This window comes from Cryptomeria japonica, chromosome 4 (genome assembly GCF_030272615.1).
Source record: "Cryptomeria japonica chromosome 4, Sugi_1.0, whole genome shotgun sequence".
Classification (NCBI taxonomy): domain Eukaryota; kingdom Viridiplantae; phylum Streptophyta; class Pinopsida; order Cupressales; family Cupressaceae; genus Cryptomeria; species Cryptomeria japonica.
The window spans coordinates 495,311,441-495,455,619 of record NC_081408.1 but is presented as its reverse complement, the minus strand read 5'-3'; positions in this window follow the sequence as shown (position 1 = coordinate 495,455,619).

Below are 144,179 nucleotides of genomic sequence, written 5' to 3'. Positions count from 1 at the left end.
ATACTAAAAAAGAAAAATGTTATGCTCATAAAAGAATCATAAATGATAGGCAAGAATATGCTTCTAGTTATATCATTGATCAAGGCAAAGATGAAGTCTTTTTTGTGTTTTTTAAAGAAAAACAATAAGAGAATTTTTCTCTTTTTTTCTAATATTTTGCAAGTGAAATATTGGGAGATCTTGGATGACCAAAAATTTGGCAAAAGAATTTTCAAGTGATATTTTACAAAGAAGGAGATGTAAAATAAAACGACAAGGAAAAATAAGATTGCATGGTAATATTCAATAGAAAAGGAACACAAATTTCGTGAAGAAAGAATGCAAAGATATTATAGACAAATAGAAGGTATGTATTTTATAATTTCTATATAAATGTTTTAAAAATATTAGTTTGTAAATTTCAATTGTACTCTATAAATTAAGTTAACTAACTTTCATCTTTAGGATTTGTATCTCTTTGCCCTCTTTCATCAACTCTAGTGTTTCAATTGTTTCTAGTTATAGATTTAATTTTAAGTCGCATAACTAAAAGTTCTTATGTATAATGTTAAATATTAGCTTCTAAATTGTCTAGGTTGAATTCACTTAGAGAAAAACCCTCATTTATCTCTAACATTTGTGACTCTTAACTTTACCTCCTTAACCATGGGGAACTTGAACATAGTTTCTCATTAGATTCACATGTGCTTTGTTAAAAAACATGTTGTCATTGATGTCAAAGGAGTAAATGAGAACTAAATGCATTATATTTTACTTGAATTGTCTGGTAGCTGCAACAATTTTCGTTACTCCTAACGTGAGTTGACTGAGCATTAGAGTTCTAGGATATAGATAAGTTATGTTAGTAATATCATCATACATCTATTCTAGTTGTTGAAGGTGATCTGGAAGAATTTATGATATGTTCTAAGGTCTGTTACTCAAATACTATGTATACACTATCATAATGTTTGGCTCCCCATTCTACTACAGTTGTGTGTTATGGCTTGCGATCTAGAAGTTAAGTAAAACTACAAATGAATTATCATATGCCAAAGTTTTAGAGGTTGAGCTTTAGCAGATAGAAAGTTAGAAGTGGTAGAGTGTTCATTGTGCTAGCTACCCAACTATGTTAATGTTTCGAATTGACATACTAGATGATTGTAATGTGTACATCATCAACTCTAAGAAGTTAAGTGAATGAAATGAGTAAGAGTTGGTGATTAGGGATACCTACAAATCCTTACTACTTCTTGGGGATTAGGAATCAAGAGTACATCATACCTCATGCCCAAAAGTAACAAGTTAGAGATATGCTAATCTACATAAATATATGATCCAAGAATATTCATTAAAAATTCTAATTGATGGAAATGGAGTAGGGGCATTCACAAGCTTAGCAATGTAAACTAGGAAGTTCACTTACTTTTATACAAAATATTAAAGGAGATTGAACGCAATAGACAAAGCTCGATTATGTTGAAAAGAGGGTTGAATAATGATTGAATTTTGTTCCTTTTGTTTAGTTGAAGATGTAATTGAGAGAGTGTAATTTGGAAGGTAGATCTAGGGTAAACGATGGAGAATTAATATGATATAGCATGAACAACAATTTATAAGCACAAAATTCATATACGAAGCTAAGTCTAAGCAAAAGAAATAGAAGAGCACTTGTGACAACAAGTTCGACCTGAAAGTATGGGACCATGTGGCAATTAGCGTCGTGGTCCCTAATGTCAGATGCAGACAAACAAGAATCTTTTAGAATTAGGATGTTGCTCAAAATTTGTTCCTAGAAGATCGTAAAAAATTCTTGATATTGCATGGAAATTAGCCACTTGGTCATCTAATTTTTGCTTCTGCAAAAGTCATAACTATGTGTTGTTGTCTTCTCTATCAGAATCTTTGTTCATGGATCTTGGATCTGTCATTTGCACATAGAAATAAGGAAAATGATATTGTTGATGGGGGTTTGCCTTAGGTCAAGTCCCAAGTTTGGAATCAACCCTTTAATTGAATTGAAATTGAACATGATAATTGAATTGACTGAATTGATAAGCTTGTCTTTTAAGGACAAGGCTATATCTGAATTTAAAATGCTTGAATTAGAGCTTGATGTCATGATGAATCTTGCATTGAAGTCTTTATGCCAAGGTTGATACTGTCATGTAGGATATCTTCATAAAGTCTTCATGCCAAGTTTAATCATGAATGCTTTAAATATGAACTTTGAGATCTCCTTCACTGTCTTGATGATGTTTGATTGCTTGCTCACTTGAATTTGCAAAAGTACAATTTGAAACTTGTAGAGAGATCTTATCTATGAAAATGAGGGGGCTAGGATTTATTTTATACCTAACTACACCAAATATATTTGAAATTTCAAGGCAGGCTAACACAAAAAATATTTTCTCGCCTCCAAAATTTGATCATTGCGAGGTCCAAATTTGGGCCCCTTTTGGAGGACCATGGAACCTAAGGCATCCTAGTCCTACCAATCAAGACTCAAATTTGAATAGGGTCCCACATAGGTACAAAGGATGTTAAATTTAGGTGGATGTGAGTAGAATCAAAATAGAATCGGGGCATGGGAGGCCAAAATGAAAAAGTGAGGCCTAGGTGTGAAAAAAATTGTGTAGGGATACAATTTACAATGCTACAACAATATTAGTTAAAATAGATAAATAAATATTATCACCTTCATCAAAGGATCCCTCAATAGAGGAGTCTTCCTAATTTATCTTCTTGTTTATGCATTGTTTCTTTACATGGCCCCACTTTTGCACTTCTAACACTCAATTCTACTTTTCCTAGGGGTTCTAGATCATCCTTTAAATATTTGGATATATCTTTTGATTTCATTCATTCCCCTTTAGACTTAGTGTCCTTGGTCCTTCTATTATGCAATGCATCTTTTGATTCTTTGTCCATGGATTTTTTTCTCATCTCTTCACTAAGAAAAAATACAATAATATCATCCATTTTTATATTTTTCATAGAACCAATCAAAGAAATGTTAAATTTTCCCAAGATTTGGGCTAGAATAAAGTATAAAAATACGTATATTGCTCATCTAGCTTAATATTACAAGATCCTAGCTAACTAAAAATTAAATTGAAAGCGTTCCAATGCTCAACAACATAATCTTCCTCTTTAATTTTAAAATATTAAAGATTTTTTAAAAATACAACACCTATTTTGTTTCACAATTTATGTGTGATAGCCTCATCTAAGACATTCAAGACAACAGAATCTATAAGACACAACTAACACAATTGAATGGTTCATTACTGTATACAAGGAAATTGATCAAATTTAATCAGATTCATGAGTAACCACCAAGTTCAATCCAATTAATTAAAATCCGAACGTAACATCAATGAAAGTTAATTCAAAGAATTCAACAAAAAGAAACATAACAAAACATCTAAACCCCCCTATTAAATCCAAATAAAATGCTTCTATTGTTCTTCTTCTTCTTGCATCATGTCAACTTTCAGAGTTGAACTATGAAAACTCGTAGGATATGGACTCGAGAATTCGAAGATAGTGGATGTTGAAAGAGGGAAATTGATGTTCAATTTATAGATTCTGGAAGGATTTTTTGGATGGTTGAGATTCATTTGAGAAATGAATCGATCAACAGTTGAGATTCAATGTGACAACTTGGTGGGAGATAATTGCTCATCTTGATTGAATTTGATTGAGAGATCAACTAGATTGATTGAAGAGTTAACTAGTCTGATTGAGAGTAAAAAATAATTTTATTAATCAGTCTTGGAATTTGATTGAATAATTAATTGACTTGATTGATTAGAAGACTGAATTGATTGAATTGTCAATTGAATCGATTGATCAATCAAAAAAAGGTGATTGAGAGTTAGACTCAAAGTCAGTGGTAGTTGGGAATTTGACATGTGATGTAGGAAATTAGAATGAAATGTCATTTGATTTGAATTTGCATTTACGAAAATGTCAAATGAAATTGAAATTAGAATTAATGAGAAATTAAATAAAATTTGAATTTGGGGAAAATTTGATTTATTTGAAATGAAAGGAAATTAGATTAAATAAATTTAAGAAATGAAAGAAAGCAAAGAAGATTTAACCTGTGGTTCATAGTTTGGTTTTTGTTTGTTTTGTGCACCTTTCCTTTGTGAAATTCACAATACTCATTATCTCTCCACCATGTAGGTCTACCCTATGGTTCGTAGTTTGATGTTTTAGGCAATGTGATGAGATTAGAAGATACAAGTTGTCGTAATATATTTTCAAGAGGTTCTCCCAAGGGTGTGTATGTTCAATTGGGTTTGTAGGTAGGGTACCTATTTTTTAGGTGCCTCTTGTTGTGTGTTGGGAGCTTGATTTTCCTGATTGATTGGGAGATTACCTTGATTGATATTGTGGTTGTTACGATTATCTACTTGTCCTACAATTTTGACTATAGGTTGGGAGATTTTGATAGTTCTTGTGTCTACAACACCATCATTAACGATGTTTTTATTCTTAGCCAAAAAAAGGATTTTTTCACTATTGTAGGTTGGTCGTGGACCATCCTTGTTGTGTTTGTACATTTTGACAAGTCCCTTTTTGATAAGGGCTGTCTTGATTTTGAGTCCTTGAGCTATTACATCTTTGAAAGAGTCTGAACATTTGACCTTTAAGTGAAATTCCATCTCTTCATTTAGGTTTGAAATGAATATTTCTACTAACTATTCCTCAGGAATGGAGAAAGAACGTTTGGTAGACAGGTGTCTCCATCTTTGCAAGAATGTTGAGAATAACTCTCCATTCTTTTGTTTTGTATTGCATAGATCATCCATGGAGACATCACGTTCTATGTTGTGCGCATGATGTGTAACAAATTTTTGAACTAGGTCGTCAAATGTTCTTATTCTGTCGGGCAAGTGTGAAAAACCATTGCATGGCCGATCCGCTTAAAATCTGAGTAAAGACGCACACTAGATATGTTTCATCATATGCCACCTCTAAGAGTGCGGAGTAAAATTCTCTCACATGGTCTCTTGGATCTCCTTTCCCTTTGTATTTGTCAAATTTTGGTGTTTCAAAACTTTGTGGGAAAGGAGGCATGATCATGTTCCTATTGAATGGATAGCGACAAATATCTTCAAGAGAATATCTTGTTTGTGCCCTCCTTGAGTTTAAATGTTGTGCGATGTCTTTTATTTGTTGTCTCAACATATCCATTTTTGTGGGAGGAGGCGGGATGTTCCCTTGTTGATAGTTATCATCATAGTTGTGGGTATTCCTCGTCCTCCTTTCATCTTCATTTCTTTCTTGTGGATGGCTATGTTGGGCTTGTTTTGGTGCATCCCTAGGTTGCGATACGTCAAAGTCTGGAGGGATTTTTTCTCCCTCTTGAGCAAGTCTTAGGAAATGGGCGTCTGCATTCCCCTTGAGAATTTCCTCAAAGAGTTTGCTAAATTTGGGATTACTAGTGGGTTCTTCTATTTGTGCTTGTGTAGGAGTGTCTGGGTCTTCTCTTCCTACAAAGGGGTTAACGTCCTCTTCCTCTTCCCATATTTCATTTTGTGGTTGTCTCTGACTTTGAGACCTAGTCCTAGCCATGTTTGAAGTTTGTTTTTGTGGAAGTGAGGTGGGTGAAAAGTGGGTGGTTGATCCCCTTCTTATGATTCCAAGATTTGATGATGGTGATGAAATTTTTATGGATGAGTGATCTCTTTTACTAAGGGTTGGATCTTAACAAATTCCTTTTGAAGATTGCTTTTCTTGGTTTTCAACAATTATGAGATGAGGTGTAGCAATTATTTATAAGCATAACCTACCTAGCTATGAGAGGATGCACTCATGAATTGGTTTTAACCTATCTAGATGCTTAATAATGTCCCTTAGAATGATTGATCCTAGATGTAGAGACACACTAGAGAGTATTTTTGTTGATGCGATTAGAAATATCCCAAAAGAACTAAGGACAAAACCTTGGTGTGCTGAGAGGTATGGATTTTTGAGGTTTTTGGAATGAGTGTAGATTTTGGAATGAATTTGAAGAAGTTGAAATATGGAAGATGTGTGAATTTGAAAATGACTTAAGAAGGTGATAAATGGATGTGTGAATTTGAAAGTGACTTAAGAAGATGAATTGATGAAAGACTAGCCTATATGGAGAGTGACTCAATAAGTGATTTTTGGTTGAGGTAGATATGACAATGAGATTTTACCACTTTTATTGAGATATTGGGACAAGGTGGATCTTTGTTGAAAGGAACGTGTTTTTTAATATTACTCATCAAACTCATGTCCATGACCATGCAGATAATCACTAAAACAGTGAAAGAAGGTTCGATGTTTGAACAAGAGATTGTGGTTTATGTAGAGAAATTTCCACTTATTTAAGATCTCTTTTTGGCTCGGTTTCTTCTTCTCAAGATGATGATATATGGATATCTTGATATGTTTGAGGGATTTGATGATATGATTCATTTGCAAAATTTGGTGATTTCTTTGTTTAGATTGTTGTTTGGGTGTAACTTGTTTCAAATGTTTGATCTCTTTGACAAGAAGACACAACAAACACACAAGCACATATAAACCATTTCTTTTGCTTTGATAACCTTTGATGAAATGTGTATGTTTGGGATCTTTTCAAATCCTCTTTTGTTTTTCACAGGCTTTGAACAATCGAAAGACAAATCAACCAGACTCTACTATTGTCAAAAAAGTCATTCCTAATATCAATAGCCCACACTTGATACTCCGTTATCTCAAACAACCTTGTCACACCCTAGGGTGCGCTCGTTTTTTTGCCTTTTTCCAAAATTTGAATCAAAGAGAATTACTTCTCAATAGGATTGTTTTCTTGAGAGATATATGGTGAGTGTCTTAAGGGCGGATTCTTCCCCACCCTTGCACTATGATATTACAAATGTTTGGCTAACTGACTTGGTTTGGCTTCTATTTCTTAAAGTTTTCTAGTATGGCTTCCATTTGAGTGGTCATAATCAACAGTGTTTTCCACTCCGTTAAAGGAGGTCTCCCAACTTGTAGAGGTTACACTATACAAGTTTTCATGCACCATATAGGCACTAAGGAAGACATAACACCATTATGACCGCATGTAACACGTGTCGCTTGCAACTTTCATCACAAACACATTTGTTTATAGTGGTTTGGATTACTTGGCTTTAGTCGTTGCCACTTGGGTCATTTCGCTCTCAATGACCTTATGGGCTTCTCAGGAGGGCAGGCCTGCTAAAGGTTCTATCTTATTTGCAAGAAATGAAAGAAAACAAAGAGTGAGTCTGACTTTTTGATCACCCAATTAAGGGGAGAGCATATACCTATCACTTTCAAATCACAATAAACACTTGTTCTTTTTATCCCATCATTGCAATATTGTCTAAAATGCTACTTGGAGATGTTGCTCCAACAAACGTGGGATTCTTTTTATTCAAGATAGCAAAATGAGTCAAGTTATTTTTAACCAATAATTGCAATGTTTGAACTTTTTTGAAAAACTTGGAAAGTAAAACTTGGTCAACAAAATAAAGTCGTGTAGCAAATGGCAATGTGGTTTGTTCATTTTACCTTGCAAAATGAAATGTGATGTGTTCTTTTTATCTCTTTGTAGCAAAAAAGTAAAATTTGTCTTGTTCTTTTTAGATTGCACCAAAAGAAGTGTGATCTACTTGCAAAAATAAAGGTTTGATTTGTTATCTTTTTAACCTTTTGCAAAATGAAAATGAGGTTCCTTTTATAGCACCAAATGACCAATGAAGTTCTTTTTAGGGAGCACCAAAGGAAAATGAAGTTTTGTTTTAGACCTTGCAAAATTAAAGGTGAATTATTTTTAAGCCCCTTTTGTAAAATGGAAACAAAATTTGTTCAAAAAGTTAGCTAAAAACTTAACTCACTCCTTCAAAACTTGCACAGAACGTTAATACTTGTAAAACCTTTAAAATATTAGACAATGGTGGGATTTCAAGCCTATAATTTACTTAAGGTCAAATTTTTTAGCTCTCTACCTATTACAAAGCACCAGACTGGTAAGAACACAAAAATGCAATAATAGAGAACATAAGTGGTATACTAAGATAGAAGTGCTAAACTAAGGAGCAAAAGGGCTAAAGCATAACTAAAGGGCTAAAATATTTAACAAAAGTGCTACAAGTTCAACAGAAAGATAGGTAAAAGCAAAAAAGACAGTTATAGAAGCACTAAAGCATAGCACAAAAGCGCTACTAGGAGCGATGAAGGTGCTAATATGCGTGACAAAAGTGCCAAAGCAACCTGTGCATTAAAATCTGCAAGTTTCAAAAGATTAGTTAAACAAAAATTAACGTTGTTAGTGTTGGATTTACAACGGGCTCACCAAAATGATGCACTGAAAAGGGGACAAGCAAAAGAACCAAAGAGTTAGTGTTGTTAGTCTCAATCAAAAATCAAATAAACACAACAAATTCTAAAAAACCTTCCAATACATACCAAAAGAGATTAAAAAACACACAAATGAAGTTTAACACAATGAAAAGAAGGGAGAAGAGACTCCCTAAGATGCTCCCATGATACTCTTTGTTGTTCCTCCTTTGTTCTTCTCCTCTCCAAGATCCAAATGTGTGAGTGTAGCTCTTAGCCTTAGCATGAAGCCATGGATGCCAAATGGAGTATTGAAATGGTTGAAAATGATAAACTCCTATTGCTATGCAAATGCTAGAATAGAACTACTATGAGAAAGCCAAATGTAAAGCCTATGCAAGTATAATAACAATGCTAAAATGATTCCCCTTTTGCTTGAGGAATGAGGCTCTATTTATAGGCAAAATAGTGGATTGGAGGGTCAAGATTCATCTGGTTTGTGAAGGGCTAGGATTGCATGATTCTCAATCCATGTGACACTTTCAAACCAATGTAGTGTTGACAAGTGGCACCATGAGAGGGCTTGACAAGAGAGGGAAGAAGCATTAAATGCTTGAAAGGACATGAGGATTACCATGGATGGTTGGGGTTATGGGATAAAGATTTTATCCAAGAGTAAGGTTATTATCCAATGGGTAAACTCTTGTGCAAAGTTTCCCCATGGTTAGGCTTTGACCAAAGGGACAAAAACCAATGGGGGTTAGTGTGTTGAAGAAGCAAAGCCTTTAAGACTTTGTAAGAGTCTTAAATGGTTGAGATGATGGGTTGGGAGTTAATTTTGGATTAGGATTGTGCAAATGATTAGAAGGGGGATTAGGCTAAATAGAAGGGCTTAAAAGAATCTAGAAGGGGGTTAGAAGAATCTAGAAGGGGATTAGTGAGCAAGTGGGTTTGGCAAGTGGGTGAGGATAAATAGGCCTTTTAATTAAATGTTTTATTTAATTAAAATAGGTTGTGCAACTTTCATTTGTAGGAGAATGCAAGTGGATGAGATTTTTAAATAAATAATGATTTATTTGAATAGGGATTTGGTTAGAGATTTTAAATAAATGTTTAATTTATTTAAATGAGAGGAAAGGGGATTTAAATAAATTTATTAATTTATTTAATAGATGGACTATAGGTAGTAATTAAATAAATTATGAAATTTATTTAATTAAATTAGAAGAATAGGCTAAAATGAATCAATTAACTGTAAATTTAATTAATAGAGGAATATTAGTGCATTAAATAAATACTAAATATTCATTTAATTAGTGGACAGATTTATGTGTCTACAATTAGTTTGTGATGAAAGTTTTTATCCATCATACCTAGACACTTTCCTTCCTTTGCAACAACTCTCCATTGATCTTTTTTCGGCGTGATCCTCCATTTTTTATTTGAATTAGGTATTATATTCACCCTACATTTTATAAGGTCCATTTGTCCATAAACAACTAATTATGTAGTGGGAAAATGGGATGCCCATGTGAGGGTGGGGACATATTATTTATTTAATTATTCTTCAACGATTTGGAAACATTGTTAGAATGACTCATTGGTGAGAGGGTTATGTAGTGGACTTGTAAAAACATCTTCCATCATTAATAGGTAGGATGTGATTAGTGCTTCATGGGAGAGTTCTTGGGAGTTGCATGCTAGCGTGAGTGGTGGAAGGCAAATATGTGTGCATAAGAGTTATTTTCCTATTCTAGATGGCTTCACATATGTGAGGGTCATGAGAATTCATACCATGGTATTTTGGGACCTTATTTGGGCCCATGTTATTATTTTTTGGTGGTTTTTCTAGGCTTTCTTAAATTTATATATTGGTAGCATATAATAGAAGATGTATGTAATGCATTTCAAATATTTGTTATAGTAAATTTCTATTAGAGTATAAAGAGTATTGATCTCATATAAATATCATATGAAGAAGCTCTATGATATTTTGCAACCATATTTATTTGGTTCCACATAACAATTGAAACAAATTCATAGGTACAACAAGTAGAATCTAAATGCCTAATCTAGCCTTATAAATATAGTTGTTGATGTTACCCTCTCTATTAGATAATACTTTTTAAATTGAGTTATAGTAACTAATATCAAATGATGCAACAATGATCTAAATGAACCATGAATTTTTCCTTTTATACAACTCCCTAGTCTACACATCTAAATATTTTGTACTTGAGTCAACACATAAGTAGGGGAAGCATACCAATAGTCGTTGTAGCTAACTCCGCACACCCAAAAATTCTAAATGGTACATCAGATTTTGATATTTTTTTGTTGTTGTGTTCATATGCGACTTAACTGATTATAGCTATTGTTCTAGCTTCTTGGTTAGTAACGACACGTTGTGGAATCCGTTATGCAAGGGTCAAAAAGTACACATTTCAAGGTGTCACCCAATACCTACTTAAAGATGCCCCAACAACCATGTACTTAAAATTGCCAATACTTATGAACAAATGACCCAGTAGTTGTGCACCGATGCCCCAATAGTTGTGCAAAAATGGGCCAATTATTGAGCAAAAAAGCTAAAAAGTAAGCGGCTATTGGTACATGTGAAATTTATTAATGGAATTTTAGTGATCATTTTTTTGGTGTCTTTAAAGTTAATAACTAGGAGGTTGGGTGCATAATGAGTGCACAATCATTAGAACAAGGGCGACAACTGGTGCTCTTCCCTTACTATTTGGAATTAAGGTGGTTTAATCAATAATACACGTGACATCCTAAATGAGATTGAAAACTACAAATATGAGTTTTTAGTTTAGGATCACATATGAAGTATTGACTCGAGACATATCATTAAAATATGCATATCATTATCATGATCAAAAACTTGAAAGAAATTCAAAACCCCAAACATGAAAAATTAGTTTCATTCAAATTTCAAAGAAAAACATATTACGTACAAATTAAACTATTACATTAAAAACAATAAATCAGAATAATTCCAAAAACAAATTAAAAACAATACTAACACTACACTTTTGACCCTTTAACTAAATTAATATATGTTCCTCAAAATTCACTTGTAACATCTATATTTTACAATTTTTTTAACCAAAACCAATGACCTCAAATTTAAATTATATATGTAAGCAGTCAAAGATTTAAGACGTGCTCCACAAACCACGTTATATATATTATGCGTGGCATTCATTGCCTTGGAATGGCCATCCACATACATGAAATAATTAGTATGATGCATTCCCACTTGGTTTATCCTTGTCAGCATTCAACTGCGTACGTGCCACGCAATGACCTTTTGATAACGTATGCTGACAGGTGTCGTGTCCCCACTCACATGGAATCTAGCTGGATTCCTCCTAAAGATTCCTAATACGTGGTCCTACTTTCTTTTGATTATGTTATTGTTGGCGGCGGTCACGTGGTTTCCTTCACACCGCTGGTACGCCGCCAAATTTAGCCCACAGGAAATAACGCCCACCGATTTAAAGGAGGACATCTACTTACTTCGTCGCTAAATTTAGTCCACACGAAATAATGCCGCCAAATTTAGGCCGCCTGTGACAAATTCTGAAGGAGTTTATTGGAGTCAAGTGGTGGGGCCCGGTGCCTTAAATTGAATAGGTAGAGGATGACCTGGCATCGGACGGAGACGAACATGTGGGCCCGGCGCTCCACTAGTGCAACAATAATGATTGTCGTGTTGCATATTTCAACGTCGTTTGAAAGAGAAATTTGTTCAAGTGCTTAACTTTTTTATCTTGATGTTGATAGATTGGAATTTGGGTGAATGGATTTTCACACTCCTCTTTTAGAAAATATTTTAAATATATTTATTCGAAAAGTAGATACATAATATATTTTAAATATAGAAAATGATTTTATAAATGAGTGTATTAGTAGTTGTTATGTTGGTATTAAATAAATGGACAAAAAAATATTTATTTTTACAAGTGTACCCAAAAAAAATCAATTATATATGACAACACACAAAGTAATTGATATTATATGTCTTCACGAACATTGGTTGACCTTTTATTTTGATTGTTTTCAGACAATCCAATGAAATGTAGCTACTGTGACTACATAGTTGATATCAAGAACTCCAAACAATAACTTTAATTTTTTAACCCACTTATGAAAATATATTATATTTTTCATAAAAAATTGATTTTAGAGTAGAAAGGTAAGATGTTTACCAGCTAAGTCCTCTTTTTAAAATATAATAAAACAAATGTTGATTAAGTATATATATATATAAACTCTATATAATATTAGTTTAATTAGCACTATAACATATATTAAAAAGTATTATTACAGATGAATAGTTAATTAATCTATAAATTATTATAAATAATAATTATACTATATATTAATTCTTAGTGAGTTTAATATTGTCATATAAAATAGGTCTTTCTTAAGTATAGTCTATGTTAATAAAATTGAATGTATACATATATAAGTAACAATAAATCAAGATTTTTGTTGATAAAGCCTTATCTCGCCTTGGCTTCCAGGCTACCCCATCCTTGGCATGGTGGCTAAAGATAAACTCTCGGCTACCACTTTTGACATGAAGAAGAAAAGGAAATCCCAGAGACCCTCCCCATGGCTAAAAAAAACAAAATTACCATTCAAGAGGTGGTTAGTGATGATGAGGAGGAGGGTGCTAAAGATGATAGTAAGAGTGGAAGCACTAATCATAGACGCTCGAATAGGTTGGCCGACTGTATGGTGAGCAAAACCGATGGCAAAAAACTAGTTGATTATGAGGAGGAATCAAAGGAGGAGGGAGTAGCTGACAATGAGGATGTCATTGAGGATGAAGATGAAATGGAGGATGGCATGTAGAAGGCAAAGATTTCAGATAAACCAACTAGCAACAACTCTAAGCAAAGCGGTAAAAATGAATCCTTGGACATGACCCAAGAGGCTAGGCCAGAAGAGGTGGAAAATCAACAAGGGGGGAGCATGCGCAATTTTGCCAATTATAGGACCATGAGAGAGGAATTAGAGGCCCTAAGGAAAAAGGTGATGAAGATAGAGAAAAAGATGATTAGTGTCTTCAAGTTCAGTCTGAGGGTGATTCACAACTTGGCCACTTCCTTGTGTTTGATGCAAAAAAAAGTTGAGTAAAGATGCTGACAATGAAGGGACTACAAGAAACTTTTCGAGTTCCTTAATGATGACAAAAGCCATGTTTTCAAATAGACACTGATTGGTTGGCTTTAGCTTTCTAGGCCTCTTGGTTTATGTTGTTAAGACTGTATATATCGTTTTACTTTCTTGTTAAGACTCTTTATTATTTTTTGATATATGTTGTAAGTATGTTGATGGTTAGTGCACTATAAGTTGTTAATGTTGCCAATGGGTTGTTAGTGTGAAGGGTCAGCACCCTTGTGTTGTTGCTTTTAATATAAAAAAATAATTAACTTAGATTTATCTAATGATAATTTGTGGGCATATGTTTTCTACAAATAAATGTTATAGATACTAAAATAAATATAATAAACAAAGGTACTTGACTCTATAATAAAAAACGGACAAACTTTAATATTAGTGTTGAAATATGGAAACCACAAAATCATAAAGGATCATGATAGTTTACAACTCATATCAAGTTTATAAATTATTGTCTACATATGAAGAGTTGGATTTATGGATTTGGGAAAATTCATGCTTGTGGAAATATTCTACACTTGTAAACATGATCTGGTAATTTGTACAACTCTATTTTCTAATTCATTTGTGGAAAGATATTGTTTTGGGTTCTCAATGTCAACTATATACACCAGCTACATATCCATTAGATTGTCTAAGTGGCAATCACTTTGTGTGTTACCATATATGAATCCTCAAATGAATTGTATTGAATACTTTTAAATAGAAGTATGTAGTAATGAATTACAGAAGTATGTTTTTGGTTCACTCTAGGTGAGAGTTTAGAAGTGAGAATCAACCCAAATTTGAATTCAAAATTTAAAATGTTAGATAAGATCTAGATGTATAGGATCAATTTAATTAGTGTAGACTCAACCCATCAAGTTCCCAAGTCTAGCATTCCACTATAGAGTGACCAACTAATGTGGATCCCTCCTATCATAACAAGATCCTCTACTATTTTCAATATAGCTCCCAAGAACCACATGAAAGAGAGATACTCGATAACTCATAATAATGATGAAAGTAACTCCTACTAATTATAATCTTCCTTGTTAATGCCACTACAACAATAATTTGAGTTATAAGGAGACTAATAATACAATATCAACTGTCAACCACCTACATGGGTGTCCATGTAACCATTCCCAAGATGTTGGAACTAAAATTGTTAGTACATAGGATTTTAAAGTTAACAACATCTTATTATAATGTCAAGTCCAATAATGACCTAATGGCTCCACAAATGACCATACATGGAATGAAAAATTAATTTAAAACTCTCTCAACTAATCCTAGCTAGATGGAAGTGTTAAGTTAACCACTATAACTCATGTTTCTCTTTTTTTTTTTTACATTTATCTAGTCATTGACTAAACTTTGGTAGCTTGACAACTTGTCCAAAACTTAAACTTTTTCCTTTAGTTGGTGTGTTTACCACTATTTATATTAGTTCATGTGAGTTCCTAATAAACTCGCGTTCAATATTGCTATTGAATTACTAATGAAAGGGATGAATACAACCATTATTTTTGTCTTAGTGATTTCCTTGTGTGCACTTGTTTTTGTATTATTTTTAGTTTTGATCTTTTGTTCTACTTTAAGTTAGATGTACACCTAGCATGCTAAAACTATAGTTAGCTCCCTTGATTGTGGATATAATCTTATTACTAGTTTCCAAAAGTATTTTGTATGGATTTGTACTTTCTCAAATTCCTTGACTTGAATTGTTTCTTGATTTTGAGAAAGTTACAAACCTTTTGGGAAGAAAAAGTAGCGCCATATCTATTATTCACAATTCTAACTACAATCTATCACACTTTATAGCCTTTATGCTTTCCAAAAATTCAATTGCCTTGATTTGCAATATTTCGTAAATTTAATTCTTAACATACTACAATACTTGCACACATCCTTAGAGTTGACTTTGTGTAGCCTTTTTAGTCTTCTTTCCATCAACAAAGGAGTATTCGTAGTTGGGAGAAGAAAAGAGGAGGCACCAACTAAGCTTGGAGGACAACATTTCCATAACAAATTTCCTTTACACTTTGGACCCTCCATATCATAGGTGTGAGAAGTCTAATAGATTTATTTTCTCATCAAATTAGTTTATTTTTAGTAAAGTAAATAAGTTATTAGTTTTATACCAAAAATATTTATTTGTTCTAAATTTGTAAGACTTGCTTTCAAATTTGGATGTAGCATTCATTAGAGTCACATTTCTATTACAACAATTGCCTTTGAAAAAATCATCTTTTAATAAAAAATTAATCTTTTTAATAAGTCTAAAACAATGAAACAAAAAAATGACAAATGAGCAATGAATCAACTTCTCTTTGTTGTGAAAAATAGAATCAATAAACAACAAACCAAAAAAAAACTGTGTTTTGAGCATTGCAATGAAAATTCAACAAACATTGATAGTTGATTGTAACCTGCACAAGTATTGGAAAGAGTGCTTGGGTTAGTTAATTTCTAATTCATTTCATTTGATTTCTTTATGAATTTTTACTTCATATCACATTGAATTGTAAAAAGAAATGAACTATTTGATTTGATGATTTTAGAATCACATTTATCTTTTTATTATAAGATAGTTGGACCTTAAAACACTAGAATGAGAAGTTGACCAGACCCCTGTTGTATCTTAGTCAAGCTCCTTGATCAGTTTAACATTTAAAACAAATTCATAGATACAAGAAATGGAATGTAAATACCTAATTTGTTTTTATAAATATATTTGTTGATGTTACCTTTTCTATGATTAGATAATATTTTTTTTAAGTGAGCTATAGCAAGTGATATCAAATGGTGTAGAAATGATCTAAATGAACCATGGATTTTTCCTTTTATACATGAGGTGCCCTAAATAAGATTGAAAACTACGAATACGAGTTTTTGTTCGGGATCACATACGCAACATTGACTCAAGACATGTCATTGGAGATGTGAATATCATAGTATAATGCAAAGTTCAAAGCCTCTAAAAATAAAGAGATTAATTTTACTCGAGTTTCAAGAAAATGACTAACTTTCACACAAAAATATATTATTTACTAATTAAACTATTGCACTAAAAACAATAAACCAATATAATTCCAAAACAAATTTTAAAAAAATTAAAAAAATACTTATAAGACACTTTTGACCCTTTAACTAAATTAATATATTTTCCTTGCAAATTCACTCATAATACTTATTTTCTAACATTTTTTAACCAAAACCATTGCCTTCAAATTTAAATTATATATGTAAGCATTCAAAGATTTGTGACGCGCCCCACACACCACGCTACAAAGATGTTGGGAGGCAGGCTGTATAGTATGCGTGGCATCCACATACATGAAAAAATTAGTATGGTCGCATTGCCATGAGTAATATATCGAAGATGGGTTATCCTTGTCAGCATTCAACTTCGTACGTGGCACGCAATTACCCACCATTTGGCATACGCAAGGAGCTATTTGATGACGTATGATGACAGGTGTCCTGTCCCATCCACATGGAATCTATTTGGGATTCCTCTAAAGATTCCTAATACATGGTCCCACTTTCTTTTGATATTGTTATTGTTGGCGGCAGTCACGTGGTTTCCTTCACACCGCCAAATTTAGTCCACAGGAAATAACGCGTACCGACATAAAGGAGGACATCTAGTTACATCGTCGCTAAATTTAGTCCACACGAAATAATGCCGCTAAATTTAGGCCGCCTGTGACAATTCTGAAGGAGTTTGTCCGCAGTCAAGTGGTGGGGCCCGGCGTCTTAACATGGACAGGTAGAGGATGACGTGGCATTGGATGGAGACGACATGTGGGCCCGGCGCTCCACTTGTGCAACAAGTAATAATTGTCGTGTTGTGTTTCAACGTCGTCTGAACTGGGTTGGAAGAAAGAGAAGAGAAAACGTATTTGAAAGGAAGAAAGAAGTTTGTTCTAGTGCTCTTCTTCGTGCTTTCACTTATTTATCTTGATGTTTCTATATTGGAAATTGGGTGAATGGATTTTCACATTCTTATTTGGTGATTCAAATTTTAAGAGGAAAGGGAAGGAAAGATCTTTTATAGTCCATCATGCTATGGATCGCAGATGGGTTTGAGCAATATGGGACTACTTCGTACAACTTGAGTTGGTCTAGTGGTGGATAACTTGTGCTCTTGAAAGAGAGAGGTCTCAAGTTCAAATTCCACAAGAGGGTAAGGTATGTATGCCTCATTTGTAGCGTAGTTAGGTTCCTCTTGGGAAGAGCATTATAGTTGTGTGCATTCTAATAATTGTGTATTTCTTGTGAGTCCAACTTTCTAGTTAATAATTTTAAAGAAATAAAAAATATGATAACTAAAATTTTATTAATAAATTTTATATGTATTACTAGCGGCTCATTTTTTTGCTTTTTTGTTTCATAATTGGTCCATTTGTGCATGACTACTGGGTCATTTGTGCATAAGTATTGACAATTTTAAGTGCAAAGTGATTGGGGCATCTTTAAGTATGTATTAGTGGACACTTTGAAATGTGTGCTTTTTGACCCTTGTGTGCATAACCGATCTCGTAGTGTACGTCGTTATTATTCAAAAGTCAGAACAATAGCTATAAACAATTAAGTCACATACGAAGACAACAAAAAAATGGTTAAAATCCGATGTAATGTTTAGGATCTGTGGGTGCACGAAATTAACTAGAACAACTATTGGTACGCTTCCCCTAGTGGAAGAGTTTATAAGAAAACTAGGTAGGAGGATATATAGAAATATATTGTGGATGTGTTTATTTGAAAAGTAGATAAATAAAATTTTTTAAATATAAGAGAAGATTTCATGGACTTGTGTTCAATAATTGTATAGTATTTGTTATGTTGGTATTAAATAAATGGACAAAAACATATTTACTTTTACAAGTTGTATCAAAGAAATAATCAATTATATGGCAACACACAAAGTGATTGATATTATATATTTTATGAGCATGTATCAGACTCTTTTTTTAGATAATCCGATGGAGATGTAGCTCGTGAACCTACATAGTTGATATTGAGAACCCAAAACAAATCTTTAATTTTTACTCACTTATGAAAATATACTAAATTTTTCATTAAAAAATGACTTTCATAATTTTCTATTAAAAAAAGACTTAAGAGTACAAAATAAGACGCATGATGAATGTGGCATCTCTCTTACTACAATAAATATCGATTAATTATTTATAATATATACATTTGTAACTCTATATAATATTAGTTTAATTAGAACTACAAATGAATAATTAATTAATTTGTAAATTATTATGAATAATAATTATAGTATATATTAATACTTAATAAGTATGATATTGCCATACTAAATAAACTTTTCTAAAGTATAGTCCATGTTAATAAAATCGAATGCATATGTACATAAGTAACAATTAATCTAGATCCATTTAATAACGAATTGTGGGCATATGTATGAAAAAAAGAAGTTATAAATATGAAAAAAAAATGTAATAAACAAAGGTACTTATCTCTATGATCAAAGAATGGACAAACTTAATGTTGGTGTTGAAATATGGATGTCACATGAACATAAAGAATCGTGATAGTTTACAACTCATATCAAGTTTATAAATTGTTGCCTACATATGGAGAGTCAAATTTATGGATCTGAGAAAATTCATGGTTGAGGAAATATTCTACACTTGTAAACACGATCTTAGTAATTTGTACAACTCTATTTTTCGAATTTATTTGTGGAAAGATATTATTTTGGGTTCTCAATATCAACTCTATACACCAGCTACATCTTCATTAGATTGTCTAAGTGTCAATCACTTTGTGTGTTACCATATATTAGTAAACAATTGAATCCTCAAATGAATGCTATTGAATACCTTTAAATAAAAGTAATGAATTGCAAAAGTATGTTTTTGGTTCACTCTAAGTGAGAAAAGAAGTGAGAATTGATCCAAATTTGAATTCAAAATTTAAAATGCTAGATAAAATCTAGAGGTATAGGATCCATTTAATTAGTGTAGACTCAACGCATCAAATTTTGAGGGCAACCTAATTCAAATCTCATTATCCCACTTTCAATTTATATAACAAGTTGCGAATTTGTTTTGTAGTAAAGAAGTATAATCAAAATAGAAGACAATTATGTTCTAGACATCGTGACAAAAATAAAGAGTCTCAAAATAAACACATGAATATGCATAGTGAATAAAAAATACAAGAAATTTTTAAAAATATAGATAAAACATAACTTACACACGTTTCTAAATCCAAACTTATCATCTCCTAATTTAAAATATTGATAAATCAAAAAAAACAAAAACTAATAAACTAACACATCAATATACATACAAACAAAATACATGTTAAATATCATAAACATCATACTCATGAGGTAACACATCTGAAAATACTTAAAACATATGATAATTTCAGTGCATCTTTCAATCTGTCTTAATCAAAGTTTCTACCATTCCTCTTTCTTTTACCATTTCGTTACTTACAAGCTAAGTTTTCTTAACACGTGTGAGAATCCCTCCCATAATTGACACGACTGAGACTTTGGTTTCGATGGGGATAAAGCGGTTGGTCCCACACCACAATGTTCCGTACGTACGGAATGGTATGTATGGGGTGGGACCCATCAAGTGGCAATTTATTTGTAAATATATTCCCATGCTATACACCCGCTGTTTTCTGGCCAACTTTTATTATTTTTAGCACCTCATGAGAAATAATTCCTAATAATTTCTTTGTAATGATTTCAACAATAATGTCCAACTATTATGAGATGTCGTTCCTTTGCTCTTTAAGTGTTTTATTTTTTTAAATAAAAACATTCTACAAAGTATTTGAAAGGCTAGCAACTTAAATTAGAAGGTTAGATCAAAGGTATGCAATTGATTTTTTTAAATTATTGGCCATCATTGCTTTAAGACTAGGAAATACTTATAAAGCTAGTTATTTAATTTAGTAAAAAGATAATCTTAGATTTGGACTAGTCTTCCATATTTTATGAGCTTATTGTAAATTATCTTTTTTTTTTTTGGTTCTTCTTTTTCATTTGATTTCTTATAATCTTGTATCTCAAAAATCTAGTGAATGACTCATATATTAGTCAACCTATAATCTAGTGGATTAAAATTTGATAAAAACGGTCATAATGTGCATAACATATCAAAATCATATGGTGGATAAATCATTACAAAATGAATTCATGCATTTATGCAATTCGTGAACATGTGCAAAATAAAAAAAAGGCGACTATAATTGACCATGTTTTCTAAATTTGACGATATAAAATAAATGAACACGTAAAAAACTAATTGCGGCAAAGAAGTTTTGTCAAAGAATAGACCTCAATATGGTACATAGAGCTTGTGTGCATGCCATAATGAAAATTAGTATTTTATGAGCCTTCTATAGACTACATTTGCACTCAATTCCATCATGATCAATCTATGGTTCAAAAATATCTCAAATGTTAGAAAATATGAGACCTAGAAACCTTAGTTTCGATTTATAAACCAAGGTTTGTTACTCAATGACGTGCCATTTATTTTGCAAATGACCCTGATGAGACAACATATAAATATTTTGTATTCCTATTCTAATTGTAGTCATCTAGTCCATATTATTCATAAAATTGAAGTGACCTTATGTATGTGCCATAATGAAAAATAGAGTCTTATGAACTCTTCAAGGGCTATCTCTATGCCCAATTCTATTATGACCAAAATATGGTTCAAACATCTCTCAAATGTTAGAAAATAAATAGAATATAAAAATCCTCATTTTAAATTCATAAACCTTAAGGAAACATAAGTATATATTTTCATCCCCATTCTCATAGTAGTTCTCTCATCCATGTTTTCCATGAATTTGAGCTTATGAGCTTGAGTAATACTTTTGAGTTTATTTTACACCTTTAATACATGATAGAAACTCATGGCTAAGATAGTGTCTTTTAAACACCATACAAATGGTAAGTAAGCTTGTCCATGTTTTCGTTGCAAATTTAATTTGCAAAATTATTTTATGTTGTATATCATGACTTATTTTATGAATGTCCAAACAATGTAAGGGTAGGTAATTTTTGAGTCTTATGACTATTTTGAGAACAAACATCTACCGATATTTGTAATATGCAAGTGCCAAAGAATTAACATGCATACATGACAAGTATTGAGAAACTAATGAACAAATGTAACGAAGAGTTATGAATTAAATGTACAAATGTATTTTCAAAACAAATTTTTAAAAAGACTAAAAATACATTAGAAACTATAAATCAAAGTAATTTGAAAACAAATTTTTAAAAATACCAACAATACACTTTTGACCCTTTTAATTAAATTTATTTATTTTTCTTAAAATTCTCTTAGAATACTTGTATTCTACTAGTTTTTAACCAAAACCATTGCCTTCAAATTTTAATTATATGTAAGCAGTCAAAGATTTAAAGACATGCCCCACATACCACGATACAAAGATTTTGGGAAACAGGCTGTATATTATGCATGGCATGGTCATCCACATACATGAAAAAATTAGTATGGACGCATCGCCATGAGTAGTACATCGAAGATGGGTTATCCTTGTCAGCATTCAACTGCGTACGTGGCACGCAATTACCCACCATAAGGCGACCTTGTCAGGGACATACGCAAGAAGGCTTATCATGACGTATGATGACAGGTGTCATGTCATGTCCCCACCCACATGGAATCTAGCTGGGATTCCTCCTAAAGATTCCTAATACGTGGTCCCGCTTTCTTCTTTTTATGTGATTGTTGGCAGCGGTCACGTGGTTTCCTTCACACCGCTGATACGCCGCCAAATTTAGCCCACAGGAAATAACGGTCCCCGACATAAAGGAGGACATCAATATCGTCGCTAAATTTAGTCCACAGGAAATAATACCGCTAAATTTAGCTCGCCTGTGACAATTCTAAAGAAGTTTATCCGCAGTCAAGTGGTGGGGCCGGACATCTTAACATGGACAAGTAGAGGATGACGTGGCATTGGACGGAGACGTGATGCGGGCCCGGTGCAACAGTAATAATAGTTGTCGTGTTGCATGTTTCAACGTCGTCTGAATTGGGTTGGAATAAAGAGAAGAGAAAACGTATTTAAAAGGAAGAAGTTTGTTCTAGTGCTCTTCTTCCTGCTGTCGCCTTTTTCCTTTCTTGACGTTGATATATTGGAATTTAGGTGAGTAGGGGAAGGGTATGAGTGGTGGTTATAGTTAATTTTGTGCATTCACATACATATCTTAAAGGGTATATTGGATTGTGATTAAAAAAAATTGTTGTTTTATGTGTGACTTAATTATTTATTACTATTGTTTTGGCTTTTAGTTAGTAAGGACGCGTTTTGTTGGATTAGTTATGCGCACAAGGGTAAAAAAGTACACACATTTCAAAGTGTTGCTCGATATCTACTTAAAGTTGTTCCAATAACTGTCCATTCAAAATTGTCAGTACTTGTAGACAAATGTCCCAGTTTTTGTGCACAAATGTTCTAGTAGTGGTGCACAAGTGGGCCAATTATAGACCAAAAAAGCTAAAAAGTGATCGACTATTGGTACATGTGAAACTTATTAAAGAACTTTTCATTTAATTGTTTTGGCTCCTTTAGAATCAGTAATTAAAGGATTATGTGCACTAGAACTCGTTTCTCTTGGTTTTTACCTGTCTAGTCATTTACTAAAATTCTCTATCAATTTTGTTTCTATCAATTTCACCATGATGATCATGTGAACTCATGTTAACCATTGTAATTAACTTAATAATGAAAGGGGTGAATGTGAATATTTTTTTTCTTTGCTTGCACTTCTTATTACACTATTTTTGTTTTCAATATTTTGTTTTAGCTTCAATTAGAAGTGCCTAGAATTCTAAAACTATAGCAAACTCCTCTGATTATGGATATAATCTTATTAATAGTTTCTAAAAAATATTTTGTATAGATCTTTTTTTTTCTTCAAATTTCTTGGCTTCAATTGTTTCTTGATTTTAATGAACTTACGAGTCTAATGTTTTCATGTCTAAAATCATTAGTGAAAATCAAGCTAATTAGAGTAAAAGGAAAATCATGAATTCCTTAACTAATCAAGCAATCTTAAACATAAATCAATGAAAGTATTAGCCTACTAAGAGATTTTAATCAAATTAATCTAATTAAAACTCCCTATTATCCATGTTGCTTCCATTGTCCTTCTCTTCCTTGAGTTATGTTGACTCTCAGATATCGTGTTGGTTATTTGCATATGGCACAAAGATTCAAAGTTCGTCATTGTTGAAAATGGAGAATTGGTGTTGTTTTATAGACTTTTTAGGAAGATTGGGTGATAAACGCAACTTCAATGCTGATTGATAGTTAAACTGATTTGATTGATCAGTTAACTCCTTTGATTGATTTGTTATGTGGATAGATTGAATAGTTGATTAGATAGATTGGCTAGTTAACTGAGTTAACTAGGGAGATGATTGAATTGATTGATTTGTTAGAAAAAAGGTGATTTGGAGTTAGAAGTGAAGATTGGAGAGTTAACTAAGTTAACTGATTAGATTATTCAATTGTGATTTTCAACATGTGCTATAGGACTTTTGAATTGAAATTCACTTTCATTTTTATTTTTATTTGAATTTTGATTTTTGAATGATAAAATTGAAATGCACATTTACTTGAAATTTGATGAAATTGGAATTAGTTGAAATTAGAATTTGGGGATTTGGAGATTAAATTAATTAAGTAAATAATTTAAATGAAATAATTTAATTATTAGAAATGGAACTAATTAAATAATAAATGATTATTTAATTAAAGAATTTAATCGTAATTAATTAAATAATAAAAGATTATTTGGTTGGATTTTTGTCTTGAATACATAAGGTGCGTCTTCAATACTTTGTGCACATAATTCAAAATATATCACTACCCCACACCCGAACCTAACATAATCACTATTCATAATGCCATTCTTTCCTCATGAAAAGGATATTCCTCCAAATTCCTTATTAATCCATTTACTCTTTCTACTTGAGCAAGAGTGAATTTCTAATTGTTCAATCAATGTAAATAATGCATGTGCATACCATTTACAAGTCGCACATTGTAGTAGTGAGTCACATTTTGTGAATACAAAAACATAATGGGTTTTGATCTAGGCAAATCATATATAGTATGCAACATAATAGGAAAAAAGATGAAGGTATAAGAGGAGTGATACCTATTGTATGTTGCACAACATGGAAAGAAAGTGGGTTTGGTTGACCATCAAAGACATCATGAGCACTGAGGATAAAGGGGGAACGCCAAAAGATGCAGTATCATTAAAGCACATGGATGACTTCCTAAGGCTCCCTACATAATCGTTGCTAGAATGATGACGCAATGAAGAGGAAAAATGCATCACTCTAGTTTATATATAATGATAATGAAGAATAAACATGTAAGAACATATCAAATCATTATAAAAGCATAATACATCATGTGTAGCAAACGATCTAATATCATGTACACATGAATAAAATATACTTGAAAGATTGCATTCATGTGTGAACACTATAGCACTAATCTTACTCTCACTTAGGGTTTTAATACATTTATTTGTCATAAATAACAATAGCATACAACTTATAAGAAAATTTAGACAATATATCATATGAGACAACAACATGGCCCAGATGCAATCATTGCCTATCATATCATCATGAGGCAAATAAGAGTAATCAACACTAAAGAGCATATATGAATCCGATATGAAATTTAGATCTACTATAAATTTAATAATCGATTTTGAGAAGGAACCTAAAAAGTCAAACCCTAAGGCCAAAACCTAAGGGATGTACATCAAACAAGTAATCAATTCTCAAAACACTCCATAAACATGTACATACATAAATGATTAATTGACAAAGATTCTAAGTTTAAATGAGATTTTGTGATTTGTCTTAGAGATCAATAATAAAATTTGTATTAATCAAGTATTGTCAAATAATGAAAGTAATTGTTCTCTATTCTACTTCAATCTTGTATTGTAATTTTTATCCCCTCACCTAGGATATTGAGCTTATTTTGTTCTTTTGAACCTAAAAATGTAGGCTTGAACTTTGCACCTCACATCCTCGGAATCATGTTTGCCTTTGCTATATGACAAAGTTGTATTAAAGAGCATAGCTGGAACTTTCTATTGTAGAATTGGGAAATTGATTAGCGCTCCCACCCTCCTCCCATGTGATTAATTCAACAATTTAAACAACATTCTAGAAACAATAACTAGAATCTAAAAAACCTAATTTAATCTTATGAATGTTGTTGTTGATGTTACACTCTCCATGATTAAATAATACCTTTTAAAGTGTTCTATAGTGAGTAATATCAAATGATGTAGTGACCCACACACCACGCTACAAAGACTACCTACATATATTTTACAAATTTTTAACTAAAATCCATGCCCTCAAATTTGAATTATGTATGCAAGCAATCAAAGATGTGACCCACACATCACACTACAAAGACTTTGAATTATTATGTTTATTATCTTTGAATCTTCGATGGAATGGCCATCATCCACATACATGAAAAAAAAAATCCGTATGGATGCATCATCATGTGTAATATATCCATGAAGCCTCATGGCTCGCACATGGTTTAGCCTTGTCAGCATGCAACTGCCTACGTGGCATGCAAATACAAACTGTAATGCTATGCGTCTATTCTGGCTCCAAAACGGCAAACGCGTTTTACACCGTCGATTTTGCAATAAACGGCTGCGATTGACTAACACGTCGCTATCATGCTGTACAAAAGATCCATTTTGAAACCAGAATAACCACGACCGTTGGCAAAAAGGCTTATAGTGACGTAGGATGACAGGTTTCATGGAATCTACCTGAGATTCCTCCTAAAGATTCCTAATACCTAAGCTGTGGTCACGTGGTTTACTTCACACTACTGATAGGCCGCCAATGTTAAGAGGCAAATTTAGTCCACATGAAATAAAGGAGGACATCTACAGGACATCTACTTACATCGTCGCTAATTTCAGTCCACACGAAATAATGCCGCTAAATTTAGGCGGTCAAGTGGTGGGGCCCAGCGTCCTAATCAATAAGGTGACGTGGCATTGGATGGGGACGACATGTGGGCCCAGCGGTCATAATAATTGTGTTGTTGCATGTGAGTCTTGTGTTGTTGCATGTGAGTCGTCGTCTAAATTGGGTTGGAAGAAAAACAAGAGAAAACGTATGAAATGAAGAAATTTGTTCTTTCACTTTTTATCTTTGACATTATTTGGGTGATGGATTTTATCACTCCATTTTAGGATAATGGATGATTTTATGGGAATTTGATAGAGATATAGAATTAGAAAAATGTTGTGGATGTGTTTTTATTTGAAAATGTAGATAAACTAGCTTAAATATTTTTTATTTTAATTATATATATATATAATTAAAATAAAAAATATTTAAGCTAGTTTATCTACATTTTCAAATAAAAACACATCCACAACATTTTTCTAATTCTATATCTCTATCAAATTCCCATAAAATCATCCATTATCCTAAAATGGAGTGATAAAATCCATCACCCAAATAATGTCATTTATTTTAATATTATATATATATATATATATATATATATATATATATATATATATATATATATATATATATATATATATGTCGAGAGATATCTTTTTGAGGTGTCTATTAGAGTTTGGGGTACATGATAAAAATAGGCGCCTCGAAAAGGATATCTCTCGGTGTATTATATATATATCTCTGTGTGTGTGAGATTAAAATCAAATATATGTAAGCTAGTAGCAGTCACACAATATGGAAAACAATAAAAAGATTCAAAATAGAACTATATAATACTATATTATTAATGTTTGTTGCAATAATATGTAATATTATTATTGCAATTATTATTATTATTTTCTATTTGTTTGTGGAATAATATTATAATATATTATTATTATTATTAATTTATATTGTTTTGATTATTATGATATTATTTTATAATTTATCGAAAATAATATTCATAATATAAATTTGAAATATTTTAAATGTATTATATTATTATTTTAAATTATTGTTAGTTAAAATATTACTTTTATAGTTTTATTAGTAATATTATATTAATATAGTGCTACGATAAGTATAATACTATTATATTCTTATTTTGAAACTGTAATATTGTTTTATAGTTAGTGTATAATATCAGGGTTAGGGTTTAAAACTTGGTTAGAGTTAGGGTTACGATTATAGTTAGGGGTGGGACTATGGTTATAGATAAGATTATGATCATGATAGAATAACAATTATGTGGGCTTTCATGTGTATGTATGGATCTAACTTTTTTTGGATGTATAAACTAGCATAAACTACATATTTGATACCAAGAAACCCGTACAATATCTTTAAATTTTTAACTCACTTATGAAAGCATACTAAAGTTTTCATAAAAAAAGACTTAAAGTGCAAAGATAAGGTGTATAACTAATGAATCCTCTCTCCTAATATATCATTGAGTATAACTAATAAGATGTATAACTAATGAATCCTCTCTACACTCATCCAAACCCTTGGCCCTTACTCAGGGGTGCTTTGCCAAAGCATGGGCAGCAAAAGGCATCTGTTGCTTTAAAGATATCATTGAGAATGATACGCTACTGGATTGGGACACCCTTAGAGCTAAATTTAACCTGCTGAGTTCCCATAAGCGCACATATATTTTGTTACAGAAAGCTTGTGAGAAACTTTTGCCCAAAAATGTAATAATGATGCAAACTGCTGTAAGGACCTTTTGTGGAATAATACCATCCCAGTGTGTAATGTTAAAACTAGCGTTATTTATAAGACCCTAACTTATGATGAATCAATAATTTCCCATGCTAACAAGTTGTGGTTTGCAGATTTTACAGTTAAACAGTGGCAGAAGGTGTTCAATAGGCTCTGGAGTAGTCCTGTCGCTCCTAAGGAAAAATGTTTTAAATGACTACTGATTTTAAACAAGTTACCAATCAGAAAAGATCATAACAACAATGACATCTGTAACATTTGCAGGGTTCCTGAATCAATTAGACATATCTTTTTTGAGTGTAACATTGCTAAAGAAATCTGGTTATTATTTGGTATTCAATTTCATGTTCAATTTACTGTTTTAGATGTTATAATTGGATACATTAAAGATCTAAAAAAGGACACTAACCTTTTCTGGTATGTTCTTACATCTGAGATTTTATGGCACATTTGGAAATTAAGAAATGAAGATAAATTTCAGGGCTCAAGTAGGGCCCTTACTGAGTCTTTTTGTTGACTCACCCTTCATCGAATTCTCTTGCAAGTAGCAGTAACAATGAATGTGGAAAAGAACAAATTCTTTAGATTCATAAAGGATGGAAATGCAAGGATGTTCCTTCATGAGATGGAGAACAGGTATAAATGGAAAAAGACACTCAAAGGGAAGAAAGAAGTGGACCTGGCTTTGGAGACACCGCAAGCAGAGGTAGCCAGAGCGAGAGACCCTATCAGAGACCAGATCCAGATTCTTACAGAGCTCCTTGACGAAAAACAAGCCGTTTGGATGGAGGGCCCCAGGGGTTGGACCGCATGGATGGAAGCTCCGCACGATCAAATCCTTCAAGGATAAGTGACATGGATGGATGCACCCTTTTGTACCTCATGGATGGTTGTTCCATTTTTGGCATAAATACTGTCGTACTATATGCATAAACTTCTATATCTCTGTTTATATTTTAGGTAAAATTGTTAAACTGGTGATGGCTGGACTTGCTGTCCAGATTGAGATATACTGGTGAATCTGTAATTGTTTTTTTTGTAATAGTCTTATCCCCTTATATGCAATATAAAAAAATATATAATAAATAAAATATTGTTGGATTAAATGAACTTTTCTTCAGCATAGGCTAGGTCAAATGTATGTTTGTGAAAATATTCTACATGTGTAGATATGATCTAGTAATTCATACAAATATATTTTCTACTATATTTGATTCACTTATACATATAGCTTTTTTTTTATATTTGCACTATTTAAAAATAAACTAATAAAAACTCATAAAAATATGTTGATGCCTAGTTTATATAGTCTAAATTTTGTTCATTATAATACATATTTTTTAATTAATTTGATTTGCATTAAATTTAAAATATTAGACTAATTTGTCTATTTTTTCATTTATTTTTTTAATTCTTGTTCCATCTTATTCTACAACACTGTTTTAATCATTTTAATTTTAACTACTATTAACACTTTTAATTAATTTTGCTTCAATATTGATCATACATCTTAGTTTTGTTGCTTTTAATATAAAAAACAATGTCTTTACATATATACATATATTTATTGATGATTAGATTTCTTATAAGGATATTAGATTAATGTACTTATTTGACCTTATATATTCAACTAATTATTTTTATTACACCTAATTATATTATTAGATTTTATCTATATATATTATAGCATTTGACTATTACACAATATTAAATCATATTATATCTAATATAATGTGATTAATATTGAATCATAATCATAGCATATTTGTGCTTAGTAGTGTTTTATGTATTTCCTAAATCAATTATGTATGCGTTCTTTAATATTATAACTGTGTTTTAAGTAGTTTTCTATGTTATGTGATTATTTATTTTAATCAAATTTATTTTACTTCATTTATATTATAAGATTATTTACCTATAATATTATAGACATTATTTTAGATTTTTATAGCTAATTATATTAGTCATATATTTAATTTTATTTGTATGATATATTCTGTCATATATTTTTATTTGTTTCTTCTTAATTACTAGTTAATTTCATGTCATATCTTGACTTGTCTTGATTTGATATTATTTGTTATTGTCTTTTGTTAGCATAATTAGCACTTTTTTTTTTGTACTTTATCTTCTTTTTTCTCTAATCCTATCTATTTTGGATTTTGAACCTTGTGCCACTTTCCTCTCTCCTCCCCCTTTTAAGTGCTTCTAGTTTACAACCATACTGTATACAATGAAATTTGGAAGATTTAAACTATTGTAAAACCATAAAAGATCCCCACCTAAAACCCTAGTTCTATAATTAAGAATTCACCATACACCAATGAAGAACCTAAAACATGCAAATCACAATAAAATAGAAAGATTATACCATTCACTTGCTTAGTAGGGTTTGATCTCCATTGATCTTGTTTGATATATTTGTTCTCAGATTTTGTATTGTACACAAGAGCTCAACAAAGAATGAATTGTGGTTGTGAAGTTGCTTGATCGCTTGTAAGCTAGATAGACACATTAGTTAGGGGTTGTGAAAGGATGAAGGAATCCCCTTATATAGATAACACCTTAGAAAATGGAGGGATAGGATTAAGAGGTGAAAGGATAAATGTTCGGCTAGGATTAAAGGGTAGGTAGGAAAAACAATAAAATGATAAGAGGGTAGTTAGAATAAAATCAAGAGATTAATGATGAGTGTCATGGAGGGGAAAAGCTAATGAATTAATTAAATAAATGAATATTTATTTAATTAATAGAGGAAGTGAGAACAATTAAATAAATAAAAAATTATTTAATTAATAGAAGACTTAGAATAAAATAAATAAATAAATAAAATATTTATTTAATTAGGATAGGACAATTTTAGGTGTCTACACATACAATCTCTATCTTTCCTATCTCTTTATCATCTCGACGATGGATCACAAAGTATAATTTGGAACGTTGATAAAAAACTCAAACACAGTCTAATCCAGAAAGCAATATCAAAGTTCAAATCATGGATTGTGGACCAAAAACACACACACTGATCCACTCTAGGAGAAAGAGGAGACAAAACACATCTTCCAAAGATCAAATCATTGATCCACAATCACTAGAACATAACTAACAACATACCAACATGCTACACATCCATATAAGCAATGATCAAAACATATTCTTTTATGCAAATAACTCTAATCCAGATCTGCACACGCTACAGTGAGACCCATAAAACATCAAATTACCTTCCACAAATCATATATGATCCCAAAGATAGGTTTAGCATAGAATATCACAACTAGCTATGAACAATGCCATAACAACTAAAGAACACAAAGATATGTTCAAACCAAAAACTATCATATTCATGATACCAAAAACATAACCAAAGAGGATAACACTATCAAAAAATTATTAGCAACACTTTGCAAACCCAAACAATTCCAGAACAAGCAATAGAACATCTGCAACATCAACTCAACAAGATATCTCTGCACCATAGACTTTCTAGACTAACACCTATCCGAAACTTGTAACAACAAGTTTGGCATCAATGACAACCACAATAACACATTTTTCCAACAATATCCCCCTTTGTCATTGATGACAACACTTGACTAAACTCAACATGCAACCAAAACTTGACCAATCTAAAAAACAATACTGTTGTATCAAAAATACTACAAATATTGCTCTTTCTCTCTCGAACACTTCTCTATCTCTCCCAAACTTCTCTAATTCTTTCTCTCCTTGAAAAAATAAACTTCCCTATCTCTATATCTCCCCCTTTGCCATAAATGACAAAGGCCACAATAACACTATAAACAACACTATTCCCTTTGAGAGCAGCCACAACAAATCCGGAAAAAGAAAAAAGGCATGAAAGCTCCCCCTAGAAAGATGCATCTCCATAATGCACCTAGCTAGAAGGATGAGAAATAACCCCAAGATTCTCGCAAAGAAACACAAATATATTCTTTGCTAATGCCAAGTAGTGAAAATATTTGCAACCTTCTCTTTTGTAGAGATATACTCCAATTGAACTTCCTTCTCAACAACTCTCCCTTAAGTAGTGATATCTGATTGAAATATGTTAACTGCTCTTGGGGAAAGATACAAAAGCAAACTTGCAAAACCTGAAGCTAACTTCAATAGGGAAAGATACAAAATGATTTGAAAAGAAGGATCTCCTGATCATGAAGTTGTCCTTGAACTTTGCATCAAGTGACCAACATCAACACACACAACCCAGACCTCAAGTATCAACATTGTCTCATACATTTGCCACAGTCTCAAAACAACTTGCATATCATTCGAACACAACTCTTCTTATCTTCTCTTCATTGATTTCACACACTTCCTTTCACATTCTCCACATTGTTCTTCCCACTCTCTCTACACTCAACACATCATCACATACTTGACTCAATCTCATTCATTCCTTATATACAAGATAGATAATCAAAGCTTGAACCAAGTTGGCCTAAAATAAAATTTAACTTCTAGACCAAAAACACACATGCTGATCCACTCTAGGAGAAAGAGGGAACCAAAACACATCTTCCAAAGATCAAATCATTGATCCGCAATCATCAAAATATAACTAACAACATACCAACACTCTACACATCCATATAAGAAATTAACAATAAAAACATATCCTCCAATAAAAATAAGTCTAATCGGGATCTCCACACTCTACAATGAGACCCATAAGATAGGTCTTGCATAGAATATCACAACTAGCTATGAACAATACTACAACATATAGAGAACACAAATATATTTCTTGAACCAAAACTATCATACTCATGATACCAATTACATACCCAAAGAAGATAACACTATTAAATAATCATCAACAACACTTTTAGGACTCAACCACTTTTGGAACAATTGCAATATCAACACAACAATATAACTTTGCACCACAAACTTTTTGGACCAACACCTATCTAGAACAACAAATTTGACATCAATGACAACCACACCAACACATTCTTCCAACAATCTCTTCCTTTGTCATTGATGACAACACTTGACTAAACTCAACATGCAACCAAAACTTGACCAATGTGCAAAACAATATTGCTCTATAAAAAATAGTGCAAAATACTACTCTTTCTCTCCTAAACACTTCTCCATATCTTCTGAACTGCTTTAACTCTATCTCTCCCCCAAAACAAAAAATTCTCTATCTCTATCTCTCCCCTTTTGCCATCAATGAAAAAGGCCACAATAACACTAGACACACCACTGCTACCCCTAAGAGCAGCCACAAAATCAATCCAGAAAAATAAATAGGCATGAAAGCTCCCCCTAGAAAGATGTATCTCCATAATGCACCTAGCTAGAAGGAGGGGCAATAACCCCAAGGTTCTCCCAAAGAAACTTAAATGTATCCTTTTTCAACGCATTAGTGAAATATCTACAACCTTCTCTATTATAGAAATGTACTCCAATTGAACTTCATTCTTAGCAACTTTCTCCCTTAAGTAGTGATATCTGATTGAAATATGCTAACAGCTCTTGGGGCAAGATATAAAAGAGGGCTTTCAAAAACTAAAGCTAATTGGAACATGGCAAGATACAAAATAATCTGAAAATAAGGATCTATTCATGAAGCTATCCTTGAACACTACATCAAGCGACCAACATAAACACACAAAACTTAGACCTCAACTATCAACACTCTTATATCATACATCTACCACAGTCTCAAAACAACTTGCATATCATTCGAACACAACTCTTCTTCTTTTCTCTTCATTGAATTTCACACACTTCCTTTCACTTTCTCTACACTTAACACCTCATCACATACTTGAATCAATCACATTCATTTATTATATGCAAGATAGATCATCAAATCTTGAACCAAGTTGACCTAAAACGAAATATACCTTTCGGACAAAAAATACACATGTTGATCCACTTCAGGAGAAAGAGGGGACAAAAACACATCTTCCAAAGATCAAATCATCAATCCACAATCAATAGAACATAACTAACAACATACCAACATGCTACGCATCCATATAAGCAATTAACAATAAAAACTTATCCTCTAATGCAAATAACTCTAATATGGATATCCACACACTACTGCGAGACCCATAACACATTGAATTAACTTTGAAAAATCATATCCAAACCCAAAGATAGGTCTAGCATAAAATATCACAACTAGCTATGAATAATGCCACAAGATCTGAAGAACACAGATATTTTTGGATTAAAAACTATCATACTCATGATACCAACTACATAACCAAAGAAGATAACACTATCAAACAATCATCAGGAACACTTTTTGAATCCGAACACTTCCAAAACAACCAATAGAACAACTGCAACATCATCACAACAAGATAGCTCTGCACCACAAACTTTCTATATCAACACCTATTCGAAACAACAAGTTTGACATCAATGAAAACCACAACAACACATTTTTCCAACAATATCCCTCTTTGTCATTGATGGAAACACTTGAAAATACTTGACTAAACTCAACATGCAACCAAAGCTTGACCAATCTACAAAACAATACCGCTTTGTCAAAAATACTACAAATACTTCTCTTTCTCTCCCGAACACTTCTCTATCCCTCCTGAGCTACTTTAACTCTATCTCACCCCCTTTTCCATCAAGGACAAAGGACACAATGACACTACACACACCACCACTACCCCTAAGAGTAGCCACAACATCAATCTAGGAAAAGAAATAGGCATGAAATCTCTCCCTGGAATGATGCATCTCTATAATGCACCTAGCTAGAATAAGGAGGGGCAATAAACCCAAGCTTCTCCCAAAGAAACTCAAATGTATCCTTTGCCAATGTCTTAGTGAAAATATCTACAAATTTCTCTTTTGTATAAATATACTCCAGTCAGACTTCCTTCTCACCAACTTTCTCCCTTAAGTAGTAATATCTAATTGAAATATGCTTTGCTCTTGAATGCGTAAATGAACTTTGTGAAATGTTTATTGCACTTGTATTGTCACACATAATAGTACTTTCTTCATCATATGTTACTTGATATATTTAAGAGTCTATCTCATCCACATCACCCAAGTACAACAAGATGATGTTGAAATATACTCTACTTCAATAGTAGATAGGAACTGAATCATGTTTCTTACTAAACTAGGAGATGAATCTATCTCCTAAAAAGAAAGTACCACCACTAGTACTCTTCCGGTCATCAACACTTCCAACCCAATTTGCATCAGTATAAGATTTCATCACAAAATCTCCACCTTTTTGGTACCATGGTCTAAAGTCCACAGTATATTTAATAATTCTTTCCACAACTTGCTCTGATACCAATTGTTGAACCCAAGGTAGTACTGAGGAGGGGGGGGGGGGGGGGGTGAATTAGTATAAATAGAAATTAATGCAACACATAAACAATTAAACACATATCCAACACATGAACACCAAGATTTTCTACGTGGAAAACCCAAACATGGAAAAAACATGGTGAGAACTTGCCCACAAAATATATCCACTATGTATATCATATTACAATGTGAAGATCTCATTGCTCTAGACTTGCAAACCAAGACTAATTTCTCTTGAGGAAAGATACAAAAGAGGACTTGCAAAACCTGAAGCTAACTGCAACATGGAAAGATACAAAATGATCTAAAAAGAAGCATCTCCTAGTCATGAAGCTGTCCTTGAACTCTGCATCAAGCAACCAACATCAACATACACAACTCAGACCTCAACTATCAACACTTTATCGCGTACATTTGCCATAGTCTCAAAACAAATTGCATATCAGTCGAACACAACTCTTATTTGTTCTTCACTGAATTTCGCACACTTCCTTTCACATTATCTACTCTATTCTTTGCACTCTCTCTACACTCAACACCTCATCGCATACTTAACCCAATCACATTGATTCCTTATATACAAGATATATCATCAAATCTTGAACCAAGTTGACCTGAAACAAAATATACCTTTCGAACCAAAAACAGACATGCTGATCCACTCCAGGAGAAAGAGGGGATAAAAACACATCTTCCAATGATCAAATTACCAATTTGTAATCAACAAAACATAACTAATATCATACCAACATGCTATACATCCATATAAGCAATTAACAATCAAAACATACCCTCTAATGCAAATAATTCTAATCCGGATCTCTGCACGCTACAATGAGACCCATAACACATCAGATTACCTTCCACAAATCATATTCAGACCCAAAGATAGGTCTAGCATAGAATATCACAACCGGTTATGAACAATGCCACAACATCTAGAGAACACAAATATATTTTTGGACCAAAAACTATTATATTCATGATACCAAAAACATAACCAAAGAAGATAACACTATCAAACAATCATAAGCAACAATTTTTGGACATGAACACTTCTAGAACAACTAATAGAATAAATGCAACATCAACACAACAATATATCTCTGCATCACAGACTTTCCGGACCAACACCTATTTGGAAGAATAAGTTTGACATCGATGACAACCACAACAACGCATTCTTCCAACAACTATCCTAGTTCCTAATTCCAAAACCAATAAAATCCAATTAATAGTCCATCTAAGACCATCAAAATTTCTTGTTTCAACATTTTTTTTATGCTTTTAACATTGTTTTTTTTATCTAGGTATTTTTATATATCAATATATTTTCATCACCATTCAACATACATGCACCCCAAATCAATGTATCTATCACACTTCAATATTTTTGCTAAGGTGTATTTTCACCCTTCGGTGCATCAAGACCACACTTTAGTACATTTGAATTGAATTGACACACCTTTCTATGGTATGTCTACATCTAAGACCATCAACTTCACCCAAAATCATCGAGTGTCAAGTATCCTCGACCTTGAATTAACCCAAACAATTCATCAAATCATCCAAATCAAGTTACCTCCCCCCTTCAAATCTAGAATTTAAAATTATTTTGAAATAAAAAAATTAAGGTCCAAGCCTTCAAAATTCCAAATATACCTATTTTGTGATCATGTAGTTACCAATGATAATGTGTGTCTTAATTTAGGCTATCAATAAGCCACCAAACTTAGAGGAAAACTTAGTCCATAGGACACATCTCCTAGTTCAAGACACGATACATTAGATAAAAGATCAAGGAAAACATTCTTCATCCCTGCATATTCTTTTATAATGAATACACATTTTGATTTATTTAAATAATACAAATGAAAGTGTTTCCTACCCTAATGCAAGTGATATTGGAATAAACACTTGGATCCTCAAATAAATGCAATTGAATACTTTTAAGAACAAATATATAGTTAAAGAACAAAAATATAGTAATAATTTTACAAATATGTGTTTGGTTCTCTCTAGGTAAGAGGAAGTGAGAGTCAATCAAGATTTAAATTCAAATTTTAAAATGTCAAATATTAAATCCATAGGTGGGTTCAATTTTGTGAGTGTGAAATCAACTTGTCAAAATTTGAGAGCAATGTAATTTAAATCTCCTTGTTTTGCCTCCAATATATAATAGCTAAAAAGTTATGAACAAAATAATCGACAACTATCTTTTGGCCGTCAATACAACAATTTGACACGATCAAATTGGGGATGAAGGTATAGGGATTAGTGAATACACATGTATTATTGCAAGGTGTGTGCCCTTGGTCTCCTTGTGTTGTGCAACACAATGATAAAGTTTGTGACATGGCTTAACCACCTCCTATGGATTCTATAAGTCTAGTGGTTGTATTAGGTATTAACAGGTTGATCTTTTGGTGCAATGACAACCGTACTTCTAAAAAGTGGTATTAGAGCTTGGGTCATAGGTTCTAACCCCTTCACTTGTGCTAGGGGGGGATTGTTGCAAGGTGTGCACCCTTGGTCTCCTTGTGTTGTGCAGTGTAGTACTTAGGTTTGTGACATGGCTTAACCACCTCTTGCCAACTCCCCTTCCACACCCAAAAGTGGAAAACTTGATGGAAGGGTAAAGAGATACAAATTCCTCCACAAAATAATGAGATTCTCAAGCAAGAATTATATCAATTGGAGCTAAGAGAATGATTCATAGATTGCTTATAATATTGGAAAATGTATGGAAAATTATGAGAGAGATCAACTAGAGTGCCAAAGAGAAAAAATGAAGCTAGAAGGGCAAGATATGTAGCCTGAAAGCAAAAACTACGTCGGTGCATGCAGTAGGAGGTGTTATGAGCTTCATCAATCACAAGTGTAACGTTCCAATGAACACCTCAAGATTTAATTTATCAAGATACAAAAGGGAAGCAAAATCCTCTAACCATGTAGATTTGCCTCTAGGGAAGACACTTGAACTTTTGTGAGATATTTTTAGGTTATTTCATCAAACATGTTAGATGAAAAAGATAAAATTTTGATAAAATGATACAATCAAACACATAGATAACAATATAGTGATCATTGGGATAAAAAAATATTTCACTAGTATGGGTAGTAAGTTGTGTTATGCTAGATAGCCATAGGATAGGGTGACCATAGATTCATTAGATAGAAGTTTGGCCCCCACAAATGCGATAAGATAAAATAAAGATCAAGTGATTTTTCCCCCACAAAGGCAATAGATATATTAAGATATTATTTGAAATCATTAAAAATATATCGAGATGCAAATGCAGATATGCATAAAAGCAAAGATATGATAACCCCCCTTAGAGTGACATGTTTTATACACATGCCATTCTAAGGAGAAGAGATGTTCTGTCATGCCAACCTAACAAGATGTTTATATGGAATTCCATCTTGCAAAATATGACACATGAGAACCATAACATCAACAAAACACCAAGAGATAGGGAATCTGCTGATTTGGTGTCAAAAGGACTCACAACAGTAAAAATAAAATTAATGTATATGGCTGTGTATGAGTTAATCATTATGGTCCCTAAGTGTTCAGATATGAAGAAGGCACATGAAAATAAAAAAATAAAAATTCAAGTCAACATGGAAGAGAGCCTAAATGCCCCTGACACTTTGCATTATCCCTGAGTGTCAAAACTCAAGATACAAAAAATAGAAGAAGGAAGATAAAAAAATAGATGAAGGTCACAATAGAAAACACCCTATTTAAAGAACATGTAGAGTGACTTGGGTCCTCTAGAAGAGAACAAACACATAAAGACAATCATCACCCCCTATTTCCAAGTACCTACAAAGTAAATTGGGTACTTTAGAGGCGCACAAAACATATAAAGCAAGCACAAGGGAACACATACAAGAACAATCTAATCTACAAGATCTGAAGGGTATTGTCCTAGTAGTCACCCACAATCAAGTCATTATCCTCCCAATATTGTTCATATGGGGAGGGAGGATGAGACCTAAGAGGGACAATCATGAGGGTACCACTAGGTGCTTCACCAATGACAAGAGCTAGGGATGATGCAACTTCCACATCCTCATCCCATACTTCCAAATAAGCGAGAGTCAACGATCATGTGAAGATCATAGACAATGTGGGAATAATATTTAGAGAGTCAAATAAATGCCCCTTAGCAAAAGAGGCAAGTGATTCGGCTCGAGGTGGCGAAACATGAGTTAGACCGCCAACCTCTGGAAGAAGGATGAAGACAATCTCCAAAGAATGTGGAAACTTATCAACAACACAAATAAATGTAGATAAAGAAAGTCACTAAAACAAATAAAGAAACAAAAATAAAAGATGTCAAACCTGGTTTTCAATGACAAAACTCGGGGATGAGATCATGCTCAAACTTTTGTTTAGGCTCTTGTGGAGGTGAAGACTTCTAATCAACCGTAGTGAGCTTAAGTAACCCAAGAAATCTCCAATGAAGGGAAGGATGTGAGATAGGAAAGGTGGACAATTCTACACTAGACACAAATTGTGTATGCAACATGTCAATGGGTTGGAAAAATGCATGGATATCAGGCAAGAAAGTGATGAGGGGTGGCTCTAAGGAGGCAACAATGAAAACTTGTACCCTCTTGGGGTGAGGCTCATTGATGGTCCTCAGAGTGGAAGGTAGCAACATGGAAGATGAAGTAGACACATATACATCGAGAGAAATGAGAGCAAGAGTAGACACAAAATCAACAGAAGTGGGAGAAGACATCGACAATTCACTTGTAACCTTCAGGGTGATCTCACATTCTTGGGCCATCGCACATAGATGATGCTTGTGCTCACACAAGCTATTTTCGACATAAATAGGGACCAAGAAAATAAATCTGAGAAGGTTCAGTGACATCATTATCCTTGGAAAAGGCCAACTGAACCATTGTTGGCAGAGGAGAAGGCCTAATTGATAGGGCAAGAGATGTTGCTAAAATAGACTCTACATGTGCAACCATAGGTTCCCTTCCTCATTTTTCTCTACAAACAACTATAGGAATATGGGGTACCCTCAGAGGCTGTGATGTGGGAGATCAAGGTGAAAAATGAGATCAAGGTGAATTCCTACCCTTATTGTACCAAGCAGGATGAGGGATATCAATAATAATCAAAAGTTTGAAGGAAGGGCGGGTTGTGAGCATCGACATCACAGGTGCCTTTCCTTTGTCTGCACTAGGCGCAGATGTAGGAATGTTAGAAATCATTGGGGGCTACATAGTCCTAGGTGAGTGAGGAAGTATACCTTAAGGAGTGGGTCTACACAACATGCCATAGTATAGGAGTGGATAGGGAAGGAGGAGAAAAAATTAATGCAGGAAGAGATAGAGAAACTACAAGCTGAACTGACTTAGGGGCCAACTCCCCCATTTTGTATTTGTAATGCCCTATATAGTAGGTCTCTATTAGGAAGCATAGGTCCAATCAGAGTAAGCCATATTTGATTTAATGAAAACCCCCACAGGAAATTAATGGTTGAAATCTAGTGTCTTGGACGACATGCATTGTGCCCTCATGAGGGAATTTCCAACACAAATGAATTCCCGAGGGAACTGCTTCCATAGGGATTAGTTAGGGGATACCCAGCTTAACCTAGACCAAGTCTGATTCAGGAATGACAACAAATGTACTTGACACCACCTTGGGTCCCATAAGGTGGTGTTACCCAAAGGAGGAACATACAACTCATCATTTGTATGAACAAAGGCATGACACTCATCATATCATGCTCTATGTAAACTATCTATAAATAGAGCCTCCTTTGTAATGACATCTACTTGACATGTGGGATTGACAATCAAACATGTAATAGTGTGATTGTTTATCTTATCTAAGATGTATAATAGAGAAGACTCCCCATTGTAAGGAGCATCTAGAGGTGTAAAAGATATATATTTTCTCTTTATGCTCTAGCTAGGAGGCAAGATTGAAGTGATAGTGACCATGTTAACTTATGGACCACCACTCAAGTTAGGAGCCAATGATACAAAGATAAATTTTGATGAGTGATATTGAAATAATAGTTAAAGAAGATGTTAAAGTGTTCAAAACTAACTACATGCACTCAAGACAAACCTTCATGTCAAGTTCACCAAAATGTAGAGAGGAAAAAGTGAACCACTTTAATAGGTGGATGACAACCTCTCAGGGACTCACTAATCAGCCTCTCCACTCGAGATAACCACAAAGCACAAGGGTTATCAAGTGCCAATAGATAACATCATATGTGTCATATAGATCTTCTGACAACCTCTGCCAACTCTCTATCTAAGGATACATGCATGGGTCATGGATGATAGTGTGACACATTGGCATCCTATATAGATGAAGTACGAAGTTCTATACAAAAATTTTAGTGCAACAAGACATGGGTGTTTTTAGATGAGATATACATTCAATACTATAACTAAGAAATAGAAAAACAATAAAAGGGAAGAAACACTCATAATGGATCCATGATTTGAAGCTTCTAGCAATGATCAATCCTCTTAGCAACCTACACACAAAACAAAAAAGAAAATGTTGGGGCTATGTTTCAGAAGTTTGCCATAGTCAGACCCCTGTTTAAGTGTTTCCACCTCCACAAACAACCAAGTAGATAGATAGATAAATTGATAGATGAGATACCAAATGAAAAGAAAAAATAGATATACTATGAAGATAAATAAAATGATGAGTGCAAAATGAGAAGAGAAGAACTCCCCTTCCACACCCAAAAACAAAGAGTTTGCTGAATGGGAAAATAAATACAGAATCCTCTACAAAATAGTGAGAGTATCACACATGAAGTATATCAATGGGAGCCAAGGGAATGTTTCATAGATTGCTTAGAATGCTAGAAAATTTGCGAGAAATCATGAGAGACGTCAACTAAAGAGCTACATAGGGCAAAATTGAAGCTAGAAAGGCAAGATATGCAGCCTATAAGCCAAAACGATGTCGGTGCACATAACATGAGGCGTTATGAGATTTTCCATTGAAAGGCATAACGTTCTAATGACCACCTTCAAACTGCATATTCATAGGACATTAGTGTGGTGTGTGGACATCTCCACGTGGCACCCAAGCATCCATGAGTCAAAATGTCAATAGAGTAAAAAAAAGTACAAAAGCAAGGGTGACGAGGCAAGCCAAGTGAACAAAAAGACAAGAAGGTAAAGGAATTCTCCAATCAACTTAAAGCGAATGCGCTTATGTATCATGGAGTTGCACGAGGTACAATTTATGACATTACAACTACTCCACTACTACTTGACAACTACCTTTTTGAAATATAATAATTTAAAAATAAACTTTTCTAAATTAGATCTCATTCATTTTTTCTATAAAAAAAACTTGTTTTCTAACTTCTAATTATAATAAGTGACGTAAATCACTTTTGTAGAAAGGCAAATTGAAACCTATAACTTCAAAGAAAGAATAAACTATCATTTTTGTTATAGTCACCATTATAGCTATGAAACAAATTTTGAATATCTTCATATTGTGCACTCTTATTTACCAAATCATTACTTGAATTTGAGTGTTAAAATCGCTTAGTCCACTGGGTTCACTAGTACATACATTTCTTTAAGAACAATTCGGTAAATACATTCTTTTGATAATTTGGATACAAGGAATGTCTTCTTTCCCAAAAGTTGGGAAGATTAATTCAACCTTATTCATGTGTTGTACCCCCCCAAAAAAGGTTACAAATTGAGAGATGTGGCAAGCCATTAATCTGTCAACATAGCTAAGATGAATTTGCATCCATATGTTATTATGTTAATATGGTCATTACCTTGGTAATCATGAATTTTACTAATCATTTATCCTCTATATCTAATTATGCTACTCAGCTACCTCTCTTGCTATCATAAAAAATGCCTTGGACATCACTTCAACTAAATGAATTTGTTCCATCAACATGAAACATGCTTCCAATGGTAGTAATATTTTCTCCTTTAGCAAAACATCACTCCCATCATTTCTAGTATTCTCTTCCTTTGGCATCACTATAGTCTTTGATGCAACAATGTTAATGACATTTTACACATTATTTGAAGGAGACTCGACCAAGTTGTCTCCAAAATTATAATTAGTACCATTAGAATGAACATAAGTTATCTTTTCTCTCAAGGATTGTTCTTATCAATTTCACTAGTATCTCTCCAATAATCACTATGTTGTTTAGGATTCCAGGTTGTGTAAACATCATTCCATATATCATCATAAACATATCCCATGGTTCTACTATAGGAAGTCCCAATTCTAGACAAGAACTTATGTCATGTTTAAGAGTGTCCCTTTTTTTATCAATGTTGCTTGTGCATTGCATCAAATCCATTTATTTATTTTTTCCATCACAATATGGGCATCAAAAACATTTTTTTAACAATAGTCAAGGTATTTAAACTTCATTTTTAGTACAGTTAGTATATCTTAGATGAAATAGGAAGCAATTTTATATCTTATAAATCATCTGTAAGGTAAAAAATAGATCCTTTATATCATGAAATATAAAAGAATCTATTTCCATTTCTATTTGAACCTTTGATTCTTTTCAAGTTTACAAATAATCTTCCACTCGACACGTGTAACATCCATGTCAAGATGCTTTTCATCTATAATCAAAACTAACTTTAGAAGTAGTTGGTCTTCATATTGAATCTGAATTGAATTTCCATCATTGTCACTTTCATATAATCTATTATTCATCTCATGTTCATCAACTTCTTCTTCTTCATCTCCCTAATCAAGATCTTCCTTTCCCTCATTGGGATCACCCTCTTCCTCACCAAAAAATTCTTGTTCCAACTTATGCATCTGTTTAGTCTTCCACCCTAGATCCATGACAAGCTCTCTTTCATCTTTAGTATGAATTTGGTAGCTATCACTATCATATATTACATTTTGCAGAAATGTCTATATAACATTTGTCACAGGCTGCGAGTGGAGAAAATGCTTGAAAGGGTTGTGGATTTTGGCTTCATGCCTACCAAGTGCATTTATTTCAAGGTTTTCCACCATTGCATTTGATGACACACATTTCTTTAACACATTTTATCAAATAGTTCACACCATTAGCAAACATGTTTATCAAAGAATTTGCAACAATAATTTTTTACCATAATTCTATTTTCCATTATATTGCGATGAATACCATTTGTGTTTGCTTGAAAGTTTCAAAAGTTTTTTCAACAAATCCATTATGTGTGGACCCTGCAATATTGGTGTTCTACCTGTTGCAAATGAAATCTGCATTGGCCAAAGAGATGGACGCTTCCGATGTGCCATCTATGGGACAATAGAATGCACCAACTTCATAGTGTATTTATAAATGTTGTTATAAATACACTATGGGGCTGGTGCATTCTATCGACCTCATAGTCAAAACTTGCTTCAGTAATGTTCCATTGCATGGGACAACAATATTAGGTCATGAATAGCTTGTAGAGGAGTTATTGAGAATAAGTCTAGATTTGGATTTATATAACCAAGAATTTCCAACTAGGTTAATGGAGATTAAAAAATGTTGGCGTTAAAAAAATTCAAGAATGTTATGTCGGTAAAAGAGATAGGCTGAAAAAAAGCATACTATGTGAAAGAATTAAACTTCAAGTGGAAGCATGATGAAAATGTGTATTTTAGGGCTGCAATTAAAAGAAAGATTATAATTTTAATTGCACAATTGAAGACCTATTCTCATCATCTTAGATGTGGAACAGGTAGATGAACAACCCTAGGAAGATTGGGAAGAAAGGACTTGAATTTTTTGTAACAATGGGGGTGGTTGAAAATGAATGACACTTCCTCATAGAGTGTGTTGTGTATGAGGATATGTGTAGGTAGTTTGAAAGCAATTTGAAAGTGGATAGTCTAAATGAGCTATTTGAGGAGACAAGGCTTCACAAAACAACAAGTTTCTTGATCAAGTTTCATAATAGAAGAGCCAACATTGAAAAGAATACTTGTTAATTTTGTGTCTTTTGATCCCTTAGACCACTTGATCTCATTGACATCATTAAATTTAATTGTTTTGATAATTTTATTCATCATGCAATTGCTTTGAAGGGTTATCGGCTAAAACGAAAGATAATTCTTCTTCAAACTGGCGTACCATTTTGCATGAACCAATATACTATGACACTTCAAGGATGGATAAAGCTAACATGTCTCTATTAAATATTTTTTATTATCACACTCTTTACACATGTATTTTAGGTGTGATATTTGTAAATGAAACATTAATAACTGACATGAACTTAAATGAGTCGCACATATTTTAAAAGCATTCATGTCAATGAATTATACAACTACAATCTTTTTAGAGTAGTAATCTCGTATCAAAACAAATTGTAACATTAGTAACTCATAACAATATTTTCAAGGTCACTATGATTTATAATGTCTTAGTGAGTAGTAGAAAAAATTGGAATCTTGTTTGAGGTGCATCAAACATGTTTATGAATTATCAAAGAAAGTGTGTAGTATTAACTATGAGCCAAGTAAATACTATATCTAATAATTGTGTAATGCAATATATTAGTATAATGGTGAAAATTAGGGTCTTACCAATTAAGGTAATAAAACAACTAATTTTACTTGAAAGACCACCACATTGAAAGAGGGGTGGGCCTAATAGATCTAGGCTTAATCCCAATGGGAAAAAGTTTGAAATTCTAATTAGGTTCACCTCATTAGGATTTAGTTCCTCTTTCTAAGTTGAATTGTGAAAATGCTGAAATTAGGGTAAAATAATTGGTTATTGAAGAGGTCGGGCATAAATAGTGAGCTGTAGTCATCATATAGAGACACTAACTTGGATCTAGGCAAAAGTCTAAGATGTTTTGGATTTATTCCCAAAATTTCAGGCTGATTTTTGTTGGGACAATGGTGTCTCAACCTTGCATTTGCATGAGGTTACTATTTATAGTAAGTTTTCATTTGAGCACGAAATGGTGCGAGATTCTCCCCGAAGCTCTTGGTTGGCTAGATAAGCATTCTGGTAAGTTACATCGCAAGATCACAACTAGTTTTGAAGATATTAAATTTTCCATTTTGGAGGGGTCCAATGAAAGGTTTAAATTTGATTTTGAGGATTTTAGAGGCCACTAAATTCCTTGAAATGTTGGTGTAAACAACATAGAATTTTACAAGGTAATAGAGCACTTTGCGAGCTTTCTGATGCTTCAAACCGTTCATCAATAGGACATGCGGTTCTCAAGTTATGGCCTCTGGAAGTTTGTACTCCTAAAATAGGAAATATAAAATACATCGGACACATAAATGAGCTGTTAAAAGGGAGGGACATGTCATAGGGCATCTAGAAGGGAGATAAGGTCGGCTACACCTTATTGGGTGGTTTTAGCCCATGGTTTTGTAATACTGTTTGACGATTTCTTGTATTATATCTCCTATATATGAGGTGCGCGAGATAGAGGTTGTGTGTAAGAGTCTTATAGCTATTGAGTTACCTTTGAATCTTTGATTAATGGTACTCCTGTGAAGAGCTTGCTCTGCAAGTATATTCTTATCTGTTTTGATTGCGGAATAATATATTTGACGACTTTTGGAGTGTGGGGTTTTTCTCCCGAAAGGGTTTTCCCCACATAAATCATTGTGTTATGGTTTGAATGTTATTATATCTATTTCTGTTGTTTGTAACTATTGTGATGATCTGTAAAATTTTTTACATTACCCTCCTCTCAAGGTTAGTGTAGGAAGTTGTTCCGCTACTTAACTTCCTTACAATTTTTTGGGACCAAGGCTCATCGATTTGCCATGGTCCTCTAATATCTCATCGTCAAAAGGTGAACCTGTTCATCTTTGTGAATCCTATTGATCCTCCCAATGCAACTCTATATCTGTTTCTTGCACATGGAAAGAAAGTGGAAATTATTGGGAATAGGGGTTTGCCTAAGTCAAACCCCCATTTGGGAATTAACCTTGAATGAAATAATGCAAATACTGAAATAAATGTTTAATAGATATACCTCAGATCTATAATTTTTGTTGATCATGCTCTTCTCTTTGAATGTAATCACACATGTTGTATGAAATGACATGAACATGACAAAATCCTAATCATACACACATGCTTGTATGAAAATTGACATGACTTTTCTCCACAATGGTTGAAAGATGAATATGCAGCCTTGAAGATCTTTGAAAATGCATGATGATGAATGCTTCATGAATGCATGAGTGATAGTAATTCATTTCTTAGAGATTGTTAGATGCAATTAGGTTGATCAAATGTCTTTATATAGGGGGTTCTAGGTAAATTATTGATTAGGCCGACCTTCAATGGTCATGCAAAGCCATTAAGATCAAAACTTACCATTGAGATATAGCCCCAACCTCATTTTAAATTGGGGCTTGATTGAGTAGGGCCATGGCGTTTTAGGGTGCCATGGTCCAAACTAGGGTCCCACCTCAATTAGGACCAAAAAAATGTTAAAATAGAGTGGTCATCCCATGGTAGGACCTACAAAAGGTTGTTCATGGCCTCAAACTTGGAGAATGGGCACAAATAGACCCAAAAAGGTGATGAGGATAGGACACACTAAAGTAGGGGCACAAACATAAGGTGTAAATTGGCTTGGTCATAATTTACGACACTACATTTAACCCCCACTTTAATGAGAGTACGAGCCTTTGCAAATACTCACAGTAAAGTAGATGAAAGATGAAAGAGAGGAGCAATTAGGAGCAAGATCACCCGAAGATAAGACGTCACAAATTTTGAGTAACCAAACCCACAATCTTAGGATCTTAACTCACACAATCGTATGCAAGGGCACACAAAACAAGACAAAAAAAAGGCAAACAAAGACACAAAGGAAAAAGACACACAACACAAAAGATAAAAACCAAAACAAGACCTCAATTCAACTAGCCAAAGAGACCTCAATAATCAAATGCCTCAATAACTAATATCATTCTTAAAAATACCATCTCAAGACATAAGTGATCACATAAAAAGAGCAAGAGCATGCATCAAATCATGAACTATAAATAGCAAAGCTATGAGCTCGTGATGAGAAGAAAATGGAGAGGATGGATATCAGACTCTAGTTGTGTTTTTCTAGGCGATCCATGAGAAGAAGAGTGAGAAAAGTCTTGGATACACATTCTAGTTGTTTTTTTGTAGGCGATCCATGTTGGAGAGGAGAGTAGGAATAGTCTAGCTATGTTTTGCTAGTTCCACTCATCTTGTTGTATATGCTTATCTGGTTTCAGGTGTTAATTAACATCCTATATAAGAGTTTGTTTTCTTTTGTTTTGAGAATGAAACAACCTATATAAGACATGAAATGAAAATGCGAATGTGTGTTTGGTATCAGGAACATCTCATGTAATATTTTGTTTGCTCTGGTTTCAAAACTGCATAACATTGTGTAAGACAAATATATGTCTGGTTTCAAGGATAGCTCGTGTAAGAGTTTGTGTTCTCTGGTTTCAAGAATGTGTACCCCATATAAGAGATATAAATTTTTCATCTAGTTTCGAGCATGAATCATCTCGTGTAAGAGTTTGTTTTCTCTAGTTTCGACAATGAACACCAAATTTAAGACATGTAAAAATATAGTGCAATATAGTAAAAAAGGGTGATATTTATGCCCCCCCCCCCCCCCTTAAGATGTTTACATAGACCTATGTTGATGTCTTAAGGAAGCTAGAAACAAGGATACCCACCTTCAAAACTAAGGAGATATATTTTAGGCAACAATGTTCATAAATCCAAGCTAAAGAGGTAATACTCTTACAAGCAAGGATACGATAGTTGAAAAAGAGATATATTGCTGTATATGGTGAAAATGGATAGCAATAAACAACAATATTGAAAGACTAAAATGGATTCAACCACAAAACCCTAGCCTAACAATGAATAAAGATCCACCATAACATATGAAGATAACCTAAGACAATGCAAATAACTCAAAATCACAAAGATTATACCATCACATGTCCACTAGGGTTTTGATCTCCATTCTTCCTATCTCCATTGATCTTGTTTGATATGCTTGCTCTCAGATTTTTTGTATGCACAAGAGCTCAATAAAGAACGGAATGTGGTTGCAAGTAGAATTGTAGTGTAGTCAATTGATCCAGTAGTTAGGGTTCTTCCTTAGAATGCTTGATTAGGGTTTGACAATGAAGAAAGCATCTCCTTAAATAGAAGACACAATAAGAAATGGAGGGTTAAGATTGAGAGGTGTAAAAAGAGAGGTCGGCTAGGATTAGAGGGTAGGTATAAGAAATACCAAAATAATGAAAGAGGTAGGTAGTGTAGGAAATAAGAGATGAATGACATGTGTCATGTGTAGAAAAAGATAATGAATTAATTAAATAAATAAAGATTTATTTAATTAATAGAAGAAGTAGGACAATTAAATAAATAAAATATTTATTTAATTTAGGAAAGGGATAATTTAAATAAATAAATGTATTTATTTAAATGTGAAATAAGGCTAGAAGAGGATAAATGAATTAATTAAATAAATAAAAATTTATTTAATTAATAGAAGAATTAGGCTTAGATAATTAAATAAATAAAATATTTATTTAATTAAACATGACAATTTTAGGTGTCTACATTTTGCCCCTCTTTGAGACAATGCGGCTTGTCGCGTTGTTTCAAAGAAGATAAGATGAACTGATACAAAGTTGCCCCGGAATAAGGAATTATATGCCCCCTCGAGAGATTGGATGAAAAAGTCTGGAAAGAGTGCAGACAATCTCTCGATAAGAAAGATGGGATAGAATGGGTTGAGCGAATAGAGTGACAGAGTCACGGACTGAAGAAGACTGATTCGGGAAAATGCAGGCGAGGGCTAGGGTAGGCTATAAGATAGACCACGGGCAAAAGACATCCTCATTGTCATCCACACCCATAGAAGATCACAGTGCAGAGCGAGAAAAGAGCAGCAGCAGTCAGCAGCGATGGCATTCGTTCATAGATTCGACCGTGTCCGCCGATTCCAGCGACCAGCCGATGCAGGAGAGCCGGTAAGTACCCGAAAACCTCCTCGTACTTTCACGCATTTCAAGTTTTGTCATAAATGCATGTTTAGGAGCAATAAATGCGCTAGAAATAGGATAGTTTAAAAGTGTAAAAACGCGCAACCGCGTCTGTGTCAGCGCCAGGCGCGTCTGTGTCCAACAGGCGCGTCTGTGTCGGGTCCAGACGCGTTAGTGCCTGGAACCGCGTTTGTGTTGATTGCGGACGCGTTTGTGAAATGTAGCAGCGTCTGTGATTTTTAGTAGCGTTTATGTCATGCAGGGACGTCTGTGTTCCCTGGTCGCGTTTGTGTCTGGCATAGGCACGTTTGTGTTCAGAAAGAGCGTCTGCGTTTCATAAGCGCGTTTGTGCAGTCTGTAAGCGCGTTTGTGAGTTAAAAGCGCGTTTATGAGTTAAAATGCATGGTTTTAGTCCTGTAGGTCAAATCGGCAGTTCTGTGATGAACATACGCTGTCGATTGGATAAGCTGCTGAGAGGATACACTCAAGCAGGTCCTCTAGGAAGACTAGGATAGATCAAGGCACTTTGTGATGAACAGGGAGCACCAGGATAGGCAGCACTTTGTGATGAACAGGGAGTGCGAATGTGAGTGACACTTTGTGATGAACAGGGAATGTCACACACGTAGTACTTTGTGATGAACAGGGAGCACTACTAGGATAAATAGCAACACTTTGTGATGAACAGTGAGTGTCACTAGGGTAGATAACCATATGCATTTAGGTAGCAAGTAGCATTTTGTGATAAACAGTGAATGCCACGATAACTGACAAGATTGATTGTGTGACTGCAGGAGTATTTACCGATGTTGGAGTCACGGGAGAGATTCCCGTCGACTCAGAGACTGCGACCCGAGTTGTCTATTCAGGACATGATTTCCATTGAGGAGATGGGTCTCACACATATGCTCTATGTGCCCGAGTTTCGGGCAAACATGGGGTTGCTGACTGCGTTGGCCGAGAGATGGCACTCGGAGACGTGCACGTTTCACCTGCCGATGGGTGAGATGACAGTGACATTGGAGGATGTTTATAGGATACTACATGTTCCCATTGATGGAGAGTTGATCCCCTACGACCGTGACGGTGACAGGGAGGCCTTGAGACGGGTTTTTCAGGATCCTGAGTTGGAGATGCGAGCAGGGCATGTAGCCTGGGACACCATGACTGCCATAGGATTAGCATTGCCGGTAGTTGTTGGGGGAGTTATCAGTGGATATTTGTGTCCAGACAGGGCCACACGAGGATTGGCAGTGGGCTGGGGAGGGGCCTTGGAGACGCTGATGGCAGAGCACACGAGGTATGCGTGGGGGCCATGTGTCCTAGCACATTTGTATTATGAGCTGCATCAGTTTGTATACCATGGATCAGTGGGTTTGGGCTGCGGTGTGACTCTCTTGCAGGTGTGGGCCTATGAGCACCTTCCCATCACACGGCCCATTCATTTCAGAGGCAGAGGACAGGGACAGAGTTTTGTTCATTTGTATGCCATGATTACATCCCAGCCTCGGATTGGGAGATTGGAGCACTGGAGGAGAGTCATTGATGACATTGACATGGTGATCTGGAGGCCGTACCTGGGGTGCGAGGAGTGGGAGGACGATGCATTGGAGCTGCCCTACACCTTCCGGAGCAGGTACCTGATTGGGCGGATGCCCTATATATTAGAGAGACAGCTGGTGGACAGGGTATGCAGGCAGTATGGCAGGATTCAGAGGATGCCACGAGGCTCGGGCATGTATGCCCGTACGGTCAGAGATCAGGTGCAGTTTGGCCCTCTGCTATCATATGATCAGGCAGTTATACAGCTAGCGGAGATGATGCCGATGCCATGGGACATGTGGCCAGAGGTAGATGATGCAGGGATGGACGCAGAGTACTCTGCGTACTGGGCAAAGCATCCATTTCCTAGATTGACAGATCCGGCAGAGCCACTGGATGGAGAGGGTGGAGGAGAGGATGATGATGGAGGAGGGGATGGAGGTAGGGGCCGGCGGAGGCGGAGGGGAGTGGTGGGAGAGAGACGGGTAGCACCTCGGAGGGAGGGAGGACAGGAGAGAGCAGCTCCAGTGGTGAGAGGACGGGGTGGACTGCCCCTACAGGTGCCAGCAGCACAGGGTCCCAGAGAGGGACAGAGACAGGTGCAGCCAGAGGGACAGAGACAGGTACAGCCACAGGTACCTATACAGGCACAGGGACAGGTGCAGGCAGAGGCACAGGGACAGGCACCTGTAGAGGAGGAGCCACAGGCAGGGACGGAGAGCGGAGACTCTGAGGAGGATGAGGTGGTGAGGCTGCGGGAGATCTGCCAGGGCCAGGCAGATGAGATTGAGGATTTGGTTCGAGAGAGGAACCACCTCAGGATCAGGGTCCGAGATACAGAGCAGGAGAGGGATCAGGCCATCCAGAGATATACAGAGGCCGAGACAGCTCTGAGGGCAGGGAGGCGGGCAGCAGAGGATGCAGGGGCAGGCTACGCATATGTTTTGCGAGCTGGAGAGGAGATCGCCTACTGGAGGGATCTATACTATGCAGCCGTGCCAGCAGAGCAGCGGGCTAGGAGCTTCCAGAGATCGTCGCGCACAGCGACGGCTACGGGAGGGAGTCGCAGGAGACAGGCATCCAGCGGTGGAGTCATGGGGCCTCCACCACCACCAGAGAGACAGGGGGATCCAGGGGCGGGTCCATCTATAGCTCAGACTCCGTCGAGGCGAGGCGACTCCGAGGGAGGGAGTTCCTCATAGCTATAGTGGGCTCCCATTGTATCAGTAGATGTATCATTGTTGTATTGTAGACACCTGCGAGTGATTCTTTTGTAGCCATATGATTCTTTTGACATCATTGTATTATGACACATTTGATTATATATATGAGATGATTCATCTTTGCGGCAGCTATATGCATGTGTACCTTATGTGATGAGATGTTCTTATGTGATGCCTGTTTTATGATATGGATGCTTATATGATGCAATGCAATATATTTTTGTTCTTTTATGTTGTATATGTGATGCATGATGCAAATGTGAATGTATGTAATGCAAATGAATATGACAATGCAAATGTAAATTGTGCTAACATGTGTTGTATGCAGGATGTGATGCAATTCTGATATCTATATGTATGTATGAAATGCTTATATGTGGTGATGTAGGTGTAACTATATGAAATGCAAATGTTTTTGGTGTGTCATTATACTCAGTCATGTGATAGCGGGCTACACGGACTCGAGAAGGACAATGGAAGTCAATCAAGAAAGGGGGATGGAAGACAGAAGATATGAACGTGAAAGAGCTTCTTGTGCGTTATCATCATTGAGCTTTATTATGGAAAGTAGGTTATGACAATCGAGGCATATGTTCGACCCAGAAAGTCATTGTACCTGTTTGCATGGAGATAAGACAGTCACAAACAAGGAATGCCCCAGTTCACACTAGACTCACAGTGTCCTCATATCCTTGGACAAGTCATAGCATTACTAAAAGACAATCCACAGATAGCAAATGCAAATAGGTGACGATACCCCATCCTCGCCTTTCTAGTCAAAAACATCCTGGAGATAGAATCTCTAGTCAAAGACATCCTGGAAAAGCTAAAAGACATGTCACCATAAAGATAAAAGCAAAAGAAAACCAAGACTCGACACCAACATCCACTGTAGTCCTCAAGTTTAGTGTCTCCTGTCACTTGTTTAAGTCTTATTCGATTGTGGTCACGATGTTCACTTTCACAAAAAGGATAGATAGCACTAAACCATATGTTGTCTGAGTCTGTTGAAAGATTTAATTTTGTTGAAGCTCATTGTTGCTGCTGTGTCTCATCTGAAACTGACCGAATCCATGAAACTGATTACTTTATTGCGGATTGTGTGCGGATAGACTGAAGAAAGCTGAAAGGAATTGTACTCCTCGAAACATGTGATGTTCTCAGTTCCACACCCATTACTAGACGTAGGAATTGGCCGTAGTCACAGATAGGATCTGATTTATTATGGGTGGAAAGGGGAGTGAAAGGGGAGGGTTATGGATGGCTAACCAATCTTAGGTAGATCAATAACAAGCCATGATGGGAATGGGTAAGTTTATTATGGATGAATTGGTCGTGAGTGTGTGCAAAGTGAAAGGATGAAAGTGAATCCTGAAGGAGGGAGGAGCAATGTCTCTACGCATGGCGCTGGTGACCCAGTTTTCACCATGGTACTTGCCCAGGGCGCCACCGAAGTGGTTTTCACCGTTGGACGAAATTATTTCTCTTTACTTTTTTGGATTTTTTCAATGTTTTTGTTGTCACAAGGCGCCTGTTTGCCAGGTTTTCACCAAGTAACGATTTTTTTGTTTTATAATTTTTTTGTATTTTTGCAATTTTTTGATTTTTTTTGTATTTTTTGAATTAGGATATTCCAAAGAGCTTATGTGTAGAACCTGCGAAGATGCATGCTGTTGATAGGATCCTCCAAGGGTTCACCTTCTGTAGTTGAGAGCTGATATGCCCCAGATCCATATACTGCTGTGATGATGTAAGGACCAAGCCAGTTGGGTTCAAATTTGCCCTTCTTATCTCTGTCTTGCTGATTCTTGGGGTTCTCTCTGAGGACTAAGTCACCTACCTCAAATGTGCGAGGTTTGACCTTGTGATTGTAACTGTGACTCATCCTTTGTTGGTAAGCCTTGAGATGATTAAAAGCAGTGTGTCGTCGTTCCTCCAACAGTTCTAGTTCTTGTAAGCGAGAGACCCTGTAGTCTTCATCGTCGATTATGTTTCTCAAGGAGACCCGTAAAGAAGGTAACTCGACCTCAATAGGCAAGATGGCTTCAACACCGTAGACAAGTGAGTAGGGTGTAGCTCCTGTAGGTGTGCGGACACTGGTACGATAGGCCCAAAGTGCGGGATTGAGTTGGACATGGCAGTTACGGCCAGCGTCGTCGACTGTCTTTTTAAGGATTTTGAGAATTGTTTTGTTAGACGCCTCAGCTTGGCCATTACCTTGGGGGTAGTATGGTGTGGAGAAATGATGAAAGATATGGAAGCGCTCACAGAGTTCACGAACATCCTGGTTCTTGAAAGGACGCCCGTTGTCAGTGATAATGGAAGTAGGAATCCCGTATCGGCAAATGATGTAGTTCAGGATGAAAGTAGCGATTTGTTTCCCAGTAACTTGCGTGAGAGGCACGGCTTCAATCCACTTTGTGAAATACTCTGTGGCTGTGATAATGAATTTATGTCCATTGGAAGAAGGAGGGTGAATCTTGCCTATGAGATCGAGTCCCCACTGACAAAAGGGCCAAGGAGATGCAAGTGGCTGTAGTTCCTGTGCTGGTGCATGTATGAGGTCTCCATGAATTTGACACTGCTTACACTTCTTGACAAACTGATATGCATCTTTTTCCATAGTAGGCCAGTAGTATCCAGTCCTGATGAGTTTCTTAGCCAAGGTAGGACCACTAGTATGCGGACCACATATCCCTTCGTGTACTTCTCGTAACGCAATCTGAGCTTCGTCACTCTCTAAACATCTAAGGAGGGTGCCATCTAGACCTCGTCGGTATAGGATATCAGCTAGGATAACGTATCGGGAGGATTGGCGAATGAAAGTACGGCGTCGGTTGTTCGATACATCGGGAGGTAAGATATTGTCGCGAAGGTATGTGAATATGGAACCATATAACTGGGATTCAGGACCAACAACACATATCATTTCCGTAGGAGTGATCTCATATGATGGAATCAGCAGGTTGTCTACCAGGAACTCATAGCAGGTCTCATTTTGCGGTAGGTCAATGAGCGAAGCAATTGTAGCCATGGCATCAGCAGCACGATTCTGTTCTCTTGGTATCTGCTCAAACTCTATCTTTGCAAAGTGCTGTTTCAGATTATCTACCAGTTGTTTGTAAGGCATTAGCTTTTCATCTTTTGTTTGATAATCATCAGTTGCTTGACGGATGACAAGTTGAGAATCCCCAAAAACACGAAGTTCTTGGATCTTCCACTGAACTGCAATTCTTAGCCCCGTTGTTAATGCCTCGTATTCTGCTATATTGTTGGTGCAAGGAAATGATAAGCGGTATGACTTTGGTATAGAATCGCCTTGGGGAGTTATAAAGAGTATACCCGCTCCTGCCCCATGCTGTGTGTATGAGCCGTCAAAGTATAGTTGCCATGGCTTTGCAGGGGATATTGTTAGAATGGACTCATCTGGAAATTCTGACTGTAGAGGCACATCATCTATCATGGGAGCATCTGCCAGTTGATCTGCGATGGCTTGTCCTTTGATTGCTTTTCTGTCCACGTATTCAATGTCGAATTCACTCAAAATCATTACCCACTTGGCCAGCCGCCCAGTAAGTGTAGCTTTGTTGAGAAGATATTTTAGTGGATCAATTCTGGCAATCAACTTAGTCTTGTGAGTGAGCATATAATGTCGTAATTTTTGTGAAGCGAAGACCACAGCGAGACATGCACGCTCGATTGGTGTGTAGTTTAGCTCATATCCCACCAATGTGCGACTGATATAGTAGACTACTTTTTCCTTGCCGTCAGGTATTTGCTGTGCTAGGAGTGCCCCCAGTGCTGTTGGAGTAGCTGATATGTAAAGTAACAATGGTTGATCTTGAATTGGTGGCATCAAAACTGGCGGGTTCAAAAGATAGTCTTTAAGTGCCTGAAAAGCCTGTTGACAGTTCTCATCCCATTTGAACTTAATGTTTTTGTGTAGCAGGTGCTGGAAAGGGTTACACTTATCTGCAAGTTGTGCTATGAATCTTCGTATGGACTGGAGTCTCCCTTGTAAAGACCGAAGTTGACTGATATTCTTGGGTGGCGGCATGTCCAAGATAGCCTTGACTTTTGCTGGATCAGCTTCTATTCCTCTTTTAGACACAATGAATCCTAGGAGCTTCCCGGAGGTTACTCCAAAGACACATTTCTTTGGGTTTAATCTTACCTTGTATTTTTCCAGCCTATCAAAAGCAACTGAAAGTATGTCCAAGTGTGTATTTCTGTCTATTGATTTAACCAAAAGGTCGTCAACATAATCTTCCACCTTTATATGCATGAGATCATGGAAGATAGTAGTCATAGCTCGTTGATACGTGGCACCTGCATTTTTCAGCCCAAAGGGCATGACATTCCAGCAGAAGGTTCCCCATGGACAAGTGAATGATGTTTTATGTTGGTCTTCAGGTGCAATCCTGATCTGATTATATCCGGAAAATCCGTCCATTAAAGATAACATCTCATGGCCTGCTGTGAGATCAACAATTAAATCAATGTTTGGTAATGGGAAATCGTCCTTTGGACAAGCCTTGTTGATATCCCTGAAGTCTGTACATATTCGGATGCTGCGATCTGGTTTGCTGACAGGTACTAAATTGGAAATCCATTCAGGATAATCAATTGGGCGTATGAATCCAACATCTAGTAATTTCTCCAGCTCTGCCTTGACTAATAATGCCACCTGTGGATGCATTTTCCTCAATTTCTGTTTTACTGGTTTTGCCCCCGGTTTGACTGTTAAATGATGCATTACTAAGTTGGGGTCTAGTCCAGGCATATCAGCATAAGACCATGCGAAGTTGACTTGTCGTTCCTTAAAGAAGCTTATGAATTTTGCTCTCTCGGTCTCTGTCAATGATTGAGCCAAAAATATGTTGTGTGGAACCTCTGCTGTACCAATGTTTGTCTTTATAGTCTCCTCTACCAACATGGATGATTTTTCCTCGTATGATGTTGGGAGAATGTCAAGCCTTCCATCTTCGGGCGCCTCAGAGAGGTTTTCACCCTCAGATACGTCCTTTCTTTTTACTTTTTTAGAGTCAGATAGCGCCACAGTGTGGTTTTCGCCATAAGACCCTTGTTTTGTTTTTACTTTCACATTTTTGCGACTAGAAGGCCCGACACCCTCACCAAAGTATGCCATGTTATTAAGCTCTATGGCGTATCCTTCTTTATGGTCTCCAAGAGGAAGATCATCGCGAATGCCAAGATAATCAACAATAGCTTCGTCATTTTGAAATGTATCAAGCTGTGGTGGTCCATCCTGATCCCAGTCAATGAGTTGGGGGTGAACAAGGGGAAGGTCTTTAGTGTTTTTAGAGTCCGCAAGGCTAATAGTGAAGATGTGGTTATATTCAGGTATGTCAAGATAGTCATCGAGGTCGTCAATGGCACTCTCCTCATCAGTGTCGATCGTGAGTGAGTCCAAATTATCATCACTAGTAGCACCCTCAGGGACAGGTGTCCTCATCCTATGTGATCCTGACCTAGGGCCTTGAAACGAAGCTTGTGCGGGATCCTTATGGGTCGGTTCTTGACCAACTCTGAATTTCTTGTAAAACTCCTCCTCCTCTGTAGGTTCATCTGGCTCTCTAAATGTCTCATTGAGCTCATAGTCGCTGGAGGATTTGTCTGAACCCCATTCCCACTCATTGGAGTCTGTGGAATAATTATCCTCTTGTTGAACTTCAGCCACTTTGACTCGCCATATCTGTTTTGTTCTCTTGTTGTGAATCTTGGGATTTAGAAAACCAAGCCCCTTGGAGCGTTCCCTTCTTGTAGTTAGCTCAGGTTGTAAAGGCTCCATGACACCTTCTTTGCGTAGTCCGAGAGGACTCTTTCCATCATACCCAAATCTTTGTAGAATTTTGAAACCTTTGCCATAGTTCTCACAGGGTATTATAATTTGATCATGTGTATCATCTTCAGCGTCCTTGTATAGCATTTTATATAAATTTTCTTCCTCTAGTTCGCCCCATTTTTGAAAGACAGTAGGATCCCATTTGAGTAGCATGATGGAGATTTGCTTATTAGGATGTGGCCTCCCATATTCCTTGGGGGAGTTCATGACTTGTCGTAAGAACATTGTTTGATTCAGAGTGTATTCTCCCATGCCTTTGTCTTGAAACTTGGCTCTAAGTTCACCTTGTTTGGATGTCGAGGGCTTTAATGACTCAGGATCAATATATGCTGAAGAAGGAGTATCCTCACGATTGCTAGGAATGATAGTCTCAGTATGTGATCTCAAGTTATTGCAATATATGAAGGGATTTGGATCACCATTGACCGTTACCTCGACTCCATTATGAGGAAATTTAATGCATTGGTGGTATGTTGATGGGACTGCTCTCATTTCATGAATCCACGGGCGTCCTAGCAATATGTTATACGTGAGGTCTAGATCCAGGACTTGGCAAATCACGTCCTTTGTAACTGGCCCTATTCTTAGTGGTAAGATGACCGTGCCCTTGGACGAACGCTCTTCATCATCATAAGCCTTAATGGTGATTTGGTTTGTAGCATTCACAGCTTTGTCAGAGTATCCCAATTGTCTGATGGTGCTCAATGTACAAATATTAAGACCTGCTCCTCCATCTATCAGGACTCGTTTTATTCGGTGTTTATGTATGAAGGCTTCAATATGTAGAGGTGCATTATGAGGCTGACTTATGGAGGCGTCATCGGCTTCTGTGAATGTGAGGGAGTGTGGAACGGATAAGTATCCCACCATGGCTTGAAACTGGTCCACGTTTAGATCAGTAGGGACAGCAGTATCTCTCAAGGTTTTGTCAAGGACAGCTTTATGTGCAGGGGATATACGTAAGAGCTCAAGAATAGAGATGAGCGCAGGTGTCTTCCCTAGTTGCTCTACAAGGTCGTACTCAGGCTTAGTTGATGGAAGATTGGTATTCTTTGTAGAGGTACCTGGCAATGTGATCTTACCTCGACGGGTTGTAACATGACATTCAGAGGTAGATGCGGACGAAGATCCCACACCTTTTAGGACAATTTTAGGTCGCTGAGGAGGATTCTCAGGATTTTTATTTTTGATAGTAATGGTAGAAATATGATTGTCCATTGAGATGTGATTAATAGTGGAATCATAATTGTAAGATGTTCTGGTGTAATTAGCTTGATCATCTGTGACTTTGCCTTTTCCCTTGTCATGTTTTGGGAATGGTTCCTTAAACACCTCATGCTCTTGGTTAGATGAATGTCCCTCAATCTCAATATCTCCTCTGTCAATGAGATCTTGTACAATGTTTTTCAATCGATGGCAATTACTTGTCTTATGACCCTTGCTCTTATGAAATTCGCAAAATTCATCATCATTCCACCAATTCGGTTTGACCTTTGGTTCATATGGAGGAAAATCTGGGACCGTGATCACCTTTTTTGCTACAAGCTTTTTGAATACTGATTCAAGTGGTTCTCCCAATGGAGTATATTTCCTTCGTGGTTTAGCAGCCGTTTGATTGTTCACTTGATTGTTGGTAGAACTTGATCCAGAAAAGACGAACTTTGGTCTCACTGTGTTGGCATCAACAACACCATCACTAACTGTGTTCTTGTTCTTGTTCCAAAATTTTGGTTTGTCCTTTCCCTTAAAGTCCTCTTTGTTTTCTTTGAATAATTTGATAACTCCTTGTTCAATTAAGACCTTTTCTGTTGCTAGGCCCTTTTCAATGACATCCTTAAATGTAGACAAACAAGCTTTTCTGAGATCATAGCCAATAGCCTTGTTAACGTTTTGTGTGAACATCTCTACCATTTGTTTCTGCGGGATTTCACAAGAGCATCTGCTAGCTAAGTTTCTCCATCTTTGCAAAAATGACGCAAAGGATTCTCCTTCTTTTTGTTTCGTATTGCACAAGGTAGTAACTGAGACATCTGTTTCAATGTTGTAAGAGAAATGTTGAATGAATGCCTCTGCCAAGTCGCCCCATGACTTAATACCGGGAGGTAATTGAGAAAACCATTCCATCGCTTGATCTCCTAAGCTCTGTGGGAACAACCTCATTAAGTATGTTTCTTCTGCGGCTACCTCAATGCAAGCTGTGAAGAATTGTCTTATATGTGCCTTGGGGTCTCCTCTCCCTCTATATTTGTCAAATTTCGGTGTTGCAAAGTGTGGAGGAAATGGAGGCATTGGAATGCTCTTATCAAAGGGATAAGGGCATATATCCCTCATAGTATATGTGGGTTTTGATGTGCCCATGTCTTCCACTTTCTTTTGTAGATCTCTAATTTGTTGCTCCAAATTATTTTTGGGAGGAGATGGATTTCTTGTAGCATATCCCATGTTTGAAATACCCATTTGAGGAGGAGCTTGTTGCATATATGGATGATACTGATCGTAGACATGTCCATATGGAGGTCTATATTGTTGCGATATGTATGGAGCACTTGGCATAACTTCTTGTTGAGGGACCCCATATCTGTTTTGTGTGTATAAACCATATTCAATAGGCCTTTCATTTTCCATTGTGTTGCCCCCAATTTTGACATGAGGTCTTCTTGTGTCAAAATTTTGAGGAAGTCCTTGTGTATCCATTTGTCTTGGTTGACCCATATCTTGAGCATGTGTTTGACCATAAGGCCTCCATGATGGTCTTTGAGTGTAAGTATCATGCATTTGAGCTTGTGTATGTGGGATTGCTGGTTTCTGAAGCAAAACTGATGGTGACTCCGGCATCATATTATTTGGTCCTCCACTATTTGGTTGAGTTTGTTGTGAAGGTCTACTTTCCATAAGTTGAGATAAGTCAAAATCATGTGGTATTTTAGCTCCACTTTGTGCCATCATGTTTAGGAAATATTGACGATCTCTCCTCATTATCTCTTCAACCAATCTATTGAATTGAGGATCCATTATAGACTCTTGTATGTCTGCTGATAGTATTGAAGAATTGTCCACATTATCATTGTGTGTAGCGTTGTGTATAGCGTTTGCGCTTTCCATATTTGGATTGTGTCTATAAACATTCATGTCTGGTAATGTAGTGTGCTCAGGATTGTAGAAGACATCATTGTCATACTCATAAGAACTCATGTTTACGGACCCTTGAGCTTCTTTAGCTTTTCTCCTAGATTTTTGAAGACGAGTTTCAACCATGAACTAGGTGTTAGACCAATATGTGAGAGACTAGATGAAAAGTGAAAAGAGTATGGAAGACCAAGAGTTGTATGGAATGTAAATGAATCTGAAGTTTACTTGCAATGTCCAAAGTGTAAGACCAAATATGTATGTAGTAGAGTAGGTGTGACTTCCAAAGAGAGGATAGTTTCTCTTGATGAGGTAAGCTGACCTTGACTCTAAGTAAGACCAAATGAGACCCAAAGGTAAGAAACCTTGATGAGGGACCACGTAGCAAAGTGTAGTAGTGTGTTGACAAAGTATGATAAGGACAAGCAAGTGACTTTTTGACTCAAGTTTAGACAAGTATGAATGTAAAATGAGATGTGAAGCAATGATGGACTGTGTAAGACCCAAAGACAGGTTGAATGCTAGATGAAATCTGAAGAGACAACCTAGGAAGCTCAAGTATGCCGAAACTGATTTCTTTGTTTGCTTGACTGTTAAACTTTTCAAATCCTGACACAGACGCCTCTGTATACTTCACAGACGCGGTTTTAAGACACAGACGCTACTCTGTTTGATGCAGACGCGATTCTGAGATTTTCCTGTTGATGTTTGCTGAGACTGTAACAGTTTTTTGCAATTGTGGACACAGACGCGCCTGTATACTTCACAGACGCGATTTCCAGACACAGACGTGTCTCTGTTAGACACAGACGCTGATAAAAACACAGACGCTATTCTGTACTTTACAGACGCGTTTATCCGACACAGACGCGATTTTAACCGACACAGACGCGTTTCTGTAACCTTCGTGCGATCTTTCCTATCTGTGAATTTGTTTTGCTGTGACCAAATCTGATTTTTCGACTGTTTTTCGTGACAAGAGGACACAGTGTTGATGACCCAATGTTTGCAGACTGTTTAGACTCCAAAAAGTGTGTTGTTTGATGTAAAAAGTTTTTGCATACACTTGAAGACACAAAAGACACAATGTTTTGCTGTTTTGTTTTGATTGTTTGAATGTTTATCATAAGTCAAGCACAATTCTTATGGCTGGCCAGGACAATAATTGTTGATCCCACATGGGGTTTTACCCCCGAGGCTACGCTATTCAGAGCGGATACTTAGATGCTTGACCTCACTGGCTCCACCCTCGGCACTCACTTCTCGGGTCAGCCAAGCATCAGTCCCCATGAAAACTCCCCATGGCAAACTTTGTATCTCTACTAAGAACCGTATGTGTGTGGGCCGCTACCAGAGGTCCGACCTCCTGCCTCAACAACTAGAAAGATTTGGGCATCTAAAACAATGAGGTGCTAGTAAGGGCATCCGCTCGTGTGGCCATACATGCGGCACTTTCAGCTCTGTAAATACAGAAGGCTCCCAGCCGGTAGGGGTTACGCCCTACAAATGATCAAATAAATTTGATCAAACGGGTTTATGGGGAGACATAGTGTCGGTATGAACTAATCAGCACACGTTATTCATAGTTTTCACCATGAATACATTTGATTATAGTGGCTTGGAAGAAGATGGCTTTTCTTTTGCTACCACTTGGGTCGTTCTCTTCTCACTAGTAGTCCTAATGACCACACGGGAAGACAGGCCCTCTAAAGAGTAAACAAGAAGAGCCTATTGCTCAAGACACAAAAGACAATGATTCAATTTTAGTGCACCAATTGAAGTGTTTGCTAAGCTATGAAGACAAGGCACACAAATAAAATTACAAAACCCTAGCTAAGGCCCTGCAACAAAATTGTTAGTAGTTTGGGTTGTTTCAAATGATAACCCCTTCCTGCAAGCACACAAGTTAGGTAAATTTTAAGAAAACCCAAAAAGACTTTGTGAAAAGGGGCCTTCAACAAAAACGTATTTGCCTCCAAAGCAAGCTGCACAAACCAGGTTAGCTAGATCTGCAAAGGTTAGCCGAAAATAAACCAGATCTGAAACCCTAAGTACAAAAATCCGAAAACCCGAATCGAAAAACTTGAAAAATTTGCAAAACAGAATGCACAGACGCTGTTATACCAGACACAGACGCGGCTGTCTGACACAGACGCGGTTCTGTGATTCTCAGACGTGATTTAAGAACACAGACGCCTCTTTATTCTGCAGACGCGATCAGATGGTGCACAGACGCGATTCGGAATCACAGACGCGACTTTCGGAAACCTGCAAAAATAGAAAATGACAGAAACACAGACGCGATCCCAGATATCGCAGACGCCTCTGAAATACAGAAACGCGATCCGAATACTCGCAGACGCGGAAAAACCCTAAAATGTCGTCGAAATCGTCCGATCTGCAACTTCAAAAATGCAAAATCTGCAACAAAAATGTTAAATGCAAAGGGACAAGAGTCCCACCGGGCGTGCCAAAATGTATATGGTGAAAATGGATAGCAATAAACAACAATATTGAAAGACTAAAATGGATTCAACCACAAAACCCTAGCCTAACAATGAATAAAGATCCACCATAACATATGAAGATAACCTAAGACAATGCAAATAACTCAAAATCACAAAGATTATACCATCACATGTCCACTAGGGTTTTGATCTCCATTCTTCCTATCTCCATTGATCTTGTTTGATATGCTTGCTCTCAGATTTTTTGTATGCACAAGAGCTCAATAAAGAACGGAATGTGGTTGCAAGTAGAATTGTAGTGTAGTCAATTGATCCAGTAGTTAGGGTTCTTCCTTAGAATGCTTGATTAGGGTTTGACAATGAAGAAAGCATCTCCTTAAATAGAAGACACAATAAGAAATGGAGGGTTAAGATTGAGAGGTGTAAAAAGAGAGGTCGGCTAGGATTAGAGGGTAGGTATAAGAAATACCAAAATAATGAAAGAGGTAGGTAGTGTAGGAAATAAGAGATGAATGACATGTGTCATGTGTAGAAAAAGATAATGAATTAATTAAATAAATAAAGATTTATTTAATTAATAGAAGAAGTAGGACAATTAAATAAATAAAATATTTATTTAATTTAGGAAAGGGATAATTTAAATAAATAAATGTATTTATTTAAATGTGAAATAAGGCTAGAAGAGGATAAATGAATTAATTAAATAAATAAAAATTTATTTAATTAATAGAAGAATTAGGCTTAGATAATTAAATAAATAAAATATTTATTTAATTAAACATGACAATTTTAGGTGTCTACAATTGCAACAAGTGTAAAGAGGATCCTTGGAGGGGAAGAGATATTTTCTTAAAATACATCTACCTCCAAGAGGAGTTTCTTGAATAAACATAACATCTTCTACCAATAGAAGGGAAGGAGAACATGAATTCCTACCTTCCTCCTATTGCTAGGTGGAAGAGATTCTTGATAAAGGATGACACACTTTTGACCCTAAGTAAGGGGTTTGTTTATAATAGATTCACATTTCCAAGTGTAAAAGAGGTTGTAGGAAAGGATACACACCTCTTTCATAAGAGATAATCCTTGAGCGATCACTAACTTCACACAAGAAATGACATCAAATCCTAAGCAAACACCACTCAACATAGGAAAAAGTGGATTCTTTGAAAGGATAGGAAAGAAAGATCAATGTTGCCCAAGTGTAGTGTTAATGAGAAGAATAACACAACCTCTAAGGAGAGATTATATATAAGAAAATGCACTATTCCAATTAAAGAAAGGTCCTAAACAAAGAATACACATGTAGTCGCATGAAGGAATATTCAATGCAAGAAAATACATCAAGATATGCAAAATAACACTATAAAGAAGAGGTAATCTTCAAAGAGATAAATAGATTAAGATAAATTATCACACTCCCCCCTAAGGAGAGATTATTTTTACTATTTCATGCAAGAAAGGACATCAAGTTTTTAAGAAAACAATCCCAAAAAGGAAATAGTAAAACCTTAGATAGAAAGAAGAAATAGGATAATATTCTTTCCCCCAAAGCATAGAGGAAAGAATGAATTATGTTGTTGCCTAGAGATGATTGATATTGAAAAAAACATCACCTCTTATGACAAAGATCCCCCAATGAAGTTAACTACTAGTGTCATAGGGTGAGGAGAAACATGAAGGGTGAATGGAGTGCTAAGGCATTACCTCTTGACCAAAGAAGAGTGCAAGATCAATTGTAAGAGCTAAGAGAGCTCTATCATATTGGTCTTGAACAAATGTTTTAAATGCTTTACAAGTTCCAAGAGAATGAGAATAACTACGATGAAAAAGTCAATTTTCATCACCTTTCTTATGCTTATAATTTTAATTAAGTCCAATGAAAGGAAAAACAACATTCTTATCATACTTCAATCTCCAAAATATTCTAGTAAATAATTTCTCTTGGTCATCAATAAGAGTAGGTATTGTCTCTTGAGATGTAGGACAAGGGTTGTTAGAAGAAGATGGATTGTTTTCTATGATTTTTACTATGCTATTATCAATGAGTCCTTGCTTTCTATTTTGAAAATCTAGATAATCATTGGTATCATGATCACTATTTTGATGATGTAAACAAAAAGGAGTGTTTGAGGAAGAAGCACCCTTTGATGGATGATAAGTTCTGTCTTGCAAGATACTCCTTAAATTTTTGAATCCTAAGGAGAAAATACATAGGTGAATGATGAGGATGTCCTATACCTTCGGTACTAGCTTGTGTAGGAGGGTTTATAGGTACTTTAATTCCTTGTTCAAAATTTCCAAGTCCTTGTCCTTTATAACCTTGTTTTGATATTATGTTATAACCACACCTATAAGAGATTTTTAATTGAGAGGAAGAAGGGGTATTATAATGAATTTGTTTAAAATTTGTAGTGTAAGTATATCTAGAAGGAACAAAGGGAGAAGTAGATGAAGAAGGAATATCCTTTGTAGGAAGATTATCCTTTCTATCATCATGTATATCCTTTTCAATAAGTTGGGAAAGAATATCCTTATCATCTAAGGCCTCATATTTAATTTTATGTGGGGAGAGATCATGAATGAAATGCATAACATCATCTTCTCTACAAATGTTTTGATGGTTATCTCTAGGAGAATAAGGGGGATCTAGAGAGATTGAAACACCAATATTTTGACCTTGCCCCCCTTGCGCTAGGGTATGTGTATGAGAAGAATATGGTACCATGTTTCTCTTCAATGCTTTCTCTCCATTAGAGAGATCATTGATAGGAGTATATCTCTTTATTCATTCACATGAGATACCCTAGGAGAGGTACAAGTTTTAGGTTTTTCATTAGCATCTCTAGGATTATGATCTACAAAAGCTTTTATGTGATCTACATATGTAATGCATTTTCCTATAAAATTCACCATAAAACAACATGCATCATGGATAATTTAGCTTTGAGTTAATTGATTAATAGAAAGGATTTTGGAAATTCTAAAAATACAATATGCCAAGGTGCTATGAATGAAAAAGAGCAGCGTGAAGTGAAAGAACCATTATCCAACATATAATTTTAATAAATATAAGTGAAAATCGATGAAATCATATGTGAAATGAAAAACAAATCAGATCTATTAATCGCCATTGTGAATGCCTAAGATCATAACTGAAAACAAAATTTACAAATTATGCAACCCACAAATCAAATTAACCAAAATAAATCAGGGTTTTTTATGAATTTAACCTCTAAATTTATGTAATTTGATTAAAAATATAATCTATGAGTGCAAAGTTTGAAAATTAAAATGCAAACAAATCAGATATGAAAACACAAATTAGAAATAGTGGTGTGAGGAGTCAAGTTCAATAAAATGTAATGGTAAAAATTAGGGTTTCACCAATTAAGGTAACAAAACCACTAATTTTACTTGAGAGACCACCACATTAAAAGACAGACGGACCTAATAGATCTAGGCTTAATCCCAATGGGAAAAATTTTGAAATATTGATTAGGTTCACCTATTTACGATTTAGTACCTCTGTCTAAGTTATAAAAATACTAAAATTGAAGATATCGAGCATAAACAGTGAGCTGCAGTCGTCGTATGGAGACACCAACTTGGATCTAGGAAAAAGAAGATGTTTTGGATCTGTTCCCAGAAGTTCGGGCTCATTTTTTGATACTAGGGCTCATCGATTCACCATGGTCCTCTGAATTTCTCGTTGTCAAAAGGTGAACCTATTCGTCTATGTGAATCTTACCAATCCTCCTAAATGTAACTCTATACCTATTTCTTGTACATAAAAAAAATGAGAAATTGTTAGGAATAGGGGTTTGCCTAAGTCAAACCACGATTTAGGAATTAGCCTTGAATGAAATAATGCAAATACTAAAATAAATGTTGAATAGATATATCTTAGATCTGCAATTGTTGTCGATGATGTTTTGCTCTTTGAATGTAATCACATATGTTGTATGAAATGGAATGAACATGACAAAACCCTAATCACACACACATGCTTGCATGATAATTGACACGACTCTCCCCCACAATGGTTGAAAGATGAATATGTAGCCTTGAAGATCTCTAAAAAATGCTTGATGATGAATGCTTCACAGATGCATGAGTGATAGGAATTGATCTCTTAAATATTGTTAGATGAAACTGGGTTGATCAAATATCTTTATATAGGGGGTTCTAGGTAAATTACCAATTAGGTTGACCTCTAATGGTCATGTGTAGTTCCACGCCCTAGTCCCACCTCAATCAGGGCTAAAACAATGTTAAAGTAGAGTGGTCATCCCATGGTAGGACCCACAAAAGGTTGTTCATGGCGTCAAAGCTGGAGAATAGGCACAAACGTACCCATAAAGGTGATGATGATAGGACACACTAAAGTAGGGGCACAAACATGAGGTGTAAATTGGCTCAATGACAATTTACAACACTACAATTAAAAAATACCAACTCATGGATATGAATGTGTTATTTTTAAATACAACATGTCATAACCCATTGTCATATAACTATACTATAAAAATTCTTGTGAAAAAATTTAACACAACTCATAGATTTATCACCATGACATTGATCTTGCATAACAAAGTAAACCAATTCTCATGTCAAAATATTATAATTCATACTCACAAATCTAAAATGTGAACTTGGAATGGAATGATGCGCTTATTATAAAAACCAATCTGTATTACACTAAGGGGTAGCAAGATAAAAAAAATACAAAGATACATAATCAAAAAGGGGAAGCAAGGTCTCTCTACTAGATCTATCATTATCTAAAATCTTTAGATCTCTTTATTGGACCCAATAAATTCCTTTTTAAACTTAACTGTTTTCTTTCACACCCTTTTAAATTAAAATATGGATCATCCCACAACATCTTCACTTTTTGACACTTATAGTAACTAAACTATTAAAATTTTAACATGAAGAAAACTACTTATTTGTGAGATTTTTTGTTTAGATTCTAAATATATATTTTAAAAACATATATAGAAATTTTTTTGAATCTTTTTACATAACTTTTAATAACTTATTTTTTTTTATAGTAATCAACATTTTTAAAAGTGATGTTTCTATCGTCATGCACACATTTTTTTATAGAAAATATTTAAAATATAGATATATCACACCAATATCTAATGCATGGATATTTTTTCATTATTTTTTGTTGCATATTATTTTTTAATTAATTTTTAAAGTCAAAATAATTATAATTGAGATAGAGGTGTATTCCATAATACATAAAATTTTTGGTATGCATTTTAATTGGCTTTTGTTTTTTGTTGAAATGAAGATATCAATACCTAGGGAAAATATATTTAATATAATTTTGTCTCTATTTTCTTATTTTTCCTCATGTGTGAAACATTTAGACCTCAATGTTTTGTGAAAAACTTGAATTCACAAGAAATAATTAATAAATATAATAATAAAATTAAATATATTGAAATTATACTTTTTGGAAAGTTTAAAATAAGGGCTACATACTTACAAAACATGACTTATAAATGAATTCATTTTATCCTCCAAAAGGTAAGGTAAAAGTAATTTTTTGTAAGCATTTTGATAGGTGCAGAAGAGACTCCATTACAAGTATGATTTAAGAATAGAGGGATTCTATCCAAGGGGGTTTGATCGAATCCCATTCAATTAAAACCCTTCAAATGCAACATCTCAAGGTTTAAATCATTATATTTTCTAAAAAATACGTGATTTCAGGAAAAATCAAGATGTCCCGAGTTTGGGAACCATTATTGCGGGATTACCCATATAAGATTAAAAAAATATTATTTTAAAAAGTTTGATTGTTAAATTTGGTAAGATTTGGTCAACAATTTCTTACTAATTGTTTTTTATTAAGGAAAAAGTAGGTTTTGAGGAGACCCAAAACCCTTACAACAGGTTTTGACGGGACCCGAAACCCTTAGATTTGACTAGGTTCTGGAATCCACAATACGACATTGCCAAATATAACAAACCATGAAAACCAACAACCCAAACACAATTGAACAAACTAATGCTAGCCAAATACCAACACAGCCACAAGCAGAAAGAGCCAGCCAAACAATCAAGATATAGCCAATACAAAACAGGTTGGCCACACCAACAAGGCTACAACCTCAAACTATAGCACTTAAGAGTAAATGATGGGGGTCTCATATGAACCCTCAGCAAAACAAAAGGGATATTCTCCACTCCCTTAGCCTATAATAAAAAATCCAAGTAGCAAAAATCTAGCCCAAACCTTAACCAAAAACAATCACAGTCTATACAGGGCTCTTGAAAACTATTAGCATCCATCCAGACAAGATTACACAAACAAAGCATTAAAAGCTGAACCGAAACATGGGGGTTTTGAAAGGCTCCCCTAACCTTCGAAATGGGTTTTGAAATGGCTCCCAAAACCACTAGGATGAAGCCAACAACCTCAAAGCTTCTGATAGCCGCACCTCTAACAACAAATAATCTATCCACCTCAATAGGATAGGAAACCACCTCAATAAGGGCTGAAAGGTAGGAAACCATCAACAAAGAGAACAAATCTTCAAACCACGAACCAAAGTCCAACCACAAAGAAATTGAATCACAACACTTTGCTAGACAACTGGGTTTTAAAAAGGCTTCCAGAACTAAATGATGAAGAAGAGGCTTGAACCAGTCCAACTCCAAGCAGAAAAGCATAACCAAAATTACACCTCAATAGGAGATAAGGGGTAGAAACTCTTCATCCAGGAGATAGCAACAATCAACCATCTGACCTCAAGAGATAGGTCATCACTAGCCATCCACCAACACCACCCAGACTACACCACAATGCCCAAATCCACCTCTATAGGAGGGAAGTTGTCTCCAATACCATCCATCTTTGCCATCAGAGAAGGAAGGGCCACCTCAATAAGGCTGACTGAAGAAAACCCATGCTGCAGAGAGAGGGCAGGCCAAGAGATATTGTAAGCAAAAACACAATTGGAACCAAGAAGACAACCCATCATCAAATCTTCCAACAAACTCCAGTGCAAAGAAAGAACAAAAAGAACCAAAAGCAACCCCAAAAGGCCTACCAGATCAAGCAACAAAAAGAGGGAAAAGGGCACTGGAAGAAAACAATGTATCCCCACCCTCATGGCCTTAAGCTAGGGTTCCAAAAAGAACACTACTGCCATGAGAAGGAACATAGCGACAACATACAAAACACCCCACCCCAAGGATAAAAGACAAACCAAGGGGAAAGGAAAGCTCCCAAACTCTAGGAAGAGTCATGCTGTTGAAATACCACTTGAGTCCCAAATATTTCCCCCACACCAAAAAAGACAGGGGAAAAAAGAGACCCCAGAGCCATTGCGAAAGGAACCCCAAACACCTTCAGTTGCCACCATTTTGGACCCCATATTGGAAAGAGACCCAAAATGAGGGCCAAGAAACCCATCTCCCTCAACCATGCCGACATCCAAACCTTTGCAGGGCCGAAGATTGAAAACCATCACGAGTGCCACCAGAGCCCATGGATTCAGTCCTTGTCTGCACCAAAGATCACCAAAAATAGGATGAACCAAGACCCTGCTTTGAATAACAAGGACCTTGGGCACCAAAGAGACCACCTCCCCATCTGGGTTTGAAACTCTAAGATCACTCCTTTGACTGCTACCACGCACCAGAGAAATATCATTGTACCAAAAGCTTCTCCCAAGACCAACATGGAGCCATATTTTCTTGCAGAGGAAAACCCTTGGGAGAAGATAACCCCGACCAAAAATGTTTGGAGAAAAAAACTTGACACCAACAAGGGAAATGGTGCTAGATCTCCAACCAAGCACATCCAACCCACTAAAAAAGGCTCCATCGCCAGATATCACCACAACCACAAACAAAAACCAAACATTGCAATGGCAACCTCTCGAACCAAGCAACCAAAGGGCAGAAATAGAAGAGGTAAAGAAAGAGGGTGGTAAAAACACAAACCCGCTCACAACATTCATCTCTTTATCTGGGTCTTCGTCATCTTCCTCCCCCGCGTCTACTCCCACAACCCTAGATGCCCCTCCTCTTCCTCTCACACCTCCATATTATTATTTTATATATTAATGATAATTTCTTACTAATTGTTGATGTTAATAAAAGCATATATATTTTTTTGAAAAGCATTTTTATACCATAGATTATTTATTGTTCTTATCTTTCTTATATGATAGATTATGAGTTATTTGGGATATATATGTTACTACCATTTCTCACCCACTTCAAATAATCCTTGATGAATCTAATCATAAAAAGATATTTCAAGTTCATTCAATTATGGTCATTAAAAATTCATGATTCTAAAATAATTAAATATGTACAAGGGATTTTGAAAGATTAGTAATCAATTGAAAATTGGGCAAATGTAAGGCATATGACATTTCTAGATTTGAATTGGTCTAGAAACAAAATCAACAAATGCGTTAAAATGATATGGTTAAGCCATGATAAATGTAGGATTTGGTGGGAATCCAATAAGTTTGGATCTAAATGAATAAAAAATAGTTAGAATAAAAAAATAAAATAAATGCAATAAGGGTTGTAATATGTAGACAAGAATCCTATTCCAAAATACAGAAAAACAATAATTAGAATCAATCAATCAACTACCAAATAGATGGATCAAGTACATATAAATGGGCGTCCTACATGAATGAACCACAAAGATGTCATGATTAGAAGTCATATAACTTTTAATTAGTGGATCAATTAACTATGTCTAATTTAAAGGTCAAGAGTTGAGCTACCAATCAATGTATTAGTGAACTCAATTTGATTAAGACATAGGCTGTTTTGACTAATCAAACTTGTCATCTAACTAACATTAATCAAGGATTGATGACAATAGCAACACTTAAATACCTCATGTTCACATATCATTACTAAGTACCTTGGTTAATATAATTAAATATTGTCTTAAGGGATATATATAACATGATATATCTATTGAGATAGACTTCCAAGATTTGTCAATATATCTCTTAATTAGCTACCTAGCTTAATCAATAATTTGATCATCACTGTTTCTTTAATCCTTTTACCATTATAATAAACGGGAAATGTGTGATATCTTTAGTGCCCTATCTAAAATTGAATTGGCGAAGGTTGTTGAATTAGATACTTCTTATGAAGTCTTGGAAATATTGAAAAAAATATATGAAGGAAATTACAAAGTTGAACATATTTATGGCATTATTATAGCATGTTAGAGAATAGTAATCAAATACTGCATTTTTCTTTTTTCATTGAAATGGATTTGTTGAAAAGACTTTAATAACTTTTGAGTAGATACATTTGTGTAAAAGATTTTAACATTTATTTTGAGATCCCTTTTGTGCACATCCTTCAATCATTTTAGTTCATAGACCATCTTATTTAAGGCAACCTACTAATAGATTGTCCAACAAGTTTAATTTGCACTTGATAACTACATATAATACTAAATGATACTGCATGATTTATTTCAATTTACTGGATGAAAGAACATAACAAACTATAAGGGTGATGAATAAAGTTATCTTGCATAGTAACCTAAGATTCTTTGAACCCCAATGATCTCCTCATACTACTACTTGAATTAAATAACGTCAAAGCCATCAAAATGAAAATAGAGTTACCAGTGCATCACAAACAAAAAAAAATCAAAAGCACACCTTGTTGAATGCTATAGGAAAAAGTTTTTATGAGAATATTGAATATTCTACATTAGCATTAGCATTTGACTTCTCAAATAATGTTTTGATCAAATATGGATTCAGTGTGAGGTAAATGGATTAAAAGAGGTGGGCCTTTGTGCAATGTTTGTATGGCTTAATTGTAAATAAATGCAAAGATGATGAATTTAGAATAATGATTAATGTTAAGTCATATTGAGTTGTTCGTATTATAATTTTAATATAAAATTTTACATAAATGCTTCTAATTTAGTTTTCATTTCATTTTTAATGTTTTAAAGACATAATTTTGTATGATGTTTTTATATTCAATATTTAGTAAATGTGGTGTATTAAAATATTTTAGACTGTTAGGGTTTAGGCAGATCTAGAGCAAATACAAATCAACAATTATATGCAAATTTAAATACACAAAGATGAAGAGAAATACACAACACAAATAACACAAAGATTTAACATGGTTCACCGAAGGTGGGTTACATCCACATATTAGTTCAATATTTTCTTATTATCTAGTAAACAATTCAATGCCATTACAATGCCTTTTTCATTCTAGCCACTTATAACATACAATTTTTAATGCCTTTTTTCAATGTTGGTTTTATTACCAAAAAAATGCCAATTTTTTTTCCCCCTCAAGGGCTATACCCTCGAACCTCGACAAGGATACATTACGAGTGTACAATAATTGCATGATCAGTCACTACATACCAACAATCTCCCACTTGTAAACTGATTAGGCTCTATACCAAACAATCTCCCACTTGGAGACTGATCCTAGACAACATTGTTGCTCTTGTAGCTCCCACTAGATAAAACACCTGGACTCAACCGATCCTTAATTCTATTATTTTCAGTCAAGGAGGCCAATAGAAACTAATGAGGAAAGCAACTTCTCTTGTGTGACTACCTTTGTGAACAGATCTACAAGATTATCACTTGTGTGAATCTTTTCAAGTCGTAACTAGCCATCCTCCAAAATGGACCATATGAAGTGGTACTTGAGCCAAATGTGTTTTATCTACGAATGAAGAACAAAATTATTTGCAAGATGAATGACACTTTGGCTATTGGTGTACAATGGGCTATCCTCCCGTATCTTTCCCAGTTCCTCCAAGAAAAAGTTATAACCAAATCATCTCCTTGCTAACTTCAGTAGCAACCACATACTTAGCTTTAGTGGTTGAAAGTGTAACAACCTTTTTCAGTCTATAAATCCACCTAATTGCAGTTCCCCCTATAGTAAAAACATACCCTATAGTACTCTTCCTTGTATCAATATCACCTACCAGTTCAGAGTCAACATATCCTCGTAGAGAAGATTTTGATCCTCCGAAACATAATGCCTTGGTAGTAGTACCTCTCAAATACTTGAGAATCCATTTGACAAGATTCCAATGTTCCATTCTTGGATTGCTCATATACCTACTCACAACTCCCATTGCATTTGCAATATCTGGTCGTGTACATACCATTGCATTCATTAGAGTGCCAACAACTGATGAATATAGAATGTTAGATATTTAATTTACCTCTCCCTATGTCTTTGGACACATCTCCTTAGTCAATTTGAATTGACTAGACAAAGGTGTACCAATTGCTTTTACATTCTGCATGTTAAATCTTCAACACCTTCTTTATATACTCATGTTGGGAGAAAGTTAATGTTGTATTTTTCCTGTCTCGTGAAATCCTCATACCAAAGATTTATTTAGCTGCACCCAAATCCTTCATAGCAAATGAATTTGCTAATTTATGTTTAAGTTCATTTATATGTTACAGTTAGACCCAACGACAAGCATGCCATCAACATAAAGTAATAGGATAATATAACTACCATTATCCAATCTCTTAAAATAAACACAATAATCGGAATGGCATCTATGGTAACCTTGTTTAACCATGAAACTATCAAATTTCAAACACCATTGTTGAGATGCTTGCTTTAGGCAATACAAACTCTTCTTCAACTTGCACACTAACTCCTCCTTACCTTTGACCTCATATCCTCGTGTTTGTTGCATGTAGATTTTCTCCTCCAAATCCCTATGGAGAGAAGTTGTTTTAACATCTAGCTTTTCAAGATGCAAGTCTTCTGCAGCCACGCGACTTAGAACAATTCTAATTGATGTCATTTTTACAACTAAAGAAAATATTTCATCAAAATCTATATCGTTTTTCTATGCAAAACCTTTTACCACGAGTCTGGCCTTAAATATTTTCTGTCCTCCACCCTCCTCCTTTAGACTATAAACCCATTTATTTGGCAAGGATATTTTTCCTACAGGTAATGGGACTAAGTTCAAAGTCTGATTCCACATCAAGGAATCCATTTATCTCTTTCATGCCTATCTCTCACTGTTGTTTGGTATCCACCTGCATTGCTTCTTCATATCCTTCTGGTTCACCAAAATCAGTTAATACAATAAAATACAAAGAAGGAGAAAATATTTCAGGAGCTCTTCTTAACCTTGTAGAACGTCTAACACTTGTAGGAGTTTGTGGGATATCTTGATGTTGCTGAGCATCAGGTACCAATGGAATTTTATTTTCAAAAATCTCATCTAGCACCACATATTCCTTTTTGACTTGTTCATGCTTCTTTTCCTGCATCTTTTCTTTATACATGACCTTCTCATTGAATACAATATCTCTACTTCTAATTACTTTCTGATTTTCAAAATCCCATAATTGATAACAAAACCATCTATTCCATATCCAATGAAGCTACAATTTTTAGATTTAGCATCAAGTTTGGTTCTATTTTCTTTATCTACATAGACAAAAGCTTCACAACCAAAGGTTTTTTAGAAAATAATAATTTACCTTTTTACCAGTCCATGCCTCCTTTGGAATGCCACCATCCAAATGATTTGAAGGTAGTTGTTTATCAATTAAACAACGTTATGTACAAAATCTACCTAGAAATGTAGGGGTAGTCCAACATGAAATCTCATGCTCCTTGAATACTCATGTTGGTCCTATTCATTCTCTCAGAACTCCATTTTCTTGTGAGAATCCTAGAAGCATCTACTACCTTTGGATTCCATTGAAAGAACACTTAATTTTTTGAATGCTTTGCTGCAATAGTTGCCTCCATTATCATATTTGAGACACTTCAACTTTTTTCCTGTCTCATTCTCAACCAAAGCTTTCTATTTCTTAAAAGTTTCAAAAACATATCATTTATGTGTTAGGAAATACACCCATGTTTTCATAGTTGCATCATCTATAAAAATAACCTAATAACAAGAGCCAACAAGAGATGATACTTGAGTCGGTCCTCATACATCTGAATGCACAAGCTCTAATTTCTCTCTTCTTCTCTTTCCCAACCTTGAGAAATCTAACTCTTTTCTATTTACCATAAACATAGTGTAGACATATAAATCTGACCACTTTCCTAAGTGAATATTTAATATTCATTTTAACCTCATTCCTCTATTTAATTAAGTTCTCCGCATTCATCTATTTGATTAAATAAGTTATTCAATTTATTTAATTAAGTTCACCTAAGCCTTTTCTAGCCTTTAATTAAATAAATCACCTAATCGCTATGTATTCAGCTATTGAGCCTAATTCCCCTTTCTCCCTTTTTAATTAAATTTACAATTAATTAAATTGATCCTTCCAAATAAATAAATGTAATTTATTTATTTAAATCCCCCACTTGTATTTATGCAAGTTGCATCTATTTTAGTTGAAATAAAGTAATTTATTTTAATTAAAATTCCCCTCCATCCACTTACATTTTCCTACATCTCCCACTTGCCTTCCTAAACCCCTTCTAGATTCTTCTAATCCCTTCCAATTTAGCCTAATCCATCTCCTAAATATTGTCACAATCCTAAGCAAAGGGAATTCACTTCTCAAACCCTCAAAGTCTTTGAAAACCATTAAAGGCTTTGTGTCCTCAACAAGTTAACCCTCAAAGTCTTCCAAACCATTAAAGGCTCTTACATAACCATTAATGGTTAAACTCAACCTTCTTGCATGGTTAGAGACTTGCTCTCTAACTCAACCCTCATCTAACCCAAGGGTCTCATCAAACATTCATGGCTTTAACCTTGGTTATCCCTTTAACCCTTGCACAAGAGTATATCCCTTGGGTAAAAGCTTTATTCATTGGATAACCCTAACCTAACCTTAACCCTTACCTCCTAAGGTAACCTTCATGTCTTCTCAAGCATTTAATTCTTCTTTCATCTCCTCTCAAGCAACCCCTTGTTGACAATTGTCACCATTTCATTGGTGAGAATTGTAAACATGGACTGATAAATTTCAATCTTGGCACTTGCTAAGATTATCCAATCTTGACCATCCATTGCCCTATTTTTTTTATAAATAGAGCTCTCATTCTCTCATTTTCATATATCCAAGTTTTCATGCATCAAATTTATAGTCATTGAACTAAGCATTTTAGCCTCTCTTTGATAAATCATCTTAATAGCATTTATAAACATTCTAATATCATAGCATATCCATGTTAGACTAGTATATCATTGCTAGGATAATTAGCTAATCTTCTCATCATCTTTATGCTAGTTTAATCATCATAGATTTAATATCATACATATATAGGAATGCATTCATGCTAAATTAATCAAACATCACTCATTCTTGGAGTTGTCATTCCTAAGTCACCTTGCTCAGTGATCTGAGAGAAAAGGCATTGACTTGAGGGATCCTGTGAGAGAGAGATCAATGGAACATCCATTGGGAAGTTGAGCTATTCAATATAGCTCCATAACTTGCACAAGGAGTCCCATTAGTGTGTGGATATTTTGAAACTGAATTTTACATTTCTGTACACCACATTTCCCGCACACATTTCTGGCGCCCACCGTGGGGCCCGACCCCATTAATCACATTATTTTTTATGTAGGAACAAGATTGCAAACATGTAGAAAAGCTGAGTTAGTGCATTGGACCCTTTCTTAAGCACATAGTAACCTTTTGTTAGCGCTTCTGGTACACTATTTAGCGCATAGGACTCGTTCCCTAGCGCACATAGATAGTAGGATATCACATAACACTTCAGTCTCATTCTTTGCATTGGTAGAACAATATAGCGCATAGGAGTCATTCTATAGCGCATCTATGCAGAAGTCTAGAGCATGATTTTGGCAAAAGCAAAAACATAATTTGTAACCGAAACAAAAAGTTAGGCTTGTATAAGCTCACGTCAGATCTAAATTTTTCACTAACTGGTATTTTTGCTGCAGGTTACTAATCTTTATTTGCAGGTGGGAGGAGTTTCATTTTAGATATTTAATTATTTTTGTTTCTAACTTTTTCAAGTTAGTTTTAAAAATAGTTCATTTTCTTGTTATTTAAAAAGAACAACAACCTCATTTTCAAAGTTTTGCAAAGGATTAAAAGGAACCTCATTTTCATTTGGTGTGGCTTTAAAAAGAATAACAACCTCATTTTCAAAGTTTTGCAAAGGATTAAAAGGAACCTCATTTTCATTTGGCATGGCTTTAAAAAGAACAACAACCTCATTTTCAAAGTTTTGCAAAGGAATAAAAGGAACCTCATTTTCATTTGGTGTTGCTTTAAAAAGAACAACAATTTCATTTTCAAAGTTTTGCAAAGGATTAAAAGGAACCTCATTTTCATTTGGTGTTGCTTAAAAAAAAATAAAAAATAAAAAAATTTCACCTTCCTTTGGTGCATAAAGGATCCATTTTTCGATTTTCTTTGCAAAGGATAAAAAGAACCTCATCTTTGTTTTTGTGCAAAAGCAAAGAGATTTTTATTTTATTTTTGTGACTTTCCTTTTGTCGACTAACATCACTATTTCTTTTGTTGACCAGGATTTCCAATTTTTAGATAGAAAATCATTGCTATACAAAGTTAAAAAAAACACCATGCTTTTTGGAGCAAAATCTCCAAGTAGAAGCTAGCAAATCATTGCTTTCAGAGCTAAAAAAAACTTGTTTGCTTTGTCTCAAAAGTGGAAGGTATATACTCTCCCCTTAACTGGGTGACCAAAAAGCCAAACCACTCTTATGCTTTCTTCATTTCAAGCATTTAAATCCTTTAGCAGGCCTGCCCTCCTGAGTTTCTCTTAGAGCGCCAATTAAATGGTCGGTGAGAGGGGAATGACCTAAGTGGGAAACAACTTTATCGACAAGTGTTCCAAGCCAATATAATCAAAAGTGGAGTTTGACAAAAGTCCCCTTCAACAATTTTGCTCAGCGATTAGCCTTCCTCCAGTATCTTTAAGATACGTAAAACCTTTATTCTAAAGGTTGGGAAGCCTCCCGAGGGAGTTTATCACTGAAGACCGAACAAAATCCTAATTAAGAACCTTGGAACTAGAAACTTTGAGTCGAGTCAATATCCAAACATCTTCAATATCATAATGCAAGGGTGGGGAAGAATCCACCCCCAAGATCACTCACCATATATCTCCTAAGATAGCTACTCAACTGTGAAGCAATTCACTTTGATTAATTTCTGGCAAAAGACAAAAAAATGGGTGCCCCTTAAAGGGTGACAAGGCTGTTTGGGCTGACAAAGTATTGAGACTAGTGGGCTATGATATTGTTGATGACCCTTGAATAAAGAGTCTATCTGATTTGTCTTACTTGTTATCTAAACTTGTGAAAACATCGAGGATTTGAACACATCCTCACAGAACATACACTATTTGTCTAGCATAGGCAAAATTTGTTCTCTCTTTTGTGTTCCATGTTTGCAATTTATTTTTCAGAAAATCATCCATCAAAAACATAAGTGTTAAAAATCCCCAAATAGCAGAAAACAAAGAAATCAGGGCAACTTAGCGCATAGGAGCAACTTCCTAGTGCGTATCAACCATTCTATAGCACATCTACACCAAAACTTAGCGCTCTCAGCCTTCACTTTAGCGCATAACCAGTTGCAGAATAAGTAAACTTTCAATAGCACTTTGCGATACTAGCTTAACACATTTTAACATCAGCTTAGCACGTAAGAAGCATATCTTAGCGCTTTTAGCCCAAACACTAGCTCTTTTTAAGGACATATTAGTGCATAGCATTTTAAGTCAAAACAGTTTCAAGCACATCTTAGTCAGCACGTAGAAGAGGCAACTTAGCTCATAGAGAACTTTCTGTGGTGCATCTAGACCATTAGTTAGCGCATCCCATCTTTGTCTTAGCACATATTCAAAATCAGAAAAAACAAAGAGAAAACCAGCCATTTCGGGAAAATTTTATCACCAGTTGTGAGTACCCTTTTTGGTCCTTTGTCAAAATCAGTAGTCAAAATCCGAACCAAATTATCAGAGAAAACAATTCCAAAATGAAACAAGCATCGTTAGAACAAATTTTTTGAATCTTGAACTAGCTCGAGATAAGACTTCATCCAACCAAAATAAGATAGTACCATCACATTGACCAAAGTTCCACCATCTAATGGATCCTATCACAAACAACATACCAAGTTTAATCCTTAAGTTGTCAAATCAAGTTTCCATACCGAGAGACTTTATCCTTATCATTTGACACACTTTGTTGTGGAGGCGAATCTAACTAAACCTCTACTTGATAAAGTAAGCTTGAGTTTTTCAAATGAAGTATCACAATCCAACATCAACGGAAACCATTGATCATTCATGTATGACCACTCCTCATATTTTGAGAAGAATAAGTCTTCATCACAAAACTAAGTTGAAGAAGAGACAACCTAGTTCTAAGACACTTGCAAAAAGGAATAAGTTTCTCTATATCAATCGCCAAATTTTTAAATCACATCGCACATTCTTGCATCACATGCGATTGTATATTCAAGGCAAATCAAACGAGTTTGACAAAGAACCTTTAAAAAGCAGAGCTTATATTCAAAAAGCGCCATTCAACAAACACTTAAATCATGGAGGAAGAATCAACCCCACTTTATTCCCACAGTTATGTATCACATATAATGAAGCTCGACCTGAATCACCAACCCCTAAGAGAGAAGAAGAAGAAATTCCCTTTGTAACTAGAAGTTTTTATTGAGGAACATATTCTATCCACTTAAACCACCAAACACCACCAGGAACTCCGATAGAAATAAATGCCCCCTGTCACTCGCTCTCAAAGAAATAAGCAAAGTGAATCACAACCAGAGTCAAGTATGGGTCGTAGATTATCCAACCCTTTTGAGTATGCTAATCTGGGAGATACAGAGATCACCGAGGAACTTCTCCAAGAATGTCAAGAAAACCCCTCATTCCAAAGGCTTATGGAAAGACTTATTGAAGTAGACAAGGAAAAATATATACTCATGCTAACTAGAAAAGGAGTTACACTTCCTGAAGATTTCGATACCAAAAACTTAAGGAATGTCGACGAAAGAATTTTTAGAACAAGGTCTAGAAATTATGCCTATCAAGACCAACAAAGAGAAGAGGAAACACATGACCCAAAAATCATACATGAACAAAATAACACCCCCGAACACAACCATGCCTGAACTCGGGATAATCTTAATGAAAGGGAGGAAGCTCTCCCTCCACGTACAAATGCACCCATGGTCGCTCTTACACAACAAATCCAAATGCTGCAAAGGCAAATGCATGACATACAACAAGGAACCACAATGTGATACTCCTCGGACTAGATCTGTCCTTACCCATTTGACAGGAGATTAAATATGATACCTTCTCCCCCGAATTTAGATAGACCAAAGTATGACAAATACGATGGTAAAAGTGATCCCCAAGATCATGTTCAGGAATTTTGTACCATAAGCCTAGAGTTTGCTCATGATGACACTTACTTAATGAGACTATTCCCACAAAGTTTGGGAGGGAAAACAATGGAGTGGCTGTCTAAAATTACACCTCCCATTAGATCATTTGATGAATTGATAAACAAATTCATCACACAATATCCTATAATATTCAACACTCAATCACCATGTTGGATGTATGTAACACCAAACAAAAGAACAATGAGACATTAATGGTATTTATTTAGCATTGGAGACTCATGGTTTCAATATATCCTTGAGACGTACCTAAAAAGGAAAAGATTGAGATCTTTATCGATAATCTAAATAGTGAGATGAGTTATCAACTCAAGCTCTAATGCATACCATCTTTTGCCAAGTTGATAGAAAACAAAATCCAAGTAGAGGAAGCTTGCATCAAGAAAGGAACATTGAAGTTCTATAAGGAAGGAACTAACTCATCCAACACTCACTCTACTTAAGAAGTATATAAGAAGTTCTTTAAGGATCTGCTTATATGGAGACTATGAATAGGTATTTTGATGAGTTCAAATTGAAGATGAACCAGAGAACAAGGATATCAGGTGATCTGGTTAAGAAGTACGAAGATGATATTTGTTTCACGATCAAAGTGGACCATTGCATAATGGAAGCGGTTGAGCCAAGACAAGATGAAGTTGAGCCTATGGTCTATGAAGTGGTGAACAATATACTCACTGGGTATGCCTCTACCCTACTTGCTTCACTGCTTGATCCAAAGAAGAAGAGGACCGACACCTACTCTAAGAGGATTAATACCACTGTAGTATTGAAGCATAAGAAGAGGAAAGTTGTTCCATCGGTATTGGCACCAGTTACATCTATTGCTAGTCCAAAAGTGACCAAGAGGTCACCAGCCAAGAAGAAACCAGAGGCTATTTCGCCAAAGGTATTTGAGAGGAAGAAGAGAAACAAGAACGAAGCACAGGATTTAGTAGACACTGAATTGGAAGATGAAATAAAGAAGGTGAGGCAATCAAGTAAGAAAAACAAGCTAACTAGTAATCTACTTGCAACCTCTGCACTGGTAAAAATACACATTGCTTCTTACAAGCCTATGACACATTATCAAAGGATTATGAAGAATATTAGAAGGAAAATTCTTGATGATCTAAAAGATTATTTTGATGATCTTAGTGATACTGAAAAGCAGGAGGTAGAGGAAGAACTTATTAAGTATTTATGTGATAATGATTGGTCTCCAATTGATATCAAACCTATTGTTTCTAATTCTTTGCACAATTCTTTGGATAATAAATGGCACATTGTCATTGTAAAGGAGCAAACAATTAGGGAGAAATTTTTTGCTCAATGTTTCCAATTCTAAATTATTTGAGCTTCTTGATTAGTACAAAGGGTTCATTTTCATGAGAAAGAGAAAACTTCAGTTACTTGGAGGTAAAAACTCTGAAGTAGAAAAAGACACTCATTTGCAAGCTAAACAAGTTGTCAAGATGTAGAAGGTATCCATAGCAAATCGACAGGCTGAACAAGTGTCTGACCTTTCAAAATCTAAACCAGATGAAACCTTCAATGATAAGGGAGAAAGAGTAACTAAGAAAAATGACCCTATCGATGTGGATGCATTAGATACTGAAGGCACTAAATCAGAGGAAGCGGAAAAAGAGAAAGCGGAGAAGGAAAAAGAAGAGAAAGAGAAAGTGGAAAAAGAGAAAGCTGAGAAAGAGAAAGCTGAGAAGGGGAAACTGGAGAAGGAGAAAGAGGATAAAGAGAAAGCAGAGAAGGATAAACTAGAGAAGGAGAAAAAGGAAAAGGAGAAAGTGGAGAAGGAGAAAATAGAGAAGGAGAAAATGGAGAAGGAGAAAGAGGAGAAGGAGAAAGCAGAGAAGGAGAAAATAGAGAAGGAGAAAGCGGGGAAAGAGAAGGCTGACAAGGAGGCCAAGGAGAAAGAAGAGAAGGAGAAGAAGAGACAAGAGGAGATCAAATAAAAGGAAGGTGGACATACTTTTGAGACTCCCAAGGCAACTAGAGTTCAAACCAAACAAGTTGATCCCGTCGGTCAAAATGAATTGACTCTTGCCTGTCTCACCAAATCTGTAGATGAAAATGAGCTCCTAAGAAGTATTTAGATTGCTCAAGAAAGATTGGAGGAACTAAGAAGAAAGAAAGGAAAATATGTTATTCAACTTGTTGTTGATACTCTTTCAACCTTAGTTCCCGATAGTGATGTTTCCAGTACCGATTCCTCACTGGCCCAGTTGAAACTTCTATGCAAAATAGTGGGTGATCAAGTACAATCATTGGAAGATGCTGCCTAGGCTATTGCAGAGAAAAAGCATGCAAAGGCACTAAAAGTCGCATTGGTGAAGCAATTCAATGAAGATAGAGCCAAGCTGATCCATCAGAGAGATGATATCAGTCTGTCCATGGCTGAAGGATAGAAACTTTTGAGCAAAATCTGTCAGCCCGATCTATTCTGTGATGATGCTCTGAAGAAGAAGGGTCAACTCCAATCGAAGTTAAAGTAGTATAGAGACAACTTCAAAGTGCCATATGATTCCTTCACAGTGTATGGGCAGACTGTACAAACTCACCCACGACAAATTGACACGATTGATTTAGAGATCTGCAAGCGGTCTCAAGATCTATAGAAACTTCAATTGCTTTTGTTACCTAAGTTGCAGATTCTTCAGAAGTGCTTTCTGAACATGGATGGCATCATTGTGACTCAAGAATTGAGCACTATTGATGCCATGGAGGAGTTACCATTCCAGATGAAGACTCAGAGTGAAATTGTTGCCTCACTCCTAGATACATGGTCTATAGACATGAAGGAATTTCTAAAAAACTTTAAATTCGTTTTTGAAAAGTTTTACTCATTATTGTCATAAATATATACTCTATTTTCTGATTTTGGCATGTTTGCATTACTTTGTCATTGTTGGCAAAGTGGGGGTGATATTGAATTGAAAATTTTATGGGGAGTGGTATTGAAGTAGTACATGCTTGCAATTTTGGCAAAGGGAATAGTGTATATGCTTAGGGGGAGTAATTTTGGTTATGTCATCATTTTGTTTGTTTTGTAAGCACTTAGATGTCAAATTTTCCTAAGTGTTGCCACCAATGCCAAAGGGGGAGATTGTTGGTATTTTGATGATGTTTAGTTGTGATTGTCATTGATGGACACACACTTATTTGTTGTATGAGTTATTCTCAACTGGTACTATGTGATGTATTGCTCAAACCGATATTATATGTCATTGTATGTATAGTCTTTGTTTGTAGAAGACTATCGGTGTTTTGTAGAAGGATCTTACCAGTCAAATCATGATCGAAGACTTTAAGTGGTATGAGGACCCCAAGCAGAAACCAATCTTTTTAAGATCAGAACACTATGTTTCAGTTTACCAGTCTTTGTTTGTAAACTGGTAATCAGTATACTGTGTTTTGTTAACCGACAAACTTGTAAAGTGTGATGAGTTATCATCCACCGACACTGATGCGATGATTCTGTGTCATGTTACAAATTGTGTCTAGATGCACTATACCTAGGAAATTGTAGTCTAATCTCATTGGACCAACATGAAATCAGATTCCTATATGAGGACATCATGTCTAGGGTTTTGTATGTATGCGTGTGAAGTGTTGTAGAGAAGATTAGGTCTTTGTGAAAAAGTATCTTGTGACACATATTGAACAAAAGACTGAAGTAATGCTGTAATGCATTAATAGAGAGCATTCAAGGATCTAACTAAGCATTCTGTGCTACTTTTTAGATCACTTACTTGTTGATTACTAATCTCTTCGACAAGTTAGAAACCCTTAACTGGGTAGGCTTAGTTAAGCTTGTTCAAAATCCTTTGACAAGGCGGTTCACAATTGTGGATCTGAATCCTTTAACATGGTAGTATTTAACAAGACTTATCTCCTAACAAAGATCTAGATTCCTAACTAGATCTGTTCTGGTGAAGAACATTGTAAGGCCTTAACCGGTCTGGTTGCTATCCCACAGATAGTAGACTTGTGAGTTTTACTCACTATGGTTTTTCCCATTTGGGTTTCCACATCAAAATATCTTGTGTTATGGTGATTGTGTTATTGTGAATGAATAATTTATTTTCTATTTGGCTTGTTTATGTATTAACTGGTTTACTGTTTAAGGGACTATACCGGTCTACAGTAAAATTACTTGAAGTGTTTGTTAAAGTTTTTGGGTATACTAATGCACCCCCCCTCTTAGTATTTATCAAGGATATGGACACATCATAACACCTAGGCACAAAAAAAATAAGTATCAAAAACCTCAATGGAAAGAAAAGAAGAAATACAACAAGAACTCATGGCAAGAGGCACTACACCAAGTAGCAAAAACAACATGGAAAGAGCGGGAACACTAGGAAAAAGAGAAACTGGCCATTCAAAGGGAAGAAGCCCCTTGTACAAAAGTACATCATGTACAAGAACCTATTCAAAAAAAGGTAGATTCATGACCCGAAGAAATCATTTCTCCCCAAGGAGAAATAGTGTATGAACAAATGCAAAGGGTACAAGCAGGCTCTGATTCTGAATTAGAAAAAACTACAAGACTGGTATCAATTATTAGAGATCTTTTTTGACCCTACAACGTACCTGTCAAATATTACCGAGGATGTCATGGAAGGTACTATCCATTCACACACACCCCTTTGTCAGGAGGAACAAGGCGTAGAGTCTTGATTACTTGAATTCAGACCATGACATATGTACGAGGCTAAGGAAAATGAGCAACAACACTACGAACAAGTCTACACTGAAGATGATACCATCAAAGACCTTGATAATATCATTAACCTAACCAACATCCCACATAACTATAACGATACCTCTATCATGACACTTACTGCAGCCGATCTCAACCCACCAAATGACTCTCTACCACTTGTATTTCCTGATCTCATAGACTAGGAAGAACTTGAACACCCTGATATACCCATTTTCCCAGATGATGAATCCATTGTCCAGTATCTATGTACAATCAACCCAAAAATATGCTCTACCCAAAATAATGATATCTGCAATCGGGAGAGTGCCAAGTCTCTCAATCGCAAAAATGAAAGAAACAAAGGACTTAATGTTGAAAACCAGTCAAAGGCAACACTAGATCACAAAAAGTCAAAATAAAGGATGCATCTGAGGGTGAATTTTTTTTTAAGGCACCTAAGGATGGGAGACTTGACACTCTTCCTAAACACTATCAAGAGTGGTCACCTATATTGATTGAGCCAACTCAATCAATAAACATAGGTACAAAAGCAGTAGCTAAAAACATACACCTAGAAGAATCACTGACAGAAGAAGAACAACAACCAGAGTTTATCAGATTCTTCAAAGAAAAGTAAATCAATTTTTATTGGTCCTATGCTGATATGCCTGGAATAGATCCAAACTTGATCATGCATCATTTATCTATTTCTCCTGAAGCTAAGCCAGTCAAACAGAAGTTAAGAAAGATGAATCCACATGTGGCATTAATGGTCAAAGATGAACTAAAGAAGTTATTAGACTTCAGATTCATTTGACCTATAGACTATGTTGAATGGATTTCAAACATTGTACCAATTTTGAAACAAGACGGAAGCATCAGAATATGCACAGATTTTAGAGATGTCAACAAAGCCTATCCAAAGGATGACTTTTCTTTGCCCAACATCGACATAATTGTGGACCTACCAGCAGGCCATGCAATGCTATCATTAATGGACGGTTTCTCTAGCTATAATCAAATCAAGATAGCTCCAGAGGATCAAGATAAAGATGTGTTCACCTGTCCTTAGGGAAGGTATTGTTGGAACGTCATGCCTTTTGGCTTAAAGAATGCTAGGGCAACTTATTAAAGAGTGACGATGACAATCTTTCATGATATGATGCATACCTTCATAGAGGACTATGTGGATGATTTACTGGCTAAGTCATTCACTCGGGAAGAACATTTGGGCATATTAGATAAATTTTTTTAAAGATTGGAACAATTCAAAGTTAGGCTAAACCCTAAGAAGTGTGTCTTCGGGGTCACATTAGGTAAACTATTGGGCTACAATGTATCTGCAAAAGGCATTGAAGTAGATCCAATGAAGGTACAGACCATCATGGAGATGCCACCTCCCAAGAACATTAGTCAACTCAGATCTCTACAAGGATGGCTACAGTCTATCAGGCGATTCATAGCCCAACTAGCAGATAAAAGTCTACCATTAAATCATCTGCTACATAAGAACATACCTTTCAGATGGAAAGCCAAGTGTGCGAAATCATTCTATCAACTCAAGCAATATCTAATGAATCCACCAGTTCTGGTGCCACCAATAGCAGGGAAGCCGCTCATTCTTTACATATCAACAATGAAAGTATCATTGGGGGCACTGATAGCACAAGAAGATCAGGAGGGCAATGAACGAGCTATATATTACATCAACAAAACATTAAATAGATATGAGCTAAATTATACATTCATTAAGAAGACTTGTTTAGCTGTGGTATTCGCCTCTCAAAAATTTTGCCACTACATGCTAGCTCACACAATCAAGCTAGTAGAAAAAAATGATCCTCTCAAGTATTTACTCAGAAAAGCAGCTCTTACAGGCTGACTGGCTAAAGGGGTCATGATTCTCAGTGAGTTTGATATCTAGTACACAGAGCGTCGGGCTATCAACGAACAGGTAATTGCAGATCAACTAGTTGAAGCACCACTAGCAGATAAACAACCAATGCAGGTAGAATTTCTAGACATGGATGTCCTTATTGTCACACCCAAGCAATGGACCATGTACTTTGACGGTTCCTACACCCAACATAGATAGGGTGCCGCCATCTTGATCGTCACTCTAGAAGGGCACACAATTCCAAGATTTTATAGACTGATGTTTCCATGGACCAATAACATCGCTGAGTATGAAGCTCTGGTCACAGGAATCAAAATGGCAGTGGAATGGAGAATCACATAATTAAGTGTCTATGGGGATTCTTAATTAGTCATCAATCAAATTAATGATGAATATCAGACAAAGGATAATAAAATAATGCCCTATAAGAGAATGGTGGATGACTTTAAACAATAATTTGTACACACCACCTTCGAGAAAATACCAAGGTTGGACAACAGAGCGGCCGATGCAAAGGCCACTATCGCTTCACTGCTACAAATTCTAGAGCAACAGAGTCATTATGAGTTCCTGGTAGAGCAACTATTTTCCCCAGCCTATGACAATTTTGCATCCCACATTGTCTATGCCTTAACTGATTCAGACTCCCCTCTATACAGGACAATATTTGAATATCTTAAGACCAATACGCTACCACTTGACCTATCTCGTAACCAAAAATGCAACTTTATCCGACAAGCCGCTTGTTATACCTTAACTGCTAACACACTTTATCGTCGAGGTCTAGATGGTACTCTTCTTCGTTGCCTTGATTGTAATGAATTTGACTCTGTTTTACACGAGCTTCACGAGGGTATTTGTGGCACGCATTCAAGTGGTCCTACTCTCGCAAAAAAACTTCTGAGAATGGGATCTTACTGGCCGACAATGGAGAAAGACTCTTATCAATTTGCAGAGAAATGTCCTAACTAAATTCATGGCAATCTTATCCATGCACCAACACAAGAATTGCAGCCATTTACAACATCTTGGCCTTTCTGTCAGTGGGGACTTGATTTAGTAGGAAAAATCTATCCTTCCTCTTCGAATGGACACAAGTTCATTATCACTACAACAAAGTATTTCACAAAATGGATTGAAGCAGTCCCAATGACCACGATAACTGGAAAACAGATTGCCTCATTTATTCTCAATTATCTCATTTGCAGATATGACATTCTAGTTTCCATCATCACAGACAACGGGCATCCCTTTGAAAATTAGGATGTGCGAGAACTATGTGAGTGATTCAAAATCCAACATCGCTTCTCTACACCTTACTACCCATAGGGGAACGGTCAAGTGGAAGCATCAAATAAAAGAATCTTGAAAATCCTCAAGAAAATAGTAAATGATGCGGGTAAGGATTGGCATGTACAACTCAATTCGGTACTTTGGGCATACAGGACTAGCATTCAGATACCTACAGGGGCTATGCCATATTCATTGGTGTACGAATCAGAAGAAATTCTACCTCTTGAGGTAGAAATTCCATCACTCAGAGTATCTTTGAAAGGCCTCATTCCAAATGAGGAATATCGGGTAAACAAATTGCATGAACTAGAGCTTCTGGATGAAAAATGACAACATGCCTATGATCATCTCAAAGCATACCAGCAACGCATGTGCAAAAGCTACAAACATAGAGTCATCCCTAGGGTTTTTAAAGTCGGTGATCTTGTACTCAAAGAAAATCCCAGAAATCAACAGGATTGAGAAAAGTAGGGAAAGTTTGAACCTAATTGGTTAGGTCCCTATGTCATCATATCAACCTATGGATCAGGCACCTATCAGCTAACAACTTCAAAAGGAGACATGCTCAACAAACTAACCAACAACATCCATTTGAAGAAATTCTACACTTGAGTCATCTAATGCACAAAAGCTGAAAAATACAAAAACAAAAATCAGAAAAATACAAAAAAAATAAATAAAAAGTAAAACAAAAAAGTGCAATAAAAACAAGTGGTGAAAACTTGGCAATAGGTGCTATTTTTGAGAGAACGGATCCTCTATCTATCAGTACTCATATCTTTTACATCCATCCCAATTCAAAGCTAATGTCCATCTCCCAACACTATTCATGCAACATTATCCCATTCATACTTAGCGTAGTCACTGTCCTTGATTATCTGAAGATCAGTTCATCATATCCCACCATGACTTGGTGATCACTGTGTGTATCCACATCGATAGATATCTATAGCTAGGGGCAACATTCCTCTCAAGTTAACCATTCCAAACAACGAAAAAACAAGGATCACAACATGCTAAGGGAACCCTGTCAACAACTGCTCATCAGGCTAGAAAACAAGACCATTATCCAAATACAACTTTAACACACACATGATGGATAATTTTCTGAATTATAATTTGTTTACATCTAGCACGAAATTTTGACTATTTTGTATCTTAAATTTTTGAATCATTAGATCTCTTGAATTTCTCGATGATGCATCGAGCTAGAGAAAGCAACCGGGGAATCTGCTATTTTTTGGTTTTTTGTTTGTGAGGCGATCATTCGTACGGTGCAAATATTGTCTCAAGACATGATTGAAAAAATATCATTGAAGACATTGTTCCACTTTGCGCATACAAATGGTTAACTTTTGTCTGTTTTATGCAAGCAACACTCTCATCATCTTGGTTCAATTATAGCTTGACGCTTGTGCCGTCTTGCCATATCAAAATCTATGTAAGTGTTACTCAGGTAATTATGGCTCAATTATACCATTATTCTTGTATAAACTTCCAACATATCAAAATATCAATGATGACAAACCAAAACAGAGCAAAAATCAAGTGACTAAACAAGAATGACAACGACAGAATGAAGGTGATCATTTAGTTTCATATCATTTTAATGTTGCACTTAGTTGCATATCATTTTAAAAAATTGCATATCATCAAAACACATCTTTCATTAGTCTCACATCATTATAATTATCATACACGATACATCTCATCTCATCATCATTATCATACATCTCATTTTCAAGGTACATCTCACATCATTATCATTATCATACATCTCATTTTCAAGATACATCTCACATCATTATCATTATCATACATCTCATTTTAAAGATACATCTCATATCATTATCATATCATACATAAAAAAAATCAAGGTAGCAATGCATCATCACATTGTCATCTCATCATGAATCATACATCATAATCAAAATCAAGAGCATTATTATCTAAGAATTATATCATCATCATAGAAACATCATATCAATTCATATCATAAATCATCATCAATAACACATCACATGTGGATCAGAGAAATCCGTGCTATATATATATATATATCTAAAAAATGGTCAAAATGTACAAGGGATATCATTTTGTCAACATAAAACAAAAGATCAAAATACAAAAGAGACAAGTCTCTCAGGTATGACTATCTCTTGAGGCTAACGGTCTTGCAGAAAATGTCCTAGCTCTTGGATCTCCACCAGGTGGATCACATCAAGGAGGCCCCATAACACCTCTACTCTCTATCCCCATCTGACTGCAAGCAAATCGACTAGTTGCATAGCTAGGAGCTCTGTGCTCTCTAGGGACCAACTCCTCATATAAATGCTTGTAGGACTCGACCTCCTTGGCCGTATACCGTATCTCCCTCAGTGTATCCCACATCAGGCCACCACCTGTCGCTCTCTCCAATCTCTCAACAATCTCCTCTTCTCGGCCCCAGTGCTCTCTCTTCATATCCTGCTCTACCATAATCTGTGTAATCTAGCGCTGTTGTGCTAGCACCTGTGCCTGTAACTCCTAAATAGTGACCTATAAGGATCTAATATGAATGGGTACCCGTGTCATGGTCCCACCCATACCTGTCCTTGTCTGAGGCGCCAATGGAGGTAGAACTTCAGATCTCCTCCTTTGGGTGGGTCACCTATTATCCTCTATACCACCCACCACCGCTAACACTGCACCTACCCTACAAGCACCACCAACACCAAGGAGAAGTCCTCCTTTCCCTCCATCACCTCCTCCTCCTCTATCTCTCCCACCATCACCCCCTCATCCTCCATCTCTCCCTCTATCTCTCCCTCTATCTCTCCCACCTCCTCCTCTATCACCTCCTCCACCACCACATCCTCCATCATCCCTACCTCCATCTCCTACCTCCTCTCCCTCTTCATCTCTCTGTCTAACTCCCCCTCGCCTCTTTGGTTGCTCATCCTCATCATCATCAAATCAGCTAACATCTCTGTTGGATCTCATATCCGTGCCACTATGTGTGCCATGAAGTAGGTAGAGAGATCCTCTGTCATCCCAACATCAACAACCCCAGCTTCGTATGTTGGTATTTTGGTATGGTTTTGTCATTGATGTCAACACCTACTGAAAACAAGCACTTTGGAGATCCAGCAACATTCACCGACAAGCAAGTAACTATTGCACAGTTACTGGTATATGGTTCACTGGTAGGCTATAATGTTCACCGGTACCTCAAATAATATGGAAGACATGTGATAATGTCGAAGACATCGTGTGGACACTTTTTTTTGAAGAATTGATCATTGGTATATTCATATTTGCATATTTGCATATTTGCTTTTACCGGCGAATAGGTCCAGGGTTATCTAGGGTTACACCGACAGGTTTATCTTTTCCAGATCAGCATGGCACGCTATTGAGAGGAATTATTATTGATGTAAATGCATTAAGCCGACATGTTTAATCGATTATTGCATTGGATATTTTATTGTATGAAAAATGTTTATTGTAATATCTTGTAGAGCTGACCTACTAAAATTGGTCTTAGGTTATGGTATAAATGTAAGATCTTATTTGTAAGGTCAAGTGTGGAATGCGAAAAAGATTTGAGTGAAGGTATATGGGAGATTAAGCAAAGGTATACATGAAGATATCATTTGAAGGTGAAGCTAGGTTTTTGTATAAGCATATCAGCATTACACCGGTACTGAATCCAACATATGAAGATGCTATTTTGTGTAGTACACTCTTATTGGATTTAACCATCCAACTGTAGTCAGTGTGACTCCCATTTTGTGATTGAGCAGTGAGCTCTAGGCTGTTGGCCTTTCTGCATGTGTAGACCCCATTTATGTACACTTACTATCTGCAGTAGTATCATCTAATTGTGGGTAAGGTTTCCCACCATGGTTTTTCCCCTTACAGGGTTTCCACATACAAATATTGGTGTTATGTGTTGTGGATGACTTTATGTTTATGTTTCATGCATTAATCCTTACCGGTATAGGAATTTACTATTAACACTGTCTACCAACATATTTATCTGGTTTACTGGTATTAAGCATCAAGTTGGTTAATTGGTTTTTGGTTTGAATTTATTTGACAACTAATTCACCCCCCCGCCCCCCCTCTCAGTTGTCTCTGAGACCTAACAATTGGTATCAGAGCCTAGTCCTCTTTTGCAGAAGTTTAACAACTTGAGGAGATCCAATGTCTACTAATTACTTTAGGAAGGACAGTCCAAAACTTGATGGAACCAACTATGGGATATGGAAGATCAGGATGGAGACACATCTGAATTGCATTGGTAAAGACATCTGGGAAGTTACAAAGAATGGTTATACTGCTGCTGTAGTTGGTCAGACTGCACCAACTACCTTAGGTAAAGATGAAGAGAATGATTGCAAAGAAAGAGAAGCACTTTTGAGCACATTATCAGATCAACAAATCATGGGATTATCAGATAGGTCTACTACTAAAGCTATTTGGGATCATTTGGAAACACTAAATGAAGGAGATTCCATAGTCAAGATTGCAAAACTTGAAAGCTTCCGAGTCGGGTATGAACATCTGAAAATGGAAGAAGATGAAAGGATTTCTGCTTTTATGGAAAGAGTAAATGAAATTGTTTTGGGTATTAAATGTTGTGGAGGAACCCTGAGTGAGGATGAAATTGTTTCAAAAATATTAAGAGGATTGCCACCGGCATATAAAATGAAGGTTACTGCTATAAATGAGTTGAGAACAATGCCTAATACATCAGTAACTAGGGATACATTGATTGGAAAACTTTCAGCCTTTGAAATTGAGGAATTTGGTCTTGTTGCTACTATAAAAACTGATTTGGCCTTTAAAGCATCAACATCATCTGCTCCATCATTTGACAAATCAGACTGGAAAGCCTTTTATACAAGAGAACTTGAAGAAACCAAGAAGGAGAATGAAGTGTTTGAAGAACTTGAAGCACTATTTGCAAGAAAAATGCCAAAAGGTCCAGTTGGAAGTAAGTATGAAGGTAAAGCACCCTTTAAATATTTTAACTGCAATAAGATTGGTCATATGACTTGGAGATGCCCTGATAGACATGCTAGACTAAGAGAAGAAGCTAGAAGAACATACAAGCCTAATCCTGAATATCAGAGATACAGATTTAAGAAGAACAAAGACAAATCCTATTACATTGCTGATGAAGGTGTGACTGATGATTCTGATGAGGATCGATCAGACAATGGATGGGTTTTTGTTGCTATAATAGAAGATCAACCAACACCTACTGCTCAACCGGTAGAACAAGCCCTAGCAATCAAAGTTGAAGCAAAGGATGAATGGATCATTGACTTAGGATGCTCACATCACATGACTGGAGACAAAGGTAAATTCTTGAACTTTCAAGAATACAATGGAGGTTTAGTAAGATTTGGAGATGACAAAGCCTGTTCAATCAAAGGTAAGGGTTCAATATCTCTTGATGGTAAGCATAACACTGACAATGTCTACTATGTTAAAGGATTAAAGCATAATCTTTTAAGTGTTGGTCAATTAGTTGAGAAAGGATTTCAGTTACAATTTAAAAATGGAAAATGCAAAATCATGAATAGAACTGGTTTGGAAATTGCAACCGGTAATTAGACTAGAGGTAATATCTTTCATTTGAATAATAGTGAAAAGGCATGCTTAATTGCACATATAGACGAAAGTTGGTTATGGCATAAGAGACTATGTCATGTAAACTTTGAGTGCATGGTAAAAATTAGTACTTCTAAGGCAGTCAGAGATCTACCTAAAATTGTGAAACCTCAGAATACAATTTGTAAGGAATGTCAATTTGGAAAACAAGTTAGAGCTAGTTTCAAAAGTATTCCAAAAAAAATCCAATAATGCTCTCGATTTACTTCACACTGATTTATGTGGTCAAGCTAGAACTAAAAGCTTACAAGGTGATAGATATTTCATGCTAATTATTGATGATTATTCTAGAATGTGTTGGGTTACTTTTCTCAAAGAAAAATTAGAAGCACTTGGGAAGTTCAAACTGTTCAAAGCAATGGTTGAGAATGAAACCGGTGAGAAAATCAAATGTTTAAGATCAGATCAAGGAGGAGAATTCACATCTAAGGACTTTAATACATTCTGTGAAGTGAACGGAATCAAAAGATAGTTATCAGCACCTCGGACACCACAACAGAATGGAGTTGTTGAAAGGAAAAACAAAACTATCTTGGATGCAGCAAGAAGTATGTTATCAGAAGCAAATCTACCACATATGTATTGGAGAGAGGCAGTTAGCACTGCTGTCTATACATTCAACAAAGTTCACATCAAAGGTGAAACCAGTAAGACCCCTCATGAACTATGGTTTGGTAATACTCCTACTCTTAAGTATTTCAGAATTTTTGGAAGTAAATGTTATATTTGAAGAGATGAGTATATTGGAAAATTTGATCCTAGAAGTGATGAAGGAATATTTCTTGGTTATTCATCTAAGAGCAAGGCATATAGATGTTTTAATAAGAGATTGCAGAAAATTGTTGAGAGTACAAATGTAAAGATTGATGAACAATTCATAGGAACTTCAAGGTATATAGACTCTGAACTAGCAATAGAAATTATGACAAATGAACTTACACTGAATCCACCGGTACATAATGAAGATCCAGTTACCCCGGTATCATCAAAGGATTCCACAGTAATTGAAGAACAACAACAAACTAAGACACCCCAATATGTAAGATTGAATCATTCTGAAGATCAGATAATTGGAAACAAATTTAAAGGAGTTATGACAAGAGGAAGATTGGCAAATGAAGAGGTATGTCTTATTTCTCAAATTGAACCATCATCTATCAATGAGTTATGTGAAGATAAATTTTGGATTAAAGCTATGGAAGAAGAATTAGGACAAATTGAGAAAAATAATACTTGGACATTAGATCCCCGGCCTAAAAATAAAAATGTAATTGGAACCAAATGGGTATTTAGAAACAAACTTAATGAAGATGGTAAGGTTGTCAGAAATAAAGCAAGAATAGTGTGTAAGGGATATTCTCAGAAAGAAGGAGTTGATTACAATGAAACCTTTGCACCGGTAGCCAGAATTGAGGCAGTCAGATTATTCTTGGCTTTTGCAGCTCACAAGGACTACAAAGTTTATCAAATGGATATTAAATGTGCATTTTTGAATGGAGATCTTGAAGAGGAACTATATATTGAACAACCTGATGGATTTTCCTTGATAGATGACAATGATATGGTTTTCAGGTTAAGAAAAGCTCTGTATGGATTAAAACAAGCCCCAAGAGCTTGGTATGCAAGGTTGGATAAGTATCTTTTAAAGATTGGTTTTACTAAAGGAAATGTAGATAGCAATTTATATTACAAAATAACTAATGATGACATCTTGATTATTGAAGTATTTGTTGATGATATAATCTTTGGAGGAGAAGATGGATTATGTAAGGAATTTTCTATTAAAATGCAACAAGAATTTGAAATGTCTATGATTGGAGAAATAAAATTCTTTTTAGGATTGCAGATTTCATGGACTGATAAAGGTATATTTTTGAGTCAATCCAAGTACTTGAAAGAATTACTAAAGAAATTTGGGATGGAGAACTCTAAACCGGTAAGCACACCTATGACTACAAATGACAAATTATCTCAAAGGGATGAATCTACACCTGTTAATCTAACTAGATACAAATCTATGATAGGAGGTTTACTGTATTTGACACAAACCAGGCCTGATATTATGAATGCAATATGTATTGTTTCTAGATTTCAAAGTAATCCTAGGGAAAATCATGAATCAACAGTAAAAAGGATTTTCCGGTACTTACAAGGCACAACAAATCTTGGATTATGGTATCCTAGAGATGAAAATTTTGACCTATGTGCATACATAGATGCAAATTGGGAAGGAGATGTAGATGATGGAAAAAGCACCACTGGAGGAGCATTCTTTCTTGGAAAGAGATTAGTTTCTTGGTTGAGTAAGAAACAAAGCTGTACATCTTTATCAACAACATAATTAGAATATGTTGCAGCAGCAACTAACTGTACACAGGTACTATGGCTTAAACAAATGTTGAAAGACATAAAGGTAAAATGCAAGGAACCCATTACTATTTATTGTGATAACACTGCAGCAATTGATATATCTAAGAATCCGGTATTACATTCTAAAACAAAATAGGTTTCTATCAAACTGAATTTTCTAAGGGAAAAAGTTGAAGAAAAAGAGATAAAACTGGTTTATGTGAATACTAAAGAACAGCTTGCAGATATTTTCACAAAACCTTTGCCTAAGGAGACTTTTGAATATCTCAGAGATTAGCTTGGAGTCATACCACCACTGGTAGAGACTTAGATAGTTGATGATTTTCATCAACCGATAGAATTAAAAGACAAATCTTTTACTCCGGTCTTTGATGAGGAAGCTACTTCTCAGGGGGGAGTAGTTGGTATTTTGTGTGAACTTGATTTTTGTAACTTTGGCATTTGATGTCAAAGGGGGAGAGATATCTATGGAAAAACACATTATCTTTTGAGGAGATATTGGTATTGAAAATAAATCTTTGGATAAACACATGTTGCTCCCAGGGGGAGAAATTGTTGTCTAAAGGAGATTATTGTTTTTTTTGGTATTTGGCATTTCTGCCTTGGCACTTTGATGGTTTTTCCATCTTGTGTTGCCATCAATGCCAAAGGGGGATATTGTTGGTATTTTGGTATGGTTTTGTCATTGATGTCAACACCTACTGAAAACAAGCACTTTGGAGATCCAACAACATTCACCGGCAAGCAAGTAACTATTGCACAATTACTGGTATATGGTTCACCAGCAGGATATAATGTTCACCAGTACCTGGAATAATATGGAAGACACTTGATAATGTCAAAGACATCATGTGGACACTTTGTTTTGAAGAATTGATCATTGGTATATTCATATTTGCATATTTGCTTTTACTGGCAAATAGGTCTAGGGTTATCTAGGGTTACACCGATAGGTTTATCTTTTCCAGATCAGCATGGCACGCTATGGAGATGATTTATTATTGATGTAAATGCATTAAGCCGACATGTTTAATTAGTTATTGCATCGGATATTATATTGTATGAAAAATGTTTATTGTAATATCTTGTAGAGCCGACCTACTAAAATTGGTCTTAGGTTATGGTATAAATGTAAGATCTTATTTGTAAGATCAAGTGTGGGATGCAAAGAAGATTTGAGTGAAGGTATATGTGAGATTAAGTAGAGGTATACATGAAGATATCATTTGAAGGTGAAGCTAGGTTTTTGTATAAGCATATTAGCATTACATCGGTACTGAATCCAACATATGAAGATGCTATTTTGTGCAGTACACTCTTATTGGATTTAACCATCCAACTGTAGTCAGTGTGACTCCCATTTTGTGATTGAGCAGTGAGCTCTAGGCTATTGGCCTTTCTGCATGTGTAGACCCCATTTATGTACACTTTCTATTTGCAGTAGTATCATCTAATTGTGGGTTAGGTTTCCCACCGTGGTTTTTCCCCTTACAGGGTTTCCACGTACAAATATTGGTGTTATGTGTTGTGGATGAATTTATGATTATGTTTCATGCATTAATCCTTACCGGTATAGGAATTTACTGTTAACATTGTCTACCGGCATATTTAACTAGTTTACCGACATTAAGCATCAAGTTGGTTAATTGGTTTTTGGTTTAAATTTATTTGACAACTGATTCACCCCCCCTCTCAGTTATCTCCGAGACCTAACACCGTAACCCCAGATCTGGCCTGCCATTGTCATATACTCCTTGACTACCGCTACACTATCCATCATGGGTCCCCACTCGGGCACATCCTGTCCCCGACAAAAATATAAGCACGCTCCCTGTGGCATCCCCTATTGTTTCCCATACTGCCGATGAACACGGTTATGCAAAAATCGCTCAATGATGAAAGGTATCTGCCCAATCAAATATCTTGACATATACACATAGGGCATCTCTAGCCCATCCTCAGCCCACACCTCACAATCCATATACGGTCTCCATATGACCGTATCAATATCATCCAATGCTCTTCGCTAGTGCTCTAGTTTGCTTTGCTTACGCTGGACAACTATACCTATATACCCATAAGCATATGCTCAACCAACTGGCCTATCCCTATTTGCAAGTGGTCTCGACACAAGAATGTGCTCCCAAGACCACACCTGTAGTAATGCCACCCCCGCAGACAAACTGTTGTATCCTAGATACACCACTTGGTGAAGCTCTTTGTAAAAGTGGGATAACATACAAGACCCCCATCCAAACGTGCATCCCTGTGTCACCATATCCTCCAAAACCAATCCCCATCCCACAGCTAGTCCCTTTGACCTATGGTCGGGATACAAAAATCCACCAATCAAACCTGCTAGTACCGAAGGCAAAGGAGCATAATCCAGATCCACAAACTCCTGCCATGGGATCTCATATCCACAGATTTGATCATCCTGGAAGATGCGACAGAGAGGCTCTATCCAACCCTCCTTAGTATGCTCATATGGCAACAAGGCCCCCACAATAAGAATCCATAGAATGCAATAACAGTCCTCAAGTGTGACTATTATCTCGCCAGTAGCCAAATGGAAGGTGTTCGTGTCACTATGCCACCTCTCTGCCAAAGCTGCCAACAAACCCCGATTAATGATATATTGAGGCATGTCTAGTAAGGACGATAAACCACATCTCTTAATCACATCCCTATCAACCTATAATAATTACAGAATCAATGACCAGGGTCATGGAAATCACTCTCGTGACTGAAGTATACCAAGCTGTGCCTCCAAATAACAAATATCCATCATCAGTTCCCATATCTATCCAATATATCCAATCAAAACAAAATTAGCTTGAAATAATGAAACATCTCAAGACAAATTCACATCAAAAATCAAAGACTCATATCGATAATGAAATACTCATATCAACAATTAAAGATCCATATTGACAATCTTTAACCCATATCGAGAAATCATATCAAAGACCCATATCAAAAATCAAGACCCATAACACAAGAATCATATCGAAAATCAAAGACTTATATCAACAATAAAAGACCCATATCAAAAATCAAAGACCCATATCGAAAATCAAGACCCATAACGCAAGCATCATATCGAAAAAATAATATCAAAGATCCATAACGTAGGCAGGAATCATATCAGACATCAAGAATCAGAACTCATATCAGACATCAAATTCATATCGCAAGGAAAAAATCACAGATCCACATCAAAATAAAATCAAGATCCTCATTCAAATAATCACCCAGCTTGGCACTCCATATCGAAAGCAAATTTCAACAAAACTCCAAAAATCAGACATTATGACAGTAGGCAAAACATTGGCTCATGACCCATCTTGAAATAATCAACAGGCACCTATCCACCCCTAAGCCATCTACCTCATCTATTCCCCCCGTGACACATTCTTCCAAGTCTTTTTTACCCATTTTTGGACCCCATGCGCAAAAACAGACCTCCTATGCACTAAGCTGCTACCTATGCACTATCTTTCTTTACCAATGCACTAGACACTTTACTCTATGCGCTAACTCCCTCTATGCGCTAAATGGTTTTCCCATTGTGCTACCCTCACAACCCAAAGCGCTAATCTACATGACACGCTATCCTTTTCACCCTGAGTGCTAACATGTCTACCCTATGTGCTAATTTACTAGACATGCCACCCTACCCTGCCGACGCGCTGCAAAATGCAACTTAAATGCTAACCTAGCTAGGTTAACCCCACACGCTATTGTTCCTACTGTATGCACTATAACCATACCCCTATGTGCTAAAACGATAAATTTTCAACTAAAAAATGAAAAACGTGATCGAAAAAGTTAAAATCAATTAAAAACGTGGCAAAATTTAGATAACTTACAAGTGGGCCATATGCGACCGGCCTCTGGTATGGATGAACGTGATCGAATCGATGCAAAGCATAGGTAACTGACATTTTCATCAAAGCTCAAGTGTCACAATCACAAGGAGACAAATGTGCAAATGATAAGAATAAAAACACTTTTTACCTTTTTATAGGGTAAAAGTCAACAAGGTTAGTAAGTGGGGCATGTATTTTCCTTATTTTTCTCACTTTTAACCTTATCAACATAATTTTTGGGAGATGAATCAATTCAAAAGCATTGAACACAATCAAAATATTCAAAATGCAATTAATTCAAAAAATGCTCATCAAATAAAAAAAATTTCACAATCCTTGATTCATCTCCCGAGGGGGCATCATCAATATCGTTCATCAAATCTGGGGCATCATATCAACATATCGACACACAACATCATATCGATCAAATTTTGACAACATATTCAACAAATTTTCTTTGAATCAACATGTGCACACACGTCACTTCAAAGAGGGGCAAAATGTAGACATATAAATATGACCACTTTCCTAAGTGAATAAATAATATTCATTTTAACCTCATTCCTCTATTTAATTAATTTCTCCACATTCATCTATTTGAATAAATAAGTTATTCAGTTTATTTAATTAAGTTCACTCAAGTCTTTTCTAGCCTTTAATTAAATAAATCACTTTATTTAATTAATTCCCCTTTCTCCCCTTTTAATTAAAGTTACATTTAATTAAATTGATCCTTGCAAATAAATAAATCTAATTTATTTATTTAAATCCCCCACTTGTATTTATGCAAGTTGCATCTATTTTAGTTGAAATAAAGTAATTTATTTTAATTAAAATTCCCCTCCATCCTCTTGCATTTTCCTACATCTCCCACTTGCCTTCCTAAACCCCTTCTAGATTCTTCGAATCCCTTCCAATTTAGCCTAATCCATCTCCTAAATATTATTACAATCCTAAGCAAAGGGAAGTCACTTCTCAAACCCTCAAAGTCTTTGAAAACCATTAAAGGCTTTGTGTCCTCAACAAGTTAACCCTTAAAGTCTTCCAAACCATTAAAGGCTCTTACATAACCATTAATGGTTAAACTCAACCTTCTTGCATGGTTAGAGACTTTCTCTCTAACTCAACCCTCATCTAACCCAAGGGTCTCATCAAGCATTCATGGCTTTAACCTTGGTTATCCCTTTAACCCTTGCACAAGAGTTTATCCCTTGGGTAAAAGCTTTATCCATTGGATAACCCTAACCTAACCTTAACCCTTACCTCCTAAGGCAACCTTCATGTATTCTCAAGCATTTAATGCTTCTTTAATATCCTCTCAAGCAACCTCTTGTTGATAATTGTCACCATTTCATTGGTGAGAATTGTAAACATGGATTGATAACTTTCATTCCTGGCCCTTGCTAAGATTATCCAATCTTGACCATCCATTGCCCTATTTTCCTATAAATAGAGCTTTCATTCACTCATTTTTCATATATAAAAGTTTTAATGAATCAAATTTATAGTCATTTAACTACGCATTTTAACCTCTCTGATATAAATCATCTTAATAGCATTTAGAAACATCACTCATTCTTGGAGTTGTCATTCCTAAGTCACTTTGCTCAGTGATCTGAGAGCAAAGGCATTGAATTGAGGGATCCTGTGAGATAGAGAACAATGGAACATCCCTTGGGAAGTTGAGCTATTCAATATAGCTCCATAACTTGCACCAAGAGTCCCATTGGTGTGTGGATCTTTTGAAACTAAAATTTACATTTCTGTACACCACATTTCCCGCACACATAGTTTTCATAAAACTATAAATCAACCCGCTTCAGTCCTAGCAACAAATTTTTAGAGTGAAGGATTTTCATCAGTTTCTCACTCATGTGGCAAAGTCTATGGTGCCACAATTTTGTATCTGTCCTTGCAACATCTATTTTTGTTGTCCATACAACAAATTTTTCTGTAGCAGTTAAGGTTGAATAAACATTACTAGTACACAAATACAATGTGCTTACCTTTTCACCTTTAGCTACTACTAAAGAACCTTTAGTTACCTTCTAGACATTGTCTATAAATGTAACTTGCAACCTTCACTACCCAGTTGCCATGCAAAAATTAAATTTCTTCTTAGATTAGGAACATTCCTTACCTCCTGCAACAATCAATCATTTCCATTCTACAACTTAATTTTTATCTTGCCTTTTCCAACAATCTATCAAGCCTCATCAGCACCCATATATACCTATCCAAAATCACCTTGAACATATTAATCTAAAAAATATTTTCTATGGGGTGTGGCATGAAATGAAGCCCCTGAATCTATTACTCAAGAATCATTAACATTGTCTAAACACAAAACTAAGGCATCATGTAAAGTAGTACTTGAAATGTTGGATTCCTTACTGTCATCTTGTTTTTCATCTTCTTGTTTGTTTACCAACAATCTTTCTTTAGATGTCCTTCCTTTCCACAATACTACAAATCCTTTCTTCCTGTAGATTGAGAGTGTCCTTTCTTTGACTTCCCTTGTGAATTCTCATGATTTCCTGGGCATTTTCCTCTTTCCTTTGGTCTTCCCCTACTCTCTACATTCAAATTTGTACCTGGTGATGTTGAAGTCTCACCTATACTTTTTCGTCGCATTTTCTCACTTAGGATATCACCAACAATATCATCAAATTTCAAAGTGCATGTACTAGCTACAAAGTTACTTATAGCCATAACCAAGCTATTCCAAATTTCTGGCAAAGAACATAAAATTAAGAGAGCTCTAACCTCTTCGTCAAAGTTAACCTTTACAAAAGTCAATTGGTTGGTAAATGTATTAGATTCATTTAAATGATCTACTAGAAATCCTCCTTCACTCATTTTCATATTAAACAAACACTTCATAATAAGTATCTTATTTGAAGTTGAGGATTTCTCATACAATTTTTCTAGTGCATCCATTAGGGTTTCAATTGTTTCTTTCAATATACTGAATGCTACAGATGGTGCAAGGCACAAGCAAATGGTCCCCAGTACCTTTTTATCTAGAATATCCCAATCTTCATTTTACATAATGGTATGTTTCTTTGCCTTTCCTTCCAATGGTCGCCATAGATCCTTTTGGTACAGGTAATCCTCCATCTGCATTTTCCATACCTGATAATTTTGGTTTTGAACTTATCGACCTTGAATTTGGTTTCTTCCAGTGCTCCCACTCAAATTTGAAAGTCCCTACCAATTTACAGAAATACACGGCTCTGATACCATTTGTTAGGGTTTAGGCAGATCTGGTGTAAATACAAATAAATAATTATATGCAGATTTTGAATACACAAAGATGAATAAAAATACACAACACAAATAACACAAAGATTTGACGTGGTTCACCCAAGGTGAGCTACATCCATAGAACACAACCATCCAATCTTTTCTTATTATCCAGTAAACAATACAACACCATTACAATTTGCCTTTTTCGTTCGAGCTACCAATAACATGCAATTTTTAGGGCAACCTACAAAGTCATCTTTTTAGGGATTTTTTCAATGTCATTTTTTTTCACAAATAAAATGCCAAATTTTTTTTCCATGAGGGTTGCACCCCCGAACCCCGGTAATGATACATTATGAGTATACAAAACTTGCATGATCAATTGCCACCTACCAATAATCTCCCACTTGGAGACTAATCAAGCTCCACACCAAATATTAGACATGCTTATATTTATTTGATTTTAGCAATAAAAACAAATAATAAGAGATGAAGGGATTAAAGGGTAGAAGAAGGCAAAAGCATTTATTTATTATCATTATGTAATGTATGATAAGGTGAACAATCATTATGAATAATAATAAATTCAACATAATATGTACGAGGACTATCATCATAAAGAATATCATATTCTATAAAAGAAGGTAACTCACATAAATTATTATTAATACACTCCTCAAAAGATGGATCATCTAAGGAACATGAATGCAATTTAAAATGTAAAGATGCATCATTAGAACCCTCAAAATCATCATGCAATGCCTCCTCATGAACAAGAATTATATCATCATATAATACATGACACGATAAGTCATTAATATAAATAAATATAAGAAGTTATTGTACTTTCATAATAATGCATGTTATCCTTATATAATGTATCACAAGGAAAAAATCATTATGTATAATGATATACTGAAAATAAGATGTAAGATAGCTATCATCATAGTTATAAAATGGAAAAAGCAAGAGCAACCGTAATTGTGAAATTAAGAATAGCCCCAATCCTACAATTATAATTAAAATTTATATTAAAATTATTACAAATAGGGTTAGAGTTAGAATTAGGATTAGCAATGGGGTTAGAATTATCTTACGATTAGAATTAGTGTTACAATTAGGGTTATAATTATGATTGGGGTGATAGTTAGGTTGATGATTATAATTAGCATTACAATTAGGGTCATTACAACTAGGGTTAGGGTTTATTCTACCTTAGGATTATAGTTAGGTTTAATGTTAGAATTAGGATTAACATTAGTATTAGCATTCATGGTTAGAATTAAAGTTAAAACTAGTGCTAGCATTAGGGTTAAAGTCAGGATTACGATTAAGGTTAGGTTGATGATTCTAATTAGGCCAAGAATTAAGAGTTACAGTAAGGGTTAGAATTAGCAAAAGGGTTATAATTTTATTAAGGTTATGGGTAGAGTTAGGGTTAAAATTATAGATTGATATGAAATTAGGATTAGTGATAACTTAGGCTTGGTGTTAAGGATAGGGTTCAATTAGGGTTATGACTATGGTTAAATTTATGTTAACATTAAAATTAGGGTTAGGTATCGATTTCAACTAAGGTTAAAATTAGAATCAAGCTTCAATTAGGGTTATGATTGAGGTTTAATTAAGTTACTTAGGGTTAGTGTTTGCATTCTAAGATAAAGATTACATTTAGGGTTATAGTTAGGGTTAGAGTTAAGGTTAGGTTAAGTTAGGGTCTAATCAGGGTTCAATTAGGGTTAGGGTTAGGGTATAATTAAGTTTAGGATTAAATGAGGGTTATGGTTCTAAGATAAAGCTCAAGGTTAGGGTTAGGGTTGGATTGGGGTTGGGGTTAGGATTAAGATTAAGGTTCAATTAGTGTTATGGTTAAGATTAAGTTATCTTTTGTGGTTCAATTATGTCTATGAATAAGCTAGGCTAGGGTTAAATTAGGGTTAGGGTTAAGGTTATAAGACAAAAATTGAGATCTAGGTTAGGGTAATGGTTAAGATTACAGTTAGGTTTATGGTTAGTGATAGAATAAGGAGTGGGATTAGTGTTAGGATTCTTGGCTACAATCAAAGTTAGAACTAGTGCTAGGGTTAGAGTTGGAACTATGATTAGGGTTAGTGCTCAACTAGGTTTATGACTCAATTAGGATCAAGGTCACGATTTAGTTAGGGTTAGAATTGAATTAAATTTAGGGATAGTGTTATAGGATAAATATTAGGGTTAGGGTTTAATTAGGGAACTTAGGGTTATATTTCAAGTTAGGGTCCAGTTACAATTAAATTAGTGTTAGGGTTAGAGTTCAATTAGGGTTAGGGTTCTAAGATAAAGCTTGGGGTTAGGGATGGTCTTTCTATCATAGTTAGGATTAGGGTTTAATTAGAAATAGGGTTAGGTTTAATTTTGGATTATGGTTAAGGTTATTTAGGGTTGGCTTTAGGATTCAATTAGGGTCAGTGTTATAGGATAAAACTTGGGGTTAGGATTAAAGTTCAATGATAGTTGGGGTTAGGTTTATAATTAGGTTTCATTTAAGGTAAGGTTTCAATTACGGTTAGGGTTAAAATTAGGATTCAATTAGGGTTAAGATTAGGGTTAGACTTAGCTTTAGCTTAGGATTTAATTAGGGTTGGGTACAATTAGAATTCACTTAAGATTTAATTAGGGTTAGGGTTTAATTAGGTTTCAATTAGGATTTAATTAAGGTTAAGGTTTTATTATTCTTAGGGTTAGCTCATTCAATTAAGGTTAGGGTTAATGTCACAGTTGTAGGAAAGCATGGGTTTAGGGTTGACACACTAGGATAAAGCTTGTGATTAGGGTTAGGATTATAATTTAGATTACAGTTAGGTAAGGGTTATAGTTTAATTAGGGGGTTCAATTAGGATTAGAGTTAAGATTCAATTAGGGTTAGTTTTTAATCAAGGTTTAATTAGGATTATATAATAATGCTTGAGGTTAAGGTTAGGGTTAATTTTATAGCTAGGTTTTAATTAAGATTAAATTAGCTTTAGGATATAATTATGGTTAGATTTATAATTACATTAGGGTTTGGATTCAATTAGAGTTTAGGTTTCATTATAGTTAGGGTTTAACCGGGGTTATTGTTAAAGTTCAATTAGGGTTCACTTTATATTTGATTAGGTTTATAATTTAATTATGATTACTCTTGGGATAGATTAATTATGGCTAGTGTTATAGGATAAAGCTTGAAATTAAAATGTATAGGGTTCAATTTGGGTTAAGGGTTTAAAATTAGTGTAAGGGTTTGATTAGGGTTTAACCTTTTGAGTTAGGGTTGAGTTTAGGTAAGAATATTATGATAGATCTTGGGGTTAGATTTAGTATTAGTCTTAGTGTTATGCTTAGAGTTGAATTAAGGTTCGGTTAGGGTTAGGGTTAGGGTTAGAGATAAGGTTAGGTTAAGATTAAGACTAGTATTCTAGGATAAAGCCTTGAGTTACAATCAAGGTTAAATTTGTAATTATTATTATGCAAGGGTTATAAGTTAATTAAGGTTTAATTATAATCCAGTTTAGGTTATAATCCAATGAGACTTATAGTTAGGGTTGGAATTTGAGTTAGAATTCAAGGATAAAGATTGGGGTTAGGGTTTAGGTTAGGATTAGGGTTAGTATTATGATTAGGATTAAATTAGGGATCAATTAAGGTTAGGGTGTAACTAGTGCTAGGATTCAATTAGGGTTAACCTAAACCCTAATATTAACCCTAACCCTATCCTTATCCCCAATCCTAACTATAGTTCTAACCTTAAACCTATCCATATCCCTATCCATATCCCTACTTATATTTCCAACTCTAACCTTAACCTTAAACCTATCACCAATCCTAACTCTAAGTCTAACCTACTCCTAATATTATCCCTAATTATATTTAAAACTATAACCAACTATAACCCTAGCCTTAACCCTAACCCTAATCTTAATTTTAACACTATTCTGAACCATAACTCTAATTCTAACACTAACCATAATCCTAACCCTAATCCTAACACAAATTCTATCCCCAACCCTAACCTTAACCCCAATTCTAACATTATCCCCAACCCTAACTCTAGTTCTATCTCTAACCATAACCCTAATCTTAACTCTAACCCTATCCCCAACCCTAACTCTATTTATAACCCCAATCCTAACGAAAACTCTAATCCTAACCCTAACCTTAATCATAACCTATCCCCAATCCTAACTCTATGTCTAACTGTAACCTTGTCCCCAACCTTAATACTAATTCCATCTATAATCCTAACTCTAAGCTTATCCCTAACCCTAATATTATCTCTAACCCTAACCTTATCCATATTCTTAACCCTAACTCTAATATAAACCCTGACCTTATCCCTAATCCTAACACTAGTTTTAACCCTCACTATAACTCTTACTGTAACTCTTACCATAATTATACCTCTAACCATAACCCTAACCCTAACCATATCCCCAATCATAACTCTAATTATAACCCTAACCCTAAATTATTTAATGTTTTACATGCTATACCATGAATGCTACTAGCATACATATTTGTTGATATTTATACAAAGTACGTTGAGAGATATCCTTCTCGAGCCACTCATTTTTTAATTAAATTCTCACATAAAAGTAGAATAGTGCATGCATGCATGTCTGTCTATCTGTATGTATGTACATGTACATGTACATGTATATATGCATATGTACATATGCATACACACATATGTATGTATACATATACATATATTTACATATGCATGTATGTATATGCATGTGTGTGTATATATGTATGCGTGTATGTACATACATACATACATACATGTTGGCATTAGGTTGTCATTGATGTCAACAATCAGAGGACAAAGATGCAAAGAGGATTAGATTGGCAACATAGAGCAAGTAAAGCGCATAACACACAGGTTGTGCAGTCGTGCATAACATGTCATGTTAATCTACACAAATGGTGCGGTTATGTGTTGTGTCTCACAGTGTGTTTGGTCAATTATCTTCCATCTGTGCAAGTTGCAAGTTGAAAAATATTGAAAAACTCTTGTTTCTACAATCTTCGGCAAGACCCTTCTTCTATCTCAGTGACGTTGTCTGCATTTCTATGTGAGAGGGACTATCGGCAAGACCATCTTCTTTCCTTATCAGGATTCATTGTCATACTGATAGAGTTCGACTTCAGTGTAACTTAGTTTTTCGCCATGACCCAATTGCCTCCTCACAGAACCTCATGGTATGGACGATAAGATGTGGCCCTCGCTACTCCATGACATTGAAATGGAATAAGCAATGATTGTGCGAGATATGGCTACTGAAGAGAATACAAGCATCTCTCACAATCCGACATCTTAAAAAACAAGTTCCCTCAATATCCTGCAAGAGTGATGACATAAGGGAAAAGGTCATGCAGGATAAGCAAATGAAGGAGCTCAAGGCTCCCTGCTATCCTACACCATGCAAGATGGGTGTGCTATAGTCCTATGGGATACCAATAAGAAATGTGTGTGAGATATCCCTCTATGCTACTTGAATTTCAGTTGCATGAGGAGACAAAGGACATGGTGAAGATGTGTCATCCTGCCATCCTGTACCACTGGATGACCAATGCAAATTGGTCCAACGAGGTAAGATAGTGAAAAGAAGATGAAGCTTGCTATCCCACGGCTATGAAGACTGTAGGGAAGGAATCCTATGGGATAAGATAAAAAATGGTAGGAGGCAGTCCTTGCTATCCCACGACTGGGAAGTGTAGATGAAAAGGAGTTTGCGGGGCATTAGGAAGTAGGATGTTTGAAGCATCCCGCCAAGCGCATGTGTGAAATGGACTTGAAGATGACCTTGTGGGGTAACACAAGGTGAAGGGAGGAATGCCCCTCACTATCCTGTGATGCCAAATACCATAGGATAGAACCCTTGCAGGACAAAACAAATGGGAGATGATACATATCATGTATCTTGCAACAATAGAGTTTGAGATTGGTATGATCAGTTGTGATGACTTTGTGGACATGTTGGAAGCCTGATTGACTCAGAGGTCCATTTGGTAGGTTGATTGCAGTTGACAAAAGCTGACTGTGCAGTATAGATGTCCAACGAGAATATTTTGATGACATGTTTGCAATATGATAGACTCAATGGTCCTTGTGGTGATTGACTAAGCTTGACCAAGTATTTTAACTTTTGGATGCCGAGAATGAAGACAAGTGGCTTTTAGGAGGTCAAAGAACAAATCATATGTGTTGAAGTCGGTGACTACAAAGGAAATGTATTTAAAAGAGGTTGTTTTTTATCATTTTAAAATAGGAGGATGGAGAATGCATTAATGGTGATTGTGTTATAGGATTCTGGTGTGGCTCGAGGAAGAATACCAGATCTCTTCGAGCAAAGGAAGATTACCAAACTTAGTAATCTAAGTACAGAGAATGATTTGAAGATAGAAAGGATGTATTTGATACACGTGGCCAATCTGGGAAAATATTCAGGACAGGGAATAAAATCTACTATAGTATAAATATGCAAGACAATAGAACTGAATAAAATATTTGATTTTTGCTTTGGAGGGAAAATCTTAGGTGTACAAAGAAAATTGAATCAAGCAACAAATTTGATGAGATTTGACAATGGTAGGTGTGATTGTCGAGACAAAGATAGAGGTGGAAATAAAAAAAAATCATTGAGTCTGTCAAAATTGATTGATTGATGATTTATGACAAATTATGACAAATTGAAATGTCATTCCCATGAAATTAGGAGAAAAATAGGAGGAAATTGAATTAGAAATTAGGAAAATTAGAAAATTGGGAAAATAGGAAATTAGGAAATTTAGTGAATTAATTAATAATTTTTCATTTATTAATTAATTCACAAAAAGAGGAATTATTAGCCAATTAAATGAACATTTAATTGTGATGAGAAGACTTAGGATAAATAAATAATTTATTAATCCTAGAGGGAGAAATGACAAACAAGGTTAAATGATTAAATCATGAAACCCTAGAAGATGAATTAGAAAATGCAAGAATGACAATTAGTTCTTGACAAAAGATAATTGATATCGATTCGATCATGATTTTGAATTGATAAATGATTCATACTGATAAGTGACTTGATTGATAAATGCGCCAATTGATGAGGAACAATGACTAATTGATCCAAATTGATATGATTGAGAAGGACAACGATCGATGACAAATCGATCGCAAAATGACAAGATTGACAAGTTGATAAGGATCGACCAAAATCATGACTAAAAATTGCTATCGACAAGACCAAATTTGAGGATGAGATAAATGAAGAATGAAGAAGAAGGACTCAATGCTCGCAAATGATAAAGACCAAGTGTGTGACATAGGAGAAATGTTAATGCGACGCAAAAACCTAAAATGAGGCAATGCGCAAATGTTAAAGTATGATTCCGCAAGCGTTGACCATTTTTAGGTGTCTACAAAGTCTATTGTGTATATTACAGAAGAGAAGAAGAGAGAGTTGTCACTAAGAGAAAAGTTGAAGCTACAGAAGCAAAACGATAGAGAATAGAGATAGGAGAGAAAATTCAGCAAGGTGAAGCAAAGACAAAGAGAAGTAGAGAAAAAAAGAAGTAGAGGCAAAGAGAAGAAGACAATCAGACAGAGGAAGAAGATAAAATAGAGAAAGAACATTAGGAGGCAGAGAAATCCATTCTCGGGTGTGATAAAATTGTAAGTTTTACATAACACATTTGTAACAAGATTTTATCATTGTATTGTAAAACTTGATATTATTGTATTTCTTTGAGTGGGTGCTCAGAGAAGGGATAGGTGCTCCTTGAGTAGGTGCTCTAAATTAGGGGTTGGTACTCCTTGACTTGGTGCTCAAAATCATTAGGGGTTGGTGATCCTTGGGCTGGTGCCCTAAACTTGTTGTAAACTGTGATTTTATTGTGAGGCTATATTGGAGCAGTAGAATCCAACAACTATTATCATTGAGGTTTTTCCCACTGTGGGTTTTCCCCATAAATCTTGTGTTGTGAATTGATTCTTGTGTGTGTGTGTGTTATAATTTGCATTGCATTCTCAATACCTGCACACTTGTTTTAAAATTTTTTTATAATACACTGATTCACCCCCCTCTTAGTGTTTATTTGTGTTCTTCAATTGGTATCAGAGCCTTAGGTTCCCTTATTGTAAAGCTTCCTCTAGCTTAGGTAGATCATGTCTTGTGAACACGATCACCAGAAGTGAATCCTCCTCTAAAGCACCTATATTTGATGGCACAAACTATGCCTTCTGGAGTAGAGGAATGGAGACATACTTGTCTTCCCTTGGGTTTGATGTTTGGATGTTAGTAAAGAATGGATATACAGTTCCATTGACTCCTCCTACTGATCCTGATGCTAAACGAGAATACGAGAACAATGACAAAGCTAAGAACACAATCTTAAATAGCCTATCTGATACTGAGTTGAAAGTCCTGCATTGCACTTCAGAAAAAAGCAACATGGGATAAGCTACAAAGTATATATGAAGGAGATACCAAAGTGAAAGAAGCCAAAATGAAAAATCTAAGAGATCAATTTGAAAGCCTAAAAATAAAAGAAGAGGAAAAGATAGTTGACTATCTGTAAAGAGTGGTTGAGATTGTAAGGGCTTAAAGAGGACTTGGAGAGGATGTCTTAGATGAAGTTATTGTTAAGAAAGCTCTAAGATCATTAACTACAAGGTATGACACAAAGGTCTCTGCTATTGAAGAATCTAAATACTTAAAAGGCATTATCTATGGATGAATTGTTTGGCTCCCTTTCAGTTTATTAAATGAGAACAATAAGTGAAGAACCGTCAAAGAGATAGGTTGCATTCAACATAACCAAGAACGGCAAAGAAGAATATGTTCATGAAGAAGCAGATGACTCTGATGTTGTTGTAGCTAAATTTGTGAAAAAACTAAAAAAGGGATCAGATAAGTACAAAGGTAAGCTACCCTTTAAATGCTTCAATTGTGGAAAAATATGACATTTTTCTTCTAAGTGCCCCTATGGTGAGAAAGATGGAGATGAGAAGAAAAACAACAAATCCTTTGGTAAAGATAAAATAAATAAAACCTACAAGCCAAGGAGAAGAAGTTTTAGGGAAAAAAATAATCTCTACATGTTTGAAGATGATGCCACAGATGAAGAGAGTGTCTTTGATGATGATTGTAGTGAATAAAAAAGAGAAGTTAATATTTTTTATGGTGCAAGGAGAACTAGATGATGAGCAAGCTGCTAGTGATGAAGAGGAAGAAGTTGAAGCCGAAGAAGACCTAGTGGGTGAAGTTGTGAGTGCTCTGGAAGAACTTAGAAAGGTGAGAAAATAATAGAAAAAATATAGGTTTGTTGCTATTGAGGAACAAGAGTTGGTAAACAAATCTCTTGAGGAGTCAAAGACAACTATTTCTGACTTGAGAATCTAGTTAGAAGAAGCAAAAAGGATGTATGAAGTAACAAAATCAGATTTAGAGAATAAGGAAAAGGAGTATCAAAAGATGTAGGAAATTGTGAATCTCACATAGGAACTTGAAAAGTGCAAAGATGAACTCAAGATGAGAATCAAGTATGGTGATAGCACTGAAACTTTCGATAAAATGTTGAACAAGGAAAAACACACCAAGGACATTTTTGGTGTTGTATTTGAAGAAGGACAATGTTATAATCATGAAGATTCACTTAGCAATGAGATACACTTCACTTCCTCAAGTGAAAGTGAAGTCAAACAAACATTTGCAGTCAGCAAGCCCGCTGAAAAGAAGACATATGCTGCTGCAACAAAGAATCAACATGTTGATCCTAAAAGAGAATCCAAGGTTTATGATGGAGGCTTCATAAAGGTCAAGGATACAAGAAGGAAGAACTGAAGAAGACAAAACTATGCCGCTCCAAGGAGATGAATGAGAAACAACTTCACCAATTATTGGTATGTACCTTAGTTCTATGACTACTATTATAAATGCAATACTTATGGTCATAGAATTGCAAAATGTAGACTTATGTGTAGGTCCCCTCCTAGTTATGAAAGTAGAAATCCTTTTACTACTCTTAGAGATGTAAATATCATTTGTTATCATTACAATGGTGTTGGTCATTGAAGTCATGAATGTAGGTGAAATCTATCTGAATCCTATAATATATTTTTAAATTTATCATTCAATGTGAATGTAAAATGCTATCATTGTGAAAAATTGGCCCACATTGCAAAACATTGTAAGCTTAAGACTTCTGAGCAAAATAAGATAGTGTCAACGTATAAACCAAATGCAAAACCAGAACAGAATGGGACAACAGAAAAGAAGAAAGTGACCAAACAAGTTTGGGTAGAGAAAGATAAAAATAAAAGTGACTCAAGTTTGATTGTACAAACCGCCTTACATGCAGAAAGGAAAAACGTGTGGGTAGTAGACAGTGGCTGTTCCAATCATATGACTGGAGATAAGAAGATATTTAACAAATTAGAAGATTGGAATGGTGGCTCAGTGAGGTTTGGAGACAACTCATCAATCAAAATCAAGGGAAAACATACACTAAATATTGATAGTAAGCTAAAATATCATGATGTTTATTATGTTGAAGGTCTGAAACATAATCTGCTAAGTGTGAGTCAAATGTGTGACAAGGGATACAAATTCACCTTTGACTCCAAAGGATGTGAGATCAGAAAGGAAAGTAATGGACAACTTGTTACTGAAGGCAAAAGGATAGATGGGATATTAGTTGGCAATATAGCATTATAACAGACAATGAAAGATTGTTGGCATTTCAATAAGGATATTGAGAAGGTTGTTGATGATTATGGATATAACTGATTAAAGATGTTTACTGTCTTGATATTATTATTTTGTCATTGATGTCAAGAAATTTATTTTCTAATTCAGTATGATGTTGCCATATCTTGAGAAGTATGATTTGAAGAATAGAAAGATGTCGGTAAAAGACACAGGAAAGAATATGATGAATAAGGTATTCAATGGGCAACTATTACCGAGTCAGACAATGATGAGATCATGATTTTTAGATTGTTTTAACATCATACATATCTTGTAAATTGTAAAGGTTGATACTATACTATGTTATTAAGAAAAGAACCTAGTCAGTAAACCCTAAGGAACCTAGTCGGTAAACCCTAAGGTTATCGCTATCGGTTAATGAAGGTGGAATGTCTACTGAGTGAAGTTTAGTATTTACCGAGTTGTAACCAAGTTGTAACCGAGCTATAACCGAATGCATTAAATGGTTACATGCGTTATTTAATGAAGGAAGCTGATGAGCTGGAACTGATTGAATGATTGGTATGCCGTTAATATAGTTTGTTAATGAATCTATGGCAAAGGGAAGTCGGCATGAAGATCTACAGTGCAGATTGAACTGCAATACCCTAGCACAAGTTCCAAGGTGGGGTAAAACATTTTCAGATCAAAAGATGCATTGAACCTGGACAAGATCGAAGATCTGATGGCTATGATTGATCATGGGAAATGTGATCAAGGAGATTAAGCGGTTAGCTATTGTTTATAAATAGGAAACTATTGATAAACAATGTATGTGGGCAACTGTATGTACAGGGATGCTACACAGTGATTACCGAGCACAGAAGCTTGAAGACCTGTTTGACTAACAGAGTATAGAAGCCCAGTAGATGGACAAGATTAGTTCTATGTCTAGATTGTATTGAACAAATAAGAATCGGCTTTAGCATTTTAGATGTGAAGTTGCAGATAGATTTTTATTACTATTATTTTGTGAAAGTGACAGAAAATCTCTTAACCGAGTGGACTTAACAGTCTTATTTGTAAAACCCTCTAGAAAGGTGACATTCTGATTGAGTGTTTGAAATCCTTTAACAAGGTCACTTCTAACAAGGTGAAGATCCTAACAGATCTGAGGGAAATCCTTTAACTGGGTCACATCTAGCAATGTGTTTGTAATATTTAACAGAATGTTCTTTTAACCAAGCATACTCTAGAAGAGTATATTTCTTAGTGGGTCCGAAATCCCACAGTGGTTTTTCCCTATTTGGGTTTCCATGTTAAATCTGGTGTTATGAGATTTATGATGTTTATATGCTTTTGAGTTTGCATGTTTGACAGTTTTGGTTATATTACTGAAATATATGTTATTGAGGTTGAATTTGATGTTTTTATGGAAGATTAAGTTTGTATGATTCACCCCCCCCCCCCCCTCTCATCTTGTTGGCTATTGGATCTGTACTTACATTAAGTATCAAAACTATCAATTGGTATCAGAGCTTTGGACTCCGGAAGAAAAGTTTAAAGGCACTTGAGTTAAAGATCCAAAGATGTATAAGAGGGATGCACCGAAGCTGAACAAGTCAACTTTCTCTACATGGCAGAAAAGAATGAAGCTACATCTATCAGGAGTTGGAGAATATGATGTATACTATCTGGAGAATGATTTTGTTACACGGAGAACCTATCCATTGACTATGGAAGAGATAAAGGCAAAGAAAGAACATATTCAAGCAATGATTGAAATAACATCTGCATTGACCAACTCAGAGTTTAATGATCTAGAAGGCTGCAATGATGCAAAGGCAATGTGGGATAAGCTCATATCAGTATATGGAGGAGATGAACATGTTCAAAGAGCAAAAGTAGATAGTCTAAGAGGACAACTTGAATCTATGAGGATGAATGAAGGTGAGAACATAACTCAGTACAGTACAAGACTAAAGGAGATTGTAAATCAAATCAAAGGAGTAGGTGGAACTATTGAAGAAAAGGATATAACAAGTAAGTTGTTGAGAACCCTTCTACCAGCTTATGCAATCCGAGTCTCTGCAATCAATGAATTGAGGTTTGTACCTAATATGCCAGTTTGTTTAGATGCTACTATTGGTAAGCTACATGCATTTGAGTTAAGTAACTTTGATAACAGTGGATCTTCGGTAAATAAAGTTGAATCTGCATTTAGTTCTTTTCATCTTGATGAATCTAATGATTACAATGAAAGAAAGTATAAGTACTCTAAAGGAGATCATAGTGGAGCAAGTGAAAGATTTTGTAAGAACATGGAGGAAGTACACAAACTGTATGAGGAAATCATAAAGCAAGCAGAGTTTGAAGCACTATTAGCCAAAAGGTTACCGAGAGGCAAAGTGTGAGGCCCTACCCCGACCCATCCTATCCTTTCAGTTATTTTCATTTTGGAACTATTTTGGATGCTAGTTTTGACACACTATGGATATAGAACTTTTCATGATTCCGCGATTTTGGTAACATTGATATATGTGGATGCTTCATTTCTATGCCTTGTGGATTATAGAATATTATATGATTCTAGATTAGGGTAATATTGTGATGATGCAGGTTATTATCTGAATTTCAGGATTTGATATAATGTTTGGAAAATGTTTGCATATATTGTAGATGGATCAAATTTTGAGGATTATGAGGAAATTGCTTTGAATTGTGACAAATTATATTTCATAATGTCAAGTCTTTGTAGAATGAATGTATTGTATTATGATTTTGTGATTTTATATATTATATGAGGCTATTTGGGAAGTACTAATGTTTAAATTGAGATGTGCAGGAAAATATCCATGTGACCATGGAAATATTAGGGAGAATCAAGCCTAGGCCAATGTGCGTTAGTAAAACCAGGGGTTGTCTATTTGGAGAGACAACACCCCGTATGTATTGTATTTTATTCGTAAATGTAAAATGTTGCATGAGTGTAATTTGTATTTATTGGATTGATTAAATTGTTTAAGGGACAATTGCCATGTGGTTATTGTGATGTGGAATTATTTTGTAGTGTCACTTGACACCTATGTAGTATGTTGTGTTGGCAATTGTCATGTCACCTTTTTGAAAGTTTTATTTTTGTTAATGGTTATATCCCCTAATTATCCTTGAAGGAACCAAGAAATCTAGGTTAGAGAGCCACAAGGAAGGTCAACTCAGAGTTGACCCGTAGGTTAACTCCAGGTGGACTTTCTGAAGGTCAAATCAACTCCTAGAGTCAATTTTAGAGCTTTTCTATTAGGCCTCATGGGGTACCTATGGGTGAAGGCCAAAATTGGCCATGTGTCTTTCCCTTAGGACTTGTTTAACCACCCAAAAAAGTGGTTTTCCCAAGATGGACGAATTCCATCTATAGGAGTGCCATCCTTGGAAGGAGAACCTTCTTGGAGATAGTAATCCCTCTTCCCCATTCCATTTCCCTTCTCTAGGCACCTAGGTTAGGGAGTGTGTAAGACCTAGGGAAGACCAACCCAATGGGAGATCACTCACTCTATCCAAGAGGTTGGAAGGAGTGAGAGAGGCCTTCTTAGGCTAAGAATGGAAGCTTAGTGAGCTAATCACCCACTCTCCACTTTTGGAGATTTTTGGAAAAATTTGAAAAGAAAAGAAAACCAGTTTTAGAAAATTTAGAGGAATTTTGGTGGCCAAGGATTGCAGAAAGTTGTGTGGATTGGGCAGCTCATCTCCAACTAAGTTTAGCATACCTATTGGCAGAATAAGGTTGGTTGTTATCTCCTCTTGTTCATGTTGTTTATCTTAGTTATGTTGTTTTGTTGAAGGAAAGAAATGCTTGTAAAGAAAGTGTGTATGTATAATGTTGTTGAAGAAAATAATGTGTAGTTCTTTCCTATGTTTCTTTTTCTGTTTTGTGTTCTTGCTTTGGGAGTGTCCAAGATCTTCTACTCTTGGGAGAGTAGGATGATCTTGGGGTGGAAGAAGCATGACAGCCTTGGGTGAGAGGCTCTCCTTAAGGAGAGTGATCTCAAGGGTGTCCTTTGTGACCCTTGCTGCATAGCCTTGCGTATGCATTTGGGGGTCATAAGGGGAGAGAAATGGCTTTGAGCCTTTGGGGGGGCATAAGGTGTGTGAGATGAATTCTGATTGAGTATTTTGTGTTGCCATGAGGTGGCTTGTGATATATTTGTTTGGCTGCAGTCTCCCCAATGGTACTTGGTCCACTTCCACCCATAGATTGATCTCCACAAATGGTGGTGATAGTGTAGCTTGGGATGGGAAAGTGTATGTGATGTGTGTTTGCCCAATTGTTGTGTTGTATTGCCTGATTGTAACCCGTCTAGGTCTTGATTCTCCTAGCTCGGGGGTGGCTTCTGGTAAGCCTAGGCTGGGAGGTGAGCATCCCATGGTCACAGTCCTAAAACTTTACTTGCAGGTGGCTTGGGGAAAAGACTAGGAGTTGCAGATTTTGTGTTGCAGACTTCTATTTCAGATTTCAGATTTTTATTTAAATGCAGAAAAGAAGAAAGAAATGTAAAAGAAAAAAAAAAAGAAAAGTGCATATGTAAATATAGGGCTTAAAATGATTCTGTTTCTGTTTAAATAAATGTAATTATTATTTTCTGTGTAAAAGATTAGAGAAAAAAAAAAAGGGGACTGTTAGATTATCTACCCATTTTCATATTTGGGTTATTGTAACTATCATTCTGGAAAAACAATGTAAATGTGACCTTTATTATATTTGATGACTATTGTGTTTGTTGTAGTCTACATTTAAATCTGGTTTGTAACATGTTATTTACTGCAATATTAAAGGAAAGAAACAAAAAAAAAAAAAAAAGGAAATTGCACTAGAATTCCTTCTTTACTATTCACTAGTTTATTTACTGCATTAGTAAGGAAAAAAAAAAAGAATTGCAGTAGGGTTATTATTTTCTTGCATAATGTAAATTTTGTTTATGACTGTTTTAAAAAAAAAGGGGGAGAGAGAACTAGTATTGTTTTATTTCTTACTATTTACTTGCATAGTTTTAAATCCCGTTATTTTAGGTCTGTTAGAAAGAAAGGAGGACCAGAATCGTTTTATTTCTATGGAGAGTTAAATAAAAGGAAAAAGAAAACAGACCTAATCTAATGCTGTTAGAAAACTAAAAATAGAATGTAAATGGTTAAAACCCCATATCAATATAAGGGTTTTTAACCCTATTACTTCAACATTTGGTCATATATATATTTCTATATATATAGAAGTATATATATTGAAAATATATACCTATATATATATATAGAATACATGTATATAAGTTTCCTGCAAGTGCATGCCCTGTAACAACAAAATAGAAGATACATTATGAATCTTGTGCATCTCTGTTACAAATATATAAAAGAATGGCAGAATAGACTTCTTAATATATATATATATATATATATATATATATATGTATGTATGTATGTATGTATGTATGTATGTATGTATGTATGTATGTATGTATATATATATTCTGCATCAAAAAAAAAATATATCCTACGAATGCCTGTAGAAGAAAATATTTCCGCATTCATAAATGAAACTGTGCATATTTTATATATATATATATATATATATATATATATATAATATAAAATATATATATTTGATATATTCAAGAAAACCACATCTTATAACATGTTCTTATCAACCCACGAATATATTTAAATGAATAACAAAAAAAAATCTTGTAATAACATTGTTGGCCGAACCACTGTGTGTAAACACAGTGGACGGCTCTCGGGCCGCGCCATTGTGTTTACCCACAGTGGACGGCACGGCAAGGCCGAGCCACTGTGTGTAAACATAGTGGGCGGTGCTCGGGCCGCGCCACTGTGCTTACCCACAGTGGACGGTACAGAGGGTGCCGCCACTGTGTGTAAGCATAGTGGACGGTCTGCGGCCGCCATTGTGCTTATACACAGTGGACGGCACTGCCGTCACTGTGTATAAACACAGTGGCGACCGGGAGAGCCCCGCGCCGCCTCCTTCCCTCATTTCCCCCTCTACGAAACCCTCCGCCGTGCCCTAGCTCCGCCGTCTCCAAACCAAAAACAACAAAGGGGGACAAACAATAAAATAAAGGGGTTTAATAAACCCTAACCCATTTCGGGTTAGGGTATGAAATGATGAATAAAATAAAATAAGAGTAATATATATAAAAAAATGCAACCCTAACCCAATTTCGGGTTAGGGTTAGCATTTTAATAATAATAATAATATATATATATATATATATATATATATATATATATATATATATATATATATATATATATATATATATATATATATATATTTTGGGAGATTTAGATTGGTGTATTATAATTTGGTTTTTAATTTATAACGAGGGTTAGTAAATAAGAATTTATACTGTGATTTTATATATATATAAGGAATTTAAATTGAAATTTTAAGGTTAGATTTTAGTATATAATTTGGGGTTAAGTTTATAATGGAAATATCATGGAAATTTAAACCCTGATTTTAATAATTGAATTATTATGGGATTTTAGACTTCTGATTTTAATATATATAAATATGGGGTTAATTTAATGATTGAACGAATATAAGTTCCCAATTCCTTAGAAATTTAAATTTCAAATAATTCAAGGGGGTTAATAATAAAGGACTATTATAGTTGGAAAAACTACACATTTAATCCAGCAATATATTTAATTAATCAATGGACTTACCCCCCCCCATGTAATTGGACGTAAGGAAAAATTTAAAAAGGAGGAATTTGTAAATTTATGAACCTTAAGCCCTTGAGACCGACTTTTGGTCGGATTGAAAATTAATCGACCCAATCAGGGGATTTAGGGAAGATTAGAATTGGCCCTAGTTTATTGTCGGAATTTTAGTGGGCAAATGACATTGTAGAAATTCGAACCCTCATCAGTTGGATGTATATAATGATTTCGCATGTGCATCAATTAATTAATAGCATTATCCTTATATGGATTGGGAACGATATAATACCTTAAGATAATCAAATATCCCTTGATTTAATTAGCGACAGCTTGTCTTAGGTAATTGAGCTAGCTGACTAAATCCTTGAGGCTAATTAATCCCCTCCCAACAAGTCGCTCGCTCGAGTTGGTTAATTTCTCCAACCTTGGAAGTAAATATAGTTACATCATAGATAAGACAAAACTTTAATATTAGGATTTATAGCGAGTTCATGACGTCAAAAAAAAAATTTTGTTGTTCCGTTTTTGTGCCCTAAAGTTTGGGCATGACATCTTGGTATCAGAGCAAGGTTTCCAACACTAGGAACCTTTCTCCATTACGTTTCGCTTTAATTATCTAAATTAATCAAATATTTTCTTAAACGGAAAATAAAAATAAAAATATATGAAAATTGAATTATTTAAATTAATTGTTTATTTATTTTATCTTTGTTTCCTCATAGGATGCCTCCGACTACGCGACAAGCTCGCAAGCGCGGAAGGGGTCCTAGGCGTACACGTATGGCACGCGAGGATGTTGCTAGGGAGGAACCGGTTCCAGAAGGGAACCCGGAAGCACCTCCCGAACCACCGGTTGACCCTAACCGAGACATCTTGCTAGCTCTTCAGAACTTGATCGGGATCGTGCAGGATAGGCTTCCAGCAGTGGACCGTCATGCAGACAATCAGAACTCAGGGAGTCATAGATCAGTGGATAGGGAACGGAGTAGGAGTCCACCTCCTAATTCCGTAGAGGGTGAGGCAGAGCATGAGCCAGAGTCCGTTCACCTGCCCGAACCCCCTCCAGTAGCAGCACCTGTGTACTTTGAGAGAGCACGTCAGGAACCAGGAGACCTGATTAGAGAGGTTTTACGCCTCCAGCCGCCATCTTTTGGAGGCACTACTGACGGAGTAGAGGCTGAGGCATGGCTTTTAAGCCTAGATCGGTGCTTCGCATTGCGATCTTATGAAAGCAATCTGAAGGCACGCGTTGCAGTCCACCTTCTGAGATCGACAGCCTCCACATGGTGGAAGCAAGAGGAATTCAAGTGCGGACTCATTGCAGATACCATCACATGGGAAATCTTCACAGAGAGGTTTAGAGAGAGGTACTTGTCAGAGCACTTCCGGCAGCGTAGGATCAATGAGTTCCATGACCTCCAGCAGAAGGGTCTCACAGTGACCCAGTACGAGAGTAAGTTTATTGAGCTCCTACCTTATGTAGATTACCTGAAGGACGAGAAGCTACTCGTCAACCGATTTGTTAGGGGACTTAATGCTGGGATAGCAGGACCAGTGAGGATGGCCGCTCCAGGGAGCCTTCGGGTTGCCGTAGAGAAGGCCCTTATAGCCGAGGAGATTCAGATCAAGCCACAGGACATGAGGGATCGGTTCCAGAACCGAAACCCAGCTCCCCAGCCTTTCGGGTTTCAGAAACCCCATTGGAAAGGCAACCACAGAAATGTTTCGGGGTCCCATAAACCCCCTCCTCCACAGCAGTCACAGCAGAGTCAGAGACATAGGCCACCTCAGGGACAGCAGGGCTCCAGGCCCAAACAGTGGCAGTCACAGGGTCCCAGGCGTGACCAGAGAGTACAGGGTACATACACACCCCCGGCACGGGCTCAGCAGTCCTCCAGGGGTGGGTACAGTGGTTCTAGCCGGACAGGTGGGCATCCTTTTACTAGGCCTCAGGGCGCACAGTTTCAAGCACGCGGTGCTTGCTTCACGTGTGGAGCCATGGGGCACATGGCGAGAGAGTGTCCACAGGGACAAATGACAGGGAATCAGAGGATGGCAACATCAGAGCCTACAGTTGGGGACATGGGCAAGGCCCATAGAGTCTTCGCAGCGGTTGACAATCGCCAGGCAGAGCACCAGGCCACAGTCATCGAGGCTGCAGGTAAGGTCAGAGGTAGTAGTATTTCTATATTATTTGACTCAGGAGCGACTGACTCCTTTATATCTCCATTGGTTGTGGAGCGTTGCGGGCTAGTGGCAGTAAGGCAAAGTGTCAGCTGGGAAGTGGAGTTAGCTTCAGGGGCTAGAGTGTCAGTGGATTCAGAGGTTAGGGGATGTCCGCTCTAGATTGGTAATACCACCACCTTAGTAGACCTTAGAGTTACACCACTCGGATCTTATGGCGTCGTACTTGGCATGGATTGGCTTTACGCCCACAGAGCCAAGATGGATTGTCGCTTGAAAAGGGTCGAGTGTGAGGATGATCATGGTGCTCCCATAGTAATCACTGGGATTCAGAGACCCGTGTCTCTTCGTATGATATCCGCAATGCAGCTTAAGCGGAGCATGCGGAAGGGATGCCAGTTGTTTGCCATCACAATCAGTGACCGAGAGGAAGAAAATGAGAAGGAGCCGTCCATAGATGATCACCCCATCCTTGAGGCATTTGCAGATGTGTTTCCTGATGAGCTACCTGGTATGCCGCCCAGCAGGGAGATTGACTTCCACATAGATTTGGTACCAGGAGCCGAGCCAGTTTCGAGAGCACCTTATAGGATGACCACTCATGAGCTTAATGAGCTCAAGATGCAGCTAGAGGAACTCTTAGAGAAGGGTCACATCCATCCTAGCGTCTCTCCTTGGGGCGCACTAGTCATCTTTGTGAAGAAGAAAGATGGATCCCTTCGGTTATGCATGGATTACAGGCAACTGAATAAAGTAACCATCAAGAACTGCTACCCCTTACCGAGGATCAATGATTTGTTTGATCAGCTTCAGGGTGCCAAAGTGTTTTCCAAAATAGACCTGAAGTCAGGATATCACCAGTTGAGAATTGTGGAAAGTGATATCCACAAGACTGCGTTTCGCACCAGATATGGCCACTATGAGTTCACTGTGGTCCCATTCGGTCTTACGAATGCTCCAGCTGTATTCATGAGTCTCATGAATGGGGTATTCCGCACCTTCCTTGATCGATTTGTGATAGTGTTCCTCGATGACATATTGATCTATTCCCGAAATGAGCAGGAGCATGAGGAGCATTTGAGACAGGTTTTACAGTGTTTGAGGGACAACCAGTTGTTCGGCAGTTTGTCGAAGTGTGCTTTCTTTAGATCAGAGGTCAAGTACCTAGGGCATGTTATATCCGGTGATGGGATCTCAGTTGACCCATCAAAGATTAGAGCCATCATGGATTGGCCGGCACCTACTAGTGTGACAGAGGTCAGGAGCTTCATGGGTTTAGCAGGATACTATAGACGTTTTGTGGAGGGATTTTCCAGAGTTGCACACCCCATCACATCCCTCCAGCGAAAAGGGAAGAAATTCGAGTGGACAGAGAAGTGTGAGAGGGCTTTTCAGGATCTAAAAAGGGCACTTACTAGTGCACCTATTCTTATTGTGCCAGACCCCACGACCGATTTCATGGTATGCACAGATGCTTCCTTAGATGGATTGGGAGCAGTTCTTATGCAGGAGGGTAGGGTTATAGCATACGAGTCTAGGAAACTTAAGACTCATGAGCTTAACTACCCTATGCACGACCTAGAGCTTGCAGCAGTTGTACATGCACTTGTGAGGTGGAGACACTTCCTTTTAGGTCATCACTTCGAGCTTCATTCAGACCATCAGAGTTTGCAGTATATCTTCACCCAGCCTAACCTTAATGCACGTCAGAGGAGATGGATGGAGTTCCTTTGTGAGTATGATTTTGAAGTTCATTACATCAAAGGAAAGGAGAATGTGGTCGCAGATGCCCTAAGTAGGAGACGACATGAGGTTTACACCATATCCATGAGCACTGATTTGAGAGACCGTATTTTGCAGCAATTGCTAGAGGATGATTGGTATCTTGAGGTTTGTCAGAGGATATGCTCCGCATGTACGTCATGGATCATCAGACCCGATGGGAGGAGTACCTGCATTTAGTAGAATTTGCCTATAATAATGGGCATCACACTTCTTTGGGGATGCCACCCTTTCAGGCTTTGTACGGCAGACCATGCAGGACACCTTTGAGTTGGGATCGTATTGAGGACAGAGTGGCCATAGGCCCTGAGTTGGTCCGTGATATGGAGCAACAGGTAACTTTGATTAGACAGCGCCTTAGAGAGGCACAGGATAGGCAGAAGAAATATGCAGATGCAAAGAGGATAGACCGGAGTTACATGGTTGGGGACAGAGTTTTCCTGAGAGTGCGACCGCATAAGAGTCCAATCCGCTATGGAAAGGGTTCTAAGCTCACACCTCGCTTTGTCGGACCCTTTGAGATCCTTGAGAGGATAGGACCAGTTGCTTATCGCCTAGCTTTGCCACCTAGCCTGTCATGCATCCACGATGTGTTTCATGTGTCAGTTTTGAGAAAATATATTTATGATGAGTCTCATATTTTAGATTGGGATGCCTTGCAGGTGGAGTCGGACGGGCAGATAGCCTTGGAGCCCATTCGCATTTTGGCTCGCCGGACGTTGGCCCTTCGAGGTCGAGAGTTGGACCAGGTTAGGGTCCAGTGGGATTGCTATGATGAGGTTACAGCTTCATGGGAGGATGCAGCACGTATGAGATCACAGTACCCTCATCTTTTTGATGAACTCCAGGAGGATGTTCATGCCTAGAGGGGGAGGGTGTGAGGCCCTACCCCGACCCATCCTATCCTTTCAGTTATTTTCATTTTGGAACTATTTTGGATGCTAGTTTTGACACACTATGGATATAGAACTTTTCATGATTCCGCGATTTTGGTAACATTGATATATGTGGATGCTTCATTTCTATGCCTTGTGGATTATAGAATATTATATGATTCTAGATTAGGGTAATATTGTGATGATGCAGGTTATTATCTGAATTTCAGGATTTGATATAATGTTTGGAAAATGTTTGCATATATTGTAGATGGATCAAATTTTGAGGATTATGAGGAAATTGGTTTGAATTGTGACAAATTATATTTCATAATGTCAAGTCTTTGTAGAATGAATGTATTGTATTCTGATTTTGTGATTTTATATATTATATGAGGCTATTTGGGAAGTACTAATGTTTAAATTGAGATGTGCAGGAAAATATCCATGTGACCATGGAAATATTAGGGAGAATCAAGCCTAGGCCAATGTGCGTTAGTAAAACCAGGGGTTGTCTATTTGGAGAGACAACACCCCGTATGTATTGTATTTTATTCGTAAATGTAAAATGTTGCATGAGTGTAATTTGTATTTATTGGATTGATTAAATTGTTTAAGGGACAATTGCCATGTGGTTATTGTGATGTGGAATTATTTTGTAGTGTCACTTGACACCTATGTAGTATGTTGTGTTGGCAATTGTCATGTCACCTTTTTGAAAGTTTTATTTTTGTTAATGGTTATATCCCCTAATTATCCTTGAAGGAACCAAGAAATCTAGGTTAGAGAGCCACAAGGAAGGTCAACTCAGAGTTGACCCGTAGGTTAACTCCAGGTGGACTTTCTGAAGGTCAAATCAACTCCTAGAGTCAATTTTAGAGCTTTTCTATTAGGCCTCATGGGGTACCTATGGGTGAAGGCCAAAATTGGCCATGTGTCTTTCCCTTAGGACTTGTTTAACCACCCAAAAAAGTGGTTTTCCCAAGATGGACGAATTCCATCTATAGGAGTGCCATCCTTGGAAGGAGAACCTTCTTGGAGATAGTAATCCCTCTTCCCCATTCCATTTCCCTTCTCTAGGCACCTAGGTTAGGGAGTGTGTAAGACCTAGGGAAGACCAACCCAATGGGAGATCACTCACTCTATCCAAGAGGTTGGAAGGAGTGAGAGAGGCCTTCTTAGGCTAAGAATGGAAGCTTAGTGAGCTAATCACCCACTCTCCACTTTTGGAGATTTTTGGAAAAATTTGAAAAGAAAAGAAAACCAGTTTTAGAAAATTTAGAGGAATTTTGGTGGCCAAGGATTGCAGAAAGTTGTGTGGATTGGGCAGCTCATCTCCAACTAAGTTTAGCATACCTATTGGCAGAATAAGGTTGGTTGTTATCTCCTCTTGTTCATGTTGTTTATCTTAGTTATGTTGTTTTGTTGAAGGAAAGAAATGCTTGTAAAGAAAGTGTGTATGTATAATGTTGTTGAAGAAAATAATGTGTAGTTCTTTCCTATGTTTCTTTTTCTGTTTTGTGTTCTTGCTTTGGGAGTGTCCAAGATCTTCTACTCTTGGGAGAGTAGGATGATCTTGGGGTGGAAGAAGCATGACAGCCTTGGGTGAGAGGCTCTCCTTAAGGAGAGTGATCTCAAGGGTGTCCTTTGTGACCCTTGCTGCATAGCCTTGCGTATGCATTTGGGGGTCATAAGGGGAGAGAAATGGCTTTGAGCCTTTGGGGGGGCATAAGGTGTGTGAGATGAATTCTGATTGAGTATTTTGTGTTGCCATGAGGTGGCTTGTGATATATTTGTTTGGCTGCAGTCTCCCCAATAGTACTTGGTCCACTTCCACCCATAGATTGATCTCCACAAATGGTGGTGATAGTGTAGCTTGGGATGGGAAAGTGTATGTGATGTGTGTTTGCCCTATTGTTGTGTTGTATTGCCTGATTGTAACCCGTCTAGGTCTTGATTCTCCTAGCTCGGGGGTGGCTTCTGGTAAGCCTGGGCTGGGAGGTGAGCATCCCATGGTCACAGTCCTAAAACTTTACTTGCAGGTGGCTTGGGGAAAAGACTAGGAGTTGCAGATTTTGTGTTGCAGACTTCTATTTCAGATTTCAGATTTTTATTTAAATGCAGAAAAGAAGAAAGAAATGTAAAAGAAAAAAAAAAAGAAAAGTGCATATGTAAATATAGGGCTTAAAATGATTCTGTTTCTGTTTAAATAAATGTAATTATTATTTTCTGTGTAAAAGATTAGAGAAAAAAAAAAAGGGGACTGTTAGATTATCTACCCATTTTCATATTTGGGTTATTGTAACTATCATTCTGGAAAAACAATGTAAATGTGACCTTTATTATATTTGATGACTATTGTGTTTGTTGTAGTCTACATTTAAATCTGGTTTGTAACATGTTATTTACTGCAATATTAAAGGAAAGAAACAAAAAAAAAAAAAAAAAGGAAATTGCACTAGAATTCCTTCTTTACTATTCACTAGTTTATTTACTGCATTAGTAAGGAAAAAAAAAAAGAATTGCAGTAGGGTTATTATTTTCTTGCATAATGTAAATTCTGTTTATGACTGTTTTAAAAAAAAAGGGGGAGAGAGAACTAGTATTGTTTTATTTCTTACTATTTACTTGCATAGTTTTAAATCCCGTTATTTTAGGTCTGTTAGAAAGAAAGGAGGACCAGAATCGTTTTATTTCTATGGAGAGTTAAATAAAAGGAAAAAGAAAACAGACCTAATCTAATGCTGTTAGAAAACTAAAAATAGAATGTAAATGGTTAAAACCCCATATCAATATAAGGGTTTTTAACCCTATTACTTCAACATTTGGTCATATATATATTTCTATATATATAGAAGTATATATATTGAAAATATATACCTATATATATATATAGAATACATGTATATAAGTTTCCTGCAAGTGCATGCCCTGTAACAACAAAATAGAAGATACATTATGAATCTTGTGCATCTCTGTTACAAATATATAAAAGAATGGCAGAATAGACTTCTTAATATATATATATATATATATATATATATATGTATGTATGTATGTATGTATGTATGTATGTATGTATGTATGTATGTATGTATGTATGTATGTATGTATATATATATTCTGCATCAAAAAAAAAATATATCCTACGAATGCCTGTAGAAGAAAATATTTCCGCATTCATAAATGAAACTGTGCATATTTATATATATATATATATATATATATATATATATATATATATATATATATATATATAATATAAAATATATATATTTGATATATTCAAGAAAACCACATCTTATAACATGTTCTTATCAACCCACGAATATATTTAAATGAATAACAAAAAAAAATCTTGTAATAACATTGTTGGCCGAACCACTGTGTGTAAACACAGTGGACGGCTCTCGGGCCGCGCCATTGTGTTTACCCACAGTGGACGGCACGGCAAGGCCGAGCCACTGTGTGTAAACATAGTGGGCGGTGCTCGGGCCGCGCCACTGTGCTTACCCACAGTGGACGGTACAGAGGGTGCCGCCACTGTGTGTAAGCATAGTGGACGGTCTGCGGCCGCCATTGTGCTTATACACAGTGGACGGCACTGCCGTCACTGTGTATAAACACAGTGGTGACCGGGAGAGCCCCGCGCCGCCTCCTTCCCTCATTTCCCCCTCTACGAAACCCTCCGCCGTGCCCTAGCTCCGCCGTCTCCAAACCAAAAACAACAAAGGGGGACAAACAATAAAATAAAGGGGTTTAATAAACCCTAACCCATTTCGGGTTAGGGTATGAAATGATGAATAAAATAAAATAAGAGTAATATATATAAAAAAATGCAACCCTAACCCAATTTCGGGTTAGGGTTAGCATTTTAATAATAATAATAATATATATATATATATATATATATATATATATATATATATATATATATATATATATATATATATATATATATTTGGGAGATTTAGATTGGTGTATTATAATTTGGTTTTTAATTTATAACGAGGGTTAGTAAATAAGAATTTATACTGTGATTTTATATATATATAAGGAATTTAAATTGAAATTTTAAGGTTAGATTTTAGTATATAATTTGGGGTTAAGTTTATAATGGAAATATCATGGAAATTTAAACCCTGATTTTAATAATTGAATTATTATGGGATTTTAGACTTCTGATTTTAATATATATAAATATGGGGTTAATTTAATGATTGAACGAATATAAGTTCCCAATTCCTTAGAAATTTAAATTTCAAATAATTCAAGGGGGTTAATAATAAAGGACTATTATAGTTGGAAAAACTACACATTTAATCCAGCAATATATTTAATTAATCAATGGACTTACCCCCCCCCATGTAATTGGACGTAAGGAAAAATTTAAAAAGGAGGAATTTGTAAATTTATGAACCTTAAGCCCTTGAGACCGACTTTTGGTCGGATTGAAAATTAATCGACCCAATCAGGGGATTTAGGGAAGATTAGAATTGGCCCTAGTTTATTGTCGGAATTTTAGTGGGCAAATGACATTGTAGAAATTCGAACCCTCATCAGTTGGATGTATATAATGATTTCGCATGTGCATCAATTAATTAATAGCATTATCCTTATATGGATTGGGAACGATATAATACCTTAAGATAATCAAATATCCCTTGATTTAATTAGCGACAGCTTGTCTTAGGTAATTGAGCTAGCTGACTAAATCCTTGAGGCTAATTAATCCCCTCCCAACAAGTCGCTCGCTCGAGTTGGTTAATTTCTCCAACCTTGGAAGTAAATATAGTTACATCATAGATAAGACAAAACTTTAATATTAGGATTTATAGCGAGTTCATGACGTCAAAAAAAAAATTTTGTTGTTCCGTTTTTGTGCCCTAAAGTTTGGGCATGACATCTTGGTATCAGAGCAAGGTTTCCAACACTAGGAACCTTTCTCCATTACGTTTCGCTTTAATTATCTAAATTAATCAAATATTTTCTTAAACGGAAAATAAAAATAAAAATATATGAAAATTGAATTATTTAAATTAATTGTTTATTTATTTTATCTTTGTTTCCTCATAGGATGCCTCCGACTACGCGACAAGCTCGCAAGCGCGGAAGGGGTCCTAGGCGTACACGTATGGCACGCGAGGATGTTGCTAGGGAGGAACCGGTTCCAGAAGGGAACCCGGAAGCACCTCCCGAACCACCGGTTGACCCTAACCGAGACATCTTGCTAGCTCTTCAGAACTTGATCGGGATCGTGCAGGATAGGCTTCCAGCAGTGGACCGTCATGCAGACAATCAGAACTCAGGGAGTCATAGATCAGTGGATAGGGAACGGAGTAGGAGTCCACCTCCTAATTCCGTAGAGGGTGAGGCAGAGCATGAGCCAGAGTCCGTTCACCTGCCCGAACCCCCTCCAGTAGCAGCACCTGTGTACTTTGAGAGAGCACGTCAGGAACCAGGAGACCTGATTAGAGAGGTTTTACGCCTCCAGCCGCCATCTTTTGGAGGCACTACTGACGGAGTAGAGGCTGAGGCATGGCTTTTAAGCCTAGATCGGTGCTTCGCATTGCGATCTTATGAAAGCAATCTGAAGGCACGCGTTGCAGTCCACCTTCTGAGATCGACAGCCTCCACATGGTGGAAGCAAGAGGAATTCAAGTGCGGACTCATTGCAGATACCATCACATGGGAAATCTTCACAGAGAGGTTTAGAGAGAGGTACTTGTCAGAGCACTTCCGGCAGCGTAGGATCAATGAGTTCCATGACCTCCAGCAGAAGGGTCTCACAGTGACCCAGTACGAGAGTAAGTTTATTGAGCTCCTACCTTATGTAGATTACCTGAAGGACGAGAAGCTACTCGTCAACCGATTTGTTAGGGGACTTAATGCTGGGATAGCAGGACCAGTGAGGATGGCCGCTCCAGGGAGCCTTCGGGTTGCCGTAGAGAAGGCCCTTATAGCCGAGGAGATTCAGATCAAGCCACAGGACATGAGGGATCGGTTCCAGAACCGAAACCCAGCTCCCCAGCCTTTCGGGTTTCAGAAACCCCATTGGAAAGGCAACCACAGAAATGTTTCGGGGTCCCATAAACCCCCTCCTCCACAGCAGTCACAGCAGAGTCAGAGACATAGGCCACCTCAGGGACAGCAGGGCTCCAGGCCCAAACAGTGGCAGTCACAGGGTCCCAGGCGTGACCAGAGAGTACAGGGTACATACACACCCCCGGCATGGGCTCAGCAGTCCTCCAGGGGTGGGTACAGTGGTTCTAGCCGGACAGGTGGGCATCCTTTTACTAGGCCTCAGGGCGCACAGTTTCAAGCACGCGGTGCTTGCTTCACGTGTGGAGCCATGGGGCACATGGCGAGAGAGTGTCCACAGGGACAAATGACAGGGAATCAGAGGATGGCAACATCAGAGCCTACAGTTGGGGACATGGGCAAGGCCCATAGAGTCTTCGCAGCGGTTGACAATCGCCAGGCAGAGCACCAGGCCACAGTCATCGAGGCTGCAGGTAAGGTCAGAGGTAGTAGTATTTCTATATTATTTGACTCAGGAGCGACTGACTCCTTTATATCTCCATTGGTTGTGGAGCGTTGCGGGCTAGTGGCAGTAAGGCAAAGTGTCAGCTGGGAAGTGGAGTTAGCTTCAGGGGCTAGAGTGTCAGTGGATTCAGAGGTTAGGGGATGTCCGCTCTAGATTGGTAATACCACCACCTTAGTAGACCTTAGAGTTACACCACTCGGATCTTATGGCGTCGTACTTGGCATGGATTGGCTTTACGCCCACAGAGCCAAGATGGATTGTCGCTTGAAAAGGGTCGAGTGTGAGGATGATCATGGTGCTCCCATAGTAATCACTGGGATTCAGAGACCCGTGTCTCTTCGTATGATATCCGCAATGCAGCTTAAGCGGAGCATGCGGAAGGGATGCCAGTTGTTTGCCATCACAATCAGTGACCGAGAGGAAGAAAATGAGAAGGAGCCGTCCATAGATGATCACCCCATCCTTGAGGCATTTGCAGATGTGTTTCCTGATGAGCTACCTGGTATGCCGCCCAGCAGGGAGATTGACTTCCACATAGATTTGGTACCAGGAGCCGAGCCAGTTTCGAGAGCACCTTATAGGATGACCACTCATGAGCTTAATGAGCTCAAGATGCAGCTAGAGGAACTCTTAGAGAAGGGTCACATCCATCCTAGCGTCTCTCCTTGGGGCGCACTAGTCATCTTTGTGAAGAAGAAAGATGGATCCCTTCGGTTATGCATGGATTACAGGCAACTGAATAAAGTAACCATCAAGAACTGCTACCCCTTACCGAGGATCAATGATTTGTTTGATCAGCTTCAGGGTGCCAAAGTGTTTTCCAAAATAGACCTGAAGTCAGGATATCACCAGTTGAGAATTGTGGAAAGTGATATCCACAAGACTGCGTTTCGCACCAGATATGGCCACTATGAGTTCACTGTGGTCCCATTCGGTCTTACGAATGCTCCAGCTGTATTCATGAGTCTCATGAATGGGGTATTCCGCACCTTCCTTGATCGATTTGTGATAGTGTTCCTCGATGACATATTGATCTATTCCCGAAATGAGCAGGAGCATGAGGAGCATTTGAGACAGGTTTTACAGTGTTTGAGGGACAACCAGTTGTTCGGCAGTTTGTCGAAGTGTGCTTTCTTTAGATCAGAGGTCAAGTACCTAGGGCATGTTATATCCGGTGATGGGATCTCAGTTGACCCATCAAAGATTAGAGCCATCATGGATTGGCCGGCACCTACTAGTGTGACAGAGGTCAGGAGCTTCATGGGTTTAGCAGGATACTATAGACGTTTTGTGGAGGGATTTTCCAGAGTTGCACACCCCATCACATCCCTCCAGCGAAAAGGGAAGAAATTCGAGTGGACAGAGAAGTGTGAGAGGGCTTTTCAGGATCTAAAAAGGGCACTTACTAGTGCACCTATTCTTATTGTGCCAGACCCCACGACCGATTTCATGGTATGCACAGATGCTTCCTTAGATGGATTGGGAGCAGTTCTTATGCAGGAGGGTAGGGTTATAGCATACGAGTCTAGGAAACTTAAGACTCATGAGCTTAACTACCCTATGCACGACCTAGAGCTTGCAGCAGTTGTACATGCACTTGTGAGGTGGAGACACTTCCTTTTAGGTCATCACTTCGAGCTTCATTCAGACCATCAGAGTTTGCAGTATATCTTCACCCAGCCTAACCTTAATGCACGTCAGAGGAGATGGATGGAGTTCCTTTGTGAGTATGATTTTGAAGTTCATTACATCAAAGGAAAGGAGAATGTGGTCGCAGATGCCCTAAGTAGGAGACGACATGAGGTTTACACCATATCCATGAGCACTGATTTGAGAGACCGTATTTTGCAGCAATTGCTAGAGGATGATTGGTATCTTGAGGTTTGTCAGAGGATATGCTCCGCATGTACGTCATGGATCATCAGACCCGATGGGAGGAGTACCTGCATTTAGTAGAATTTGCCTATAATAATGGGCATCACACTTCTTTGGGGATGCCACCCTTTCAGGCTTTGTACGGCAGACCATGCAGGACACCTTTGAGTTGGGATCGTATTGAGGACAGAGTGGCCATAGGCCCTGAGTTGGTCCGTGATATGGAGCAACAGGTAACTTTGATTAGACAGCGCCTTAGAGAGGCACAGGATAGGCAGAAGAAATATGCAGATGCAAAGAGGATAGACCGGAGTTACATGGTTGGGGACAGAGTTTTCCTGAGAGTGCGACCGCATAAGAGTCCAATCCGCTATGGAAAGGGTTCTAAGCTCACACCTCGCTTTGTCGGACCCTTTGAGATCCTTGAGAGGATAGGACCAGTTGCTTATCGCCTAGCTTTGCCACCTAGCCTGTCATGCATCCACGATGTGTTTCATGTGTCAGTTTTGAGAAAATATATTTATGATGAGTCTCATATTTTAGATTGGGATGCCTTGCAGGTGGAGTCGGACGGGCAGATAGCCTTGGAGCCCATTCGCATTTTGGCTCGCCGGACGTTGGCCCTTCGAGGTCGAGAGTTGGACCAGGTTAGGGTCCAGTGGGATTGCTATGATGAGGTTACAGCTTCATGGGAGGATGCAGCACGTATGAGATCACAGTACCCTCATCTTTTTGATGAACTCCAGGAGGATGTTCATGCCTAGAGGGGGAGGGTGTGAGGCCCTACCCCGACCCATCCTATCCTTTCAGTTATTTTCATTTTGGAACTATTTTGGATGCTAGTTTTGACACACTATGGATATAGAACTTTTCATGATTCCGCGATTTTGGTAACATTGATATATGTGGATGCTTCATTTCTATGCCTTGTGGATTATAGAATATTATATGATTCTAGATTAGGGTAATATTGTGATGATGCAGGTTATTATCTGAATTTCAGGATTTGATATAATGTTTGGAAAATGTTTGCATATATTGTAGATGGATCAAATTTTGAGGATTATGAGGAAATTGGTTTGAATTGTGACAAATTATATTTCATAATGTCAAGTCTTTGTAGAATGAATGTATTGTATTCTGATTTTGTGATTTTATATATTATATGAGGCTATTTGGGAAGTACTAATGTTTAAATTGAGATGTGCAGGAAAATATCCATGTGACCATGGAAATATTAGGGAGAATCAAGCCTAGGCCAATGTGCGTTAGTAAAACCAGGGGTTGTCTATTTGGAGAGACAACACCCTGTATGTATTGTATTTTATTCGTAAATGTAAAATGTTGCATGAGTGTAATTTGTATTTATTGGATTGATTAAATTGTTTAAGGGACAATTGCCATGTGGTTATTGTGATGTGGAATTATTTTGTAGTGTCACTTGACACCTATGTAGTATGTTGTGTTGGCAATTGTCATGTCACCTTTTTGAAAGTTTTATTTTTGTTAATGGTTATATCCCCTAATTATCCTTGAAGGAACCAAGAAATCTAGGTTAGAGAGCCACAAGGAAGGTCAACTCAGAGTTGACCCGTAGGTTAACTCCAGGTGGACTTTCTGAAGGTCAAATCAACTCCTAGAGTCAATTTTAGAGCTTTTCTATTAGGCCTCATGGGGTACCTATGGGTGAAGGCCAAAATTGGCCATGTGTCTTTCCCTTAGGACTTGTTTAACCACCCAAAAAAGTGGTTTTCCCAAGATGGACGAATTCCATCTATAGGAGTGCCATCCTTGGAAGGAGAACCTTCTTGGAGATAGTAATCCCTCTTCCCCATTCCATTTCCCTTCTCTAGGCACCTAGGTTAGGGAGTGTGTAAGACCTAGGGAAGACCAACCCAATGGGAGATCACTCACTCTATCCAAGAGGTTGGAAGGAGTGAGAGAGGCCTTCTTAGGCTAAGAATGGAAGCTTAGTGAGCTAATCACCCACTCTCCACTTTTGGAGATTTTTGGAAAAATTTGAAAAGAAAAGAAAACCAGTTTTAGAAAATTTAGAGGAATTTTGGTGGCCAAGGATTGCAGAAAGTTGTGTGGATTGGGCAGCTCATCTCCAACTAAGTTTAGCATACCTATTGGCAGAATAAGGTTGGTTGTTATCTCCTCTTGTTCATGTTGTTTATCTTAGTTATGTTGTTTTGTTGAAGGAAAGAAATGCTTGTAAAGAAAGTGTGTATGTATAATGTTGTTGAAGAAAATAATGTGTAGTTCTTTCCTATGTTTCTTTTTCTGTTTTGTGTTCTTGCTTTGGGAGTGTCCAAGATCTTCTACTCTTGGGAGAGTAGGATGATCTTGGGGTGGAAGAAGCATGACAGCCTTGGGTGAGAGGCTCTCCTTAAGGAGAGTGATCTCAAGGGTGTCCTTTGTGACCCTTGCTGCATAGCCTTGCGTATGCATTTGGGGGTCATAAGGGGAGAGAAATGGCTTTGAGCCTTTGGGGGGGCATAAGGTGTGTGAGATGAATTCTGATTGAGTATTTTGTGTTGCCATGAGGTGGCTTGTGATATATTTGTTTGGCTGCAGTCTCCCCAATAGTACTTGGTCCACTTCCACCCATAGATTGATCTCCACAAATGGTGGTGATAGTGTAGCTTGGGATGGGAAAGTGTATGTGATGTGTGTTTGCCCTATTGTTGTGTTGTATTGCCTGATTGTAACCCGTCTAGGTCTTGATTCTCCTAGCTCGGGGGTGGCTTCTGGTAAGCCTGGGCTGGGAGGTGAGCATCCCATGGTCACAGTCCTAAAACTTTACTTGCAGGTGGCTTGGGGAAAAGACTAGGAGTTGCAGATTTTGTGTTGCAGACTTCTATTTCAGATTTCAGATTTTTATTTAAATGCAGAAAAGAAGAAAGAAATGTAAAAGAAAAAAAAAAAGAAAAGTGCATATGTAAATATAGGGCTTAAAATGATTCTGTTTCTGTTTAAATAAATGTAATTATTATTTTCTGTGTAAAAGATTAGAGAAAAAAAAAAAGGGGACTGTTAGATTATCTACCCATTTTCATATTTGGGTTATTGTAACTATCATTCTGGAAAAACAATGTAAATGTGACCTTTATTATATTTGATGACTATTGTGTTTGTTGTAGTCTACATTTAAATCTGGTTTGTAACATGTTATTTACTGCAATATTAAAGGAAAGAAACAAAAAAAAAAAAAAAAAGGAAATTGCACTAGAATTCCTTCTTTACTATTCACTAGTTTATTTACTGCATTAGTAAGGAAAAAAAAAAAGAATTGCAGTAGGGTTATTATTTTCTTGCATAATGTAAATTCTGTTTATGACTGTTTTAAAAAAAAAGGGGGAGAGAGAACTAGTATTGTTTTATTTCTTACTATTTACTTGCATAGTTTTAAATCCCGTTATTTTAGGTCTGTTAGAAAGAAAGGAGGACCAGAATCGTTTTATTTCTATGGAGAGTTAAATAAAAGGAAAAAGAAAACAGACCTAATCTAATGCTGTTAGAAAACTAAAAATAGAATGTAAATGGTTAAAACCCCATATCAATATAAGGGTTTTTAACCCTATTACTTCAACATTTGGTCATATATATATTTCTATATATATAGAAGTATATATATTGAAAATATATACCTATATATATATATAGAATACATGTATATAAGTTTCCTGCAAGTGCATGCCCTGTAACAACAAAATAGAAGATACATTCTGAATCTTGTGCATCTCTGTTACAAATATATAAAAGAATGGCAGAATAGACTTCTTAATATATATATATATATATATATATATATATATATGTATGTATATATATATTCTGCATCAAAAAAAAAATATATCCTACGAATGCCTGTAGAAGAAAATATTTCCGCATTCATAAATGAAACTGTGCATATTATATATATATATATATATATATATATATAAATAATATACAATATATATATTTGATATATTCAAGAAAACCACATCTTATAACATGTTTTTATCAACCCACGAATATATTTAAATGAATAACAAAAAAAAATCTTGTAATAACATTGTTGGCCGAACCACTGTGTGTAAACACAGTGGACGGCTCTCGGGCCGCGCCACTGTGTTTACCCACAGTGGACGGCACGGCAAGGCCGAGCCACTATGTGTAAACAGAGTGGGCGGTGCTCGGGCCGCGCCACTGTGCTTACCCACAGTGGACGGCACAGAGGGTGCCGCCACTGTGTGTAAGCACAGTGGACGGTCTGCGGCCGCCACTGTGCTTATACACAGTGGACGGCACTGCCGTCACTGTGTATAAACACAGTGGTGACCGGGAGAGCCCCGCGCCGCCTCCTTCCCTCATTTCCCCCTCTACGAAACCCTCCACCGTGCCCTAGCTCCGCCATCTCCAAACCAAAAACAACAAAGGGGGACAAACAATAAAATAAAGGGGTTTAATAAACCCTAACCCATTTCGGGTTAGGGTATGAAATGATGAATAAAATAAAATAAGAGTAATATATATAAAAAAATGCAACCCTAACCCAATTTCGGGTTAGGGTTAGCATTTTAATAATAATAATAATAATATATATATATATATATATATATATATATATATATATATATATATATATATATATATATATATATATATATATATTTTGGGAGATTTAGATTGGTGTATTATAATTTGGTTTTTAATTTATAACGAGGGTTAGTAAATAAGAATTTATACTGTGATTTTATATATATATAAGGAATTTAAATTGAAATTTTAAGGTTAGATTTTAGTATATAATTTGGGGTTAAGTTTATAATGGAAATATCATGGAAATTTAAACCCTGATTTTAATAATTGAATTATTATGGGATTTTAGACTTCTGATTTTAATATATATAAATATGGGGTTAATTTAATGATTGAACGAATATAAGTTCCCAATTCCTTAGAAATTTAAATTTCAAATAATTCAAGGGGGTTAATAATAAAGGACTATTATAGTTGGAAAAACTACACATTTAATCCAGCAATATATTTAATTAATCAATGGACTTACCCCCCCCCATGTAATTGGACGTAAGGAAAAATTTAAAAAGGAGGAATTTGTAAATTTATGAACCTTAAGCCCTTGAGACCGACTTTTGGTCGGATTGAAAATTAATCGACCCAATCAGGGGATTTAGGGAAGATTAGAATTGGCCCTAGTTTATTGTCGGAATTTTAGTGGGCAAATGACATTGTAGAAATTCGAACCCTCATCAGTTGGATGAATATAATGATTTCGCATGTGCATCAATTAATTAATAGCATTATCCTTATATGGATTGGGAACGATATAATACCTTAAGATAATCAAATATCCCTTGATTTAATTAGCGACAGCTTGTCTTAGGTAATTGAGCTAGCTGACTAAATCCTTGAGGCTAATTAATCCCCTCCCAACAAGTCGCTCGCTCGAGTTGGTTAATTTCTCCAACCTTGGAAGTAAATATAGTTACATCATAGATAAGACAAAACTTTAATATTAGGATTTATAGCGAGTTCATGACGTCAAAAAAAAAATTTTGTTGTTCCGTTTTTGTGCCCTAAAGTTTGGGCACGACACAAAGGTAAGTATAAAGGAAAACTACCTTTGAAATGTTTCAATTGTGATAAGATAGGACATATGGCTTCTAACTATCCTGACAAAGATTTTACTAAAAAGAGAGATTACCAAGATGACAGACAGAAAGATAATCATTAAAGAGGACACCGAGACTTCAGAAGAAGAGATAGAAAGACATGCTTAATAGCTGATGAGGAATCCAATGATGATAAATCAGATGAGACTGATACAGAGGAAGTAGTTTATGTGGCTATCAAAGATGGATCAGATGAAGAAAGGTATGAAGAAAAATCCCTAATATCTCACATAAACACTAATTATTCTTGCATCATAGATAGTGGATGCTCACATCATATGACAGGAGATAAACACAAGTTTGTTATATTAGAAGATTATGATGGAGGCAATGTCAGATTTGGTAATGATGCCCCATGTCCGGTGAAAGGTAAAGATTCTATAACACTTCTTGACAATGCAAGATGCAATGATGTACAATTTGTTGAGTGTAGCACAACTAAACAACACAGGTTACCGAATAGAATTTTAGAAAGGAATTGTCAAAGTTCATGACAAGAATGGAAAGTTAGCTGCTACCGGGACACAAACAAAAGGTAACACATTTCACCTTGACTCAACTTGTAACAAGTGTTTATATGCAAAGATAGATGATACCTGGTTATGGCATAAAAGGTTTTGTCATGTAAATTTTGATAATCTGATCAAAATAAGTAAGAAGCGCCAAGTAAGAGGTCTACCGAGTCTTGAAAAACCTGAGAATGCTATGTGCTGAGGATGCTATATGGGTAAGATGACAAGATCAAGCTTTACAAGTAAGTCTTACACTTCTAAGGGAATTTTAGATCTAGTGCACATTGATCTTTGTGGTCCTATGAAAGTTCAAAGTTATTATGGTGATAAATATTTCATATTATTTGTGGATGACTATTCAAGGATGATGTTAGTAATGTTTTTAAAAGAAAAATCATAAGCTTTTCAAATGTTTAAATGGTACAAGGCAAGAGTTGAAAATGAAATAGGAAGACAACTGAAATGTCTTAGATCAGATAGAGGAGGAGAGTTCACATCTGATGAATTCAACTTATTTTGCAATGATCATGGTATTAAAAGACAAGTCTCTGCACCGAGAACTCCACAACAGAATGAAATAGCTGAGAGAAGAAACATATCTATTGTGGATTGTGATAGAACACTAATGATTGAAAAGAAGGTGCCACAAACATTTTGGAGAGAAGCAATAAGCACAATAATTTACACCCTGAACCGAGTACAATTGAAGAAAGGTACTTTGAAGACACCATATGAAATCTGGTATGATAAGAAACCTAATGTAAGTTATTTTAAAATCTTTGGAAGTAGATGCTATGTTCACAAAGATGATAGAAATGGCAAGTTTGATTAGAAGAGTGAAGAAGGAACATTTCTAGGTTATTCTTCTAGAAGCAAAGCATTTAAATGTTTGATCAA